Raw genomic sequence first — 144,179 nt, 5'->3', positions numbered from 1 at the left:
TTTGAAAGTTATCTACGAGAAATTCTTTGTAACTTAGCTACAAAAGCCTATTCTTTACGGTTATAAATTTTTTTGCTTTCTATACCAGGTGTTATTTTTTATTCATATTCATCTGTATTTAAATATAGGATGTTGGCTTGAAAAATTGTTGACGCAATGATTATATAAGTGATCGCCAGGTGAGGCACGGGACTAATTAAGAAGGCAATCAGCAACTGCAGATTACACAGAATTCTGAAACACACTGGCATTGAAAAAAATATAAAATAGATATCAGTTGCAGCTGCTGCACGTGTACATACATTAAGTCAGGCAAGTAAATACAAGTGAGTCATACAGCAGGTGCATTTGATTAGAAAATATTTAGCAATCGCGATACGGCAGCTGGTGCTGAAGTGCTTGGGCAACCACTGCTCTACTGTAAGTACCAAGGAGGCGGGACATTAGACGAGCACCTCTTGGTCATGGGTCGCATCACTCGGGCTTTTTGCGAGCTTTCGACTCACGTTCGCCGGCACAAATTGGCCTGCACAAACCTTGTCCTGCCGGACTTCTGCAGAAGTACCTCCCTCTTTCTTCCTTCACCTTACCTCACCAACGCGGCCGAGCATTGATTTTAATTAGATAATCACCGTAGAACAACCATGAAACTTTGGCTTCAACTTTGGTTTATATAACCTGTACTTATAACCTGTACTTAAACTGCAAGGGATAAGAGCTTTCTAATAGTCATGCTGTAGAGATACTTTAAAATTGATTTCTTTTTACCGGAAAGCTCCGGAACTAATGTTCGCTGTAACGATGCTCCGACAGAACAGGTTTGTTTTCTGAATTCTGAAACTGCAAAAGTTTAATTTTTGCGCCGAGAAATGATCTTAAATCCAACTAAATCTAAGAATTCTAATAATATTTTATTGTTTCTTGTAAGCCTTGTATGAAGCCGTACCATTGTCTTTTTGGATCATTGCTTGCACTACAAACTTTTATATATGGCACAAGTATGTCCCCTTGAAAGTTTTTTCTTTTGAAAATTTCATATAATAATTTTATTTGTCTCATTCTTAACCGATTAGTAAACCATATGCTTTCTATGTGCATACCTCCATCGCTAGAAGAAGTTACAATGATTATTTTGTAATCGAGTTGAAGTCGCTATTTCTGTTGAACGATTTAATAGTGTCCAAAATGCATTAATTCGCCTGCATCAGTCATAAATTTCATACCCTGGCTTTCTACCATCGCTTCATGCACTGAAACAATCAAAGGCCTGTTATTCGTTAAAACTTGCTCAATGTTTTTCAGTAATTTATAGGGAATGATTGGTCGAGTAGGAGTTACTGCATTGCTCTGCTCGTGAGGTGTTGAAAGCTCGACCCATCAATTGACTCCGACGCTGCGCTGCAAATCACACCTCGGAACTTACGTTTCTTAGAGCCATCGCGGTGGCCCCTTCAGCTAATTACGCCAAACTCCACTTTTTTCATTACGATTATTCCGGAACACGGAATATATCTTTACTGCCAAAACAATTACCGAGTAGGGGATATACAATTATTTCCAGGATTGTAATGGTTTACTCGTATACATCAGTTAATCGGGAATCATAGATGTGCTCTTCGACGCCAGCATCTGCTACTTGGTTCACTGCTGGTCCGCCATGTATCTTCCGACGCCGCGCATTACGCAGCCTCTTAATTCACGTCCAGAACTAATAATTTGCACGCAACAAGTTCGGCGCAATCACCTTGGTAAACGCTCGGAGGCGTCTCGAAACTGACCCGGTATTACCATGAAGAGGTTTTAAAAGAGCTTTCCTGCTTTATCTTTTCAAATGACGTCGCTGGATAAGTTGCATCGAAGATTGCAAAATTCCTATCATGAATTTCTATGGAATAATGGATCTAGACTTGAATATTGTAAATATTCTGGATGGACTTTTTAAGGAAGCGTTGAAGACATTATTAGAGTTGCTGTGAGTCTTTATGTCGTCTCACGTATTATTTGGAGGCCTGGAAATCGGTACTTAGGCTCAGAGTATTTAATTTCATGTCATGAGATGAGCGGAGCAGCGACCGAGTGATGTAAGATTTTGCAAAGAATGCTCAGTTATACATAGTTTCCCATGTAATACGTAAAGTTTTACTTCAATTAAAAATTTGCACCCGGAAAATCCAAAGTATTTGTATTGACTCAAATAATAATTGCTTGTTAGATAAACTTTCAGCGCAATGTTAATCAAATTATTACAGGAAACTCCCCGGCAGGACTTTAAATTCACGCAGGCCACGAATGTCGTAAAATAAATGTGAAGGAAAAATAATATGACTAAACGCATCTCTTTTTTTCAAAGCTATATTAATAGCTTTGCTCTTAAGCTTTAATCGCATTCCAACCAACAATATCATACACCGAGTCATTAATTTGTTTGGTAAGAATAGCATTATAATGCCAGAACAATTTTAAATGCCCTGTCAATAAAAGGTTGCAGCTACACGAACATCTCTGATGTACAACGCATTGCTCCTGATAAGCTTCGTGTAAAGGCACTTTTCTTAATGCCACCTCAACTCTCCCTATGATGACATATGTTCACCTGCTTACTATCTGATAATTATAGTTGAGCAACATTTGTTCAATTAGACTGGGTATATCGTATGATGATACGGCATTGTCTTCTGGGTTCGAGTTTCTGTGACGACAATGGCTCTCTTCAATCGGGATACGATTATAAATACCCCAAATTAATATTCATTAACTGTCTGGCTAGTTTTTATGAAATTCCATTTTCATGGATGAATATAAAATAGTGTCATAAATTTCCCTAGTCTGCAACTATCGTCGCGGGAACAATGTGAAGAATCTTCTCAATTATCATAAATATTGTGTTCAGATTGATGACGCTTAATTACCGCGAACTCAGAGGCTCAGTCTTTCGATGCCCCACCAGAACGAGAGCAATAATAGAAATGACCTAATACGGCGGCCAGCCAATTATTAGGTTTAGGTCTCAGAATCCTCGCTATTATAATAAAACACTTCTTTTGTCATGTGGAAGACATTTCTTTCTATTTGTAAATTCGACGAATTCGAGGAACACGTTTTCTCGAGCCAAAAGCGAGCAAAACTTTTATATTGATGTATTGCATTCAACTCCATATAATACGTCATAGTCCATTATGAAGTACTATATTATGTCATCGTCATTTTGTTCAGATGATCGAGAAATTTACACTATAAATTGCGACCAAAGATTTAAATTTCTTAGCCTTTGAAAGTGTCACTGCATGCGAGTGGGCATAGGAACATGTTGGACGGTCAATATTTTCGTGCATACATTTGTTTAAGAACGTAAAACTCCTAGGAATTTCAACAAAAACAGCAAGTTTGCTGGATTTCTCTAGTCATAAACCGGCATCAGAATTTTGTTAACAACCAATTCAAGCTTTGATGGCTCATCGCCACATTCCTGAACTCTTTCCAGACGACGATATCTTGATCGTCTCTACGCGGCGCCGCAGCCGTGAGACTGAAAAAGACTGAAATATTGCCTGATAATACATGCGATTTGATAATTGTAAGCGATTCAAGGGAATCACGAAGATTCAGGGGAATCAAACGCAATTTAGGGAAATTACATGCGATTCGTTGGGAATCACACCCAATTCAGGGTAAACCACACGTGAATCAGGGTATTTGCATCAGATTCAGTGAAGACATGCATGCGCTTCAGGGGAATTATATGTGGTTCAGGGAAGATACACGCGATTCTGATCGGCGATTGATACACCGCAACCGTATTTCAAAGTCTCTTTTGCCAGGTCTCTTTGAGACAATGCAAAACCTTTTCCTCCCTGCCTCGAAAATCTTTTGTCCATCGCAAGTGCCGGAGTATGCAATTTTGTAACGTGTATATCACCTCAAGTCATTTGAATCTCATTCACATTTTATTCTCATGATTGAAAAAATAAAAAGCGCACCCATTTCCTTACTTCTATACTAACATTTCAGAACCAAAGCTCGTATTCTGGAAATCCAATCACACTCTCTCATCATGCGTAGGTTTTTTCGTGCACCGTATTTTATTCTCCAGGTGTAGAAGTTGCCAAGAGGGGCCATTGCGTGAAGCAAGAGCATCAACAACCGCAACGCCGATTATCCAAGAAGAAAAGACTATAAGATCCCAACTGACCGCTGCACTGCTATGATCAGTTGGTCGTAAGGCCGCTCACGTCGTGGTCTTTAGAGAGCCCTTGACTGGTGATCTCTTCACAATCAAATGGTCCAGTCGGACGCTACAGTTGCGTTCACTTTTATAATATATCCTTCAGCTTGAAAATTTTTGAACATAAAATTTTAGTTAGACATTAGTGTTGAAATACCTTTACGTTAATATGCTTCTACAAAAAATTCAACAGTTATTAACGTGAATCGATTATATATGTACTTCTTCATTTTAACATGTATCTCACTATCTTTCTGAACCTAAAAAGCCATTTCTGAATATCAGAATTGTTTTAAAATATAATTTTGTAGTGACGATCAAATGCTGCATCCCATTGACCTTTCATGTACCTTCATCGTGAAGTTTACTAATTTCATGTACCTTTACCGCGAAGTTTGCTAATTCCATCGATATTCTTTCAGTTGCGTCAAAGTACACTTACCTGATCATCAAACCTTGTCACAATTACCTCACTAAGTCTGTAACCTTTTCGATCAGAAAACTTTTGCTGGCACAACCCTGTCGTCGGGCTAACATTGCACTGGCCTTTCGCCCCTTTCCAGCGACACCTTTCTGAACGCAGCGAAACGCTGAATTGTTGAAGATCAATCGTGATGGAGATGTTTAGATAGCGGATCTTCCTCGTATAAAAAGGACCATCAAGCTTCTTTGACTCACACGACCTCAAAGTATAGTTGGACCAAAGTTTGCTAAAGGTATTATTAATGAGAATTTATCTGCAGTTATCCAGCTTGGCACCGTACATTTGACTCAATGGCCAATATACGGCAAATCTTTTGACGTTATTTTTCGCTTTTGAACTCTCGTGATTCATAAAAATCTGAAGTGGCCCAACAACGCAACGCTGATGACTCATCAGTGACTCGTTATCTTAATCTTAACATGCCGCGCATCCGCAAAATATCGAAGCAAAAGTTAAAATATATAGAAAAACGAAAGTCAATAGGTAAATCATTCTATTCTTATTTTTCAGTCTTCACTTATTTTAAAACAATTTAATTGGGTAATGATGTATATATACAGTATACCCTTCTTTGCTCCACTCGCCGAGGCAACCGAACAAAAATCAGTGTCATGCATGGGCATGATTTGAGAAGAAGCGATCTCCGAGCGTCTAATTATTAAGTAATTGCAGCGAAGATCATTGATTTTGATCTTGCTAATTGATGAGTGGGAACGAGGAGATAAATGAACCGATAGAAATAAAGCCATTCGTTAGTTTTGCAATTGGTTTTCTTAATTCTTACTCTTAATTTCATCCCATTTCTTTTATTCCTGACATATTTAATGTGTTGAACGTCTATATACTGTGGAGAAACATGTACGTGCTATATATTGAATCGTACTCGTACGTGTTATTTATTTAAAGGACAGTAGCTGTTCTAAGATGATGCAGTAGCAGATTGAAAAAATTTTCCCAATAATAACATTAAAATGATGTATATATATAGCTTCATTTACTTATTGAACACGTAGGTTAAAGTTACCCTACGTGCATGGTCTGCTATAAGAGTAAGATATTTAGTAGTTATTTCAAGCCATGGTAGCAGCCGCCTGTAATTAGGCTGTCCGTGGTAAATACCTTGCAGTAGCTCTGTACCTGCCACTAGCCTGGTCATTATTTAACACTCTGCCTTCAGCACTACCTACTTCTTTGAAAGTGGCTAATGATATCCTTGTCTAATTCGTTCATCTAAAACTGAATATTTTAAGCCACTTACGTCAGATAAATTCGATGCTAAGTAACTATCTCTGGGCCAGCGCTGACGGCTGTGAATGATGGAACGTCGCAATAGAGCGACTTGTTTTACAACAATCCGAATCCCGGACTTATTCACTGAAAATCTCTTTAACAGTTAAATATATTTGGCAGAGTTAGAATGAAATGGGCTTCGTTGCTACCTGTTGTTAAAAAGAATGCGTGCAATGTAGCTCTTTGTCTGTTGTCTTTACAACGCATTTATTTAGCATGTTATTTCGATATTAAATCTTCGATCTGTTTGAAAAAGACTTCAGAGTATTGATATAAATTCATTTTACGACTCATTATAAATGAACGATATTTTCTATAACCAATAATGGGAAAGAACATTGTGTTTATATTAACATATTTTCTCCATTCTTTTGTCAAAATTTTGTAAAAAAATTGATAAACAAAGTATTGTCAGGCTAAGTTATTTTCAAGCCTATACAATTTTCAGTAAAAATAATGTTCGAATCTGCATTGACATTTTTCCGGAAAAATAATTTATTTAATTTTAATAATATTTTTTTATTTATACAATTTCTAAATCCTGTCCTATTTTTATGAAGGAATAAAGTTTGGATGCTAATACAAGTAATTCTTCCTTGATTTTTTGCATTATTAAACGTCCAGACACTAATCCGATTATGAACATTCTTGCAATGTTAAAAAATTTATTAACCAATTAAGGTTGGGATAGAGCACAATGTGTCTGAACCTAAAGCAGTAAACACAAAGACTATAAGGCCTAGTAAATGAACCTTTACGATTCCCTCGATTATGCTAATTGAAAAAAACAATGAAAACAAAAATCTAATTCATAAAAATTCATTTGCAATAGAAACGTCATTGCTAGAATTGAACGTCTAAGGACGCCATGACTCAGCAGATAATTAGTTCAGTAATCCCTTTCTTTCAGTGCAAACTGTCGCAGGACTGGATTGCCCTCGGAAATCTATTGATTACTAAAATAATTTTCCCATTGGTAAAAAATGTAAATTAAATTTAAAAAGCTCGAATTTACAAAATCTAATTATGTAACCTTTTCGTACTTCATCTTTGCACTCGAATCTTTTCAGTTTCTTCACTCTCAACCATGTTTGAAATGATAGCAAAGTTTTTGCCACTCCGCTTGTGTGCTGACTTTGTTGTTGATGAACAGGAAATTCATTCACTTAATTTGATAAATGTATTTTTCTACGTCGAATCCAACACTGGAGCGAGAATGTAAGCGAAAATTCTATTTTACATTGGCGTGAAGAGGTATTGATCAGTCCTGCAATAGTTGTAAAAATCAATGGTATGCCTGATATTTTCATACATGAAAACAACAGGTTTTCCTGTATGAAAATTATGAATATATCATGAAACAGGTTTTCATACAGAAAACAACATACATCCTCCATAAATTTACACGATGGATAAATGAGCTCTGTTGCTTATGAGTGATTAACATGTCCCTTCAAAGGTTTGGCATGATTTAAAGCATCAGGTATATCGAATCTCTGATGGTGAATAAATGCTGAGCAAACTTTCACCAGCCCTGTCGCGTTTCATTTTGTCTGTAGATTGCACTTAATTTCGACTATTTACATCGAGGATAAAAATATTGCATGGTCATGGAGCAAGAAAAAAAATTGGCATTATAATGTAAATTTTTTAGGAAAGTACAGGCCACTTTAATTTATTCACTACGAATACTAGCTGTCAAAGTGAACACTGATATGAACAATTCTTTTTGCTTCATCTCATGAGACTCCAAAGCATTTTGTTCACAGCCCAAGTTGTCTGACAGTTTTGACATCAATTTGGAACATAAGCTCCTTCACCGCTTAGAATGCCTCATAATGAGTGCATGCGAGTTATTTTATATGCACCATATCGGTAATATTGGAACTAAACGGGTCAGATACAGAGGCTTCGAGCATCGCTAGTTTGTTGGTTTTACGCGGGGATCGTAAGTCAAGATTTGCTGTGAGATGCGCGGCCAAATTACAGGCCTGCGAATGTTGGTAGCCAAGCAAGAGAGTGGTAAGCGTCGGGTGAGGAGTTACGAAAGTCGTACAAGTAAGTGCAGGGCTCTCGCTCTGGATCAGCCCCTGCGTCTGTCTTATATTGAAATATACCAAGTACCTCAGTAGAGCTGCTCACAAATTACTGCTCCAAACTGCATTACATATATTTTGTATCTGGTGGCTCGTTTAAAAGAAGCGAATTCTCTCAAATTATTGTTGCCACAAATCAGATCAAGAGGTTGTGGGCACTGAGAGAATCGATGCGTTGGAGCGAAACGCGCTTTAAATCGGGAAAAAATGTACAAATCTTTGGCCGAGACCATTTTTCCAGCCGGCAAAATTGCAATTGATGCGCGAAGTACTATTTTATCCACGAAAAAAACTCAATCCGAAATGAAGCTGGAATTTGGTGAATGGTTGTAATTATGCAAAATATATTTTACGATAAAACTTTGGAACAGCATGACACGCGCAGAAATTTAAATCCAAGGAGAAATCTGCTCTTAGTAAAAGGATAAAAGACATTTAAAATTGTAACAGGAACTGTATCAAGGCCTAGGAAATATAGGTCAATTCACTGAGGATGTGTACTATACCCTTGATCAAAGTATTGCTCTGCATTTTAGTTAGTATACGTGGGAACAGCAGAGCTCTGGCAGTCTATAATTTATTCAACTATCCACAGAGAACTGACCTCACGGTAAACAATGAGAATTCGTGCAATTGTTAGAGGACACAGCGTTTACAAACGGCCTGCGCGGATGCAGCTTCTAGAGTCAATACGCTTCCTGGGATGACATAGAGAATGTATAGAAAACCTTGGACTCGATCACATGAATGTGGTCTAACATCGGGAAACTTATCCAGAGGAAGATTTCAACTTGAATAGAACCTCAACTGAACCTTCGACAGAATGACGTGACCTCACAGGAGCAGAGCATAATTGTCGTGTTAATTGTTGTTGATGATTTTGACCTCCCACAAGGGAATTTACTTTTCTGTCATTTTCCTTGTTTTCAAAATGTGCAACTAGTCGGAGCATTCAAGGTGTTAATAATTCAAATATCTTCTCTGTCTCACAATACTGTAATATGACAATTAAAAACGATATTTCCTTTTATGTTATTGGGTATAAAAATTTGGAAGTATTTATTGCTTTGAAAGTATTTGTACAATAAAAGTTTAAATGACAGTGACACGACGCTTCAGAGTACGAGACAAAACGAGTTTATGTTGTTAAGATGATCGTCATCTTAGCTGCTGTTTGGAACGCGATTCTCAGCAGTCAAACTTTCAAAAATCGATGCATGGGGTCTTATCGATGGCGGGTCAATACTTTAGTCCGTCTGAATACTAATTAGCAACCCTCACGACAATACTCGGACTCACGTGTCTCTAATTTTGGAAGGAGCACAAAGTTCCCCATGTTCTATAAGGCTCAGTGCTTGGGCCAGAAGCTTTTACAGGTACATGGAATGTTCCATGTTCTTCAAGTCCCATGCAGTTCTCGGACCAGAAACTTCTCCATGAACATGCAGTATCATGTGTTCCAGCAATGCCAGCTCTCGGGCCAGAAACTTCTCCATGAACATGCAGTATCATGTGTTCCAGCAATGCCAGTGCTCGGGCCAGCCTGTCTCGAGCAGAGCGCGGCAAAGTCGCCGCTGCGCCGTGTAATCATCTTCGCTGAAACGATGTACTTTTCGTTGGGCCTGCAAGAGCGTCAAGCTTTCTCAGTGAGCTATGGATTCCCGGAGTTGTCCATTTGTCATGTGCTGCAATTTTCTTGGAATTACGCTGCATAACGTTTGAGGAAGTTTAAACTTTCGCCTTAAAAATGACGAACACCAATTTTTTTCTTCGCCAGCAAACCGAGGTCGTTTGCTTTGACATTTTCAAGTTACGGCGCCCATGAGTCCTTTTACACATTTTGATCATTCAGATAAAACTATTAAGCAGGGAATTTTGTACAGCAAGAAGTTTTTGTCTTGCATCCGTAAATACTGTGATGTTATTAAATATGAAAATCCAACCCATATGGAGCTAGCGTAAATTCATCGTTGAGATTACGGCTGCTGCAAAAATATTTCTAAATTTCTTACCTTGATACTAGGAAATTTCATCCTGACTCATAAACATTCTCATGGATCGAATAAAGATCAATAATAATTACAGGTCCGCAACGTCCGTAGGTTGGTTTTTGCAGCGCAGTATTCATTTATGCCGCGGTAGCGAGACGTTCATACCTTCTATGGCTAAGAAAGACTTTCATTAGCTGCGTAAGTAGCTTCTGTGTTGCCTGTGGATAATGTACCCTGCTTTTTCTGTCTGACACTCTGCAAATTTTTTAACGATCGCAAGTTTAAAGACGAATTTCCACACCTGTAAGATTTTTTAATATATATTTTACTGTCGACATTGAGTTATGAATATATCATGTCTTTTCAGTATTTTGTTTAGTAGATTAGGACTTTTCTCGCATTCCGATGTTTTTTAAGTCTATCAGTGATGCACAATAGCCCGCATGCTAATAATCCGCAAACGCTTCACAAGATAGCGTCTACATCCTGCAACGATGGACGTTAACAAAACTGAGCTCAAGAGAACCTAATGATCCCCTCGTCTGAATAAAACTGTTAATATTGGCAAGATTCGGTCGATAGGTATTGATAAATGTAGCTATTCTTCACAGGTAATCGCGTGGCTAACGCCGTGCTGATGGTTTCGGCTGTTCCGAACACGTTCATCAAGATGCCCATTCGACATTTTGTGGGGTTTACGAATAATCTATTGTAGTAAATCGTAAGCTTGTTCATCGGTTGTATGGTCTGTGCAATATTGTGTTCGGCCTCTGTAGTTGAGTGCCAACAACGACCATAATTAGATGTTTTATGGAAGATTTGGAACGGATTTGAATTTGAAGAACATTTTTAGGTAATTTCTGAAGAGCATGCGATGGTCATAGGTACATTTGCACCTATCTGTGTTCAGTGTAGTTTTTGATGTGTTTTAAACATGCAAATCAAATTTGAATTTTCTCATATTGTCTGAGGTGGATTTTAGTGCTAGAAGTGAAGTCTCCCCATGGCCTTCAATGCTGAAGTGAGCATCAGAAAGGATTGTTTTCTCCGTCTCAAAACAATATATTTCAGTAACAAACTCCAACAAAAATAACATTATTTTTTCGATTCCTCTTCATGGAAGAATTGGCGAGTGCTAACACAAGGTGTCCGAAAGGACCAACAGGACTGTAAGACAAGCCTAATGGTAAAATAATGACATCCTCAGGGCGACATCATGTCGCTCTCTTTCCACTGCTGAGTAACATTGAGTTGTTGCATTTTATCCCCTGGCACCTCCCGGAGAAAGCCCAGGAAATTCATATAATTATCCCATTAACGGAGCATTGCGGCATCACGTTTATCGCACGATACGTCTTTTTAAATAATGTAAATCTGTCTATTATTGGTGACTTCTTTAACGATTGTTTCTCAATAATTTATTTTTAAATTGGTTCCAGATTCCGAATTCGAAAGACGTGATTCTTTCAGTTAGTACTGCCCTAGAATTGTTCTTTCATCAGTGGTGAGCATGGGCTACGATTTTTAATGTCTTATTTTCATTTGATTTCATTTGAACGAAAAATGCTTTAGGTTGAATAAACGGAAAATTTGTTTTGTTTTTCTCGAGTTTGGATAGATGTATAGCAAGAATAGCCGTACAAAAAAATTTTCGTCTGTGGGACTAATCTGAACGGATGCTGGTGATGTTGCAGTATACTGGCTACCAGCGCCGGCCGTCTCTTGGCATGCGGCCTCTGCTACTTTTTCTCATCTTCAGAGAAAGGAAATCTTGCAAAACTTGGTCATTAAAATCAGGCTTTGGAAATTTATTGAGGCCCTGACATTTTATTGCTGATGGTGAAAAAGAAAGCTGATAAAACGTGGGCTGAAGAAGCGTAAGTCCCGATAAATTCTAACACGGCGAATCCGTGCGCTCAATATTCTGTAGATAAAGAAACTGATAGTGAATAATAAAATGTTGCCAGTAGATAAGAATTAATTTACTGTAATCCAGTAGATAAAAATTAATTGACTGTAATTTGACGGTGCGTATTGCAAATTTGGATTCGTATTGGACATTTTGATCGTGATATAATTTTTGCATCCTATTTCGTTTTTCGCCGCAATATAGAATGTAAAATTAAATTTGAACTATATGTAAAAGGTTGGCATAAGTCGGCATAAGAACGAACTTTTGCGACTGAAAGACTTCGTTTGCTACTTAAAAGAAACTTCTTCGCTATAATTTCAACTGAAATGTCCCAAGAAGATTGATTATGAAAGTATTGAAAATCAATTTTGAAGTCAGCTACACACTTTATAAGTATTCTTTTCAGTGACGAGGTTACAAATGAAACAATCGTGGAACTTATCCATACTTTTAACATACGGATTATTGCGATGATTATTTATCAAATCATAATCACACCGATTTTAGTTAGTAAAGCCTAAAACTAACTAATAAAAGACGTGTAGTTTGAACCACCGCACCTCGCATCTCACAGCTCTCATCATCTCATCTTTACATCAGTCAGAGTAGATCGTAAATCAGTACAAACAAAGAGCCGATCACTGGAGATTTATGAAAGCTAATTGCACGGAATATCGTTCGAAGTGAGTATGATAGTATCTAGGTCTAGCAGTTGAGGGAGCACGGGACACAGTTTATCCACTTGCATAAGGGACCAACGTCGCACAGAACCTGACACCTTATAGGCCTCTTGGACAAGTCTATCGTCGGTGCCACGAAACCTAACTCATCGAGGACAAATGGCCCGTTGCATGATCACGGCAATGATAAGCAAAGCTCATGGCCGGCTTACGTGGTGCTAAAGTTTGATGAAGTGCAGCGCTGCCGCTTGGCATCAAGATTGGCAGACACTAGAGATTCGGCAGGTCTTGACTGATGGATAAAACAAATGATTAAGAACCAAATTTGCTTCGCGATCCTCAGAAGCAAAAATTACCCGTCTGCTGTGAAGCTTTACTGAAAAATTGTCCGGCGATTAAGTTGACGATTACAAAAGAGTCTTCTTTACACGCCGCTAATTATTCAAACACAGCAAGTCTCCTCATCCGCAGTCATTTGTCCGTTTAAAGAGCCACAAGACTTCGGTACCCAACCTCTCTTTTGCCGAGTTTAATCTCAGTCTTATGCCAGGTGATTTATGCCATGGAGAAGCATAAGTTCCAACTTTACCTTTTATGAAACAAGTTGTATGTGCCCTCGTGTGTTCAGCGTCAATTATTGTATGGATAAATCAACAGGAGTGAACCACTGTAAACTTAATAATTTCAGGAGATGCAAGTGGAAGAATAACACTGTTATGTGAGTACAAGACTGGTCGAATTGCCCCAGAGCTTATAGTGTATTCATTTTGAAAGAAATAATTACACCATTCGCGAACTTTGAAACTAAAAATCGAGCAATAATCCTGAATCATGGGATCTCAAACAATATTTTGAATAGTAACCACATACTATAAGTCGATTTTATTTCTTCAGCAGAGATTTCTTCACAAAAGTCATCGAGAGCAGCGATCGTTCCAGACGTAGTTGCCGAGGCTGTGCAGCGTGCCAGCATTCTAGGCTCAATAACTTCTGGCTCACACAGAGCTCCCGTTAAAGATGTCGTGCGCTTATAAAAATTGCTCCCTCAAGACAAAAAGACATTAGAAAATAATTTGCCAGTACCCGTTAATATGCATAAATACAATCCAAACGTTAATTAGATCTAAAAAAATCCATTGATATAACCAATTGCTATAAATAACACAAATTATATCAATTTACGTTGAGGTCGATGAACGCGATTCATTTAAATTAATCTACAATGAATCACGTATCATAGAAAATAATATATATAAGTAATTGTGCATACAAGTTAAGTAAGAGGAGAAGGCATAAAACTCAGCTAACATTTAAATATGAATGTTGACTTATAGAGGGATACATTATTTGGAGACATTTCATGAAAACATTGGAATAAATGACGCGGCACTTCCAACTTATCAATATTAACAATAATAAATATGGCTCCATATCAAAGAAAGTGATTTTTAGTTCTAATAATCATCCCTGAACTGGAAAAATCTCACGACCGTTCCAGCGCGAGATTTTTTGTAGACTGAATGAAATTTTCTAGTGGAAGATCTCGCAAGTGCTAAGCACTAACAAGAAATTTTGCCTGCTTAGCTGCATCAGCAACATGAACCTTCTATTTACAGAAATTTATAGATATCTCTAGCCGAAATTCATTGGGCAAACTCCTATAAACAACCGAGCAGACTTGGCTGGCTAAGAAATATTCATTAGTGCCTATATATTTTTATTTAAACAAGCTGGTCATCAACAATATTTAATCCAAACCATGCTGCATATATCTCTCAAAATATTACTCAATAATATTCCATCTAAAACATTGAGCTCTAACTAGAGTTGCACCGCGTGAAGAAAATTAATCCGAGCTCTCAATAAATGACCGCGGCACGCGTACATCTCAGCAAGTGATGCCGTAGGCGTTGTCGCGTAACTGCAATTTTGATGAGGCTTCAGATCTCTTTTGAGGCATTGAATGAGTGTAAGCCTGGCTAATTACATCTGCATTAACACGCTCTTCGCTGCTCAGCACAGCATTTTATTGCTTCAGTGATGGACGACCTGAGAGCTTTGCAAGACAACGCCTGGTTTCGGCTCGCAATTCTGCTTGCTTGGCGACTGAATGCCGCCGCTAAGAATCGGGTGATTACAACCAATCTCTGCCGCAACCGGTTGAGTTATTCAAAGCATTAATATCTCGGATACTTAAATTAATTTGTTTCATAAATACGTATAGCCAATTCAACTGAGTCTTTATAGCATTGATATTTATGATGAACTCGATCTGTTAAATTTTTAATTCTAAAATTCCGGAAATTTTTCCTTACCAGGCTGCGGAAAAATCTTGTTAAAATGCAATCGTTTATTACTTTAAAAATCATCCTACAGTGACGTCAAACACATTAAATTTATTTAATGTTATTCAAGATTATAATTAAATTAAATATTTATTTATTTATGTTTTTTATATTATATAATTATTTATTAGTTAAAATTTCGAAAAATGTATTATTTTTATTTTCGGAAGATTTCTGTTCTTTCAAGTGCTAATTTCTTTGAAATCTTTCCCATAATGCCATTATTTTGGTTGTATAGTTTAAAGCTTTTATAAAATCATTAAATTGGCTATAATTTAGCAAGGAACCATGTAATATGAATTACTAAATTAATATGTAACCCATGACTTCCTTTCATTTCTTGCGTAACTTTAAACCATCATCGACGACAACGCGGTGGAATTTCTGAACGGCGTCTCCGCTGTTGTGCGCCGCTATGCAAATGGCGCTTCCTAAAGGAGAGCATGGGACTGAGCCTCAGTTTTTTGCCACCCATGCCCTGTCAAAGGCGCGCGGTAAATACGCAACATTTTCGAATGCTTCATTTAATTGGAACAAATTCTTGGGCAAATTGCAGCTGACGTAGTAAATCTCAACAGAAAATTCGTGGTTATGCGATTGAGAAGAGAAGCAAGCCGATGGAGCCGTTCGCTTCTGTAATGTTCGGCATGCAACACGTTTTGCAGCCGTGCCGGACGATTAGGTGGTCATTGAGAGACCAACGATAGTCCACCTAAAGTTTTAAAACTTATATTATTAATTTAATTAGTTCTCAATTTGGAACGGAGTTTTCCATAAACTTGTTCATTATTATGAAAAGTTTGTCGGTTTTTTAAGGTAATTTTCAAATACATTCACTTGCAATTCATGTAAAAAAACATCAAAATTCATATTCCTTCTATGGAGATATCGTTCTTTTTCAGTACTTTAAATTTATTTTTAAATGCACATTTTGACATTTCCTTGCAATTTTTAAGTAATTGTGTCCAATCATTCGACATTTGTCGGTTTCTGATGGCTGTCATGTTTTCGATAATTGAACGCCGATGGCCCGCTTAAAATTTCAACGTCGGCGCGCACTCTCATATTTTATGAGGTTTATGCAAATAACTTCTTGATATCTCAAGCTCTCTCGCTTAAATTTATTATGAGACGCGCATTGTTACCACGAGAGGAAGGTTGATTATAAAGACTCTAAACGATTTAATTTGTTATGCATAAACAGGGAATTTTATAACCATTTGTCTTGCATAATGATCGTCAAGGACTACATAAATATTCAAACAAATTACTTATTGTGATTTGCATGAAATTTTTGAACAGTTTCTCGAAATTTCAATAGATAATGTGCACATTATTTTTAGTAATTTTGTTATAAAGGTTAGTTTTTAGTTACAAAAATGAACGTCAAAATATTGAAAATTGGATGGTGAAATTAAATAAAAGATTTTCCCGAATGTGTCATCCAGTATTATAACTGAAATACGACACCGACCGATGTAATGAATATTTCCGGAATAAATTATTTTTTTGGATACCGTAAATATTATTCAATAATTTGCGGCAGATTCATCTTATTGTACACTTAAAAAATACTTCATGTAATTGGAAAATGAAATTTGATCATTTGTTGTTAGGCCTTTTTCTGATTCCAAAAGACCTCGTGGCCTTAAAAAGCATCAATCTATCATAACACAAAGCTTCTTTATTACAAAATATAATTCCTTTGGTTTTTCAAGCAAATTCTATACAAATATAATTCTTTAATGCAGGTTTTATCGAAGACGAGTATTTATTATTGACTTAAATTTATTTACTTCTCCTGCATTAAAGAACAATTTCTGCATAACTATACCAATATATATGCTTCTATACACATATACTTCTACTAAATACCAATCCTGAACAGGCGCACTTTAAGCTGAAAATTGTTTTCAAATTCCGGTGTTTTTCTTTATGCGCTTATGGCCAATAAATATAGCATTCTAGCATCTCTCAGGGGCAACTAATTTTGTCAGTTTCTCTAGAGACCTCAACGCTGCCCAAGTACCGATTTCGGTCTTCCTTCAAGTCCGTTTATTAATTTTATTATCCACGCCGGGTTATTCAGGCAAAGAAAATATTTTTCGGAAATTTTTCGCGCAAATGAGATATAATTTGAAGTAAACTTTCCAATCTTGATATAAGGTTCCAGCTGATTCGATGAAGATCACATAACATTTCCAAACTTCTTTTGGAAACTCGAGCGTATCCAAGTAACGATCGCCTTAATTAAAAGGTGCAGGCATCGTATCATCGTTATTATTTCTCATACTTATTTTATAATTACCATTTGATCAACAAAATTACCATTTGATCAACGATTTTCAAATTCGAGTAAATAAATAATTAGCATCAAAAGTTAATTTGATCAATTATGCAGAGGAATTTACATCGAGTGCTAATCGTTGTCAGTAAATAATGATTATGGTTTTTAATGTAGCTTCAGTTCTTCGACGTCAAAAAGTTTTCTTCAATTTTTTGGGCATAAATATCAAGCATTCGAATAGCCCGTTGTGGCGTCAGAGAAATTACTTAATTCATATGATATTATTGAAAAAGTAAGAAAAATAAATACTAATTTATCGTCAGTCTGAAAATTTTTATTATATACGGATTCATTTATGCAGTTTGTCGTGCATTTTCTTTTCTCAAAAGGTTCCATCGTTTATTTAAAGAAAAAAACACTTAGAGCCGGAGTTGCTTATTGAATGCGCAGATTATTCATCACGACGGTACGTTCCTAATCACACTGACATCTTTCGACGTGCCTAATTCGTCATATTCAATCCATGAATACGCGCGGAACGGATCTTTCCGAGTCTGAAACTCTATCGATCGCAGTTGATCGAACGATCGAACAGCGACTCGTCACACAACGTCAGATCATCGATCATGTTAGATCACTTTGGTGGTTTTTGACCTGTGGTTATCGTTGAAATTTTAGCGACCACTCAGCTAGGAGCTGTAGGAATGCAGGATGCCTAGAATATTGACGCCAGTTACCTGGCAGACGTTGTGGAGGATGTACGTGCCCAGCTCATCAGATTTTGGCACTGGATGTTGGTGCTAAACCTGTGCTGCCTTCGGCCGTGTAGTTCGCAATTTCTTAATCACTTTCCAATCGGAATAAGAACAAAGTGCCAATACTACAAAAAAAGTATAACGTCTTTTTAAATAAATAATTTGATACATGTTGAAGAAGATTTACTTGAGAACTTGAGCTGATCATTAAAAAATGTAGACAAAAATGGAGAATTGAGCTTCAGAAATGATTGTAACGTGCATAAAGTTAACATCATTTGCCAGTTATGATTGACTCGCATGGACGACCAACGGCAGAACTGCCATCGTGCAGCGAAGTGGCAGCCAGAGGCGATCAGTACACTTTTGTTGATGAATCCTTCACGATCGCTCAGAAAAATTTTCCGCTTAAATCTCTCAGCAGGCGAGGTCTTAAACGCACCTATGAGGACATTATAAAAAGTGATCCATGTGAAGTGATTCAAAGTGATTTAAAAACTCAATCACCAGTGGGAAGTTCCTTAGTCTGTGAGGTGCCGGTGTCACCTTCTGTAAGGTCATCCAGTCTGAACGAATCGATCACAAATTCAGTGAACAGAACTTGCACTGCCGATGCCGAATCTGAGTATTTAAACAATTCTTTTAGTGTACCAAATAACTCGTCAACCTGGGCAACGAGCAACAGTACTGATTCCAATAATAATAGTAGTAGTGACAATAACAGTTTCAGAACTCAAAATGTTTCAGCCGACAATGAAGTGAGTAACGTAACCGTGAGTAACGAAAGTGCAGAAAACAATGTAACTAACGGAGGCGGTGGACGAGGGCGCATAAGCGGCAGAAGAGGGAAGTCGTACGGCCTGCGACCTCGAGCCAGTCTTCGAAGATCCGGAGACGAGAAGGACTCCCCGGAAAGACCAAATCGCAAAAGCGGTCGTAGAGGACGAGCAAGAGGCCACACGCTCTCCAAGTACCGTCGTAACACCGCAAACGCGCGAGAAAGAGATCGGATGCGTGAAATTAACACTGCTTTTGCCACACTACGCGGAGTTTTGCCTTCTTTCGCCTGTCGGAGGATTGCTTCTATGACCAAAATAACAACTTTAAAACTAGCGACCTCCTACATCCGGGCTCTCGCTGACCTCTTGAAGGACCCTCCACCACAACCACAACCTAACGTGCAATTCTTCCCCCCAGCTCTACCAAATCCTTCCACTTCCGTTGTACTTCCCACGTCGATCTCCGGAATGTCGTGCTACGGACAAGGCCTTTTGAACGGGCCTTGCGATGCTGATGGAAGACCGACGATGGAGGCGTCCAGTCCTTGTTTTGATGGGCGTGTAGACCCCGTGGTTGAGGGGCGGGTGGAAGGCCGTTGGTGGAGTGCTGTAGAAAGTGATGTGTTGCAAGGCATCGGCTCTGAAATTGCCTGGGATGATTTAACCCTACCAGATATATGCTGGGGCATGAGCTGACGCAAAATTATTGTCTAGCTGGTAGAGTTATGCTTCTTTGACGGCCTTGGTTCGTATCAAATGTCAAATTTAATGAGAAGTTTGAGGTTTTTGTTCATTTCAATAATTCTCAACACTCTCAAGTATTTAAAAAGCCTTTTCCATTTCTTGAAAACAGTTTTTAGATAACTAATTCAAGATGAAACAACCGCAAAAAGTCATGCAATCACATAATATAACCAATAATGAAGCTGCTGCTCCTTCTGCATGAAGGAATCATGTAAACTTCTGTTGGTTTAGATTAAAACACTCAAAAATTTTTTGAGCATTAAGTTGCCAAAATACCTTATATATTGTTTATGCATCAACAATTACTAAGCTAACTGTGATTGCTTAACCATTGGCTATTATAATATTCATGTCATTCTCGGATGTTCAATCCTTCTATAAAATTGTTCATGTTTGGTATTTTTTCAATTTGTGCAGTTTATTATGGTGTTACTTACATATGCTAAAATTAAGAGTTTTTACATAGGCTAAAATTAAGCGTCCTGGCTTAAACGTGTGGGTTCTAGTCGTGACGGTTCAGAGACATACATTCGTTCATGATAAATGATGCTAGATAATTTCTTTCTGTGTACACCTGCCTGTGAAGGAGAAGTTTTCGGCATTTCAAATTCCATTCCAAATTCTATAGGATTCGTCTGAGAAAATTCTACGGTGTTATACAACCTTCTTTCGTAATTTAAAGGGATAGGAATTTGTATACATATCAATCTGTACGTCATTATTCCCGGTTATTAATTATAGTTTATTCGTGTAAATGCTGTGTTAATTCAAATGAAATGAACATTACTACACAAATTGTACAAATTAAAGCTTTTCCATCCTGTGGATGAGGCTTCTTTATTAATTTATTTGTTTATATTTTATACATCAAGAACATTTGTTAGGAAATATTTGGGAATGTTATTATTAAATCTTATTTGAACTGAATGGTGTTTTTTATTTCCACAAGTTTCCAAAACCGCTACAAAATTTATATTGCTAAACCTCCTCTAAATAAGGCAAAAATTTATTTCAAACTGCAACATTCAATGAAAATTTCAGTTGAGGTGCGACTTTATCCAGCAGTACAATATTTACACGAGAGCTATGGTCTGCTTCTGGTCTCTCTGAGAGAGAATTACTAGCTGTTAATTAATAACCATTACCTTTATTAATTAAATTAATACCTATAATGCATTGATTATATATGTTTCATCCATATTGCGAATACGAGGCATGATAATACCACACCGCTATATGCAGAGGCACTGCCATGTCACAGATTAAGATATCTCAAGTATCTGGAAATGAAACTGTTCTCGGCAGTTAGAAGTGTTGTCGCTAAAATTGCTTCTAGAGCTTTTATGGCAGAAAAAGGATCATAGTTAATTATTTGATCCACATTAATTCTTTGATTACTTTAATTCTCTGATTCGCATTAATTCTTCGATTCCCATTAATTCCTTGATTCACATTAATTCTTCGATTCCCATTAATTCTTTGATTCCTATTAATTCTTTGATTCCCATTAAATCTTTGACTCCTTTAATTGTTTGATTCACATTAATTCTTTGATTCCCAATAATTCCTTTATTCACATTAATTCTTTGATTCACATTAGCATACATATCATAATGAATTACGTCTCAGAAGAAGTCCGTCATTTATGAATTATCTTATGGATACATATCACGTTATACACGCGCGATTGATGACCAGAGAATTCGTTAATTTATATTATCATGTCAGAGGTCTTGATTATTGTTGAAAATATTGATTTATATTACCATTATATGAAGAATTGTTCCACTCCTTGATAATATAAATCAACAAATTCTCTGGTCATCAATCGCGGTGTATAAACAAGTAAATTGTGCCATCTAATACCAAAATCACGTTATGTAGACAAATACCATAACAAGGTTGTGGAAAATTGTCTTGAGGCTTAATTAATAATTGCAAAAAAACTTTTAATGAGTCTTGTATCCACAATACAAAAGTATTATGCAACCATTTCTTTAGGGAGAGATAAGGCATGGCAATTATAAAAATGCTTCATATAAATGATGAATAATGAGTATGATGAATATGATCATATGAACGCTGATGGATGAAGAACGCAAGAACGCTTTATCTATGGAATATTCCACAAAGATGAAAGTGAGTGATATCTAAATAATACTTAAACTTTAGCGCCAACTTTTGGAACAATAAACATTAAGCAAGGTGATGCTCTGGAACTCTTGAAATCTTTCCCGTGTCTCAAGTCTTGAGGAGGGCGTTTGATGACCTGTGTAATCTGAACCTGGAAGCCGCGAGACGACCAATCGCCAGCCAGGATCTGTCGTGGTCACGATCCTTGTCTTCATGACGAAGACGAGGGCCGACCATCACGCATCGTCAGGGTCCACATTCTACACATTTTAAACGCACTTTCAACCCGCTATTTTCCAAACATGTAACTATAATTTTGCACTGTAAGCAATGTTTTCTTCTTCATTTTCAATGGTCAAAAATACGTTAATTTTTTTCAATCCAACAGACAATACTGTTGCATTATAAACACTTCTAGTAAATTTACCTGAACAGTTGGTTTCTTACATTACCAATGCATTACTGAAAAGGAGAAGAATGTTTAGTTTATTCACGTCACTAAGCCTCAAATTTCAAGAGTTCCCTTGACTGCGGTTTGTTTTGAGAGCGTCAAGCGTTTCTTCCTTGCCTTAAAGTCTGCAATAAAGCTGAGCCCGAATGTCGTTGCAGGGACAAAAGGTCCTTCAAATTACTCCTGACACGAATGGAAAGACGAGAATTGCTGTACTTGCAGGGGCTGCGAGCGTTGTTTCATGGGAGGCGGCATCTTCTTTCGAAATGTACACTTTCTCGGTCCCCACATTCCCTGCTGTACGGGAAAACTCATGAATAATTGCTGGTGCTATCTACATGTTTATTTTCAATTTTCAAGATTATTTAACAAGTAAATTGTTGTTTGCGTTTCAAGCGACCTATAATAAGCAGGCATACATAAAAATTTTATTTCAAGATTTGAATAACAAATTCAAGGTTCCATATGAAATAATTTTTTTAACACAAGCACACATACAATTAAATTTCAAAAGCCCTGCTCACACCTAACTGAATGAATCTACGAATTTTAGTTTTTTTTTCGAAAAGGGAATTAAGTTCTTCAGTTTCGATTATCTATTTCTAAAATGGAGCCAAAGTGTGCAGCTCACAGATGCAATTAGGCGAGCGTTTGCGCCAACAAAACAAGTGTAGTTAACCTGAAGTGTCACGACACGAGATTAGGTGTCGCATAGGTCGCTTGTAACTCAATGCGAGTGATGCGATCTTTACGATATCAACAATAGACAGACTGGAAAGTTTTTACCTCCACTGTTGTGTGAATCATCGCCGAATTGTGGAAGGCCGCCTTTTTAAAGTGGTTAGCCGTAAGTGAAGCATCGGTGAATTTTAGCTTGCAGATGAGAGAGCCGACGACCGCCCGCTAATAACGTAGCTAAATTATACCTGAGGAGCATGGGTACAAATGTGTCTGGAAAAACACACCTCGCGATTGTTTGACAAGCAGGCGAGTGGTCGTTTGGAGATCACCTTCGCTCTCCAGGCTCCAAAACCAATACTCGTGAAAGGAAGTCCGCTCTGCCGGGGCTCCTCCACTTAAGATCGGCCGATATCTCCTGACGTAAATGCTGACTTATGCTTACCCAAATATTTTTGACCCTCAACTGAGAGTCCAGATGTTTGACTGATGCTTACCCAAATATTTATCAGGCCTTAACTGAAACCCTACAGCACGACAGGCTTATCCAAATATCTCCATATGCTCATATGCAAGACCTCTGACATGTTGATTTGAGCATCTCAAAATACTTGGAGTTTCATATGAAAGTCAAGAAAGTCACACATTTAAACTCAACAATAACAAAAATGTTAACTAAATATTTCAGAAACGAAAATTGCTTTCATCGGCCAAACATACCTCGGCTCTTTAATCTATGTTGTTCATTTTTCACCTTGACCAAGCGTGGTCTCCAATCGAAATATTAATATCTTCAGATGTTACGATGCCTCTTCAAATTGACGACGCATCAAGATTGAAAAATTAAGAATTTGTTTCTATAGCTGAAACAGACGCTCTAACATGAACAGGGATCGAGAATTAATTGTCTTGAGTCCCGGTACAGACCAGTAACGGTAGAGGTATATTCTAATGGAAAAGCTTCCCTGGCATGTAAGTATAATAATTTCATATGAGCATTTTATCAAGACCTCATTTACAAGTAGCCGGATCACTTCAAACTTCTTATTCACATATATAAACAGAGGAAATCTTCGAAAAGTTACTATTGTTAATATAATATAATATAATATAATATAATATAATATAATATAATATAATATAATGTAATATAATATAATATAATATAATATAATATAATTTAATATAATATAATATAACATAATATAATATGAGGACAGTAATTCATTTTTTTGCGATTCGGATATTATTGTTTGTTTATTATTATAAGATCTACATGAATGCACTTATTTTACTATCGGCACGTAAGATCATCACGTACACCATGAATGAAATTTCGTGCATATTGAGATGATTATTTCAAGAACTAGAAAAGCAGACCAATATATTTCCACGCAATGAATCGAATGCAAGAAAATTTAAGTTTCAATGGTCGTACTGTTTTTTTATGTCAAACAAAAATTATTTTGATTGGTGGTTGTGAGAGTATTTTTCATTTATAATTTACAATCATTTTTTTCTAACTAAAAACTGAGCAGTTCTCAAGCACCATCTTAACCATTTCTTCGACTTCACATTGTTAAGATTATTTATAGAAAGAACACTCAGGTACAAACAGACATTGTAAAATTAGCAGTTTGAACAAATTACGTCCATCTCTCCATTGTAAAAAATTTTTCCTGTCGGAATTTGAATGAACCTCATGTTTATCAATTGTATAGTGACTTTTAGTTCGAATTACTGCAATAGCTAAATTGAGCGAACAGTAATCTTAAAGTAAATTTTTTTCCGTGTGATTAGAATGCGTGAAAAAACACCGATTGATGATAAAAATGCACTATGAAATTTTAATAATAGATATTAATATTGTCCAATTCTTTGCACTGAGGGTTATTCAGAGGGTTGTTACGTACCTTCACTTCTCCCGGTTAAAGTCATTTTTCCTTCTTATGGTAGAAAAAAATTTAGTTTCGCGATATATTCGAGTCAAATCGCTTTCTGGTTATATTTTTATTTTCATTCAGACAAGTAAAACGCTGAATGTTCCAGTCAAGCTTCCAAGCATGAATTTTTTTTCTCGCTACATCAGTAGAATGCAAAGAACTCCAGACGAGTACGTCTCGAGCTGACGGACAGAGTAGGATTAGCAGCCTCTACAGAGGCTCGAGAGCCAGGATTAGCGGCTAAATTAGCTCGAATATTTGCCTCTTGAGATGTGATCGAGGGGCTTATCTCGCAAAAAGCTTCCTCTATAATCACGCTTGATTGTTATGATGTCTTGCTTTTAACAGGTATCGTGATAATAATCTTCTATGACTCTCCACGTATGGCGTTGTGTGAATCAATCTCTTATCGACGGTCGAAAAAAGACTTCGACAGAATTAATCTCTTTGAAGTAATCTTTACTGATTAATCTCAGCTTCTAATTAAGGAAGGATGCTTCTCGATCGTGCCCTAGAAGAGCTCTCTGATCAGAACAAGGATCTTTACCGAGCTCCCGTACATGGCTAGGAGTGAATCGATCTGTGATCGCTAGACTAATATACATAGGAGACAATTAGTCGCATTGTATCGCTGCAACGCAACCTATACTGCATAAATTCACGCATCATGGTTATGATTGTCTAAGAGTCAAGAGGGCCGATCTATTTCAGACCGATCGTTTGTCAGTTGTATTAACAAAAATTTCTAATCCTATATTCTTTCTTGTGACATTATCTGTTAAGAAACGCATCTAGAGCATTTACGAACATAAATGTTTTAATTTTACTATATCACAATTTTTAAAATATACGTATATTGAGTACAGGTACAGTTTATTGCTAGCACCAACAGAAATTCTTAAGAACTTTTCTCTCTGCCATAATGTAAAATTTTTTTTCAGAATTTCGTAACGATCGCAACTATTATAATACCTTTACCAAAATAAAGCCATAGAAACTCAACCTAGTTTAATTTCCTACATGATTTTCAGCCCTCACACATAAACAAATGAGTGTTTAAGACCATCCACTACAGCTGAACGCTGCGTCCTGTTTTTTTTTTTTTTTGATGGGGCAGCTATGATTATTAAAAAGATCGATTAAATTTAATTGTAAAGTGTCAAGAATTTTCGAGGATCCAGCCCTGGGCGCTCACCATAGCTGGACACTCGTCCTGTACACACGCGGCGGCCGGACAGAACGTACGTAGTAGATCAAAGCTCGGAATGCCGTCATTTGCATAGCCGTCCAATCCATTCAATAGTTTGCTAATCGCTAATTCGGTTTGGTATGCCGTGCATCGAAAAGAAAATTCCTTCAATGGTTTGTTCAAGAGGGTCAGAGTCATTCGATACGTCGCAATTTCTGCTTAAGGCACCGACGACGAATGGTTAAGAAGATGGCCATGTGAACTTTACAATTGTATTGGTTGGAACTTTTCTTACTAGGGGGAATAAACTTCTTTTTACTTGATCTCAACCCGCACTACTACCCATTTATGTATTTCCTTTGAACTCCTGACGACTTTTAATTAAAAATGTTTCAACATGAAACAAGATTCAACAGTTTTCTTGGTTTATTTACGGCGGATGGGTAATACTTTCGATTTCCTTTCAATTTCATATTCATTCAATTCATAAATATTCCTTTTAAATTTCGCTGAATGGCCTTATCGCGACCTCCAGTCATCGTTGTTTGAAAATTACACAGAATTCTAGAGGTATTTTTAAACTCATGTATAGAGATGTACAGCAAATCCCCCTCAGGCATTCAGGAGGCATTATTAAGAAAATACATAAAAAGTGTTCTTTAAATAATAGCAACATTTGCAGCATGTTGATCCATAATCCTATGACACTATATGCCAATGCCTCCTGTTAACTTTTGAAAGTTGTTTCTTTGCTCTATAATATTACATTTAAACATTGCTTCATAGCATGCGCTGTTTGCTTAAATAATGAAAAATGAATGAAAATAACAGGAAAAAATCTCTTCAATAACTTATTGTTTGCCTGTTACATTTCAGGAATGCAACATTTTTGAATTAATTACTTATTTTAGACGATAAAAATTGTTGAGATTTGTCAACAATATTTCCTACAAGGGAAATCAAGGATGTGATTTAATCTCGTGATAGCCAAGAAGCGTCTGTTTCTATCGTGAGTAATTTACGCTGTAAAACAGCTACTTAAATCTAATATTCTATAATTAGGTCGATGATCGGGTTTAATGGGAAAATTTAAGATTTTTAACATCATTATGCAATTAACTCAGTTTGTGGTTGAGTCTGAACTGTGAAAGTGCGGCAACTCATCGGAAAAAAATAACACCGTTGTTAGCAACGTGAAAGTATGGTCCTTTTGGTATAGTTATGGCAATGAATTTGCTTATAGTAAATATATTCTGGCCAACTCTGATTACACAGTTAATTTTCAAGTATTGCATAAGTTCGAGCATGGCATAATGCATTACATTTAGCGAATAATACAATTTCTATGACTCGTATTTTTGTAAATATCTGACAGAATTTTTTTTTCACGAATTGAATTTCGTTTCAACAGCTGCGATACCAGTAAAATTTACTATAACTAACTGTTATACTGTAAACTGTCTAAAATTTACTACTGCTTACTATAACTAACTTTAACTGGATTTTTCACTAAATCAGCTGAAAATTCAGGACCAGCAACATGAATTGTTCGGCAAACATGCATTAGCGGTGATTTAAAAAAATATTGATACAAAAAATATTGATAAGAGTCCGGTACGATTGAGGAAAAGTTTTTTACCTGTCTTAAATAGACAGCCATTTTAATCAATTGTAGGTATGTTGACAATATTGTCATAGAGACGTAACATACTCATGCCTCACTCAGTATGTTTAAAATACAATAAAATGATTGCATCGTATATGTGAGTTCATAAAAATATTTTATTATTACAAAATTAACAATTACAAGCGGAGGAAGGAAAGTTGATACCGTTAGCAATAATAAACTACACTTTCATGTTAGGCATAGCTAATTTCCATTGAAAGTCATTTTCCGTAAATGCAATTATAACTCAAAATATATAAATCAAAGAAGCAAATTCAAATTCTATTGTCAGACGGAACGGCTGAGAAAAAAATTAGTATAGAATGGCTAGAGAGCAAAAACAGCACGTCCTGCTGCCATACTAAACGACACATCAACGCCGCTTGCATCGACAAAATTGCAGGTCAATGAGAAGCTCGTCCAGCGCAAGGCGAAGCTCTTAACGAGCGAACCGATCAAAATATCGAAGCTCAAACCACAGGGCATCACTAGCCATCGATCAGACATGCAGGAGCTTCTATTTCTAGCCATTAATGGACAAACAAATGAGAACTTTGGAGAGCCGACATTCGTCTTTGACAGATTAAGCCAAGCGCCGGCCAGGGCTACGAAGGAGCGCCTACATGTGAAAGCATTATAGGCTTACGACACGAGCGATGCATGGTTTCGTATTATAGGCTTACGACACGAGCGATGCATGGTTTCGTATTATAGGCTTACGACACGAACGATGCATGGTTTCGTCGGGTCCAGCGAGCCAGGACAGCATCCGGCTAAATCATAGCAACCGCCTTAATTTAGGATTTTTCTGCAAACTGGATTATCGCGTCCAGCTTGAATCCAGTACGATTGATTCTATTTAAAGCACCAAGTTTATTCGGGCAAGAAATACAAAAAATATATCCATTCATGCATACTTTTGCATAAAACTCACTTTCACCGCTGTATTCTTCACTCTCGTTTTAGAAGTTCTGGAACTTTCTTAATTGAAAATTAATTGTCAACTTAATTAATTGTCAACTATTTGAGAATTAGTGCAATGTCTTCTATTTTTTCTTATTTTTATTGAAAAATAAAAATTAGTAATCAAGTTTTGGCCCTATGTATGATTATTTTCTGAAACAAAAACATCGATGAAAACAAAATCTGGACATACTTAGCATGATACTTTTGAATCTGTGGCGATCACTGCTTAATTAAGCTTATAGTCGTACTGATTTAAGTTCTGAAACGAAAACTTTCATTAAAGACTTATATGCCACACTAATTATGTCGCAAATACTGAGGGATAAAGGTCAAGAATCCTGTTCTCCAGTAACCTCACAAATAAATACCGCAGTATACATGTCATATATTAACCCCTATTTTCCTGAATTTATTTCTTCAGTTAAAATTACTAAACAGTTCGGTTAAAATTATTCTAACATTCTTCATATCCTTCATGAACAATTTGTCCGTAATTCAGCGACAGCTCAAAGCCTCATGGCCGTGTCCAATTTTCATAGACTATTCCCAGCTCCTTTAGGACGACATTCCAGCCTGGAATTGGGCTCGGTAAGCCCTTCACTAACGTTAATAAGAACGTCAAGACGGATTCCTGGAGGCTGAAGAGTGTAGCTGGGTGGCTCAGCCTAGACTGTCTATTAGTATTCAAATGAGAACTAAGCTTGCACTCACGCTCGTGTTTTGAACCATCTTATTGCCGAATACCATTCCAGTTTAAAATCATCCTTTCTCTTCCACGCTTGAAATAATTCAAGCTTGTGAGACAATTTTTGTTTAGATTAAATGGGAATATTCAGACTCAAAAGTAAACAGTTGAGATGACAGGTTATATACAAATTTAAAATGATTGTTTGGCATAAATTCTGCTACGCACCAATAGGTAATTATTTAGTTGGCAATAAGTCAAAGTAACTGTTTAAACTCTTTCCTTAACAACATTCTTTTTGGTACTGCCGCAGAATTTACCAACAAAGCCAAATGTAACATTAAATCAACCAGGCCTGGTATAAATGATAATGATTTTGATTATTAAAAACATTTTTCCTCGAATCATCGAAGTATTTAACGTTTTGAAATGTAGCTTGGATTTAGTAAAGATGTATGTAGTTAAATACGTTGCAACCAATAAAGAGACTGCGCTTTAAAAAGTGACTTCTATCAACTCAACCTGGATATTCACCGGATTCAAATGTACTGCATTTGTGCAAAATTGGTTCACCTCAGATGTTTTAATACAAACTCAAGATAATGTTGAACCCTGAAGCTTGGGAATAGCAGTTTTAAAGACAGGCAATCGGCCTATAAAGAGCTTGAACTATCGAATGTCTCTGCAGAGCCTCCGTCTCCTCGGACTCTGCTATCGACAACAATAACTTTTGTCGGCCGTCTATACTCGAGGGGAAAAAAATTGTGTCAGTCGTTGGCCATCCAATGACCAACGATAAGCTAATCCAGGCTAAAAACGGAGTAGCTGCATCGTGTGATAGCGCGGTTGCCGCCGGCCAAAAACGGGCTTAGTTGTTTACTCACATGACATCCGCGAACTTTTTAAAAATCATTCCAACTTTCGTTTACAAAATTATGTTCCTCTAACCTTTGAATCAGACCATCAGTTCAAGAATGTTCACTTGATTTTGTTTAATTTTATTTTATTGCTAATAGTTTGTTTCATTCCTTACATCTCATTCGGGCCAGACATTAGATTTGAGAAAATAGCTTGACTTTATTTCGATGATTTTGATAATGTGTTTGTGCCATTATGTCGCCATTTTATGAGTGCAAATCTTTTGGAGAAGAAGTAAAACGATGCGCTTAGTTGTTTGCAGTTACACTTTTATCATTTTTGAATAGTTTCAGAATTGTTATGCAGAGCTCGTGGAAGAAAATGAAGTAGAATTTCGTTTGATTACGTAAATCCAACCAAAATGTATATTTGGCAATGACTACCTGACAAGAATACAACGAAGCATCTTCCATTTTGGATTAACCCATTTTAATGAGTAAACGGATTAATTATTTCAGTTAATTAAAGTTTCAGGTTTATGGCTTCTGAATAAAATAACCGGACCCAAAATCGGACGTCCAATAAAATATATTGAAAATTTCGTTAAAAAAACGATCATAGAGATTTATTCATGACGCTTATTTTATGAGTCGTAGTCTTTAACCTCGTCTCACAATCAAGCTCGTTCAACGATGCATGGAGCCATTCAAGCTTAACGAACAAGCGATTAATTGGCGAGCAAACATCAAAATCATTTATTTACACCCGCAAGTGCGCTCTTGTGCCTTGAAAATATATAAGCAATTGTATGAGTGTAAGTGGTTGTTAAAATTCCTCTTCCATTACTGAGCAATTTATGGCCGTTGCTTCTGATTCATTCGTTCATTAGAGCCATTACGACGAGCATTACATGCTTTAGAAGGCGCCTATACAGCTAGGCCCCTTCTTCAGCACTGGAATAAAGAGCCGATATGCTCGCTATCGAAACATCCATTACTGCCGCCCAGTCAAAGGTCTTCAACAATTTACTTAGAATTTAGACGCTGTGAGAGGCAGAACGTTGCGCACATCAGCATGCAGGCCGCTAGTGTCAATCTTAATTATAAAAGAAGAATAATATCAGTCAGACTTGATATTGCGGCATGAGTGCCGGCATATTGAAGACCATCAATATATTATGATTGACCTCTTCGTTAATTTTGTGGGGCTTGCCTGGCATGCAGATAAAAGCATTTTAGTCGATGCATCTGACGCCGCGTAGTGAAATAAATATTGATAATTAATTTACTGATGGAAACTTAATTCGAGACAATTCATTCAGCGTAATATTTAACTGGAAGAGTGACTTGATTTTCAGCAATGCTTCGTCGGGAAACCAAATAAAAATCGTTTTTCTTAAGAATTATTAAAGTGCTAGATTGCAAATCAATGGAAATATTTGCATATCTGTGTACTTTATGAACAATTATTAATTGCAGTTGTGCTCTTTGCATTGTTTACGAGCATCAAAATGTACTCTTTTCCCTTACAACTGATAAGTAAAATAGAGTACACTATAAATAGTTCTCCTTTGTTAAAAGCACAATCAGTTTACTCGCATAATTGAGGATAGCCGATTGATATTACTCATGTTCGAACAGCTTTGTCTAAAAACACTAGTACATACATTAAGATACGCGCCTTTTATTCCACTTTTCAGTCTTAAATTATCACTTTCTTTTCATTCTTACTTTCTCGCACATGTTTATCAGTAATGTATTTGTTTATCATTCGGGCTCATTTATCATCCTACATCGATTGTTGCACACTTGACCCAATGTTTTTAAACCAAAACTAATCATTGCAATCAAGAAAAAAGCAGGTCGAGGATTGACCGCAGTGTGACGCTGGGGCGGCACAGTCAGTTAAGGTTGCGCAGGGCAACTCGTCTGACGAGTTTTAATTTCCACGAAAACTGGAAATTTAAAGAGCAAGTATGCGAGATATGCATCGAGTGAGGCCGTTTTTAGTGAAGGACATAAAGCGGCAGAAGAGGCCGCTAAGTTCACTAATGAACCCTGGAGCAGGCCTTCGCGACGACGCACGCTCAGTTTTGCAGAGACTTTGATTAACTGATAAGCGACTCTCTAAAAACTGATATAGGGGCTTGATTAGCTACTTAATTGGCGCTGGGCCTGAGACGCGCTACTGATGTATGCGGTGATATCGTGGCTTGGTACACATGACGATGTTAGAGTATTAAACACGGAAACGGTGGAGAATGAAATTAGTTTACTGTAACCTAAAAAAAACGTTTAACGCAGTACAAGTCCTCACTTTTCAAAGCTTTCGAGTTATGCAGTTGAAAGAAAACAGTGTAGTGTTTTTACTGCTGATCGGTCTAGATAAATTGAACATAAGGTAATTTCTATTATTTTATATTTTATTAAAATAAATGCTTCATAAATAAATCAAGCTTACAAATCCTTTAGACACAGGGCACCAGAACGTGTTAAGGTATTACGGGGACATGCGCCGGTTAGAGCTTTTTCTGTGAGGACATACACGTGGCGTCGAAATCCATAGTAATGTTCGTGGGAAGATCTGCTGGCTAACGGTCCCAGTTGCGTGGTAACCGTTGAATGAATATTTCGGAAATCCCATCTGATTCTTCAATTCACAATGAATCATCAATTCGCGGATTGCACTCAAATGACCTTTGGGATTTCACTTCCCGATTTCAATTACCGAATTCAGCCGTCCGTTGAATCTTAATTAATAAACGGTTAATGTATTTGTCAGGTAATCATCGAGTTGACCGGTGCTACTGCATGGAGAGTGCTGTGGGTTATGGTATTCTGTATACTATATACGCAACAGCCTGCTGCAAAATTCCAAGTTAGCTTGAATAAATCAGTATCAGTAAACGATAAGGTTAGTTGTTATTTATGTACTTCCACAAGGTGAGTTTATTAAAGTAGGTGCAATCAATTAGTTCTGATAGATCTAGGTAATATTTATCCAAAAATTATTAGTGATATCGAGCGAAATTAAATATTTCGTGTCGTAATATCATTCGATAACGTTTTCGATTTAGGAACATCATTATAAATAATTAATAAAAGTTCCGTCACTTTTCTCCTTGGATGCTCGTATATTTTACAATCTATATATAATTTATCTCAAAATATTATAAATAATAAGCGCCGTTTTTTAAAGTGTCCTTCCGACCCCTAATTAATAACATCCATTACTCCACAGGAGCAAGAGTTGACACGTTTATGGCAGTTTCTTATTATAGTCGTAATTCTTTATTATAGCATAAGGGTAACACAAATCTTAACTGATCGGAAAAAACGGTCATTATCGTCAATAATGTATTTAATGTTGAGTACTCATGTTGGGTCTCACCTAAGTTTGTTTCAGCTCAGCACGTGAACAAAAAATTATTGATCTCGCTTCTCTGTTGCGAATAATTATTTTACGTCATCATGTCAAATTATTACGTCATCATGTCAAATTATTACGCCATCATGTCAAATTATTACGCCATCATGTCAAATTATTACGTCATCATGTTTAATTATTACGTCTTCATGTCAAATTATTTCGTCATCCTGTCTAATTATTGCGTCTTAATGTCAAATTATTGCGTTATCATGCCAAATAAAACCCGTTTAGTTAATTGCGACCAAAACTAAAATGAATAGCGACCACATCTGATCAAGTCCGGTGAATGTGAATACATCGCGTGAGAATTAAGAGGTTTTTGGCGTCTACACTTGCGCTATGTTGGTCTTTTGGTTGCCCGTTATAAATTTAACGCATATTATGTATTATTTCGAGAGAGAGGTGTAGAAATTCCTATTGATATCAAAACAGAAAACGATTATTCGAACAGCTCCAGGTTTTTAATCCTTCAGTTTGACGAACAAATAAAATTTTTTAACCATCAGTATAATAGAGAATGAGGAGAAAACTAATAAATATTATTATATAAAACGGACATCTTAGGTCATTATATAATATATATAGTGTGATCTAGGTTATGCACCTCAAATAAGGCTTCTATTTATTAATGATAATTATGAAATCGCGCAGCCATTTGTGTCCTTGCTTTGCTTTGTGAACAACATTTCTTCCGCATTGCTGGTCAAAATTTCTTTGAGCCCCAAATGTTTTTTTTTTATTTTTTTTAAGTAAACTGTATTGATACATCTGTCGAATTTTGATCCCTCCCAAATAATTTCGATTCGAAAAACTTCCTGATAGAAACGGTGAAGTTACTGAAAAGAAAAAATCTAGGGATCGTCATCGTACAACATCACGTATGTGTTTCCAATAACTCTTGGAATTACTCATAAAAAAATGAACTTAGAATCCTGTGACGGCCTTAAAATCACGACGATTCTTTTATATTATGCCAATAACTGATGTTAGTTGCGAACTTGCTTCTCTATCAAGGTCCGGCATACAAAAAAATACTTACAATTCAAATGTCAAAAATGACTTTGTATCTTTTTGAGAATGTGTTAAGTTAAGTTTCAAGGAATGACTTGCGTTTTATTTGCGATGAGAAAACCTAGAAATAACCCCCCTGAAAATTAAAACAAACTTTATCACTCGGAACTCGGTACAACACATCGTATCATTTACGACGGCAGTCGAAACTTTAATTCCATATCCTCAGCTAACCCATAGGCCAAATTCGCAGGGTTACCGTTCAACTTATGCACCGAGAATAATGGCATGCATGCCGAGAAAAATGCCACGTATGCCGAGAAAAATGACATGCATGCCACGAATGATCCATTTTATCGTGTGGCTTGCAAGAAATTCATGTAATCTCGATTGCAAATGCTAATGCCTGAAGTAAAGCATCTCCGTCATTACCTTAGAGACGTAAATCTATATTTAGGAGGCAGAGGGTAGCGGTGTTAGAAGCTGATAATTTTATCGTTGCAGGTGATAATTTCATCGTTGCAGGTGATCGTTTTATCATTTCAGGCGATTATTTTGTCATTGCAGACGATCATTTTATCATTACTGCTGAAAATTTTATAGTTTGAGCTGATCATTTTATTTTTGTAGCTGATAATTTTAAAGTTTAAGCTGATCCTTTTATCGTTGCAGCTGACAATTTTATCGTTTCAGCCGATAATTTTATAATGCATCTGATCATTCAATCATTGTAGCTTAACATTTTATCATTATAGTCTTACAAGCCTTGTGACGATGTACGTGCAGTACACTGCAGTCCGTCTTTGCTTGTCAAAGTCGCAGGCCTTGCATGTTTTTCGCATGTAAAACTTGTGGTTTTGCAGGCAACAAGTTTTTGCGCTAATTTTCTCTCAGTTTATTTGAGAAGAGTTTGTTCACTCGAATAATGTTTAGGTGTTTCACTAAATTAAGTTAGTATTTTGGTAAAATGATTTTTAAATAGCGTAAAACTTTGGCAAATAATTTTGTAATCATTTGGTGAATGCTGTTTTATTTTCAATGGAACTTGTGCATTCAAAGCCAAATCAATTTTATGTATTAGATTTCATGATTCAAATTTTGAAAATCTCGGTTTTTGGACAATTTTCTGAATGTATTAAGTGGTGCCTTCACACTGCAATTACGTTGTGCGTGTTAAATTGTAAAACTCTGCAGACTACAACGCGTCTCAAATAGTTATCGTCGCGAGTAGTTTACGTTAATTAAATTTAGTGTGTCAATTTAGCTATTTCACTATTCTAGTAGCAATTACAGAACTACTAGAACGTGATAATCGATGACACACATTCATATATTGTTATTCGCCTGTGTGTGAATATTTTCTGCGGAATTATTTTAACAAATTTCGGGAAAATATCCTATTATTTTTGTGATGAATTTGATATCCAGCACTGCAGCAACGATAATTCGATAATTTGCCATTATTTACAATTAATTTATTCGGTATCCTCGCAAGTGTTTTCAATGTGGGTTAGCAATAAATTTTTTTAGGTTTGAAACAAGCATAAAAAATTTGAAATCTAAATTTAGTTTCTTATCCGCTTTAAGCCATTTGAAACGGTAAATTTCCTTTAAGCAAGAATTAGCAGATTGCTGATTGTTGAAACCGATCGATCAGACGTCAGTTGGTCCATAAATATCAAATCCGTGCCTACGATTTTAGATATATAAACTTATAACATTAATATAAAAAATGTTTCGTCAATATTAAGAAATAATTTCTTATTGTTTACTAAATCACAATAGACAACGAACCCATAGTTATAATTTTATTCGAAGCAAATTGGAAGAGAGGACGGCTGTCGAAGTGAACAGGAGCAAAAAGTTCTCTGTTTGAGCATCGTTAGCATTTGCTCTCAATAAACGCCTATCTTCTTAGAGCGTAAATAGCACCTCCATGGAGGAGGCTCATTACTGGAGTCGAGGTAAAGACTCTGGTGGTGTTCTGCGCTGGTACGAATACCATGGTAAGTGTCCGCCCGTAGAAAAGGAATTATGCAGGTGAGAGACACGTCGTAATGTGATGTAGTTTTTGGTAGGAATTACACGGTCGAGTCTAGCTGGTCTTGCGAAAGGGCATCATTTTGGTGAAGTTAACGACCAGTTCATCAGACTGGGCCTGCAGGGAGCCGGGGAGCGTTACAATGGAGCGGTGCCACAAGCCTCGTCCAAATAGGCCTGGCAACACATAGTTTCGCTGCGCTACACAATCACAAATTTTACCCCTCAAATTTTCACTCCAAAATATTGACAGGGTTATTGGTGGAGTTTCGGTGGACGGTAGGAGGTCTCCCACAACTCTTCCATGACATCCAGTAAGGTTGTGGCGAACCAATCACACTCAAGCGCACAAAAAATGGATTCAAAATCCAAATTAAAATCATTGACTGAACATTGGCGATTGTTCAGAGGATTGTGGTCAGCAAACGATTATATAGAAGAATCATCAATAAGAATAGGGTCAGCAGCGCGGTGTAGAAAATGGCCTTGAAGATCGATAGTGAAAAGCCCTGCAAGATTTCTAGCTAATGACGAGCCGACTTTCAATGATAACCATTTTGACGGATTTAATTTAAGACTTGAGTGCCGAAACGTTGCAGTGTCGCTCAAGTAGAAGACAATTTTTCTGTACATTTATGTAACTAAGTTTGTTCCTAAAAAGTTTGTTTGTGCCTTCGAAACTAATTCAAGTATACCATTTAAAATGTTCGATAAGGCGCGCTTAAACTAAGTGAGAGCTTACATAAGAGCTTACAAGTGATAAAACGAAAAAAAGAGTGAAAGAACATTCTCAGGCAAGTATTAATCTTGTTCGTTATCATCTGGTCTTTAATTTAAAACAAGAGCATCCAATTCCGAAAAATATCTGGATTAGATTCATTATCTAAAATATTGCATTTACCCAACTAAGCAACGTGTCGTATGCCATATTTCCACGTCTAGAAAATTGGATTCTGAAATTTAAAAACCTCATTCCTAATTTTACCAATGCTCCAAACATTTGAGTATATTTCAATGTAATAAACGATTTCCGAAACCTATGATTGTTTATCTCACTCTAGTAATTAATCAATTAACAATAAATCGTTTATAAATTATGTCTTCATGAGCTCCGCCTGATTTCCATTACTTTATTAAGTCTTGGCGACCAGCTCCAATTTTGTGCGAACTTCGAATTAAATTCGGATATTATAAACATAAATTAGATTATGTTATTTTTTATTGAATTGATACTTTGCTGGAAATTTTTCATATGAGTTTATATTTAATAAGAACTTTTAGTGATATGAAAGATATGCAGTTAATGATAATGAGAAGTTATCCCTTACACTCATTAACAATACTTTGAGTTATTTGTTCGCAAACAAGAATTCTTTGCAATTGAATCTATCGATATCACACGGTTAAATTTTTTTCAGTTGGTACCTATAGATCAGATACAATAAAAGAGAGTTTAAAACTTATCTCGTTAAGAATACAGCTCTAATTGAAGCAGGAGGCCTATTAATTTCTTAAAAGAATTAATAGCTTCTTGGGTTTAGTTTCGCAGTAATTTCATTCTTTCGTGGCACGCAGAAAATTATTGCTCTCATTTTTATTGTCTAAAAGAAAATAATCTTGACTTGTCCGAAGAGAATAGAACATACGCTTGATATATTACAAGCACATGCAGACAAAAATATTTGCATAAAAAAATTAAATAGATACTCTGATGCGAGGTAAGCCTGCGTTTACCTCAAATTGTACAATGGCATTTATTTTGGCTTCGTTGAATTTAAAATAAGATAAAATCGATAATTAGGCATTATTATAATTATACTCTATATTTGCAAGGGTATAGTCGTCTTTTAAAATTAAGTTATCAGCGAACGCTGTATACTCATTTATAATTACCATGTTCCGTCAACTAGATGCTCATTTTGAACGTTTCCTCCAGTGGGAGCGGCAGGCATAGAAAGAAGACATTTTTCGCTGCATTGTTGATATATTCATCATCACTTGAATATATATTCATCATACCTTGAATTTAATTGCAGTATCGAGTACTGAAGGCAGCGCATGTATGCCTTCATTTGCGCATCTCTGGATGCCAGGCAGCGCGACTCCCACTTATAGCTCCCAATAATCATCTCATTGAGAGGCAGACCTCGTTTGTACCTTGACAATAAACTTGACTTGTGTGAAGCGCCATATAAATTATGTCGCTCGCAAACACTAAATTTTGTCCTGTCAATAAATATCAATTATCGGCTTCAGGAAGTGGCTGCAAATCACAGAGCTAGGAGCCCATTGTACTAATAAACTATGGAGAAATTCACTGGCCAAACCAGAAAAACATAAATTGTGCCTATAATAAGGCCAGTTGACTGAATAAAAATCATAGGATCAGTTTCAGAACTTGAGCTCAATGCTATAAATTATTTAGGAATTATACTCCTGCATTAGATGAGTGATAATCGATATTTTTATCTAAGTTCTTGAATGCATATACGTTGATCTCGACTGCTTTAAAACATGGAACCATGTACCTAAGTTTTCCAATAGTGTATTTTAGTTGATAAGTTTTAAAAGCGTAAATATTTTTTTGCAACCTTAACCGTATATTGCAATTATTTTCGCGCCAACTTTGAAAATTGAATTACGAAATCAAACTTGTTCCTGGAAGAACTATTATTGAAATTAGTAAATTGATTCATTACTACGTCCTAATATTCATTATTACTACGACCCTAATATTCATCATTACTACGGCCCTAATATTCTTCATTACTACGGCCCTAATATTCTTCATTACTACGGTCCTAATATTCTTCATTACTACGGCCCTAATATTCTTCATTACTACGGCCCTAATATTCTTCATTATTACGGCCCTAATATTCTTCATTACTACGGCCCTAATATTCTTCATTATTACGGCCCTAATATTCTTCATTACTCTCTGTAACGTAACATTACAGAATAAGTTACTTGGAAAAGAAGAAGATTGTTATGGTGTGTTCTAGGCTCCAGAAAGTTAATTAAGCATAAATTTCTATAATTTAGTGTATATCTGCAAATTTATTTGTGATAAAATCATCATTATCGTCCATCATTATTGTGAAGGAAGGAAATGTAGTAGAATTTTTGAATTGGGCTAAAACTGTACCGGGTAAATGGAGGCCAATCGCCCCATATTGTATTTCGGACGAAAAAGTGTGAAAATGTTATTAGTGAAGCAGCAAAGTGTAATAATTTCTGTTTTTATAACTTGCTTCGAAAGCGTTGTTGTCTTATTTTGTACGGTGAAGCAATAAATGATGAATAAATTAGCGTCGTCCCAAAAAATACACCGTTATCGAAATTGTGAATTTTCGTAAGAATCCATCGAAATTGTGCGTACTTGTGTTTGAATATTTAAGCATTTGAATCCCTCCTAATCATTAATTTAATTTCAGAGTTCAAGTAAATTTTTATTTTACTGTTCACTAAGAGTACATCAGTGAATATTTAGACCGATTTTAATTCCATTGGCCCAGATTTTGCTGTGTAGCGGCGCCATGAAGCACAGCCTTTTATGGAAGACGATGTCGGTCTTCATGTCTCTGGACGCTGTAAGAAGTCACTTTTTGTCACCTTTATGTGCTGCATAAGTTCATAGGATTCCGTTCCTTTTCAAGTTATTGAACCAAGTACTGTACAAGTGAATCAATTTCCTTTTAATTTGTTTGGTTACCAGCTTTTGAAGAATCCTGGGTTGCGTCAGGATAACAAAGTTCCTTTCTATCCGGAAATAACGCTGAAATATTCATGAAACTTTGGAGCGGAAAAAAATTCCGAAAACTTGAACAATTTTTGTTTTTAACTTATTATTTTCGAAAAAAGTAACTTGGCAATTGTGAGATTACCCCAGATTCTCGAAAAACCTGTTTTTATTGGTTATCTTTCACTTTAAGAGACAGGCAGCAGAAAAATTTTATTTTCGGTCCCTGTTAAAATATTGAAATGCCATATATTTCAATTGGTATATGGGTTGAATCGCATGAATCGAATCGAATGGGAAGAATCCAGCTATTGCACTATTATGTTTAGTTGCTATTCAGGTTGAAGACTGCTTCAATTGAATGCGCAAGCACACATCAAACACGCGATGAACGAATTGTAATTACTTATCTGAACGTTTGAACTGAGTCATGCCCACACCGTCGAAATGCCACGTTAGGTTACACCGTACTCTATAGTAGTGAAGTGCAATCAACTACTGCGTTGCTCTGGAATGAATTAGCAGTCAGGAACCCAACCTAGCTGGTCGCACTCCAACGTTTACACCACGGCTGATGCTATTCGTCCCTACGATCCAACTTTCCGTATAGGTTCTTACACTCGGAGCGAATTCCACCCGGTTATAGGATACTAAACACGTCAGGAAAATTCTGTATAATTTATCAACGATCAACATATAATTTAATTACTTGTTAATATTCATTCTGGGTGTTTTCATCCACGTACAAGAGGATCCTCCTGTTCATCTCTTTGAGACTCTTCGTCAGTTTGACTGCCACGACTAGTCTGGCTGTCTGTCTCTGCTGCCGGGGTTCTGTGTTCGCCATCATTTGCCACATTGACGTGATCACTGCGGCCATCAACATGTTCTTGAAAATCTGATGCTTCCAAATCCTCAGTAACAGAACGAGCAAGGCTTTCCTGTCGCCGTCCAGGAGCTGGAGATGGATGCAGATCCTGTTTCGGCAGGTTCAGATTGTTACCCGAAGAGACCTGGCCATCAGTTGCATCGAAATTTACTTCCAGAGCATCTTCAGAGCTGCTCGGTCTTCGTCTACAAAGCGACGAACGCGAGCGAGAGCCCAGGCACCTCGAGAAGAGCAGCGTCAGCGGTCGTATTTCGGGCTCTACTTGCCCATCTATTTCCTCCATGCATCGCTGATACTCCTACGAAAAAAAAAATCATAGTGGAAGCAGCAACGGTTGGGTAAATAAGCGTTCAAGACATATTTTCATCATTTACCGCATTCACTTAATTTCACCGACACCCTACTAAATCTCAACATGTCGAAAAGTGCTCACCGCAGCCAACGATGCGTATATGACGAATAGAAGAACCAGGTTGAGGAAGCCGCATCCATACAAAATTATCCTCGAACATACGTAGATGAATGTATTGTATTGAATAGATATGACCAGTTCGCATATGAAAATCGTCCCAACGAACCTAATGAATGATATGATCAAGTGATGAATTTGAAGTTCGTAGAAACCCTGGGGAAGCATGTAAAGGCATTAACGATATAGCAGTAAACTTCGTGTTACTATGTGCATAAATCGACGAGGTTCTGCAATCTCGTCTGCTTTCGTTGCAAGTGTTGATATCCATCCCGCCTCAGGTACAACCATAGCGTAGAAAGTTTCTCCAATTTGAATCTATTTAAAAAATTTCCCGTAGTCAGCGTTCAAAAGCTCTCCTAAAAATCAATCCAGAAACTGATTGTGCATTTGTGAAATTCAAAATTATATCGTTACTTAATCAGGCTAAAATACCATATTCAGACATATCTGGGCAAACTGAATGCAAGTTTCATCCTTACCGTGCGATGTGACCAGTTATCGATGTTTACGGATAGGCAATAGTATTTTAAAAGATATCCCTCTCACCGACATGACGCCTAGAGCAGCAATCATCGAGGAAATGCCTGTCAAGCTGTAGAGTACACTGGATGCTAGCGCCAGCGACGACACTGCAGAAACAAATTTAAATTGTCATTCATCAGCTAGCTCAAAGCGGTGGAAAGGCTGCTAACATAGCTCTTTACCTAGTACAGCTATGTTTGAAGCAATTTCTATCTCTACAGTCTAAACTTAGAGATTTACATCAAGCCAACAAAGCTTACGAAACTTACTGTGCACGTGGAAGTTTTCTGCGCCGACTTCTAGCAATTCAGTGTCGTTCATCATTCCCAGCAGGATTTTCTCCACTATGCCGGTGCCCCAAACAGCAGCGCTAGAGAAACCAAAGAGCTGCACGAGAAAAGAGGTTCAGGGAAGACTTATCCATACGTGGGTATTTCGATACAATGATTTGTTGGAGCATGCATCATAGATCTTTCACTTCCAACTAGGAGTACCTGAACAGAACACCAAGATCATTACGACCTCTTTTCCGCAAAAGAAACTTATACCGTTACGATGTAATTAGTCAAAAATTGATGGATTATCTGGCATTAAACCTACACACTTACTGCATCTCCAACATATATGACGACGACAAAAGCCCAGTTCAGAGGGCAACAAGGCGAAGGCATAGTCGAAGCTTCGCGTCTCGTCGCACGCAGCTGAAATTCACCTCAAAAGTTTGATTATCATTATTAATTTATTCCCTTAATAGCATCCAGCTTTAAGGGAATTAATTGGATCATCTATGACGCTGCGTTAGATGGTACAATGACCACGAACTATACATACTTTCCCAATCATACCAGCTTCCAATTCCAAGAAAACTCCATCCAACCATCCTGGTACCACTCCGCTACTACAACCAATTAGATCGGCCTTATTACGCTTGATAGCTGTAACAGTTCCTACATCAGCTCACCATGTCGGTGCATATCCATATTTCGATTTTGGGAGGAAGGTTATGCTTCTGTACAATACAGATCTCAATCTACAGTAGACTTCTCGAACAGACCTGGTATATTCCCCGAGAGAACTTGCACCTACCCCATTATCCCGCCACGTCGAAATTTATTCTTCAGAGAATAATAATCTTAACCGCCTGGGCATTCAAACTGAATATATCCCTAAAGATTAATAGAGACTACGTCCAAATGTCGATGCACTTACGCAGTATGCTGGTGAAATTGACCTAGTTTCCATAACCCCTTAATTATGCGTTTCCATAACCCCTTATTTAAATCGGGGGTGGACAGTACCCTAGGACCTGTAGTACGGCTGCTTCGTGCTCTAAAGCGTGGTTGGCTCACTAATAGTTGTACGCATTTCATTCAACTCATGCAGTACCCTCTCTGTAGCGATCATTTTACTGCAAGTCCTTATAAGTCGTTTCTATAAAAAAATCTATTTTAAATTAAAATAATAACAGAAACACGCTCCAACAATAAATAATGAAATGATTCTTTTATTGTAGCAATTGTTAGACAGCACGTTATACTTCGGGAATATGCGGTTCCCTCATATCCTCCTGCTATCTCACCTCCTGGCTAAATATGCCATTTGCGAAAAATGAAGTTAATGCTGTAATTCATCTATATTTTTCAATCTTGAAAACATTTGTGGAATGGGTTGCGTACCTATTGTGACATGTTAATTTTTCGGTACATAGTGATTTGGGAGAATTGGTACTTCATTTTGCGACTTATATAATAAGAAATATTTTCACTCTTTGGGACTCCCGACTTTCCCTCATTTTGAGAAATATTGAAGATTAGTGTCTCATATCCTTGAGAATCGCGCATTTCTTATGCAATTATAAATATATTTCTTATGCATTTCTTCTATCCCCATCACACAGACTTGCGAGTTGTCGGATTTTTCTCACTTCCATTTTTAGTAGAACTATAACAGTGGAAACTTGATCGGCAACAGGCCATGGGCCTATGTCTTCAACGCCGACACTTCTATTCTAATATGCTTTGAATAGAAGCATATTGTTCGATCGAAGCATAGCATATTGTTATGCTTTTACACCTATCAGTTTACACATGCAATGAAATGATTAACTAATTTTGTTATATTCAATGTTCTAATACTATATAATTGTGTTATCGGTCATCTGTGTCGGCGACGTGGATGAGAAACGTTATCGATCCCAGAGCCGTTCACTGTGGCAATCCACCATTCACCAGAATGAACTTTGCTTGATTTTGAGCTTCCAAATACGATAACTTGTACCCATTAATTATGATTTCAGGGATTTGCGACAATTACTCTCCGCAGACCCGCAGCAATTTCGGCCTCGCAGGTGGGTATGCATGTTACGGGCAGCATTGCCCAAAACTTAGTCAACGGTTTCAAAAGTATCGACGTGATTCTCCAGACCTGTGACATACGTGAACTTCGCGACATCTCATTTCTGGATTGCGGGTTGTGCCAGCGGGTGGATCACTACTTGAGAAGCAAAGTTTGGGATTGTTATATGACTCAGAAATTCAGAATGACTGTTAAGGTGCTTGTACACGGGGCAGTGCAGGCGGCAGGTGGATCCGGCAAGTGTCGGTCGCTTGGTGACTATCCAGCAAGTAAGCCTCTACACGATGACAGTGTTAGGTGCCGCTATCTTCTCATTCGCGCCCGCCAGTGCGTCGTTAGAAGCCGTCTAGTGAGGTCTGTTAAAATGGATAGTGGGGTCACCTTCAAAAACGAGCCTGTACGTTGTTTTTATACTCTTTATTCTAGCCTAGAAAATGCAAGTCGGGAACAACTAAACCCTGACTAATAATTGAATTAAATTGAATTGAATTGTCGGTGTAGTAGGCACTCAAGCCTGTTCACCCGCCTTGTTCGCCCTCAGCATAGCCGCCGCCATTAGGTTACACGCGCAGATGGTGCACCCCAGGTGACTGCAAACTGAAAGGCTAATGGTAGCACTCAGGATCGAAAAGGCCCGGTCGGTCCGCCCAGCAACTGTCAAGCCTGCTCTTGAAAGCGCTCACAGAGGGGGCAGTTACGACGCTGTCCGGAAGGCCGTTCCATACTGACACCACCCTCTGGGAGAAGAAGCTTGATCTCACATTTCTATGCGTTCTTTGGCGAGCTTCAGGCTATTACCTCGTGTATCCCTTCCGCGGTGAGGATGCAGCTTCGGCCGGTCGGCATCGTAGGCTCCATGGACATACTTGAAGACGTCAATCATATCCCCTCTCAGTCTGCGGTGCTCCAAGCTAGGCAGGCCCAAAGCTACCAAACGCTCCTGGTAAGGCATGTCTTTGAGACTTGCGATCAGTTTGGTCGCCCTTCTCTGGACATTTTCCAGGTCGGCGCAGAGGGTCTTGTATCGCGGCTGCCATACTGAGTGTCCGTATTCCAGAACTGGCCGAACAAGAGACTTGAAGAGCTGAACGAATGTTTCCGGAGTAAGAAAATCAAAAGTGCGCCTGATAACGCCCAAAATTCTGTTAGCCTCCCCAGCTATTTGAGCCACATGAAGGTTGAATTTTAGGTTTCCATCCACTAGCACTCCCAAGTCTCTCTTCGTCTTCGATTCGCTCTCCTTCAGCGGCGTTACATACTCATTGCCCAGAGCATCTCTACCCATCATATTATATTGGGTGCTGTTGCTTCGATTTCCCAGACGGAGGACACAGCATTTTTCGGGGTGGAAGCGCAGCTGCCAGTCTGTCGACCACTTGTACAGCCGGTCCAGGTCACCCTGAAGGGTCTCTCTGGCAACTGCGTCGTCACTGCGAGCAAAGATCTTGGTATCGTCAGCAAAGAGCTCCACATGGCTCAGGACATGACGGGGCAGGTCGTTGATATACAGAACGAAGCATATGGGACCAAGGACACTCCCCTGAGGTATACCGCTCACCACATCAACTGTACTCGACTCTACTCCGTTGACAACGACACATTGCTTCGAATCTTTGTTTTTATTCGAAGTTGCGCAGCCCCTGAATGTCAACGTCCTGTTGGCAAAGGCTGAACAACGGTTGTCAGTTACTCAGTGTCGTGTCGAAGAGTGAAGACGAGGGGCTGGCTATCTTGGCTACCGTAGTCGTAGTGCTCTTTCAGGTTCAGGTTAGAATTTAAGCATTCAGAAGATCGCCAATGCAAATACATTTAGAATGAAATTATTGTATTTTATATATTTATATGTGAATATTTTGTGACGCTAACCTCGGAACAGGAGGTACACTAGTGGCAGCACCGTTTTCAAAATTTCCGTTTTCCGGTTGGTCGGATAAGGCTGCAAAGTATGATCCACAGACCACAATTCGGCAATTAAGGTTGCAATGTAATTTTCGGTGAGGACTGAGGAGAGAGTCAGCGGCGTTCATCCGGTAAACACCTTACGATTGTGCACTGTGATTACTAGAATTCCTCTGAGATTAACGTAAAATTTTCCTCCGTGATTAACGTAATACTCAAAATACCCACAGTCCCACACATTTTTCAACTTGATTTTGAATTTGCTTTTCTGTATACTACCGTTTTACTACGCGTATATAAGTTAAGTGTCTAATTTAATTTTCAAGAACCCGGCTGGCTTTCTCGCCCCTCGGCCCCCTCCCCCCTCCTCTTCTCTTCATGAGAAGAGGCAGTAGTAGGTAGGAGTAGGCCTGCGAGCCAGCTCAAACCATTATTTATATTTAACTCTTGTTGTTATCACTTAATTTGATCATTAGACATTTGTTTCTTGTACTAGTATTGTATTTTCCATCAATTTTATTATGCAATATTATTATAAAAATTTAGTTAGGGTAAATGCGGTAATTCAGGCTGGAATTCTAAGAATGGAAGTTCACTTATAAAAAAGCCATGGTCAGGAAGGTGCAGCGTGTACCATAGTGGCAAACCAGAGCTTCTTTAGAATCAGTTCGTTTTTAATTTCCTAATTCAATCAAGATTTAAACCAATTTCTTAAGTATGATAAAGCTGGTATCCATGATACTTTACTGGTCTACTTATAGGACTCAAAAATGAACTTGAGGGAGAGTCTAAAGAACTCTCTGCTTTGCCACTATGGCGTGTACGCCGGAGGTTCGTTTTGGGATGTACGCCAGTACGCCAGGGAAGAAAGTTGCCAATATGCTTGCTAAAAACGGAAGTGTAACCGTCGGCAATGCTGCATGATCGACACAGGCACATGTACTTTATGATTGATGCCTGGCAATCGTCACAAACACACGTGCCATACCCAGGATGGTGCAGCACGTACGCCGGAGGCTTCAACGTAGCGTGGCTGAGTGTACGCCAATAAAACAATGAGTGTACGCCAATAAAACAATAAAAAAATCAAGGTATTCCAGGTAAGTATGTACGCATACGCCAGGATCATGGTGGCATTCTATAGTAATAGTATAAATAAAAGAACATGAGCTTTTGGGAAATTGGAGCGCTCTGTCATAACTGGAGCGTCAAGGTCACTACACCTTCTGCCACGAATTCTTCTCCACCACTGCGGGCTGCTGCGGCACTGCGGCAGCGCTACGTGCTGCAGGCTGCGGCTGATCGCCGCTACGCAGCTGATTGGTTGGGTAAGTCAAAAGAATACCGCTCCAACCGTTCTTAAACGCCTATTGGTTGTCCAAACCAAAAAATTAGCAATGGACTTCCTATGGACTTAATTCATAAGAAATGGTCATGAACTGTATTAATCGCAGTAATAAAAAATAACCATTATAACTTATAAGCATTGTTAGTATCACTCTGCTCATATGTACATGTTTAATCAATTACAGGAGATCCGAAAAAGCAATTTATATTTAACAGAAAGAAACTCCATAAGAGTGCATTTGGCAACCATGCAATATGCGCTACAAACTATCTGCGGCTGGCAGCGAGCAAGCACACCGATCCCAATGACAGACGGTCGGACAGACGGTTACTGTACAAAGTGTAATATTAGAGAGCGTATTTTCTTGCCGACAAAAACATGAAGTCACGGACTGACAAACAGACGGACGGACGGACAGACGGACAAAGTCTAATATTAGAGAGCGTATTTTCTCGTCGACGAAAACATGAAGTCACAGACTGACAGACGGACAGACAGACGGACGGACGGATGGATAGATGGACAAAGTCTAATATTAGAGAGCGCATTTTCTCGTCGACGAAAACATGAAGTCAGACTTACAGACAGACGGACGGACAGACAGGCGGACGGACGGACAGACAGGTGGACGGACATACGGACAAAGTCTAATATTAGAGAGCTATTTTCTCGTCGACGAAAACATGAAGTCACAGACTGACAGAAAGACGGACGGACAGACGGACGGACAGACGGACGGACAGATGGACGGACAGACGGACGAACAGACGGACGGACAGACAGGCGGACAGACAAAGTCTAATATTAGAGAGCGTATTTTCTCGTCGACGAAAACATGAAGTCACGGACTGACAGACAGACGGACTGACAGATAGACGGACGGACAGACAGGCGGACGGACAGAGGACGGACAGACAGGCGGACGGACAGAGGATGGACAGACAGGCGGACGGACAGACGGACAAAGTCTAATATTAGAGAACGCATTTTCTCGTCGATGAAAACATGAAGTCACGGACTGACAGACAGACGGACGGACAGACAGGCGGACATGGCGAGCACAATAGACTAGATAGTGCATTTTTTCATAAATGAGAAAATGCGCTAAAGAGGCTTACTTATGTGGAGCTCACATTTAATGTTGGACAGTACAATTCAATGCATCCTCAGACATCGCGGCTCACAAAGTTTAATTTTGAACTTCTATCATCAAATTTATTCATATGATGCATATCTGAAAGCTGTACGACTGGCGTATGGTTAAATAGAAATACCTCTGTTAAAATTCTGCTTTATTTCAAGTCATATGATTGATTTATTATAAATTATTTAACTACTGTACTGTACGTTGATATACGAAATATTTATCGTAAAAGGTATGGTATTCACATATTCATTCATACCCACACGGAAGACAAACCTGGCTTTTCTGCACTGAATAGGAGCTATGAGTGCTTAGGTTGCTTAAAAAATACGTTTATTTGTTTTAATTACAAACTAATTAATGTCAAGTTGTCTAATAATGCCTACCACAGCGTATTGATAACTACTTATTCAAAAATAAAAAAAATATCCGTTCGCCATCAAAGGAATTATGAGGGTCTCGGTCGGTTAATTGAAATTCGTTTTAAATTAAAAGTAAGTCATGTTAAAATCTGCGGGAGCTTGTCCATAATAAATAATCACATTCCCAAATTAAAGCAAATCAGCTGTTCAGTATTGAAGGACTCATGAGTCTTTCAGTTGCTCGAGTTCGCAGGCGGGTTCGGAGAAGTGTAGAAAGATTTCAGCTGTAGAAAGATCGGGTTCCAAAGGCCGGATCCCTTGTGAATCAAGTCACGAAAAGTTCAAGAATCGGCAACAGGCCATGGGCCTATTTCTTCAACGCCGACACTTCTATTCTATTCTATTCTAAGTGTCGATTCAACCTTTTCCGCTAGGAAAAGCAAGGGTATGCTCGTATGCACCTAATTAGTTATCTCTATTCTCTTACAACTTTACGGCCGGTCTCCGAAGAAGTTTAATCCAAAATGGATAAAAGTTTTACAGGAAAAATTATTATTAAAATTTAATACGATGCCAGTCAATGTATCTCTGAACAAACGTAAATTAGTTGACCTAACGTTTATTCTTAAAATTATATATGTAACGTGTGGTTTTAAAGACATTTAATTTAATTTTACGATACTAACGAGTTAACGACAGAATAAATTATATTCTAGAAAATTCGAACTTCGATATTCTAGAAGTTTCGAAAATTCGAACATCGTTGCCAGTGAGCGCTCTGAGTCTGATGCGCGCCAGTACTCGATTGTCATTTGACGCGATACGTTCTCTGGCATTCGCTGTGCTATTACTGCTATACGACCCAACGGCTTCAACTCTGTTCGGAACTTCGGATACTAAACTTCCTCGGTGTCTGTGATTCATTGGATCATTGCAGTCTTGACACTGTGGCACAAAGGATTGCAGTAAGTGATATTTTGTTGACTGTAGTATAAGTTTTTTTGTATATTAAATGTTAGTTTCTAATTTCATATGAACGAAATCAACCATGAGTGCGTGCGTCTGTGCGTGTGCCGGATCACGCACGATAGTCGGCCGAGGGCGTTGGCTCTGTGGGCGTGGCTCATGAGTCATGGCTCGTGAGTTGAGATTTAGTAAATTTTAAATTGAGGCCTGAGAGGCTGAGAGTGAGACGATGAGTCATGTAATCTGTCATCATTTCATGACATGACTCATGAGTCATGATGTCATGAAGTCATGAGTCAATAATGTATTTGATACATATAGAATCCTAATTCCTACATAAGCTAAGGTACATTCCTAAATCCTACTCATAGCTCTTGGTCTGGACTCTGGCCGCTCTGGCGGTCAATTTAGAAGTTGAGAATGGATATGGGAAGTTGCCGTTGGGAACTTTGGATTTGGGACTTTAAATTTTAAGACGTTGGGTCCGGACCAGACGTCGGGTCGGATCCGGTCGGGACGTGTAAGGTTCCATAGTCCATACTTCCATTTTCCAAACTTCCGTTAGTGTTACCGCATTTAGTACGATAATACGATTTACGATCGTTGCGTGTCGGCGTCGCAGCTCGCAATCTGAGGCTCTTCGCATCGCATGCTGCATCCTGCTGCCCTGCAACTGCATGCATATTGCATCTTGATTCTTGCAGTTGCATCATGTAAGGCTAATCACGTAAGACGTAACACGTTCACCGTTTCACGCATCGTGATCATGATTCATGAATTCATGACGCATCATTGCTGAATGCTGTTGCTGCCTTGCTGGCTGCTGCCTTGCTGGCTGCTGCCTTGCTGGCTGCTGCCTTGCTAGCACTTGTTGCTGCTGCGGCACAGCCGGCACAGGCACTGGCTTCAGTGGCTTGGCTCTTGCAGTCCAGTCCAGTCGCAGTCTGGCTATTTGGGAAGTTCCAAATGCCAATGGGGAATGGTGATTGAATTTGAATGGCAGTGAATTTTAAAATTAAGTATCAATTAACGTAAATTTATTAAAGTAAAATGTCACATAGACATTAGACACATACCTTCTTCAGTTCAATCAAGAATCAAGATTCAAGAAAGTAACTTAAGTAAGAATTACTATAATATAGATATTAGATGACATTCATTATTATGATTCATATAATCATATGATAGGAATTTATTAAGTAAAAAAATATTTATTTCTTTTTATTTTATACATTTTCTAGAGTCTAGAGTCTAGACTGTAATTCATATTGCTGCATTATTGCAGGTTTAAATTGCACTTGAAGTTGAATTTATTAAATCCATTAATGGTTTAATGCAGATGCACACATGCAGTCACTCCCCAAATTCAAAAGTAATTTTTTATGATTAAATTGAGTTTATGTAGATGAAAATAAAATATTAAATTTTATAATTTGACCATCAGGCATCACGCATCAGCCCACATCAGGTTCAGACCATGGCATGTATGGTAACTTGCCTGTGAAAGGGTTAAATAAAAATTTAATATTATATCAATGTTGAACAATTTATAAAACATTATTTTAATTTTTAAAGTATGCAATTTTTCCTCAGGTCATAATCGTCATATTTCTTCTTCTAAAGCTGTACAGTTTACCACTTTACCTCATGGCTAACCCTGCTTGATTCTTGAATCTTGAACAATATACTGTATAACACATTATTGATTATTTTCATTTTTAATGTATGTAATTTTTCCTCAGGTCATCTTTCTTCTTCTAAAGCTGTAGTCTACATCATGGCTACCCCTACTCATCATCCTATAATTAAGTTTGCCTTTAAAAATGTTGAATCTGTAGATAATGGTTCAGTTGGTTCTCTTCAGGCTAAATGTAATTTTTGTAAATTTGGTGGGGGAATTGTAAAGTTCAGTAAAAAAAGTTACAGTAATTTGACTAAACACCTAAAGCGTCACCACTTGAGTGAATATAATGCTTATCTTGAAAAACTAAAACCTTCTTCTTTGCATGCTGGAGGGACAAGCATGCTGCAATCCTATTTCCAACCTTCTTCACACCCAATTGGCACAACACAATCCATTTTGTCTCCTATCACAACACAGGTAGTGACATCACTGCCATGCAACACTGCTTCACACCCAATTTGCACAACACAATCCTACCGAGCCGCGGCCAGAGTACAGACTCTTCGTGAGGGATCACTGTCCGTGGTAGGACCGAGGCTCTTTAATGCCTTGCCAAAAGCGCTGAGCGGAGGGGGAGTTTACCCTTGCAACATTCAAAAGACGACTGGACAAGTGGTTGAGAAAGATGGTGGTTTCCCAGTAATGGGAAACCACCATCAGCAAGTGACAAGCAACAGCACCTTGCATCAGCTGGCCCAAAGGAGGGCAAATAGACGGAACACGTCCAACGCTACATCCGACGACGACTCGGAGACGGAGGACGACGAAGGCGGCGCATCAGCGTGACCGGGGACTAGGAAGTCCCGAACTCATCATAAGGTCAAGGTCATAAGGTAAGATTGAGTGCATATAATGCTTATCTTGAAAAACTGAAACATTCTTCTTTGCATGTTAGAGGGACAAGCATGATGCAATCCTATTTCCAAACTTCTTCACGCCCAATTGGCACAACACAATCCATTTTGTCTCCCATCACAACACAGGAAGTCACATCAGTTCCATGTAACACTTCTTCACACCAGCGGCAGCAGTTGCGACTTGCAGATCCCTGAGAAGTCCCGGGCATTGTACCATTGTTGAAGGGACCAAATGTAAGTACATATAAGTGATATAACATAAGGCCAAATGTTGCTCAACAGGATACAATGCCAATGTAATGTCCGTGTACATGTAATATAGGCAGTTCATCCATGTTCTTAGCGTCCCTGTTATTGAACTTGCTGTTGCTTTTCGTTTTTATGGAATATCAGACAGAAAATTGTAGTGAAGAACTGACGATAATGTCTAAATTAAATATACTGAAGTACTGAACAACTAGTTTTTTTGGCCATGTCAATTCAATGTTTTGATCTTATCAGTTCAAAATACTTGCAGCTGAGTTGCGGACCAGGTCGTCATGGCTGCGTTAGCAGTCACGGGTGCGTCAAGTCCGCACGGGTGCCGCCCTGCAAATCTAATCTTCGGCTCGTGGCAGCACGTCCTCCCTGATCAACGTGGCCAGACCAACCAACTGCCTGTTGGTGCGGCAGCAGTTGCGACTTGCAGATCTCTGAAAATTCCTGGACATTGTACTCCTGTGGAAGGGACCAAATGTAAGTGCGTATAACATAAGGCCAAATGTTGTTCAACAGTGCACAGTGCCGAAGTAATGCCCATGTACTGAAATCCTGTAACAAAAGCTTCGAAAAATTGCAGATGATTTGCGGACCGGAGGGTGCCCTCCTCGGCGTGCGAAGCGTACTAAACTGCCCTTTCAAGTTGTGTCGGAATTAGTTTTCATGTGTCTAAATCCAACATCTCAACCTAATCATCTATTAATTTATTTACGACTTGAAATCAGCAAATACAAGTATACTTAAAGGATTCCTAATATATTCACAGACGTATTTAAAAGTCTCAAACCATAATATTCTTCCTATAAAAACAGTTATTCACTATTTGGTAGAGCCATGTCAACTGTCAAATTTGACACATTTTTCGATGATCTCACCACGTGGCATGCATCGTCTCTCTTTGGATCTCAATATTTTCCCACTAGATGGCCAAGACCTAGTGTTTTTGCAGTATTTCGACAAGCAAATGTATGACGTCACCATTTCAACCATCAATGAACGCATGGAACTAAAACAAAGCTTAATATAAAGGAAAAGCTGGAGAGGTGACGGAATTACCTACGATATTGGAATATACCGCGTTTACCCTATCCATGAATGATACTTTACTGGTCTACTTATAGGACTCAAAAATGAACTTGAGGTAGAGTCTAAAAAACTCTCTGCTTTGCCACTATGCAAACAGGGTTGGTGATTTTTAAATTTTTTTTAAATCAAAAATATAAAATCAATGATTTTTTATCTTTTCAGTTATTTTGTCTTTTTGAAATGTTATTTTTTATGTTGCAATTAGTGCCTACTAACAATAACAGTATATGGATGGCTAAAAAAAGGCAGCTATTGCCTTAAAGCAGGATGGAATTCTAATTTCAAAGGTTCATATATTATTTCAATCCACCAAGACCACTTTTTCTACCCAACACTGTTATTTGAGGCAAAAAAATGAACTTCTTAAAGGCTTAAAACACGTACGCTAACTTGCTCAGTTTCTATGAAGTACCTAATCACTTGGAAGTTGTATGCCTGCACCTTTCACTCAACAATTAAAATTAGACTTATAAAAAGTATTAGTTAGTTGAAAATTTGTCTCTTAAGTTGACCACAATGAACTAAACTTCATTAAGTAATTATAACTATGCTGCAAAGCAGAGTTTTCCATCATGCACACTAAACATGCAATTCAGAGCCAGGGTGCAGAAGGTGGAAGCAGCGTTGCCAATATATGGGTTTTTAAGCCCAAAGCGTCGCCGACCATTTTCAAAATGCATCGCTAGGTAATTTTTAATGAAAAGCCATTTACGCTGAGTAATGAAAAACTGAACATGTGATGATGCAGTCTGATTGCTCTAATGTGACCACAACTACATTTTGTTTACATTTTTTTTGCCGGGAACTCATCGCAACCAATTTCTGGACAAGCTTTACTGCATCCTGATCCATCCAACGTACCGGAAACCTTACTTTTTTTAAATAGTTGGCCGAAGACTGACAAATATATTAAATGCAAGAATTACAATCTAAATGTGTCAGCAAGATCTTCTGAAGGTGTAAATTTTGCTATTAAAGCTTTGCCAAAGATCTTGTAATATTCATCCATTCTCTGCACAGTGGATTCAGAGTTCAGACAAGCAGAACTACATATCACATGGGCTAACATGTAACTAAATTAAATACCTAGCTTCTTTCCCGCATCCCGCTGTAGCGGTTCCCGGTAAGCCCGCACAAATAGGCGATACTGTAGCTCTTGAGTCCGTGGACATGGAAACAAATACTGAATGAGGTCAGGAGTCACATTCAGGAAGGCAAGAAACATGGAAAACACTAAACAATTTACTACTAACAGAACACAAAATACAAAATGGCAGATACAACAATAACTGGATGGTACCTAGTCTAACTGAAACACTAGCAGTGGTGTCAGTTCAGCCCACTTGGTGGTCTGGATTAACCCTTTACGCCCTGAATTTCTGGGACAAAAATCGTAAAATTCACTTTTTCGGTTTCAAGTCTCACTTCGAAGCTGACATTCTGACCTATCCAATGGTACCAAAATCATCTCTACGTTGATTTATGCCTTGACGACAGTTCGTGAAAGTGTTAGGGGTGGGGGAGTTCTTTCACATTTAATATAGGCGAAAATTACTGGTTGGGCACATAAATATGCAACCTGAAGATGCTAATCTTTAGTTACCCGGCTGCTGTCATGTGGGATGGTGCTCATGCAGTCGTTCCCACTATCCTTGACTGAATTTCGGTTCCAGTAATGTCTAGTCTTGCATCCATGTCACCTTGAATGCCTATTTCGAGGCGCTCGGGACTTTGTTGCACTCTACTGAACATTCACACTTATTGTCACTGCAAACCTATTTCCTCCCAGAGTTTTTAAGCTACAGCAATGAGTAATAAACCGTTAGATTTGCAAATAAAAGATCTAGAGATTGGTCGAAGCTTTTTTTTCAATTTCGTTAAAGTTTTGAAAATATTTTGAAAAAGGGTGGGGGGAGAAATAATTTTTTTTCAAAAAATGCCCACCCCACCCACAAAAATTAGAATTTTGAAAAACAGCAAGGACCAATCGATAGATATGGTCCTTACGTACCGAATGATATGCGTCTCGATGTTGTAGCTTGAAAATCATAAGAGGAGATAGATTTCTACAGTACCCCCTTTTTGGCAGTTTTCTAAGAATTTCACATTTTCTTTCACTTTTTTTGAAAAATTCCTACAAACAAAAAAGTCTTAGATTTATTTTTTACATATGTGTACCAAGTTTCAAAGTTATCTGTTAGTAAATAACCGAAATAGAATTTCCATAAGAAATTGGACATTGCCATTGGAAATTATATTTTGGTTATTTACTGACAGATAACTTTGAAACTTGGTACACATATGTAAAAAATAAATCTAAGACTTTTTTCATTCATGTGAATTTTTCAAAAAAATGACAGAAAACGTGAAATTGTTGGAAAAGGTAGCTAGTCCCTGGTGTGACGAATTCGTCATGCCAGGGCGTAAAGGGTTAAGTGATCTAATGAGTGGACCACTGAGGCCTTTCAGCGTTGTAGTTTTGAGTAACTACGAAATAATAGTAAAGTCAAGCTGGGTAATAAAAATGTCTTACTCAACATTAGCCAAGGCCAACTATGGTTTTAACAACCATAAATCAAGCAGTAACCATCCCTAGTAGTAGGTAGTAGTAATCCAGTAGTAATCATAAATCAAGTAGTAACCATCCCAGGCTTTAGGTACAAGCCAAGGAGTGACAGTTGGCAAGGCAGAACTTAACCACTGGTGGAATGATGGAGATCGATGCTGAGTGGCTTGTGGACCAAGTTACGCACTCTCACATTCCACACCCAAGCACACCACACTCAAACCACGCTGCACTCAGCACCATAACTCTTACCTTATGGCAGGAAGTATGCCCAAAGGGTTGTAGCCATTTCCTGGCCTGTTGGGAGAGCTATTGATTATCTAGGGCCTAGTGGACACTTTGAAAGCAAATGATATTTGGCAAGCAAACAGAAACAAATAGGTGCCAAGCACAGGAATGTATAAGCAGACTAGGTCACACAATACCTAAATGTTGAACATGTACATGTAAAGTACAGCAAGAAAAAAGCAAACGGTTATGCAGTCCAAGAATTAAATCTGCAAATCCTAATTTCGCACTTCTGGTAGATTAGCTAGTCAGACTTAAGTTTCAACTACTCTTGACACAACATGAGTCCCTCACTGATGTACGGGGCATTCATGAGTGGATTATGAAAGACAACTGGTCCTACTAAGTCGCACAAGTCATTAAATATACTTCTATACTCCTAGTCACACTAGCATCCTAATCAGTAACTATACTCCTAGAAACAACTAGAAAATTGTTACATGTCTGGACTCATAGTATCTAGGAAAAGCACAAGGCTCATCAACTTCAAGTTGGTATCTAAATCAAATTTTGGTTCATAGGTGGAATGTCTTATCTTCTTTCTTGATGGCCAGGAGTTGGTCGAGCGATCTTAGGTTCTCATCAAGAAGACTGTAGCTCCACACCAACCGCTCCTAAACGTCAAATAAATGCGTTCATAAGAACTAGCCTTCCAGAAATATTGACATCAGGAGGATGTTTAAACTGTTTTGTCGCATACAAAGTCATCAATGCATGGAAGGGGTTGCAGAAAGTAAGTTATTCAAGGGTGGACACAACATGGTTCAAGTAAGCAAAATGAAAATTGAGCAATAAAAGGACAGGATTAACATGAGAACCAGTGAAAACCATCCATCATTCAATATAAACAGGCATGAATAACTGGAAAACATTTGTTAAGAGCTCAGCAAAGACAAATATAAGCATGGTGACATTTTAATAAGCTGAAATGCACTGTACTCACCAAAATGGAGCATCAGGATGGGATTAACCAAGCAGAGGTATAGATCGGATCATGCATTAAGGCGTCTTAAACAGGCTTTTGAAGGTCAGAAAAGAATCAGGTGTAACCAGTGAATTTCCACTTCAGCAATCAGGGGTGCAGATTAATCAAAAGTGCATATCATATGGACTTGCAAGAATTTCGTCTCATTAACTTTTACTCTGCTTAAATATTACACCAAGGGGAACAAGATACAAGATTAATTAAATGCACATGACACTCAAAAGGTAATGAAATAAAAAGTGAAATACATTAAGGTACAATTGTAAATGAATGATTCTACTACAGACTATAGCTAATGTTCTGTGGCCCTCTTCACCGCTCCTGGTGCATAATCTAGCAGGATAATCAATGCGGACGGTAACCGAGTCCAACTAATCATTTGTATACTTAGTGCATGAGAATGAATAATTATGTTGTTTCTGATCAAACTTTTTCTGTTTCTGATCAAACGAACAAAAACTTTGATCAAACGAATGAAAACAAACTTTTTGAACATAATTCTGATATCGTAACGTCTATTGAATTCTAATACGGATCATCAATTTTAGCATCATATTTCCAAAAATCAAGTATTGCATTTCTTTTAATTGAAAAACATTCTTTTACATCAAAAACAATGAATTTTTTCTTACAGCTCATATGATGATTGATGAATGACAATCTCACTAATATAGCTAAAAATTTTAAATTGAATGATTTTGTCATTTCAAAGACTCCATTGATTACAGAACTTTAGTTTTTGCAAGTGTATTCAAGAAAAGTTTCTGAAATAGTAGGGACATTTCCATTATCATTCTGAAATAGAAGCTTCATTTCCATTCTTATAAATAAACAGGATTAATAAAATACCTATCAAATCCATCCAATGTCATTCAATTTGTGATGTATGAATGACAGTTTTACTTTCATTCCTATAATGCTCATTTTTACCGGTTGAAGCTGTAGAATTAAATTAAATTAAAAAATTAATTAAAATTAAATTTTACTAAATAAAATTTTATTATTTAATACACTAGATGGTACATGCTGTAGATTTAAATTCTATTAGAAAAATGTTAAATTAAAAATCTGAATATATTTTTTAAATTAAAAATTAATTTTTATTAAATTAAATTGTATTATTAATGCACTATATGGTACATGCTCTATGTTTTATTTAATGAAATAGTTTCTCATTTTAAACAATGAACATTTTCTAAAAGACACCAAACATTCAAAAACTCACGGTGGCAGACAAAATCATTTGGAATTTGAAGTGAATTTATTTAGATAAATTCAACATAATAGGACAAAAAATGGAAAAAATTCAAATCTGGAACATATAAATGGGTTTTTAAAATTAAAAAAAAACTTTCAATCATTTAAATCTCAGTATGGAATGTGAATCAAATCTATTTATTGTGAAATCAAACTAGTATGTCTGTGTGACACCGTCTTGTAATACGTAAACGTAGAAGCCCGATGTGAACGCTCGCAGTGAAAGAGTGGCAGTTTATCTCAAAATTTTGTGTGATATCGAAAACTTTGTTGGTATTGTCCAATCTTGAGAATTTTTTATGAATGTGGATGTGTTTTTTTTTATTTTAGAATGTATTCATTGCAAAAATTTGTCCACTAGCCTACAGATAGACGACTAGTTAACTTGATTAGGTGTTGGCAAGACAGGATTGGATTTCAAACCACACAAGATTTTGGAAGCGCTGCAGTTTTTAATGAGCTCAGTTTATCAATTTTCACTGCAGTGGAAGGTTGTGTAACGCAGTGGTAGGGATGGTTTTTTGATATGTTTTCTTATATTAACATGAGAATATATTACCTATACAGAATTCCACACTGCCTTCAAGAATGGCCAAGTTACTGTAATACTGTTTACCATTACCAATTTACCACTTTGGGACTTTTAGGTAAACAATTATTGATAAGTCTATTAATTAGCTTTGTAAAATTTGTATGGAGCAAGGTAATGAGCTAATTACTGACCATTTAACTGGCTTCAATATACAACAACACTTCAGGGATGCAAATCTTCTAAACATTGAAGAGTCACATAACAGATAGGTAGTTGATAGCACAGTGCACAACACTATCAATAGATCTACTAGTTTTATGTCCTATAAATCTACCAGACTCTATCCTCTAAACACACCAACTACGACTAGTACCTAGTGACTGAGTGACTGACTGCACTGTTTTCATTTGATTCAGACCTATTAACCAATACTAAACATAAGCTGAACAACTACCAAACAAACCTCAAACGACTTGCAACGAGACGTATGTTATGAGAAAAGCTAACACAGTTTGAAATAAACATGTGCCAAGTAAAGACAAATGTTCTTGTTGCTGTTACTAGGCCTAGGCTAGAACTAGAGATTTGGGATAACATGTGCACAGAATTTGCACAGAGTTTGCATCTCATAGATGGTTTTTCATGGCCAGGATATGGTATTCCCGGCTCAAAGAAATGGAATCACGGATTGCAAATCCATAAAATCATGACTCAAAAAAATCCAGTAGTGGTTCTCAGTGAGTACGTAGATGTTTTTCTCCCTAGCATCCAAGATTGTACCAAATTTTCCTACTTTTAATGAAGTCTTGCAGCTGTAATATTAATTATTTTTCTATATATGAAATCTTGAGGCCAGATTGTGCATTTTTGTTAACAATTGGACCAAGTTTTATTGTGTTATGTGGTGGCAAACAGTAGTGACTATTTTATTTAGGGTCAACATAAGAATTGTAAACAAGAAATATGCACATGTCTACATTTTACAATGCATTAAGAATGTAAGAAGGATTATTATACCAGGATGCAGAATGTTGGTGAATATTTGAAGATCTTTGGCAATGCATCAGCAGCAAAATTTACATACACCTTCAGAAGATTTAGTTAACATATTTGAATTAAAGATATTTTATCTTAGATATTTGCAAATCTTTCATTCTTTGGCAATGCTAACCTGAGAACAGGAAATACACCAATGGCTGCATCGTTTTTAAAATTTCCGGTTTGCAGTTGTTGGCTGAGGCTTGTGATGCAATTGTCTACTGCAATACCTAGGGTGTTGAGGATACTGTCATCAAAGTTGTTTTTGTAAGAATTTTGATGAAAATTATGTTTACAATGCATCTTGAAGATCACTTGTCAACTTGCTTTGACAAGTGATCAACTTGTAGTCAACTCTATATTCCCAGATGTGGCTTAAAAAGTATATATTCTGCATAAGCAATACATGTTATTAATATTCTAGGTATACCGGGTATATATTTCTGAATAAAAATTTAAATATATTCAAGTTGATAGCTTGCCAGAAACCTATTACGTATTCTCTTAATTTGTGTTCATATCAGAATTTTTCATCAGCTCAATGCTTTAGCTGATGTGTCAAATGCAGAATTTTTCACATGAAATAACAATTGTTATTAACAATTATCAATTCATTTATGATTCTCCAGCTATTTTGTTAGCTACAACTGAATTGAGAATTTTTTCAATCAAATTTTATGTGGAATGTATTGGAATTAGCAATTTTATATTATGTTAAGGTTTGTTGATTGTGGAATTTTTTATTTTTTCAGTTTGAATTGAAATCAGAACAGACTCAGCTGCTCATCGACTGGGTTGGAGAAGGCAGTCGAGTTGTGGTGTCTCTCATCCGTGATAACAAATATCGACCCCAGATTCACTCAAGTGTTTTTATCTCCTTTGATTATGGAACCACATTCTTGAACCAGTCACATTTCTTCCGTGTTGATGACAACTCTTCAGTCATCATTGCAAATTTCTACAAAAATGCTAAATTTACATCAAGGGTATGCATTATATTTCTAGTTGACAAAGACATTCATTCATGCTTGCTTACCAGACTGTTTTATAAGTGTCAATTCATAACATACCTATTTAGGAAATTTGTTCAAAGTATAAACTAAAGATATTATCTTATTCTTTAAGGTTAAGATGATGAAAATTCCTCAAATTCTTCAAAACAGGCTAATTTTTTTGCAACATCTTTATTTACCTGTTGTATTGATCCTCTTTTTCTTACAGTTCATATTTACGGACATTCATCACAATTACTTGTTTGTAACTACGGATTGTGGAAGAAATATTTCATCTCGAAAGCTAGACTTCACTCCTTCAGAAGTGATCAACCACCCAACTGATGCAGAAATCATTCTAGTTCATGACACTGTTGATCCTGAGAAGAAGGTAGGTCCTATTTCTTCTCTACCCCATCTTTAACTTGGTTCATTTGTCACTCACCAGTATAACGAAAGCCAGGAAATATTCTACATAATTAGGTAGATGCCTTGAAAGCTGATTGTACCTTTTGAACCTACAACAGCTCTGGGTGAGCACCGACTTTGGAGAGACATGGCAGAAGCTCGCCTACTATGTAGAAGGCTACCATTGGTCTGCTGAAGGTGTAGTGCCTCCTAAGCTTTATGTGCATCGTGGGGAGCCTGGTGGCCCGTCTTCTGTGGTTGCCTACACTAAATTTACTATGTGAGTTGCTAAAATTAAGTTTGAGGGTGATACTTTCCTATTTAGTTATATAAAGTTTTCATTTTAGCATGTTACTTTGATATTAATTGTGTTGTTCTAAAATATGTGAAACTTCAATAAACTCGTGAATTTTCTGTATCTGATTCTACCACTCCAGCTTGCATACAATTGTTATTGGTGAAAAAATTGCTTCTCTTCATGACAGGTCTGCTGATGCAATTCCCGAACCAGTGATATCAGACGTGATCGAGTTTGAAGTAAAAGAGGAGTTCTTGTTTGCAATCAAAAAAGTTCGATTGCTGGGATCACCAACAACTGACCCGAGCCTGCAGTTGTGGATCTCGAACAACGGCGGACCTTTCTTGCGTGCTCTGTTCCCTCACAATCTTATGCACCAGCAGTACTTCATACCTTACGTGTCACAGGGACAGGTAACATGGATTATTGTCTTCTTCAATTGTTATAAGTATGGTTGGAAAATAATGTTGTAGTTTTCATTAACTGTTTACCTTGTTTAACCATTATGAACTTATTTTGGAACTGAGCACGTTTGTTGTATTACGTTAAAAGTTAGTTTCAATCCTGAACTAAAATATTTCGCCTGTATTACAAAAATAAAAGTTGGTTTGTGCTTTGTGTTGCTGCAGGTGATGGTGTGTGTGGCTCACAGCCCCACCACAACACATCTCTACGTCAGCTCCGTGCCGCGGTCGCCCCAGCACAGAGTTAAATTCTCGCTCTCCCTGCCCAGGATCTTCTTCTTCCAACCCAACGGCACCTGGCACAACACATGGATCAAGTAGGAAGTTGTATTGCATCCATAGCAATATTCTAGATCAGAAGCAGCTTGAATGCACTCAACATATTTTGAAGGTTTAAGCTTATAATTTTTAATGGGAACCAATCTGGTTTCACCAGATTGGTACAATACACTTTGAGGCAATGTTTGACAATTTTTAGTTGATGCTTTCAATGGGTGAAAGAGACAGACACTATTTAGCCGCGTGAATAACAAATTATACTATACAATTTGAGGCGATGTATAATATCTCGTTTTTTGATGACGATGCCCAGTGAGGTGAAGGAGGAAGCGTTCGCGGACCTGCACCCGATCGCTGGGATCCGCGGCGCGCTCATCGCGTCTCAGGTGTCGGCGAACTACACGCAGAAGCAGACGGGCGTGCTGAGCCTCGAGCACCTGACGACGCTCATCACGTACGACCTCGGCGGCCAGTGGCGCCCCATCGACGCGCCCAAGACGGACGCGGACGGCAAGCCCATAGCGTGCGACCCTGTGAGTGGCTCGTGTGTAGAGGCCGCGTCAGGTCCATGCAGCGCAGTGTTGCGTGATAATGAGAGAAAAGAATATCGGGCATTGTATTCTTTAGCAGAACCCGAACTTGTATAACTCTATTTGTTTCATGTAGGTACAGCAAATACATTCCCTTAATTTTTATTAATGTTTAAGGGGAGCGTCTACCCCAAAAATTATCTCGGCTATTTACAGACGGATCACTTTGAAACTTGGTACACATATGTAAAAAATAAATACTCCCCCACCCGCCCCCCTTTCATGAAATGTCGTGAAATCATTAATCAACGTACAGATATGGCAGTGGTACCGTTGGATAGGGCAGAATGTCAGCTTTAAAATGAGTATAAAAACCGAAAAAGTGAAAATTTTCAATTTTAGGGTAGACGCTCCCCTTAAATAGATGAGTTCGGACATAGAAACATTAGTAAAAGAGTTTTTGAGACAGAATTATTAAGTACGTATTAATATTAAAATGTTAATATTAATACATACCCTCATTCACTGAACATCGCCCCCTCATTCGCTGAACATCGCCCCCTCATTCACTTAACATCGCCCCCTCATTCACCAAACAATGTACACAATTAACTGTGTGTGGTCACAGCGGACTGGGTGCTCCCTGCATCTGAGCCAGCAGCTGGCGCGCCTGTACCCCGGCACGCAGACGGAGAGCATCCTGACGGTGAAGTCTGCGCCGGGCATCGTGCTCGCCACGGGCACCGTGGGCGCCAGCCTCAAGGGCAAGACCAGCGTCTACCTCTCCACTGATGCCGGAGTGTCATGGCGCCAGGTAACTACTCGTTCATGCATGTTATTTCTGCCTTCTTGATATTGTTGAATGGTTACTAGAACGGCGGTAAGACCGTTTTTAGCGCACTTCCTCATTTATGGAAAAAATGCACTATTGTGCTCGTCATGTCCGTCCGTCCGTCCGTCCGTCTGTCTGTCTGTCTGTCCGTCCGTCCGTCCGTCCGTGACTTCACGTTTTCGTCGACGAGAAAATGCACTCTCTGTCACTCACTACAGTGAATACTGAGTTATATTTTTTGACTGTTTTTTTTCGAACAGTGTGATCACTGTGATGCATATTGTTCTGATGTTACTAATATTGTTCAGAACTCTGAGTGATACACAAGTGACTTCATAAGTTGTTTCCTGTTACAATTCCGCGAAAAAAGCATCTCTGGAGTTTTCGGTTGTTTGGGGAAAATCTTAGCGTGTTGATTGAAAAATTGATATTTGAAGCAAACGCTAAGAAACATGAACGAAGTTCCCCAGACTTCTAGTCTCTCAAACTAAGCCCTTTGGCTGCAATTTCGAAGACAAAATTGCGTTTCAAAGCTCAAAGTGAAATGCAATGAATTCTTCTTTAGTTTTCACTCACAATCCGCATCTAGCCAATGGATAGATTTCCAGCCTTTTGGTTTGTCCAACGAAGAATTAGTAAATAAACCAGGCGCTTTATCTGCTCTTAAATTCTCGGTCATGGAATAAATTAAAAGAAATCCAGCAAGAGAATTCTAGAGAATCTGCCTATTTTTCTTCATCTCGTAGTTTTTTTAATATTAAACCACAAAACCTAACATCTTGACAAATTTTTATATTGCCACTCATTAAGCTTACTTACGAAGTGGATCGTAAGTAAGTTTTATGTCAAAACATAAAGAGTGTGAGAAAAATGTATAATGCATCTGAAAATTATATTTTTTCTTGCCTGTACAGGTTTTAAAAGGCAATTACTTGTACGTGATGGCTGACCACGGCGGACTGATGGTGGCGGTGGAAAACTTCCGCAACGAAGGCGCGAGCAACGTCCTCTTCTACTCCACGGACGAGGGCGAGACTTGGACGCCCCATGAGTTCTTCGACAAAGTCAGTGCCCATACACCGCGCGCCTGCTGCTATAGATCGTAATTTAACTTATATGCGTCAATGTGAACGAAATACCGCGTCTAACAATGACAACATTATTTACGGACAACAAATACCGCGTGTAAATACCGTAAATAACAATGACAAGTAGCTCCTAATTGACCCGCGACTAGAATTGGGATGCCATAGCTGCATCTCGTCTATTTTGAAGAGTACCTGAGAAGCTTGTAATTATAAAAGTAATTTTAATTATCAACTCGATTGAATGGAGTAGTAAACTCTAGTAGTGAATGAAGATGGTGTATGGAATTTCTTTTTCTACCCAAACCTGTATATACATACACCTTTGCAAGAATAAAAATCCAAGGACTGTACTTGTATTTCTTTCTCTGCACCAACCCCACCTGTAACGCTGTCTCTATACACATCACCCCTCAGGGGGGACTTCTGACGGGTGTCTGTGCTCGTCAGAAGTCCTATGGGATCTCGCGCTCCTAGAGGGATTGTTCCTGAGCGCCCCACCGCTGAGCTCGCGGTGTCTGACTGCAGATCTCAGTTGTGGGGTTAAGTTATTATGTAGGTAGGATTCCTTACATTTATTCATTATGTAGGTAATGATTAATTACATTTCCCTTCTCTGTCTCTCTCGTGCGGGCGGCCGACGTCCCGTGTAAGCGACCTCTTGTTCGAGTGTCTTCGTTTCTGTTGCTTTTCACCTGTCCCTCCTGATTTTGAATAATTGAGACCTTCCGCCTCTTTGGCGATGTTATATTTTGACCTTCGGTGCGAAATAGCTTGATAGCTGAAGCGCTAGCAAACCATTATACTACTACTACTACTATACACATCATCTGTTTCTTGTCCCTGAGCCCACAGTTTGCCATAACATTTCCTGTAGACCCATCCCTCTTACCTTTCACATATTCAGTATGATTTATTTCAGTTCTTTTAATCAATTTTCACGGACTTAATCTTATTCTTTAAATTGCACAGCATTTCCAGCGTATTGTTTCTATCGTTTAGGTAGGCAGGTAGCGAATGCTATAGTCTAGTGTGCATACGCGGTTCTAAATGTTGGTCTCTGGTAAGTAATCACGACAATATAAATATATTATAAAAAGAAAAATGTTATATTAAAGGTATCTAGAAATTGCCTTGGCTTGGTAGGCAGATTTTTAATTGGAAGCGGGGTTTTGATGTCGACGTTATTTCCGTTTTTACATAAAATTGAACAGGGTTCTCTTGTTAACCTAGAGAAAACGTCCCAATAACCTCATGTCGCTCCCACCGTTACTCGTAGCTCTCACTTGTGCATGGCTGTCCTTTCATTTCACCGCTCTCAAAGATGTTTTATGGCCAAAACTGTAGTTTTAATGTTAGACCATGATATGAGGCGCCTCAATAAACCATAACTGGCCTGAGCAAACATTCATATCTCTATCGTGTTTCTTGCTAACATTTAGAGAATTTTTGCTTGCCTCTGCATCCCTTATATCTGCATTTTTTATCAACGGTCATCAAATTGCTGTTACTGTTAAGTAAATATGGCGACAAAATTGTGAGTTAAATGTTAATTTTCTGGAGACCTCAAGGGTCATTTTCATTTTGTTGGGGCATAAATACAGCCGCATGATTGTGTGAACAGCCACATGATTGTGGTATTAATTTGTTAATGTTCTTAACCAGCCGCTTAAGTTTAACTATGCCACCATTATAGAAATGACATGTATCCGTGCGCCAAACAAAAGAGTTAACTTTGTACATTAAACAAAAATTTATAAATTTAACTACTTGAATCGCTTAGTGTGCTGATACAAATGACGCGTGCAGCCTGTGCGCATCTACGGCCTCAAGACGGAGCCTGGCGAGAACTCGACTGTGGTGCTGCTCTTCGGGTCCGCCCCTGGCGAGCATGAGTGGGTTGTCTTCAAGGTAAACACTTCTTGTGATAATAATTTGTCCCAATTAATAAATTAGCATTAGTGAGCAATTCAGTATGATGTCAAGTTTATGCAGCTGCGTGGAGAATTTTAATAAACGGGTGATGATAACATTTCAGAAAATATTTATTGCTTCAATATTGTCACTACTTAAAATGTCTTTTCTTAGTCTTTGAATATTTTACGTCGTATATTTTTTTATAGACTTACCAAGTCTTTGTAGGGAAAAATGTCACTAGCATTGCCGTAGTTTATTCATACTGCAGTTCGATAGGACAAACATTGCTACGTCTTCCACATGCTCTACAACAATGTCCTTACACTACGTAGAGTTCATTACTGTATTATCACTCTGAACTTATATCAAGGTCCGTTCTATCAAAAATAGTATAGAGTTCTTAACTAAGCCAGATAATCACTGACGGCTTCTTTGCTAAACCCAGGAAACACAAGCGAGAAATCGGCCGTTACGTTTACTTAATCATCATAGATCGTTTTACTTATAACGCAATCGGTGAATTGTTATAGTGCGGCCTCCGTTAAAGTATGTGTTTGTGTTGCAGGTTGACCTGGAGCCTGTGTTTGCCGGGAAATGCACCGAGGATGACTACAAAACCTGGTCCCCTTCCGACCCTCACACGAGTAAGTGACATCTGCATCAACTCTCAGCTGCCTCTAATGCCGAGTCTTTGATTTTGTATTGTTTATCTTTCGATTCATTGTGTACTTCTTTCTCGATACTTAGGAATCTATTGTTTATTTGTATTGTTTAGTCTTATTAGGAGTATAGTTCCGGTTTTCTGCATAACTCTTTTACTTTACTTGTCTTGAGCAAGATAATATGGTTACAGATTAAGTTTTATTCTTGTACGATTGTGTGAACTATTTTTTTCATTTCTAGAAAATACCGTAGTTGAATTTTTATGTTTTTTTTTTACTTTTTGACAGCCATGCCTCAGTGTTTGCTGGGCCGACACGAGGTATTCGAGCGACGACTGCCGAAGGTGAACTGCTTCAACGGCTTCAGCTACGACCGTCCCATCAGCGTCGTCAACTGCCCCTGCTCTCGTCAGGACTACGAATGCGATTACGGATACGTCGTCAGCGATGCCACGCACGACGAGATTAGGGTATAGTCATTGTACAGCTTACTAAACCTTACCTGGTCAGACTTTGGAAATGACAAAATACTTTGAAGTATTTACATGACTGGATTTATGCGTACCAGGCCTCTTTTGTAGAGTAAATTTTGTAAATTACCCAGCCTTAGTACTGCGGTGCCGCTACATGCATGCCGTGCCGCTACAGCTGTTCTGAAACTTCACTTGTCCTTTCATAACCGTACAATCGCGTCTGCATCGCTTTGAGCGATTCTAAGAACCGGCTACGCATCTAGCATCCGCTGCGTAGCCTTAACCGTAATGCCTTCTATCAGGGCTGAGGGCTTCTTAGTTGCTTGCACCCATTGCCAAACCAGTGAAGTGTATTGCGACAGCTTGACTGTTGAAATTGTACGAATCTTGCATATGTCATTCGAAGATGACTGCGCGAACATTTATTCTGGGGAACGAAACAGACGACCTTTAGTCTGTACAGAGTTCCTAATAAAAAAAAATGTAAAGAAAATGTAACTGGCTGATTTTGTCATCTGAAGAATTTCCTTCCTTCTGAGATGTTTTGAGATGGCATTGTGTTTGCACGTTTTAATGATTACAAATTGCGCTGTGTTCTCTAAATGCCGAACGTGAATCACAAAACCAAACGCCTGGCCAGCGTATCGAATTTTTTTAGCAATATAGTATATAAATTGAGAGATGAATCATGCGCCGTATTGCCACAGCAAACGAAACACTTACTTCATGTGTGATACTCATAGCCACTTACTTCACATAGCAACCAATGAGATGGCCGCATTAATCATTCTTAGGAAATGTAAATTCAATCAATATTTCTGCTCCGAAAATCATGTGCGCGGCGGTTTAGGGCGGAAATGGAGTATTGCTGATCGATTTCTTTGCCTCGCGGGAACACGACCAAAGCAGAATCAAAAAGACGCTACAAAAGCGGCGGCACCGCGCAATGCAAAATTAAAGGCGTGACATTTTGAGGACGGTTGTTCTACTCACAATATTGCCTGGCCCCAAACATTTCTTAATTGATTGTGCAATTCAAAACTGTACCTACACGGAAACACGCCTCGTATCCATCATTGAACACTCTAGAACTCCAGTTCGATTTTGATAGTCTCTAATCCGAATTCAGATATCTATTATGTTCGGAAACAATATTATTACCACATACTTTTTATTCATCTGACTCCAGTTCTCACTTACACACACTCTGCTCCGACCGAATAATCGCTCAAGTTATAATATATGAGGAATATGGTAATTTTATTGCCGATATTACTGAAATTAGTTTGATATTGAAGCAATATTTACTTTTTTGCTGCTCCACAAACTCACCTTGTAAAGATTATAGGTACGTTTCGTGCAGGCACTCATCGGCAAGCCCGTGGAGGTGCCAGCCAACGCCACGCAGGAGACCGCACCGAAAGACGCCGTCTGGATTGACGTGGCCTTCAAAAAGCAGGTTTGTTCCAGCAATTCTGGGATACTTGATACTGTGTGCATCAAAAGTAATTCGCCTTCAACATTCTTCAAAAAGGAAACTATTCTTGTCATTTTTTCGAGCTCAAAATGATTTCTACAGATAAATACTGATATTCCAGCTTATAACTAGCTTCTTTATCAATGTAACCACTTTCTTACTACTGAAATTTCTACATACTCAGTGTTTGTGCTACCTATGCATACAGCTCTTTAATCGCCAGCCATCTCTCACACTTAATACCACTCGTTTTCTTTCAGATTCACATGTCCTGTTAAACAATCTTTGTACTCCCCGAATACGTTACTTCACCCGCTGTTGCGTTTATACTTGTCGAGATAAATGTTTTTCATGTAATACTGAGTGGTTATTTCGTTTCGTGCAAGGCGTGTGTGCTGGACAAGAGCGACGCCCTGGTCGTGCCCGTGCCACCCAAGGGCGCGGCGGCGGCTGCGCTCCAGCAGCCTCGGTGCCGCGAGGGCGACTTCTACAACCGCACGCGCGGCTACCGCAAGATACCTGGTGACACTTGTGAGGGCGGCCTCAACCACTTCTATGATCCTGTTCTCACACCGTGTCCCCTCTTGTGAGTAGTGCTTGGCTTCTAGCTATGCCTTATGGCGGCCTTATTTTATTTGGTGTTTCTCGCCCCTGCCATTTGTCTGCCGTCGTAATCAATTACATGCATGTGCAGTCCTGCGTTGACAACTTGTGCTTACGTGTTATGGATTGAGGTTATTGCAATAGATTAACTATTGGTGTATCATAAACATACTTTGACATATGCCACTCTTGAATAACGTTTTTAGCGCATTTTCTTGTTTATGGCAAAATGCCCTATTGTGCTCGTCATGTCTGTCCGTCCGTCTGTCCGTGACTTCACTTTTTCGTCGATTTTGAGAAAATGCGCTCTCTGTCACTAACTGCAGTGAGTACTGATTTATATTTTTTTAAACATTACTGAACAGAAACACATGTATAGTTGATCAGAGTAAGGCATTGCTCTGAAGTTTTGTAACATGAAAGTCGAACATGTCTGATACGGCAGATTTAAGTATGCACATCCATGTTACTCCAACGATCCTCATCCATGCTACTCTCCCATTTTTATCTCCCACAGTAAATAACGTTCAGTTTCGTATCGCTACCGAAATAAATGAAAGTTATCATTAAAGTTGTCCTGATTCTATGGTTACATGCAGTGAGGAGCAAGAGTTCCTGCTAGTGTCGGCCCGCCAAGCGGTGCTGAGGTTTGATCTCCTCAAGCCTGACGAGGGTCTCCAGCCACTGCCTCTGTCCGGGCTGTCTATGGTCATCGCCTTCGACTTCGACTTGGCCAACAACTGCCTCTACTGGGCCGACGTTGTGCTCAAAAATATACTTGTACGTTTGTAGTGTTGCGATTGTTATGTAGTTTGGTGATCAGTAATGCTTCGTGTCAATATGTTGAACGATTTTATTTTTCACAGTTATTGTTTTGAATAATACACCGTTATTGTACTTGCCTCAGTACGTTTCATCGTAGCTGCTCTGCTTTTACAAATTTTTTTATCAATAATTTCATGTTTTTCCTGGTTTCTTTTAGCATTTAAAATGAGTTAGCCTCTATTTCAACAGCCTCTTAGCCTCTTTTTAAGTCATTGCACCGTTTATATATATTTTCAAATAATTTGTTAATATTACTGTTGATAATTACTTTATTACTGCAGCGCTCATGCTTCGACGGGAAGCACGGCCAAGAGGTGGTGGTGGACAGCGGCACAGACCGCATCGAAGGCATGGCGCTGGACTGGATCTCTAACAACCTGTACGTGGTGGACGCCTCCAACAAATCCATCTCTGTGATCAAAATTCCATCGCGTCTCTCCGACCAGCACTCGTCTCTTCCTCCTCCACCTGTGCTGAGAACAACGCTCCTGAACAGCACGCAACTTGACCGCCCCCGAGGCATCGCGCTCCACCCCGTCCGAGGGTATAATGCCTCACGCCTTTGTTATGATACCGAGGGTATTATACCGAGGGTATAATGCCTCACGCCTTTGTTATGATACCGAGGGTATTATACCTCACGCCTTTGTTATGATACCGAGGGTATTATTCCGCGTACACTTTTCATTTCACTGCCTTTGTAATCAGATTTTTTCACATAATAAACTTGTAATGAAGCTTAAATATTTTTTAATATTTTTATTTAGTTTTCTAAAGTAGATCGTCAATTCATTTGCTAGACTTGAAACTTTAATTGCTTTAATGACCTGTATAATCATTTTGCTGAAAAGCTTACTGAGTTGACTATATAATTTCGCAGACTGCTCTTCTTCACTGACTGGTCCAACAAGAACCCCATGGTGTCGCGAGCCCACCTCGACGGCAGCGAAATGCAGGTAGCCTAAGCGTCTCGCAATTTCGTTCGATACATATTAATTTGTTGACAGATACTTTCATGATTTCAAATCATTGCTAACGATTGATGTACCTATTTCTTTTCTGAATTAATTTCATAGCGAGCACACTTCACCATGGCTTACGTTCAAAATAGGCTGAATTGGAATTCACTTAAGGCTCTGTATCCGTTTAGAGATCATATTACATTTATTTAACAAATTAGAACAACTCAACAGATTTAGCTATTCACACACAGATGCTCTTCGGTCGGAACACGGTGGGCTGGCCGAATGGAATCACCATTGACTTCCAGGATGATCGAATTTTCTTCGTGGATGCCAAGTTGGACTTTGTAGCCTCTTCTGACTTCAACGGACAAGGCAAAACTATATTGGTGGTGAGCAGTGATAAGTCATAATATTATGGATCATTGTCTGCATGCCAAACTGGTTTTTGGTCTAAAAGCTGTTTTGTGTCGGGCAAGATATTAAGTTGAAATTAATATTACTTAATGTCACGCATTTTCAACCTCTTGAAAAAGTCGTCAAAGCATTTCGTTTTTTCCTGTTACCCACAAACCACCCAACTTAGTATGAAAGTAACGCAACTGTGACCTTCCCTTGCAGAGGAACGCTGAGCGGCCTTTCGCAGTAGGGATCCACAAGAGCCTCGTGTACTGGGACGACACGGTGCGCCGTCAGGTGCTGAGCGCCGACAAGCAGCATGGCTGGGGCATCACACCCATCGCCAATGAGTCCATTGAAGGCCTCGTCGATCTCAAGATCTATGCCCATTGGTCCCAGAAAGGAGACAATCCCTGCAAGTCAGTGGCTGGTCTATGACACATTGTAGCAGGTTTATCAGGCTGATGACACGGTGCGGTGTTGTCAATTAACTACATTTACTGAACCAATGGATATGTTGTAGTAAATTTCGGCAGTGAAATTTAGTAAATTCAGTAAATTTATAGTTCATGCTGTCATTCAAGTGATCTGAATCTTACAAATGTGGTAGTGGCCACTTCGGATGATTGAAGGAAAAACTCCATAGGAGCTAAAAATCTATGGAGAGTTAATTTAAAAAAAAATCGTTAATTTTTCCTACTTCTTGTGTTTTGTATTATTTTGTTGTACAGGAACTCCTTCTACAAGAAAATTTTTATTGCAGGAGTAACCCATGCTCTTATATCTGTGCTGGCAAGCCGAACAACAAGTACACGTGCCTGTGTCCTGACCACATGATCGTGAGTTGCCTCCCACGAATAATGAGATGAAGTTCTCGCATTATTTAAAGCGTATTCTGATGATTACATTTTACTTACACTATCTATAAGAAACTTAGAAGATAAACTTGCCGCATCTTGTTTGACACTCTCTAGACTTATTTGAAAATTATTCTCTTAAAGTTAGTAAATTTGTCAGGGTTTGCTTCGTTTCCCGATTAAAGCTTGAAGTAGATCCAAGCTTACAGTTTTGGTTTTATTCGTGCAGACGCTGCAGAACGCCTCTGGTGTGCTGTGTTTGTGCAGTAACGGCTCAGCGCCCCTGCAGGAAGGAGGTCTCTGCCCGCCTCCTCCGTCCTCGTGCTCTGCCTCACATCAGTTCAGCTGCGCTAACGGCCACTGCATCACCGCGCAGTGGCGCTGTGATGGCGCTGATGACTGCGGTGACAACTCCGATGAGGTACGACTGGACTATTTACGGGGATTTTGCAATTCTTTTCGACATTTATTTATTTTTGAGAATTAGAGTTGTCAAAGTTACTATCAACCATGAAATTAGTCTGAAAATCAAGAATGTAAAAGATAGTTAGTTAACTTACAGTACAGAATAGTGTCAGGTCATTGAAGGCAAGCGCGTTTGTTTCAGGCTGGCTGTACGGAGTCAGACTGCCACGCAGCGTCATGGCAGTGCCACAGCGGTCAGTGTATCCTGTCTACGTGGCGCTGCGACCACGACCTCGACTGCTTAGACCACAGCGACGAGCAGGACTGCACCTACGACCCCTGCTCCGACACTCAGTTCAGGTCTAAACCTTTACCCACTAACCGGAACTCGAATTACACGGCCTTAGGATACGTGTCTTTAACGAAACGTTATATTAATGTCTAATAGGATTGATATTATATTTCCATTACAGATGGAAAATTAATAATTTGAAGCATAATTCCAAAATTAATTCCATGTTAGCATTAGGTTTCTCTAACAGATACCACATTCCTGCAATGCTGATTTTGCAGCAACGTACTTTTTTAAGCCAGAGAGATGCCATTGTTGTAGCTATTGTACTGGTAATGGGTTCGGCAGCAACCTCATGGACATAATTTGTTGAATTATAACTCGCTATAGAATTGTTTTCCGGTACCTGTAACATATGAAAATAAATTATCAAATTAATAGAATTTCTATCTAAATATGTTTTTGTTAGTGATTTTGTTCAATTTTTTCGTTAGTTAGTGATTTTGTTCAATTTTAGCGCATTTTCTCATTTATGGGAAAAATGCACTATTGGGCTCGCCATGTCCGTCCGTCTGTCTGTCCGTCCGTGACCTCAAGTTTTCGTCGACGAAAAAATGCGCTCTCTGTCACTCACTGCAGTGAGTACGTACTGAGTTATATTTTTTCGTTAGTTTACATGAAAATATTGTTTAACGTAAAGCTCTTCCAGTGAACAAAGGTATAATGAAACGTTGTGGTATAGTGAACTGCTGCGTCATGAATCCCGATCATTGAATTAAGTGCATTGAGTTGACCTTGTATTTTATTTGACTTGAGATTGACTAAGTTCTTGGTTCCGCCTTCAATTCCGACTGATTTTCCTGTTCGATTGATTGAGTCTATCTTTGTACTAGAGATTTTGACAAGGATTCTCTGTTATCAACATCAAGTCCATCTTTACAGGTCAATATTAAGATAAAATCTACCATAATTGTTGCGTACAGTTGCAGCAACGGTCGCTGCATCAACAAGAGATGGCGCTGTGATGGCGAGGACGACTGCCATGACGGCTCAGACGAGGCCTCCTGTGATGCGCCGCAGCATCACTGCAAACGTAAGCCTCTTGCTTCCTTCTTGCTAAACTTCGTAATTTTACGCTTGCTTTATCTCGCTTTAGTCCTGTTACTTCGTCAATATTGCCAGTTCACATTCCGCTGCTTCAAAACAGTTTATTAATTTTTAGCTTTTGCACGGATATTGTTATGAGTGAATCAATTATCTTGGAATTAATATGTTCTTTTCATAGCAACAGTGAGCTATCTGGTGAGCAAGAGATATGATAGTATTTCACACGTACGTCTACTGTTGCAGATCACGCTAATCGCATGTAAAATCGTTGAGACGCTAACATTTAAACTTCAACATTGTTGTTGCCGGTTCTCTTCATATGAACGGATAGCCATGCGATTAAGTACAGTTAGGTCATGATTGGTGGCGGCTAAGGTTTTTTCCGAGACAGCTCTGTGTAGATTGATCTATAACTCGTCATAGGTAAATGGTGTGCCATAAAGCATTCTCTCGCTATTGTTGTACTACAAACATGTCCAGGCACGGAGTTCAGTTGCGCCACACAGAAGCAATGTGTGCCCAAAACGTGGCAGTGCGATGGCGACGACGACTGCCTCGACGGCAGCGACGAGCAGAACTGCGACAAGCATCAGTGCTCCTCGGACCGACGCTTCCAGTGCACCAACAGGCAGTGCATCAGCAAGTAAGATTACAGCCTACTGAATTAGAGAACTAATCGAGATTCACAGACTATAGTGAATGTTCCAATTGTAGTGGTTTTTCTTTAATTGAACTAGCTTGTTATTTAGTTTGAGTTCCCTGCTCAGAAAATCTTCTCAGTGATGGTGATGCCAGAAAATTTTTTTCTCCGTATTTATTTATATTCGTTTATCCCGTTCTTTCATTTTTCATTATAATGTTTATTAATGGTGAATTAAGAAGCCTTATTATGTGATTCATATTACTGATAGAGAGAATTAAAATACGATATTAAACAAAATTTGCTACTGTATATTTCAACTGCATTTCCACTGTGCTAGGCTTCAGTTGAAACATAATATCTGTAATAATATCGCGCTGCATTAATGCTGAAATATTGCGCAATGCACATTAAACTTGCTTCTGTGTACGTTTCTCGGCCCTCCCCATGTCGTTTAGTCCTTGCTAGAAAGGGAGGTCTTGCGTAATGCAATGACAGTTGGAGCTGTGTTGTCAGGGCCTCACTCTAGTAGATCCAGTCTGGCAAATTTGCACAACCTGAGTGTTGAGACTAGTGAGGGGGGCACGGTGGGGGGCGGCGGCTCAGGCTGCTGTCGGTCATCGTGTCCCCAGAACATGGGGAAGACCTCATCCGTTTAAAACATGACCACATGAAGTTAAAACAACCCATACCCGGGTAGTTACTGGTTAAAAGGTCCTTTGTATACTTGGGGTTAGATTTAAGGATCGCCTCGAACCCGGGCTGTCGGTGGAAGGGGTATTGACTCCCATTGATTGGTGTTGGCCCGCCTAACAGCAAAGATGCTGCAATAGGATACCTATACCCTGAGAGTCTTCCGGTTTATCCAGAATGAATAGAACTAGAAGGTGGGAAAGCCTGGATCCCTCCCTGAAAAGGGTACCTAAAACAAGGCGCTCGCCTCTTCAAAAGAAACCTCTTCTCTTCATGCCCCGTTGACAACTGAGCCATCCCGCACGGCCATCAGTGCATGCCAACATCCATAGGTGGCTAATCTGACTCTCTGCACGCCAAAAAACCGTTACCTTCTGCTGGGTTCCTGGCCATGTTCAGAGACACGGCAAGGAAGCCGCAGATGAGCTCTCATGCAGTACAGCGGCTGAAGAGACACCACTTTGAAATGATAGTGATTATAACCCTATCTTTCGAAAGAGCTTTTTAACGCGTGGTAAGATCAGTGGACACGGCTAAAAACAATAAACTCCGCGAAATGACAAAAAATATAACTTAGTACTCACTGCAGTGAGTGACAGAGAGCGCATTTTCTCGTCGACGAAAACGTGAAGTCACGGACAGACAGACGAACATGACGAGCACAATAGGGCATTTTTTTCCATAAATGAGAAAATGCGCAAAAAGTAAACGGCTATCCTAATCCATTTTTGTACGCCGAGTGGAGGTATGCCTCATGCGCCTCCGCGTTGTACACACCAGAATCATCCATTTCCAGCTCATGGTACGCGCGCTTGCTCCTTATTGCCTGGACAGCCTGGTGCCCCAGACAGTGATTCACCTCCTCTGTGAGTGCCCGTCTTCCGGAGATGCCCGACGGTAATTTCTCCCTCACCTACCCCGAGCTGCCCGACGAACACCTCAAAAGCATCCCACCAGAGCGTGGAGCTCAATAACGTCGAACGCCTTGTAGAGTACCTGAGAGCGATAAATTTATTCGACAGCATTTAATCTGTTCAACATATAATACATGTGATTCTCTCTGATCTTTACTCCGCGATGCACAGTGTCACTTTCAACGCGACCTAGTTCGTTATGAAGCGCCAGCAATTACTATGGCCACCGAACTAACTAACTCACCATCTTCACTGATCATAGGTGGATAATTAGTACAGGTGGATAAATAATTATCCACCTGTACTTGCCATAGGTGGATAATTAAGCGATGCAGGTGTTGGTGCAGCAGCAGCAGCAGGTGTGGCATTAAAGCAATCCATCGTATCCTGAGCCACGTTAATGTTGAGGTTGATAAGATTTTACTGCACCACCAGCTGTAAATTTATTCTTTTAGCTTGACTGGATATGTGAGTAAAGACAACATAAGAATTGATCCTGAAAATCTGAACAAGATTACTGTATCTAACCACTTTTGGATAATGACCTGCGGTTTTTGTTCCTTGTGATCACATTTGAGGACAATTATGGCGTCAAGTTGTAGTCGTCGAGAAATCCAGCAGTGGTGCAGCTTCGCTGATTGTTATCAGCTTATTTTCTTGTGCTGACAACTGTGAAGTTAAGGTGGAGAGTATGGGCTGAATAATTTTTTTTAATGCGGCATTAACTAAATTTTTTTATTAGTCACTGCGTCGTATCTTGACTCATTTTTTTGCGGTGCATCATTACTTACTGACTTTTAATTGATTGTTTCCTTTTTATTCTTCTATGTTTTGCCAGCTCAACCAAAATAAGCAATTTTCTCTTTGTTTCAAGATTTTGGCATTGCGACGGCGAAGTAGACTGTGACGATGGTTCAGACGAAGTGAACTGCACCGAAATCTCGACGACTGCGTCACCGTTCCGCAACACTACCGTGACGCCTCCGGTCGCTGGCAGCCACTGCAGCTCCTCTCTGATGTTCAAGTGTGCCTCCGGCAGCTGCGTGCCATTTTGGTGGCGCTGTGACAGCCTCGACGACTGCGGCGACAACTCCGACGAGGAAGGCTGCTTCTTGCCCTGGAACTCCAACACAACAACGATATCCCCCACCCCGCAGCCTGCCCACAGATCTTGCAATGTAGTGAGTGTCGGTGAATGGTCTTGTTACTACCCGTTTGATAGTGTCGAAATTAATCTTGAAATTTGCTAAGAAATATAAAAATGTGGGCTGTAGTCTTTTTTTGTCGTCTTTCCTCTAGTAATTTCTTTGGCAGTTCAACTTTTTCATTAATTTCTAAATACTATTATTAATTACGTGTGCAGGACCAGTTTGAGTGCAGCAGCAGCAACAACAGTACAGGACAAGCCGTGTGCCTGTGGTTATCGTGGCTGTGCGATGGTGTAAAAGACTGTCCAGATGGCGAGGACGAACAGAACTGCAGCGAGCGCGACCTGTGTAAGCCGTACGCCCCTCACGACGCCTCGGATGGGACGGCGCTCTTCCGCTGCCTGCACTCGCAGGGCTGCTTCCCTGCACGCAAGCGCTGCGACGGCACCAACGACTGTGCTGATGGGTTGGTTGACTCAGCTTCTGTAATAAACGCCAGGGTCTAATGTTGTGCCATTCATGTGATGCAAAGACGACTGTAAGCATCTAGTGTACATTGCACTCGTGTCCATTACAATAAAATTGCTGTTACTCAATGATTTTGTTGACCTCCTTTTCCAGGTCAGATGAGCTTGGGTGTTCGACAAAAGGCAGCAACACAACAGTGCGGTCATGTCCCGTCGGTCAGTTTGTGTGCGATGGTAGCGATTGTCTGCCCTTGTCTGCTCGGTGTGACTCCAACACAGACTGCCTCGACCTCTCGGACGAGATCTCGTGCCAGCACCAGACTGCAGTGAGGGACTGTCTTTCTTTATCTTTAGTTGTTTTTATTGGTATGTTCCTGATAAATGACGACTAAGTGTAGTTTTTTATTAATAGATTGTAAATCTATATTTTGCAGCATTACATTTTTTCCTTAAAACACTTTCTGCTTGTGCTTTGTCTCAATTTCTGAGTTCGTTTCTCCATGCTTTTTCAAACTTCTTATTATTTTTCTAGATATTATATTAAATATCTTCATTCTGCATACATTTCACGGTCTGTCAGAGCCACAAGTTGTCGCTGTCGTCGCTGCTCGTAACCAACACAAGCGTGAGCGTCAAGTGGAGGCTGATCGGTGCAGCGAACGCCTCCTTGAGCTTCTTGCCCTCCATCATCGAGCAGGCCGCCATCGGCAACCCCGCTGCCTGGCACAACGCGTCCCAGTGGATATCCGAGAAGGTAATTTCTCCCGCGCTGCTCTTTTTTTTTCAAGGAAAGTTAATAAGTTGAAATGTAGGTTATTTGTTTGCTCTCCACAGATTGCAAATCACATTTTTATTGAGACTGCCATATAAAAAAAGTTGCCATGTGGATATTTTATATATTTGTGCTTCTCCGTGTTGGTTCATGTTTCTTGGATTACGTGTGTAGGAAAGCACGTCAGAAACAAGACGCGTTCCATTGATGTCTGTTGATGTGAACAACAAAACGAACCCTGAAAATGAAAGCTTGCACGCAGCCCTTACAAACTACCTTCTCCCTTGCATATTATCACTAAGTTCTCAAGACCAGCACACTTTATTTCTAACGCATTCACATGAACCTAACGCATCAGACGTACACGTTCACTCGCCTGACGCCGGCGACGCCGTACCTCGTGCGCGTGTTCGTACGACGCGACGGCGTCCACGAGGAGCTCGCTCTCAACACGCTGCCTCTCACCACCGAGCAGGGCGGTCAGTACCTCGTCAGAAGTGTCGTGTCTACGCGCTGATTAACCTGTAATGCTGAATCATTTCCAATTAAAGTTTCTATGTTTTCAATTCAATTTAACTTTGATCATTGATCTTTTTTTGCTGATTTTTCTACTATGACATACGGTTATCAGTTTTTAAGGCTTTTGTCAATGGTTTTGCTAATTTTATAAATTTGTTACTTATTTGTTCTTATCGTCTTGTTATCATTGGGGAATTGAGTCTTGTACCTATTGTTTTGCCTGCGAAGCTTTTTTAGCTTATATGGGCATTCACCTGGAAGCCTTGCTATTTTATTTCACGTCTTTTTATTTTTCATTGTAACGTGTGCTCCTGTGTGAATAAATAAATCAAATAAATCAAATCAAATATTTTTAAACTAGGTTTGAAAATGAAGTTTTAAAGATTTTATTTCAACTCGTCCATCAAGAAATCACTTAACATCATTGAACTATTTGTTAGCTTATATATAATTATCGTCGACAGTGCCCAGTGCAGTGCAGGCGGTGGCAGCTCATCAAGCCGGCGAGGACATCCACGTGAGCTGGCAGCCGCCCATGCATCCTAACGGCCACATCCAGTCTTACACTGTGTGAGTGACAGTGTAGGATACTTTCAACTACTGTCTTAACATTTGATTCTTCAATTATTTATATCTGATCCATCTAAACACATTTCTTATCTCACACTCTTGAGACCATCCCTCGAAGGTTTCATCTCATCAATTTCTCTAGAATAAGTATTTTTTTAACGTTTATTTTTCCCTCGACCTGCAATGTATAGAAGGAATCACTAACATTTCTCATTTAGGACATTGCCTCATATCTTTCACTAGCTGCTAGTAAAATCTCGTTTCCTTCTTTTGTTGGTGTTGGTAAACTATCGTTTTCATTTATACATTCTGATTTGAGAAATTCAAAGGAGTCTCCCTCTGAAAAATTCATAGTTCCAGATGGTTCAAACTTTCTGGTTCATTCTATGGAGAAATCGTGAAAATACGATTTTACTCTGAAAATACGATTTTAAAATAAAGTGAAGTTAAGTAATGCGTTGTTATGGCAGATGGATGGAGCCTCCTTCTCCAGCCCAGCAGATGGTGGTGCGCGGTGACGTCACTGAAGCGACCGTTAGCCTCGCCGCCCCTCTCGCCCACGGCGCCCGTGTTTACGTCTGGGTGAGTCCTAAGCTGTATTTATACCAACGGATAAACAATGTCTTGTTAGACTGATCATTCTTTTTATAGTGGATACTTTGAAAAAATAGCAGATTTCGAGCGCCGCTATTGGTATCGTTGACAGCAGACAAATCTAGTTAAATCGTGTTGAGGCGTCGGAAAAAGGTGGAGTTGATAAATGTTATGAGACAACCTATCATCAATACCAAAACCAAAATATGATATAAAGGAATGACAACAAGTTTTTGTAGATAAATAATTATACTTTGCTAGATGTACAGTTCGGAGCTGTTGCATCATACTGCAGCGTCAATAGAGGGTTGCATGTGAAGGAAAAATAAAGTCTACCACTCGATTTCAGAATACTTGCTTTATCATTTTGTGTTGAAAATCTCGATAATTGTTCGATTAGTATTTTATTATAATTTTGGTTTGATCATTTTGTATAGGTAGTGCAAACTCTGACATGAACGTCTTATTATCTACATGCAGGTAACAGCTGACACTCCGGAGTACAGGAGCGAACCCAGCAACAACGTGACGGTACTCTACGTCGTCCTCGACCATCCCTCCAACCTACGCACCATCGCGGTCAGGCCTCCTCCTGTCCTATTGTCGCGCTCACCAATCATTCAGTTTAATATCTTATAAAATCTTATTGCTCAGGCACGTATTTGTAGGTTACTCTAACATTGCGCTTAGGGTGCAACTGCGTGTTAAGATTGTGACCAGCTATTATTCAATGATGAGTTTGATTAAATTCAATTGCCGTAACGTAACGCTATTGTTTACCATCGTACGACGCGTTGAATTTACGCTTTATTCTCTCATTAAAATAAATAAACTACATGCATGCCAGCATGCCGTGTAATGTGCCGTGTGTTGTGCAGGTGGACGAGACGAGCGTGGAGGTGGCGTGGGACGTGGTGACAGGAGCGCAGTCCTACTCCGTCACACACACGAGGCCGGAGAACGACTTCCTCAGGGGCAGAGTCACCCTGCACACCAACGAACCTAATATCAAAAGTCTGCCTCAAACTGTTCATGACATTTCTTGTATTATTTATTTCTCGTATGATGAGGCACACTTGCAATTAAATCATTTGAAGTGCTATTTCTATTTACAAAGAATAGTTTCTATGTACCTGATAAATATTCAGGTTCTCTAGTACCTAGTGGTTCATAAACTATACTCACTATCCATCGTAGTCCTGCATTTAATTATGTGGCATTGTTCTATGATTTTAACTTCTTCGTCTTAGTTTGTAACTTGCACTCAGCAAATGTTATGTTACAGTGACGGGGTTGTCGCCCGGCATAGTGTACGTGGTGGAGGTGCGAGCGTTAGGCTGCTCCACGGGCGACAAGTGCAGTGGTGACGCCCTAGGCAACGTCATGGGTCCTCTGTCAGTTCTGCCCGTCACCACCACCGGCCTTCCTCTCACCTCCGTCAGGCAACTGTCTGCGCGCGTCAACAAGATGCCTCCTACTTCTGTCAAACTCTCATGGCTTCCGCCCTCGTATAAACGCAAGGTACTATATAAAATATTTATTTTATGACTTTGTTAAAATGTAAACTTGAAAAAGAATTTTAAAATGACGAAAATGCTATGCCTTTACTCGAAAAATTTTGAATTTAGTGGACACTTTTTTTTGCTTCTAAATTTTCGATTATGCAAAATATCCTATGGTGATTTATATGTTTAGACACGCGAACGATCGTAAAAAAGATTGTTTACTCACTCACCGGCACTTCCACTAGAATAAGTACCCAATTATTTTTAGTAAGTTGACTTATGCGGACCTTCCCTCACCTCTTGTTGCCAGTGACGCCAGAGCTTACACCACCAACGGATTCTACTATCGTACTCAGTAGTGGTCTTATTTTGCCACAAATCTATCAATCTATTCCGCGTTATCCTATTATTTTTCACTTAACTTTCTTATAGATTAAACCTTCATGTCTTTTCGCCCTGATTTTACTTAGATTTTTTGGCCTCTAAATTCCGACCTCTGCTGTATTGCCTGGCCCAAGTGCTGCAACGAACATTGAGGTTCCAATGCTCGCCGCATCAATTAAAGCAAATTAATGTAACAAAAACGGCAACTGTTTTTTACATAGCATTTGTCTTGAGGTCCGGAATTTTCTTGCAGGTTGTGTGGCAATACAAGATTCTGTGGGGCAACAGCGGTTCGGAGTTCCGACGTGGGTTCAACTCTAACGATTCTTCAGCACTAACATCGGACACGTCGTACGTCGTGCGGGGCCTCCACGCCTGCCAGACGTACCTACTGGCCGTGATGGTTGCAGATCCACTGGGGTACGGCCCTGCTGCCCAGGTGACGATTATTCCCATAGATAATTTAAAAGCGAAGAAAATATCCAAAAGCAAATCAATTCAAGAGCAAGGAAATAGCTTTACTTTAACTTTTTTTAACTTCTTGGCTTCTTTTAGCTAACTTGGCCTTTAACTTCACCCTTAAATAATACCTGCAAAATAAATAGGTTGAGGATCCTAGACTTGGAATCGCAAGCGTTTTCTCTCCACAAGAGGTCGAACCTGGGCTAGAGTTCTTATGCAGAGCCACTTATAATGCTTGGTTGGGATGTGTTGCATTATTAATGATGACTGTGCGATGAATCTCGTGTTGCTGGTACAAGTTACAGTATCATGTCACAGGTACAAGTTACAGTATCATGCCACAGGTACAAGTCATGACCGGCGAGGACGCGTTCGCTCCCCCGACTCACGTGACAGCGCGCGTGTCGCACCTCACGATGCGCGTCACTTGGCAGCCGCCCTGCTCGCTCTCGCCCCCGCCCGCTGCGTCAGGTCAGACTCTCACTTAGCTGGGGCTTGTCGCGCTCAATGTGCAGGGAACTTCTCTTTAGGAGCCTCTTCTGCGTTGTTTAGTGTCAATTAACTAGAGGCATGGATCTTCGAGAACTTGTCTCCAAAATGTTTAATGCCTTAAACCGTCAATTTCACATTAAACCGTTAAATGTTTAAACATCCATAACCGTTAATTTTGCGGTGATGATACTCCCTCGTTGCACTAATTCTAGGCTTTCCCAAAGATATCAACGCAATAATTAATTCTTCCAACCATGAATAATATCATACCATGGTTCCTGCAACTGTTGTTATAACCATGCAATGCCTTCCTGAGTGCGTGGGTCGCCTTCCCGCACAATTTTCAATATGTGTTGTTGAGATAGTGTTCGTGATACCCACCGTTTCATGTAATACTATCAGTCATTATTGCCGATTCCCAATTAAACTAGTCTTCGTTTCCTGAATACCATTATTCTATCAATTTATCTGTAACTTTAATATACCATTGTCGTGTCACCGACGCTTCCGCTTCTATGTATTTATGTTTTGATCAAATTTGAAGCTAATTGGTCTACCACATTCGCCCCTGCTGTCACGTCCCGAAACGAACGTTCGATGCTCATTGACTTGGAACGCTCATTAAAGTCTTCAATGGCTTCCTGTTTATTTTGTGTTCTGTTTATTATTCATAATTTCTACGCACTCATTTAACTGCCGGGGTTACATGGCGCCAGAAATGATTCATCAGTTTTCCGCAATATACTGTTTTGTAGACATCACGATTTGAACTTAAGACAACATGAATGTGGCCGCTGACTGCAGCTGTCTACAGGTTGTTAGGCCTCTCATATTCTATATTTACTATAGTACGACAGATGTTATCAGACACGCTAATGCAAATTTAGAACGTACAAAATCATTGATGTAACGATGCCAGCAAAATTAAAAAAAATTCTATCATTGAAAATGCACACAAAAAAATGAGAACGATTGGTTTTTGTTCCAACTTGTCCAATTTTATTCGGCAATAATTATTGAGAGGCTCAAGTGCATCGTTTTCCTAATTAAATTCTAGAGCCTGACTCGCTGCCGTATTTCCTACTGACGATCGTGGAGACGACGCGCAACCGAACGTCGTACATCTCCGTGCCCGGCAAGCCTACGCTTGGGGAGCCGCACCTGCTCTTCCATGAGGTCCAGGTCAGGGAGTGTAGAGTGGTGTGTGTACGAGGTGCAGGTCAGGGAGTGTAGAGTGGTGTGTGTACGAGGTCCAGGTCAGGGAGTGTAGAGTGGTGTGTGTACGAGGTGCAGGTCAGGTAGTGTAGAGTGGTGTGTGTACGAGGTCCAGGTGAGGGAGTGTAGAGTGGTGTGTGTACGAGGCCCAGGTCAGGGAGTGTAGAGTGGTGTGTGTACGAGGCCCAGATCAGGGAGTGTAGAGTGGTGTGTGTAGGAGGTCCAGGTCAGGGAGTGTAGAGTGGTGTGTGTAGGAGGTCCAGGTCAGGGAGTGTAGAGTGGTGTGTGTACGAGGCCCAGGTCAGGGAGTGTAGAGTGGTGTGTGTGTACGAGGTCGATATCTCTCTGATTATATATCGCTTGTATTATGTTAACTGTGTATTTGTGAATTTTTAAGATCATTATGACAATTATTGGTTTTGATTCTTAGTGTTAGAAGTTTTAGCGTTCCCAATCTTAATCTCCAAATCCAGATTTATATTTTAAAAGTCTCTAATCTCCCTCATTCCTGTTTAATACTGCTTCTCATCAAGAGTGTTTATGAGGAATCAATATTCAAAATAAATTAATATTCCTCCTCATCAATGTTGATGAGGAATCAATATTCCATTAATCTTGAGATATTTGCACACCACCTCAGGTGGAGTACGGAGGCCAGTACAGCGTAGTGGTGCAGAGCAGCAGCCCTGGGGCGCGCCCCAGCCACCCTCCCGCCACCTGTACCGCCCCGGTCATCCCTGCTCCCCGCCAGCTCACCTTCAGCCCTGCCGACCACTCCTTCCACTGGAGGAAGAGCTCCTACATCCCTCATTCCCTGCTCCTGCTCAAGTGAGTCCGTCATTCTTAAATGGAGCTAGCAAATCTGTTTAATTCTGTAGTTCAGTATTCTACTACTCGTACAGTGTAACACTGATACTATTTATCCCAAATATATGTAGAACAGACGACTGTGAAGTACGAGGTGTTTTCGTGCCCAAATTAATTTGCTTATAAATTATTCACTTTAGATGGATTTAAATGAATGCATTTATCATTGATTCTTAGTTATAATGACTTATGGAAGGACAGGCCGGCATGCGTGAGGCAGCCGCGTCGTGGACACGACGTTTAGATCTTTTGGCTGCTGCCGGCTAGCCGAGATGGTGGAAGGCAGCAGCCACAAGGCATTATGATGATGTTGAATTATGATGATGGTGAAACCGAGATGGTGAGTTGTTGTAGCGGTAGCAATCAGTTGATGATTGAACGGGACCTTGAATAGTCATCTGAGTGCTACTAAGGCAAACTAGCTTATGGCTGACTGTCCTGTCGAGTAGTATTGCTGGTAGCTGTAGGCAGGCTGTTGGGAGGATGAGATGGTGAGCTGGTGTATATACCGGTACCTCTTTGTCATGAAATATATCGATCTATGTGCAGTACCGGTATTCTCATGCGATAATAAGTACTGTGCATGACATTTCGATATTCATGGTCAAATATTAGTTATAAAAGATGCATGCAAAACTATTTTTTTCTCGCTAAGATACGATTTCATCAACGAGCTTCCAATAAAATATTCTTTTGGTATTCCACAGTGAGTTTAATACTTAGACAGTTTAACTTAATGTGTCCCATACTCGTTAATTTGCACAAGTGTTCAATGCATCATCAAGCACGTATCCAGCCAGTAGTTTGAGTTAAACGCTGTACCTGCCCAATTTATTGTAGACATACGATGTAATTTGCCTTTTAACCCTCTACTGGCTGACTTGAGGAACCGGAGCAATATTGTCACACAAGCCTTCTTCCCAAAAAACACGTTGTAGTGAGCGCAAAATGACTTGCACTGATGGTTGCCGCCACGTACGACAACTTTAAAAAGTTCTCTGTTACGTACAAACGTCCTCAGGTTGCTACACTCAATAGTTTACGTATAATTTAAGGTGAAACTTATGTACTCGGACAGTGATATACGGCGGTAGTAGCCTAGTAGGTTAAGCTGTTCTGTTTCATCACACCACCCGACGCCCTCATGCCTCACAGCGTGAGCTACTCGCTGTACCTGCGTGAGGGCCAGGACTGTGGGGGAGCTGGCCAGGGTTGGGAGGAACATGAGGTGCCCCAGCCTCCCTACCCGTGCCCCCACGTGCTCCCTGGTCACGTGTACTGCGTCGCCGTCGCCCTACGCACCCCCACGGGCTTCGTCTCCGCCAGGAGCTCTCCTATCAGGATTGAGGTTCCGCTCGGTGAGCTTAGCAATGCCCCGTGACTCCTGTGCAGTGCCGAGGTCTCGTTACTGGTGCTCTCCGTGGAGAGTATTATTGAGTGAACGAAGGAGGTGTGGGGACATGAATGCTTTCATGCATTCTTCAAAATTTATCTACGTAATCCAGCTCAACAAACGCATACACTTGAGCGTTTTATTCATTTAAACTACCCTGCGTGTACCAGGCAACTAGTCATCGAGCTATGATCAGTAAGCCCCTTTTACATACTATTTAATTGTTGAATTAACTTTTCTTCACACCCGCTCAACCCAGTATGAATTTTCCTATAAGACTCGTGTAATGAAAACGTGTGCATTTAAGGTGGCACCGCAGAAGCGCAACACTCCTCGGTTGGGCTGGGTGTGGCGCTGACACTGGTGCTGGTGGCGTTGGTGGTCGTGGTTGCCGTGTTTGTTCTGCGCAACCGACGCTTCAGTCGCTCCTTCCTGAGCTTCACCAGCAGCCACTACAGCAGCTCTTCGGGCACCACCTCCATTTCTGCTGGCGATCACGTCCTTGGTCAGATATTTGCGCTCATGCTCGATTGATTTGTATACATAGGCATTAGTTTTTTAATATAATACCTAGAGTGAACTGTCACATGAAGAAAATCGCGAAAATTTTCTTAAAATCATGTAATTTTAACCTTTGAATTTAATTTAAACAAAAGGTGCTATGACGTTAGGCAAAAGAGGCAAGATATAAAGAGGCAAACTGAACTTCTAATTGCTCTAATTACTGTAAATAAAAAGGTTTTTGTTGCAGGAGGAAGCATTTCAGTGATCCATGTTCATTAATAATTGCAAATAATTATTAAAACGAAAATTAGTATTAATGTACTTGGAAACATGATTCTTGGAGCTAGTTTACAGATCATCAAGTATTGATCTGAAGCAACTGTGATGTTTTTATTGCAGAAGACGACGACTCGCCCGTGATACAAGGTTTCTCAGACGACGAGCCTCTTGTGATAGCCTAGCGCCTGTGATAACCTCAGCCTGCGCTGGCACGCCTTCTTCGGCTTGGCCTTCTTGCATTTTTTCTCGTATCTCTCACCAAATGATTAGGACTTTACTGCAGTCGTGTCATGTGCGTGTCTCGTAATTTTAAACTTATTCCGTGTGTTTTTCTACGCACTTTTAACTTTATTGTGCGTGTTTATCTACGCACAACTTTTATTGTACGTGTTTATTAGGCGGCAGTCAGCAAAAATGCTATAAATTTTACATGGATTTTAATTCATCGAAATGAAATACGGGGACAAAATGTAAACATTGTTTGAAAGACTGGTAATGATACTCAAAGCTCATGTTTGCGTCACCATGCGCCTGTGGCTTGGTTCAGCCACGCCACTGCCGCTCCACGAGATATATTTTTTTTAATTTATCGGTAATGATTATTATTATTGCATCTAAATAACACTGATAATTATTGCGTGGCATTTATAATGTTTTTGCTTTATAGTGTTTGGAGTGAGTGACACTACACGGTATTCACTGTGGTTATTTTACTCACAAGGAGTTTTGTTGAAGTGGTCCAAGGCCCCCGTGCATATCTTTGTAGGAGCCAAGCGACGGCAGAAATCAATGGCCCGAGAGCTTACATTATAACGAAATTTAAAATTAACATCTGGTGTTATGATACTACCACCTGGTATACTGATTCTACCTCCTGCTATACATTGAATCTACCGCCTGCAATATTGATCAAAATACTATGGAGCAAATTTTCAGTATTTTGTCATAGATATATTTTATGGAAAGTTTACCTTATATATGTTGGCTATGAAAAATTGTCTACAACCAAAAAATATTTCTATATTGATCAGCGCTCATTTTTTATAAGATATTTTACGGTTTTAAATAATGATAGATTTGCTGCAATGTAATACAAGGAAGTTGGGAAAGTAAAGCTCTACTGTGGAAGTTGTTTCATATTATTTGTTATGGTTTTAGTTCGGCCGTGGCACAAATATTCGTAAGTGCTTCTGGCACATTGTGTTTATCTTTAGTTGTTCTCAACTTCTCGTACGCATTCTTCTTTTTCTGATAAATGCTTAGTAAAGAATTTTTTCAAGATTTTATTATCGATAGAGGCAAAATGTTTTCACAAAATAAGATAGGAAGAGGATGGTTAATCTCATAATGTTATTACAACATAATCTATTACGGGCATATTCTTCGCTTGGTCATCTCTTTAAAGGAGCACCATAATATCTCTGTATTGAAGGCAATAATCAGGTCACTCTGCAGGTGTTGTCAAATCCTGTAATGCCCTGCATAATTATGCACAATTGAAAAAATAAGGTCGAAAATGTTCGTGGAGTGTAACAGACTAATGTCTGTTACTTTTTTCGATAATTTTGAGTTTTCATTGCAACGTTTCATGAGATTGTCTGACGATATTGAGCCTATCGAGCTAATTAAGCTTCTGTAGCGCTCTTACTTTCTTCGTTTTATTTAATCAATTCCATTTTTAACAGTATTATTGTTAGGTTATCTCAATACGTTTCTGTTAATTGTTTTCCTAAACATATCGTATTTAATTTCTCACATTTCGCTTTATATCTTTATGCTCTAATTGATTCAGTCGCACATTTTGTTACGCTCTCAAATTTCAATGAAGATTTATATGTAAGGAAAATGGGCTCACGATTGTGAGTATGCTGCGTATTATTCGCTTGTATTCAGCAGCCTTAGGAAGCTCTAGTCACGTTCAGTTGCTGATGTCAAATCTGCCGTGGATATTACGGGAAGAATGAAGCCATACGGATTCTTTTAAGCTCGGTTTTGCACCTTACCTCAGACCTGATAAGAACGTATAAGTTTATTAAAACATTTATAATTTTGACCCTGGAAGGTCAACTCATGGAAACTCCGTATTTCTGCGCAACTCGATCTCAACAGATGAGGATTCAGTATTGTTCCCGACACGCTGGACATATTTTTTTCTCACTATTTGATTTTGTATTAACGAATGAAAATTGATCTAGCATTATGTAGTCTTTTCCATCTATGGATCTAAAAATCTATTTTTTCGACTGCTGTCATTGAATTTATTTATCGCACTTTTATCGAAAATCATGATATGAAAATCATTGTATAGCTCATATAGATCATACATTCTGTATTAATTAGAAATCAATTCGCTAACAGGCTCCAATTTGGTCGAAAAAAGGTCTTCATCTGTGTCCTCCCTCCTCTCGATCTAGTCGTCGGAGTTTAAATCAAACGGAGTTAAGAGAATTTTATCCGACTACAGTCAGAGCGTTGAACGTTCTCGTCATCTGTGATGGTGCAATGCCTCGTTACACGTCAGTTCTGGACTAACGGTGTCGGAACCTCGCAGTTTTAGAACTCGTTTGCCGCTCATAAAATTTCAATGTTACTGTGGTAATTTATTTCATAGAATGAAAAGTAATGCAAGAAGAAATATAGGTACGGGGCGGATGACCTTCAGAGCAAAGAGCCTCCAGGAGAAGCATCTGCTGCTCTGAGCGTTTTATATATAATAGTCAATGAGGTTCGTAAAAGGGATAAAACTGCATGACGGGAAGACGGATGTAACTAAAGTAAGAGAAGAAAATTATCCCGTCAACCTACCGCGTTTACATCCGTAATTAGACTTTACTTTGCCCGATTAAACTTATAAGAATTGAGTTTTCATCATCTTCGTTTTTATTTACAAATACATTCCTTACTATAGTCAACTGTTCTCTTGTTCTATATTTTATGTTATGCATGCTTTGTAAAGCTACATTTTATTTTTATTTTCTATATATACCTTTGCTTATCATGTCCAAATTTTGTTTATCCCTTGATGTTCAATATTCCTCCACATGTTGCAACGTTATTTCGATTATTAAAATCGCTTTGTTTGTTCTCGAAGCTGCTACGTTAGAGCGGTTGCATCCACCACCGTGGAGGCTCGTCTTTTGGGTCGGAGCAAATTCTGGTAATTGACACGCGAGTTGCTTGATTTTGTGCCTGTTATTCAATAGCAGCTATTTTTCCTGTCTATTAGACCAGTCACGATGTTAAAGTAATTCATCTTTGGATCGCAAATTAGATGTAAATTCTTAAGAGCTCCACTCGGTAGCTTCCGTTTTATACCTTTGCCTGATTAATTGTGAACAAATCGGGCTATAAAGTACCAGACACCACATAACAACAGACTGGCATTTATTAGATAACGACCTTGTTCCGTAATCCCTGGATGTTTGCTATAAATACAGTTTTCTGACAAGACAATATCAACCCGCCCGCGTATCATGGACATCCGTATTCTGCTCACTTGGTATGTATAGTTGTCTGCTACCCTCTAGATTAAGACTTTGTCCATTAGTTCTTTCAGAGTGGACACTTTATAATTACCTGTACACTTTTCGCAAGTATATTATATATTCGGAAACCATGCTTTTAATTTCCTTTCGTCCTCCACCGGTCCGTTTGACGTTTCCTCCACCGGGCCTTTTGACGTTCTGTAGCTCGCTGCCGCTTAGGTTTTCGTCGGCAAAACATGAACGGCAATTGTTTAAACCGGCCTTTCTTATAGTATGGTGCTCACCCCCATAAGTTGAATGCGACGAGCGATAAATTTTCAAATTAATTTCATGGCAACTGACGTATCTTAACATTCTAATGTTTGTTAACAGTAGAGATTATTGTAGCTTGGCAGCACTGACAACGAGAATCCGACGTACAGAACAACCGATGTGCGGACAGCTCGCAATCTGCTCATTTCCGCGGCTACTGAGCTTCCTATTTGCTGAATTCGAGGCCGCTTTACGGGAAATGACGATATATGCTGCATTTAATAGTACTTTCTTCCCGGTTACTGCCTCGCTGGTGTCCATACGAGAAATGTATAGTTGAAAGCTAAAAGTTGAATGCAGCAGCACGAGTATTTATATATAGCGGTTTCAGCGTTTATTAGGCCGTAGGCCTGCCGCCGATTCTTAACATCGCAGAACATTCACAGCATTTTGCAGTCTCGAACTCGCAACTCACTGCTACAATTCTGCTGTGCTTAACTGCCCGGCCTCCTCGCTGATTCTGACCAGAAACTGGCGCACAGAGCTGGGATCGAACCCGCGCCTCTCTGCGCCAATCTTGGTACTCTGAACTTTAACCACTATGGGCCACCCTGCAATCTTGAAATCACGTTTAGACATGACAAGCGTACAGTGATACAATAATGTCCTTGATCTGCGCTTTTGGAAATTTTTCTACTTCCGTCCTAACCGCATTACTTCCTGAACACTGCCTTGCTAATGAGAATCTTATAGATGAAAACTAACTTACAGAAGAAGGTGCGGTTTACAACTGTAGACAGGACTGGATTCCGGATGGCGAGGGCAGGGATCCAAATCATCGACCAGAGAGCTCTGCCACACCTTGCCACGGTGTGTCTCTGCGTAATTTCCGCGACATGTTGAGGATCTTAGCCTAACATTCATTTAATTAAGAGTATCTCGTCCGAAACCAAATTTAATGTTTTAAAGAAGACAACAGGTTCATAGCAGCCACTAATGATTTGATAACTTGTGGTTACTACGGTTATTTTTTGTACGGATTACAAATACAAATCTTCCATTATCCCACTGCCAAAGTTTCCTTTTTTATCAAGGAGTGATGTCACTCCTTATCTAAGCTACTACAGTCTTATTTCATCAGCTGTTCGAAGGAGAAGATATCATGACAACTAATAAGTAGATCACGCACTGGAATGTTACTCATAGCGTGCACCACCTGCAACCAAACATCGATATTATCCGTGTATCTTTCATGCATTTTTCATGATATCTTCTTGTATACCGCAAACATTAGTCACCCATTCCTAATGCTTTCTTCACGCACTATTTGTTTTCGTTGGGCAGCAATTGTTTATTTATTATTGCCATCGCCTAGAAGCAGAATATTTTGTTTATGTCGAGTAAGGTTAACCTATTAGTATTAGTAAAAGTAAGGTGTCAAGTTTCGTTGGCAGGTAGGATGTAAGAATTTTGAACTGTTCAAGTAGGAAAGTAACCAAATTTTCTATATAAAGTGTTTTCTTGAAATTTATTTTTAAACTTGTACCACATTGGAACTTGGTTAAATATTGATGTAGTTAGTTTCTAAATTGGGATACGGACAGGTTCGAGTGTGGTAAGCATTATTTCGAACTTAAGTAACTTGATTCCTTAACAATTGGAAATGGGATGCATAGCGAATTTCTTGAGCGCGTTTGGTCCTTTTTTTAGCGGCCGATGATGACAGGCTCTTCTTGGAGGGCAAATTCTTCGTCGGGCGCTTTATTCTTTTTCCTTTTGCGGGAACACACAGCAAACGTTATCGTCGCGATTACCTGCATGAAAAAAAACTCGTTCAGTATGCAGAGATATTGAGACGAACTAGTCTTCAAATAATTACACCGTTAAATATAAAACTCATAGAACATGTACGAGTATATATGAATGTCGGATGTAGTATAATTTCAGTTCCAGATTCACTGGGAACGTCAGTTATACTGAGGATCTTATTACTTTAAATAAATTAATTCGCTTTTCTGAATACTATGAATTGGTGCCAACACCCGCAAAATGGGGATGAACGATGAAAAAAACACAACTCTCTGGTTTTACGTTCCTGAAACAAGCTTGAAGCTTATTAATTTGATCATGATCATTGATCATCTTTGATCTTTTGGTCAAAAAACTAAAGTCGCCTTTCTTTATAAGGGACTAAATTAATTGTGGAAATAATTGAAAATGAATTATATAACTACATCATGAGAAATTTAATTTTTTTCACCTTTGAAACCCGAAAAAACGTATTTATGACCAAAATAAATTCGCCTCGATTAAGAACCAGCAGCTAGGGCCGGGAGCAGCTGGACACTAGCGTCTCATGGGCACCTAAGTTATTCGAAATACAGCAAGGAAGAACTATTAAATATAAGAATACATGGAAATATTACAATTGTTTTATTGGTTAGATATTTTCTACCCACCAAAAGAATGAAGCTGAACCAGGCGATGATGTAAGAGAAACCGTAATGCCACTCAGTGCCGCGGGGATGGCGCGTGGGGAAGTGCTTTGCTTCGATGCTCACCACGCTGCTCGTTACCTCGATCACGGTGAGTGTACAACCACCTGCAACCAAACATCGATATTACTCATAGCGTGCACCACCTGCAACCAAACATCTGTATTACTCGTAGCGTGCACCACCTGCAACCAAACATCTGTATTACTCGTAGCGTGCACCACCTGCAACCAAACATCGATATTACTCATAGCGTGCACCACCTGCAACCAAACATCGATATTTCACATGTCACGCCATTGTTCTTTCCTCTTCTATAATAATGACGTAACCTTAACCTAACAACCATTGAAAATTTCAGGGGAACTGTATTGTGCTCCTGGGAGCTGCTCAGGATTGTTAATTATGCATCGAGTCTGCATCATTGATAAAATTTTTAATGCTGCAGTGTACGAAAAAAGTCGTTTAGTTGTTCAAAACTGAGTTTATTTGCATAATCAGAAAGTACAATAGCTCTTTATTGGCTTTATTATTACATAACGTATTAGCTTTTTATTCACATAATAATGGTCATTCCTAGATTATTTAAGCATTTTTGATTATATCAAAGGCTTCTTTTTTGACCAAAAAATCTTTCTTAAAATTTTGAAATTTTGAGTTTAGTTATTTCTGAAGATTTGAGCATGCGGGCCTTAATGAACTTACTTGCTACGAGGTGACAACACGCAGCCAGCCTCTTGAACATTTAGCGTGTAGCGTGTGAACTTACTTGCTACGAGGTGACAACACGCAGCCAGCCTCTTGAACATGTAGCGTGTGAACTTACTTGCGACGAGGTGACAACACGCAGCCAGCCTCTTGAACATGTAGCGTGTGAACTTACTTGCGACGAGGTGACAACACGCAGCCAGCCTCTTGAACATGTAGCGTGTGAACTTGAACGTGTAGAGAGAGAAGACTAAACCCAGCACGATCATGGCGGTGCTGATGATGGCGAATGCGACCACGGTTCGCTGCTGATCTGCTTATTTGCAAACAGATTTGGGATAAAAAAAAATACAAAATAATTTTTGTGCAATGCGTTGCTTTAATTAAATAAATTCATTTAAGTTAGTTTCATTAATTTTCTAGCAAATGAATGTTAAAGAAAGAAATTTTACCCAGTTTCAGAACTGCCTCCTTTGATAATTATCAGTGATAAGCAGCAAGATTTGAAGAACCAAGTTAAAATAAAAGTTCTACAAAGTTATTAGCTTCAGCACACTTCTTATTATTTCATTTACTTGATCCAACTGGGTAGTAAGTTGCTATTTTGCTGGTAATCTTTTAAAAAATATTGTTTATTAAATAGAATTTTATAAGAAAGCATACGAATAAAGTTTATTGCAAATATTATTTGTCCTTTATCGCGAAATCATTCATTTTTATTTGTCCTTTATCTCGAAATCAGTACGCGCTAGGCAGCAGTTATGATGAGCGTCACTAAAGCATTTACCTTCGATTACTGTTTCCCTCAAGGTATTCTAAATAGTAAGAAAGAAAAATAAATCCACACAAATCGCGTTCATTTTTCGGCTTACGGAACCGCTGTAATACATAATCGTGGGAAAAGTTCAGATTTGGTGTTATATTTTTTTGCAAATAAATATCGAATTACGGCCTCACCTAACAGCTCTGTCGCCTCAGGTCGGCTTACACTCTCTGGGAACAACTGGATGTTGGCGCACTGGTCTGGAGGAAGGAATAAGTATTCGATTAATTCTAATAACTTCTTAAACGCTTAGTAAATGTGGGGTAATGTCTTAAAAATATAATTTGCTTACGAAATGAAAGGTTTCGATTTAACGTCAATATTGTGAAGCCTTTCCAAACCCCCAAATATTGAAAGTGAGTGTAATAAATAATCTCCCATCGTGATGTTCGCGTGTAACGTAAATGAGATCAAAAATAACTAAAACTGGGATCACTTAAACTATCAAGACTCACAAAAAATGAGACGATTTGTTAATTGTGCGGGTTTTTGTTACTCCTGCGTAGGAAATGTTTATCAGCGCATTTGCCTGCAGTTTATAAGCGAACGCGTCAGAATATTATAGCATTCACTGCGTGGTCGCCGCTCGGAGCTGCCTTCCCGTCAGGAGAATTTTTGTGCTACGATTGCAAGCGCAACGATAAATCCGATTAAGAATTTAAAAGGCATATGTTAAATTATATTATATTATATTATATTCTTCTAATCGTCGTACGTGTTAGGCGGCGAAAGGGGAGCCAAAAAAATTGAAATTAAATTTGTTATCATCGAAGGTAAAAGTTTTACATGCGCTTCGACGGCTGTCGTGAACGAACAAATGAACGCACAAGCATGGCTTTGGACCTTTAAATTGAGCCTAGAAAATGTAAAAAACAAAATTTCCGATTTATGAACGAAATGAATAGTTATTGAACTTCAATGTGATACGATATCATAAAAAAGTTGTAAAAAACTGGTTTGGAAACTATTGAAAAGATATTTGATTTAGATCAACATTCATTAGACGGCATTTATTATCGATACATATTATAGAACATGATTGAGAACTTTCTTAAAAAAATAATTGTCTTCGTACGTTTAACGATTAATACTTGGCCACCCTCGATTAGAAGTAATTAACGAAGCAGCCCATTAAGCCTTCCCCAGAACTGAAATTTTTATTTTAAAGTACCAACTTTAAAGGTCCCAAAGTTCTTCATTCAAAACTCCAAGAAAATATTTTGTTTATTCATCGAACTGTCGACATCGTTTTAGACAAATTAGCAACGCAGGAAAAACATAGCCGTTTCGACTGCGTTTGAGCTCTCGTAATTTTCGTTTGAGAAAATGCCCAATTTTTTTTTGTCCAAACGATTACACTGAAAACATTTCATGTTGTAAAGGGAAAAATCCTGAATAGTTTCACTTATTTGCCTACGTAATCGACATATTATCAAAACATAAAGCATTTACCTGGATATTCATGCATATTCATATTATCAAAAGATAAAGCTTTTACCTGCATATTTATTCATATTATCAAAAGATAAAGCTTTTACCTGGATATTTTTCGGTGATAAAGCAGGCACCACATGACCCAACATAAAGGTAATTACCCCGGGATGACGCGCACTATACAGCTGATGGAGTTTATTGATCAGAGATTCGTAGGCCTGGCGCGCCGTGATAGATGCATGACGTATACGTGGCCCTCCCAGTCTGGTATAGCAGATTCAACCGTTCATTTTTAGAATACTTTTATTAATACTTTCATATTACTTATGATACTTTCATTTTACTTATAATACTTTCATCTCACTTAAAATACTTCTATTTTACTTGTAATACTTCATTTTAGTTATAAAACTTTCATTTTACTTGTAATACTTTTATTTTACGCATAAAACCATCATTTTATTGATTATACTTTCATTTTACTTACAAACTTTCATCTTACTTATTATACTTTCATATACTGATGAAACTTCCATTTTATTCAGAAAACTTTTTGGTCGAAAAATTCTCTTCAGTTCATGACGATCGATTTTACATCCGAGACTTGGTCGCATGTGCGACTTGAAAAGAAATATCCCTGTAAGTCGTCGCTCGGGTAATTTAAGGAACCTGTAGAGCTGGACAATGCTGAACAAATTTACCAACCATACAGACTGGCCAGTGTTCCAGTAACTTATGTTTTTAGATTTTAGGTAGGTTTTCGTCTACAACGCCATTTTGCCGAGTTTATAGTACCTACCAAATTTGGCAATATTTATACATAATTTCTAATAAGATTTTTACAATTTCAGGCTTCTATATTCAACTCGATCACTGAAGATGTCATAGGCCTAATATTTTTTTACTGTCATATTTTCTATTGGGGTAATGAGCCAATACGACATATCGTTTACCTTCTTTGTTCCACCAAGTATCTTTTTTATTGTATGTTATCAAATAATTCACACATATGATAGAAATAACACGTATGGTTAATTTCTTACTTACATTAAATATCATTAATATTATATAATTTATATAAAATCAACCAAAGAGAAGCAGCTCTCATTTCAATTTGTATTTTAAGATTTTGAGATCAACTCTCTTAATCACTAAAAATGAGGAACATGAGCTCACTACAACAGATACAGAAAATCTCAAAGTATTTAACGTTAAATCTAACGAACATTTCCCGTATGAATGCATTTCCTTCATAAAAGATGTATGAATCTGCCAGATATGGCATTCATGCGCGTTCACCTCGAGGTGTTTGCTGTCTATGGCAAAAGCTCCTGTTTTAAAGTCACGAGTCTTGTTGTGAGTGCCAAGTCTACTTGATAGCGCCTTCTCATATTAAATAATATGCGTTTAAAAATTAATTTGTAAGGACAACACTTCTAAAGAATCCACTGTCTCCGATGTTACACAAGTACAATAAATTTTTAATTTTAAATAAAACATTAAAAAATTATTTGAAATTTTTTAATGTATAAATTTTTTTAATACAATATTTTACTTTTTGTTATTTTCAAAATTTTTAGTTGTGTCAATTGATTCATGCATTGTCTTCAAGTTTACGTAAGTGTGCAAAATTTCAGATCGATTGGACTGGTAGAAGTACATTGAATATCGATTATAAGATTTGTAGCAGACAAACAAACAAACAAACAACAAGAAGTGAAATAAAAAAAAGTGTTGCAAAATAAAAATCACTCTCCAATCTACTGCAGTGAAATGTTTTGTAACTTCTGGAAGAATATGCACATCGGACTGGATAATTCCGAATGTCCTGCACGCACTACTTCTCTCCAAATTCATATTCAATTTTTGTGAATGTGTTTCGTAGTACTCGTATGCAGTCCACTGTATAAAGAAGAACTTAATCTCACTTATTGAGGTCCCCCGCCGATCAAAGAATGAACGGCTCGTTATTCACAATTTTCCTGAAAGACAGTTTTCATCTTATAGTAAAAACGTCCTTGGAAACTACCATGTTCTATTAGTTTTTCATAATATTTAATATTATGCCACGAAGAAATCTGCAGCGACATTTGGCCAATAAATTTGATCTTAGGATGGATTTCTTATCTTGACATGAAAATTTGAAATATGATTCGATCCTTCAACAAGAAATTAAAAATTTGACGTTGATTATTACATGACGCCGTACCAGTAGTGATATTCTTATTCCGTTCCACTGAAATAATAAACATAATCACATAATAATATGATCGTTTTATTAGTTTCTTTTGAAAACTAAGGTTATACGTTAAGCTAGTGTATGTATATATGAATAATTGTTTTAATAATACACAATGAATATAATTATTGAAAAAAATAAATGGATAAACGTTATTTCAAGTCAGTGCCACTTCGACAATTGATAAATTTCGAACAAATGAGAGCCGTTTCTTCTTTATTGCCATCAGCGCACGTGAAGTCGCACGATTACACTTCAGTTCTGCCAAGTGCATTGAATTTTTGCAAGTCTATGTCGCGTAAAGCGTTTGAGTCCCGAATGTGTCGTTAGCAGCATTTAATGGGGACAAACGATGCCTTCAAGAAAGAGGATTTCAGTACCAAAACAGCCGGAAGCCTGACCACATCTGTCTTAATAGCGACATTTTTTTTTTTTTTTGAAATGGACCTATTTGAAAATTTCTTGTGCCAGAATTTTTTTTCCCAATATACTGGATGTGCAACTGAATTTTGTCGAAGATTTTATTTTATTCTGACAACATGGACATTCATTTATGTACAGAGAAATCTCAAAGTATTATCGTAATGACATTCATATTAAAATGTGTTCTAGCGGTTTATTGTGCCATTTTTTCAAAGTAATTGAAAATAAAGAATAAAAGGGACATATGCGCATTGCACAGGTTTAATATAACCGTAAATTCGATAGCATCTTCGATACTTATTGACCAATACAGACGGGACCATGCAGCCGTAGCCTGCAGTCCACTGTCATTAACATTATCTTTATAAGTCGGGGTCAGGTGACATGAAATAGAATAAGTCATTTCATATTCAAAGGATGAATAATTCAATGGTTTCAATCTTATTTATGATAACGAAATTTGGGATTAAAATCAGTCTTTTTCTTGGAGAGGAATGGCAAGATAATTTATTACGAAGGATAGTGGCAAGGAAAATAAAACTCAAATTGATGAATAATATGAAATATTTATCCCGTTAATTTTTAGAAAAATTCTTGTCCATGTTTCGAGAAATTTAAAAGGGCTAAACTGCTACAAATTTACTGACTTCATGACTTTATTGAAATCGATAAATGTAATTTTTTCCCACGTAAAATAGTTATGAATGTCGTTGTTGATACTTCGGTGCAATGATTGCAATTTGTTTAATTTTTGATAAAGACTTAATAAACAATTTTAAATGTACCAATTTACCAAATTTCATTTCTTTAACATATGCATGTGATCTGCGCCAATAACTTTTCATTGGCCGCTCGTGTAAAAAATCTACTAAACTACTTGCGAAATTGGCAAAATTATTTAAAATGAATTGATTGGCATATTACAAAGTCAGGACCGTAAATAAATGAAGGGAAGAAAGTGATAAGAATCTGATACACTGAGCCCTGCGTGTGGCAGGTGCCACGCATGGCAGCTGATACACTGAGCCCTGCGTGTGGCAGGTGCCACGCATGGCAGCTGATACACTGAGCCCTGCGTGTGGCAGGTGCCACGCATGGCAGCTGATAAACTATGCACAAATGAGAGGCACTACGTAGAAAGCTCATATTAGTTCGAAGCGTAATTATTATTTTGAAATAAGAATAAGAAGAAATAAATTATATCGAAATTATTATTTTGTATTAATATATTATCATTTGTTATTTCGATGTGTTATTTATAAAAATTATACGATATGTAATTTTCATTTATAACTACGAAGCATTACTCGATAGCATGTCCACGATCGAGTAGTGCCTGTATAGTCAGACATGAAGGTATTCATGGAATGAATTGATTGATTCTCATCTGTTAAGCCTGATAAAAGCAAGCTATGGTTCATTAATGATCTCATCTCACTCAAGATAGATCAATAGATTGTAATGATGATTGCGAGCCGGTGTTCGCAATTTCAAATAGAGTCCCGTAAGACAAAAGAACAAATTGCCAACTCCAATTATCATCAATTGTTGTTGAAATCTTGTTAGGTAGATCTATCATACTAAGAAATTCATGCAAATTGGATTTTTTTGCGGCAACCATTGTGGTTCGGTATATGTTGCAGTTTTGCACCACCGATTTAGCGCATGTGTAATATTCTGGGGCCATACTTTCAAAACTCGCTAAGTGAACGTAAGTACTTACGCTCTATTTTCTTCTTAATGATTGGTGGATTTGGCTTAAAAGGCCGTCAATGATTGGCGGATGAACTTACGATCTCTTCACTTTTTTTGAAAGTATAGGCCCTGGATTATTCCACAAGTACAAAGCTGTACGGACCACTCGAGGTACAATGCAGAGATGCGGGGCAGAGAACACTAGTTTAATTAAAGGAAGGTTAATTACAGTTTGACGAGCCGGTCAAGACGAGGCCTATCTCAAAGTATAAAAGAAAATGTCTCATCCTATATTTACAGAGCTAAGATTGGTGGAATGCAATGAATAGACTCTACTATAATATGCATCATCATGAAAATGGAGTGCATAAAATTCCGATAGGATTGTGGGAATTCACCCCATCCCAGTTCTCCAAAAACAAATTTTCCAAGAGCAAATTCATTCAGAATCTAGGACATCACTATAATGTTTGTTAGATATCTCAATTTCAGATGAATTTTTTTAGTTTCATTGTTGATAGCGTAGCATTTAATATGGTCATTACCAAATTTTTGCCTGGGCTGTTGTTTATAAGTTTTTCACCAGCGATTGGAATACATAAAATCATCATCTCACAATGATAAATTTTATATGATTCAATATTTTTCATAGGACTTCACATATACATAGACAGAAGGGTGAAATTTATTATATTATCGGCCGAGGGCTTAAATAAGTAAGCCGAGCGTTTGGAAATTGTCAACCATTAACTGCGATTAAGTTAAGTTAAGGCCAATGATCAAGTTGGACATAAAACTTATTTTTTAATTTTTTTGAATTGCCACATTATTAATTTAACATTATGCATTAAATTTTATTTTTATATTTATTTCTAGATTCTGCTGTATCGAAAATTTTCTCGTTTTCGTGAAAATAAAGTGTCTAGAATTTATAAGCGAAGAAAAATATTCACAGTTTCGGAAACGAGTTCCATGATCAGTTCAAAATTTGAAAAGGCAAAGTTTCTGAACTGATGGTAGAGCTGATTTATAAAAGTTTTCAATGAATAATTTATGAATTTACTTGACATTGTTTTTAAATTCCAGGTGAATTGGCGAATTAAGCAGACTAATTGCGAATTAAGCAGACTAATTAAGCAGACTAATTGCGAATTAAGCGGACTCAAAAATTATATATACTAAACCACGAGCCCACTATTCAACTTCGTACATCATTTACGAACATAACCATTTTCTGAACTATATTCCAGTTCTGCAAATCATGTTTATGGAAGACAGTTCCCTAACAAATTTCCAGTCTGGCTTCACGCCAGAAGCCAGTCGCAATGCACACACGTCAGCTGGCACCGAGCGCCTGGTGTCATACTTTCAAAACTCGCTAAGTGAACGTAAGTACTTACGCTCTATTTTCTTGTCTATGATTGGTGGATTTTGCTTGAAAGGCCGTCAATGATTGGTGGATGAACTTACGATCTCTGAACTTTTTTGAACGTATGGCCCCTGGGCATCAATGCATGGAGAGGGCGCTCTGCCCGGTACGCGTGTGGCAGTGTACCAGGGCCTGTAATTTAAAAAAAGTTACCAGATCGTAAGTTCATCAGCCAATCATTGACGGCCTTTCAAGCAAAATCCACCAATTATAGACAAGAAAATAGAGCATAAGTACTTACGTTCACTTAGCGAATTTGAAAGTATGGCCCCAGGTCCTATAATTTAAAACGAAGTTAAGAGATCGTAAGTTCATCGGCCAATCAGTGACGGCCTTTCAAGCAAAATCCACCAATCATAGACAAGAAAATAGAGCGTAAGTACTTACGTTCACTTAGCGAGTTTTGAAAGTATGGCCCCTGGCAGTACCTAAGATAGCGACATTAGTGTCCGAGGTCGTGTCTTGCTTATTATATGTTATATATATAATATTTTATTGAGTTTTCTATGCTAGTTTGAATACCAATGTGTTATTGGATGAATTTACGAGACAGGCATGACCGGTTTGCCCGGTAGTGGTAGGATGGTTGATGTTAAAATACTGGGTTATTCTAAGCGTTGGACCCATTTGACAAATTTGTACTTTTAACAGCTTCCTTGCAAAACTCTACAAGAAATAGTCACATGGGGTGAGATCAGGTGATCTCGGTGGCCAGAAATGTAGAGCCTGATCTTCATTTCCTATGCGTCCTATCCAAAGCTCAAAACACGTACTATTCTCCCGCCGCTGCCCAATTCCGCGTTCGAATAGTTTAGAAAAAAAATTTGAATATTTCTTCTCCAATTGGTGTATAAATTATTTATTTTGAATTTATACTTAAATAAAAATAAATTTATTAAATTGGGTTATCATTTAGAATAACCCTGTCATATAATTTATTGCATTCTTATTCATCAACATGTTATTTGTTGAGAAAATGTTACACCGTATCTAAATAAGTCTTACTCAAATCCTGTCTTTTATATATTTAGAATTTCGTGCTAAGGTGAATGAAGTTCAATTTTTTGAATATAATTACATGGTAATTTCATAAGATATTCTCATACTAGTGAATCATGAATAAGTTTGCGTAAATTTTTGGAACTAAACTAAAGAAGCTAATTCACAAAACTCAGCATGGTCCTATATAGTACTATATATTTATATAATATGGGACATATACCAGATTCATCACATTTCCAATGCATTATAAAACAAGTATCAGTATTAGAATATGAACATATAAGGCATATAAGGCATAAGTTGATCACGATACACCGAATCCTCGAATGGACCGAATCATGCGTGTATAATTGAAATTATTAATTATTAATAATTATTGATAATAATTAAGTCTCGTTGTTCTGAATACATATCTGACTCAAGACTGACTTCTCATTGGCTATCATTGTTGAGAACTCACCGTATTCAATATTAAAGGACAGAACTGTACATAACTGCTACCGAGAGGCTTCAGCAGCCTTCAATCAATAATATATGAAATATATCCCCACTCGATATCAACCTAATCTTCTGCTCCTTAAAAAATCTTTCATAAATGAATTGCTTGTTAGTAGACCTATTGTAAAAAATATCATTTTAATGCAATTGACGATGAATTTCAATTCGCAGAAATCATGAAAACTTCGGTAGGTACATAGATAAAAAAATTCCATTTTAATGCAATTGAAGATGAATTTCAATTCGCAGAAATCATGAAAACTTCGAAAGGTTACCGTAGTTCATTTTAATGCAATTGACGATGAATTTCAATTTGCAGAAATCATGAAAACTTCGGTAGGTACATAGATAAAAAATTTCATTTTAATGCAATTGAAGATGAATTTCAATTCGCAGAAATCATGAAAACTTCGAAAGGTTACCGTAGTTCATTTTAATGCAATTGACGATGAATCTCAATTTGCAGAAATCATCAAAACTTCGGTAGGTACATAGATAAAAAAATTCTATTTTAATGCAATTGAAGATGAATTTCAATTCCCAGAAATCATGAAAACTTCGGTAGGTACATAGATAAAAAATTTCATTTTAATGCAATTGAATTGAATTTCAATTCGGAGAAATCATTAAAACTTCGGTAGGTACAAATATGGATCAAAATTCCATGTGAAGCTTGAACAAAGTCCACACTTCTGGTGAGCGCAAGTGTGCCGTGGTCCACAGCTGCGTATTTGCATCCAACTGCACCGCATGGATGAAGGCAGACGTACTCCAGCTAGTCACGTTCATACTACACGCATACATGGTTGTGCTTATGTACTTGCTCATGTTTCTGATGAATGCAACGCTCATACATTCATTGTGTTTCTATACTACATTCGTCTAGTGAGAGCCTCGGAGGACATTTGTATTGGGTTAGTTAGTATTATCACCAAGCACCTACATAGAATTATTATCGTTATTTTGTTCCATATTAGCATCGGTGTGGTTATTTATCTCGAAGTTGTATAACATCAGTAACGCATTTATGTTTTACTTAACAACAAGACTGACTAATTTTAATGACAATACTAATTATAATAACAATATTGTCATTATAATTAGCTCCAATTTAGCGTCAATATCGCCATTAAGCTACTACTTAACATTAATCTCTTCATTCAACTCCTACTTAGCATCAGTATCTTCATTCTACTCCTACTTAGCATCATTATCATCATTCAACTCCTACTTAGCATCAAAATCATCGTTTAGTAAGATTTCCTTTGGTTCTTATACAATGAGCGTATTATGCGCCAACGTAGAGAAGCTCCTCAGGTTCCTCACATGCATATTCAAGGCGGTGTTCCGAGAGTACGGTATATCGGTTCCTCTCGGTGTATTGGCAATTTTTTGTTAATCTTTTTCTTTCTGGTAAGTCGCATTTTTTTTATATACGTAAAGTGCTAGGAAGCAAGTTAACATCGGGCAGTTACATATTGTACTCAATAAAAATAATTTATTTTAACAGCGTATTAATATTATATTAGAATATTTTAATCGACAAAAAATCATTTTACTTTTTATTAATATTTTGCAAACTAGATAGCCCAAAAGAATTTTTCACTTCGATTATTATTCAGGTAGGAAAATCAGTTTTATACAAAAACTCCGAAAAAAAAACACATTCGCATTTTTATTTCGTTGATTCACTCATGGGTCGTTGTAGGGTAGAAATTCGCTATTTATATACAAAATTTTTACCCTAGTTTCTTGGGCCAGCTCGCTATTCGCGGCATCATCTGTTTTTGAGTATTAAAGACGCTTTTCTCCGGCATAATTAAGGCAAAATTACAAAAAAATGGAGCCGGTCGTAATCCCTTAATGAAAGAATTCCTAAGTATCCTCTTGGCTCGGCCTGCCTTTTAACGCATTTCCGGACTCACGTTTTCATCGTCGTTGTTGCATAGAAGCTCATGAAGCTTTAACACGCTGGTGTTGTGCTACCGAGTACATGAACTAAAAATATGTGAAATGCAAAGAAAGGATTTATGGAATTGCATTAATTTAAAGTTAATTCTCTTTATAAATTTTTCTCTTACAGATTGAGGAGTATAGCTTTTTAATATACCTGCAAAATATTGGTTACTGGAATAGTGCAAAGAAGCAAGCGGTAGTCACGATACTCCAATTATTAAAATCACGCAATTATTAATTGTTTTAAATGAGTATTTTTTCTGTGCGATTAATACGATGGATAAAATAATTCCCGACTGACATGACGCAACGAACCGACAAACAAGATCATATAGAATTATCTTTAATCTTGCTTATCTGTAAATTATTAAATTCATTTAGTTAAGAAACAGAAGAACTTTTTTTCCATAAAACGGTATATTAAGGAAAGGTATATTTTGAAGGTATATTTTTCAATTATACCTGGAAAGGTATGTTTTTTTTCAATTATACCTGTCCTCGTAAGGTATATTTTGAATTTAATTTCATGATTCCATCAATGTATTATGATTACCGAGCGTTTCTACGTCTAGTCGATTTTACAGTAATATAAGTTAATTAGGGTAATATTAATTAATTTTGTAACATTTGCCGGAATTTTAGGAATGCTTTAAAAAAAATTCCATTGCATTAAAAAAATGTAATTATAGAAATGTCCACAGTAATTTTACATAATTCAATTTTTTATTTCATATGCCAAATGCCCGGTCTCATCTCTCTTTTTTTTAAATAAAAAAAAAATCTATCGAAACTTGCGCAAGCATCAAGTCTTGGTACATCTCTGGCATCATTTACGATGCCAACGCTTAGTGGCCGTGTTGATAACATCGCGTCTATAGCATCATTGCTTTGTCAACGCTATATGCCGTGTTAATATCATCGCGTCTATGGCATCATTGCTTTGCCAACGCTATATGCCGTGTTAATATCATCGCGTCTATTCATGTGGATAGAGCATGTGGATAGAGCATGTGGATAGAGCATGTGGATAGAGCATGTGGATAGAGCATATGAATAGAGCATATGGATAGAGTATGTGGATAGAGCATGTGGATAGAGCATATGAATAGAGCATGTGGATATAAAGTTCATGCGGATAGAGTAGCGGCTGATGACGTTACCGAGCGTGCGCTGACGCCAGAAATAGAGTTGGCATGTGGTGCGCGTGAGCACATCATAGTTTTTGTTATGCGCGATGCGCACGCTGGTCACCGCGGCTGCTATAAAAAGTATACGATTTCTCTATTCACAATAAACAGGGATTATTTTCAACAAATCTTTTCAGTCTCTAAAGACTAATATGATACTAAATTTCCTTTTTAGTGTTTTAAACAAATTTTTCTACAATGGTTTCTCTACATAATAGATGATAATAAAAAATTGTTCGTTTAACACACTTTTGGTGATAGAATCGCGTAATGTATTGACTTTAACTCAACCAAATCGTTCCGCTTAAATAATCAAAAACATTTCGAAAAATTCCCATGACAATTTTCCCTTCTCGCCGCATGAAAAAGAAGAGTGGGCGGAGCTTGTGTGGGAGAAGTGTGGGCGGGATATATAATGCTCTTTAATTGATCAACGTATTTCTTATGAAGTTTATAACGGTACTCGTAATGATTGAGAATACCAAGTTTTTTTTCTCATCATGCCATCAATAGTCTTAGAATAGAATAGAAGTGTTGGCACTGAAGAAATAGGCCCACTGAAGAAATAGGCCATCAGTTATGTGTTTGGGTCGCTAGGAAAGTAAATATCATCTTGGTTCATTAATCGCATTAATATCAGCAGGTATTATTTCCTTATCAAGCCCAAAATTTCTTTAAGATTTTGATCTAAAAATCTGCTCTACGTCAACTATGGAATGCAAATTATTTTTCTGCACACGTTTGTTATTTTACAGATAAATTTTCATTGGATTTAAATTAAAAATCGATAAAAATTTTTCAGAATTTAATAATTTTTTCTCTCTCTAATGCATTTTATTTTACATATTTTCCTGAGCTTTATAAAAATGGATAAATAATGGCTGATATTTTCGGTGTAAAAAAGACCACAGACTGCCCAAATACTGCAGATTGTGAGTTTTACCAGATCGCTAACTAAATTATTCTATCAGTTAATTTTTTAAGATGTTGCGAGATTGTGAGCAATGATTTATTTTTTGGTAATGAAATCCATTCCTTTTGAGCCATTCGAAACCTCATTTAAATGGGCAAAATAAGTTGTTAACATGTTATAATGTTTTTACATAAAAAAATAAACATATTTTATATCTTTATAAGTCCTTTTCTTTGTGCTGTTAATGAGTGTCGGCCATAATTTCACAAAGTAACCCGAGTCTCTTCAGACCGCACGCAGCCCTCACGCCCTTTGCAACACTCGGCGCCGCTCCCCGGTGAGGATTTACAGACGTGGCAGCTTCTGATTTAGAGTACCAGAAGCTGGGGCGACTCTAAATTTTGTTAGGGTCTTTATGTATGTGACTTGGCAAGCGTCGCACTGAAGGGCTGTATGGTGCCACTGCACCAAGAGGGTGGCTCTGTGTCATATACAGTGTGACATTTGTATGTATGGCGCAGGTTACCTGATATATAAATTAAACAAAAATCTGCGAAAATTAATGTTTATTTGTATTTTATAATGCGTGTCTTTTAAACAGTTCATACATGTCATGTTGTTTCTGTGTCATATACAGTGACATTTGGGAGTATGGCGCAGGTTACCTGATATTTAAATTAAACAAAAATCTGCGAAAATTAATGTTTATTTATATTTTATAATGCGTGTCTTTTAAACGGTTCATACTTGTCATGTTTCTGTGTCATATACAGTGACATTACTCACATTTGTATGTATGGCGCAGGTTACCTACGATTTAAATCAAACAAAAATCAGTGCAAAAATCAATGTTTATGTGTAATATCTTCATACTTGTCTTTTAATAAGCTCATACTTGTCATGTTGTTTCAGCATTCGAATGTTATTTTATGTTGTTCTATGTTAATGAATGAAAAATAAATATCGATGAAATGTACGGTGTGATTGTATTGAATCTTTGTTTCTATTATCTTCTTAAATAAAATCATTATTTTCTTCACACCGTTTACATATATTTTGGGTATAATTAATGGATCAGCATTCATATGCTCCTAATAGAAAGAACCTGTGAGTGCTAGCCTGACACGCGACATCCAAAGATTTATTAATGGACGACCTATCCAAATTATTCGTGGTATTTATGGTATCTTTTCCATCTTCGTTCGTTATTAAAGGCTAAAAATCTTTCGGTTTCCTTGAAATATCATAATCATTATTTATAATTTATTAATATTAGCCTTTAACAACTTGAAAGATCACCACAGGCACGCAAATAGATAAGTGTGGGAAAAGGCTACTCTGAAAAAGTAATTCGGATAAATTTCAGGCTTTATAACACATCTGTGAAGTAAATTAATCTTAACTCTGACTGGCCAAATAATTTTTATTAGAATATTTTGAAAGAAATGTCCGATGTTCCAGCAACTCAGTAGCCATACAGTGTAAAAACAATGACTACATCACCTCCATAACCACACCACAGCTCCGTGGACTCGCCGTCAACCTGATACAGGGAAACATTATCCGTACCGTTGAGCCCCCGACGATTTAGTTGTGCCTGTGAACTTGAGACTTATTAATGTCACTCGTGCATGTCATTCGTGCTTGCAGTCGTCTGGCTTCACAGTCACTTGATCTCACACTTTCTCCAGGTTTGGTTTGTGCAACTTATTTGTTATTCCGGGCAGTGCTTGCTGACATCTAGAAACTTATCGCTTATTCTAGGATCGTAGGACGGCCTCTACTTAATTATTAGGGCGATCAGGACTGCTGGCGCCTGATGTAGGATTTGTAGTGGCAGTGTTGCTCATAGTACAGTAGATGAATGGTACAGTAGATAAATGGTACAAATGATCAATGGTACAGTTGATCGATAGTACAGTTGATAAATGGTACAGTTTATGAATGGTACAGTTGATCTAAGGTACAGTTGATGAATGATACAGTCGATTAATTGTACAATTGATCAATGGTACAATTGATTGATAGTACAGTTAATGAATGGTGCAGTTGATGAATGGTACAGTTGATCAATGGTACAAATGTTCAATGGTACAGTTGATCAATGGTACAGTAGATAAATGGTACAAATGTTCAATGGTACAGTTGATCAATGGTACTTCAATGGTACAGTTGATCAATGGTGCAGTTGATCAATGGTATAGTAGATCAATGGTACAGTTGATCAATGGTACACTTGATCAATGGTACAGTTGATCAAACAAAAAATCTATACCTTAACGTATTTTGTGCGTTCTGGTCCAAAGCAATTGCACATTTTACCCATAAAATGTCGCCCAGAATGTATAAATGCAGTGCCGGTTCTGAACATTGCCATCAAAACAAGATGTTACTTTTATTTTTCTTAATATTTTACAATTTCATCGGAAATCATAATATAGTAAAACCCTCTTTAAAATATTCCTGTGTTCTTTTTTCACTATGTGAGAAATACGATGTCTACTATGGAGCATAAGTCTACGGAAGATCACCGGTCCTTGCATGGGGCAATTTCTTGCGTCGGGTGTGGTGGTAAATGATGCATTATAGAGTAAAGATTTTGAGCAAGTTGTTAGCTTCTGTTATGTCGTCCTCTGGATGATGAAGCTGGCATTGCTCGCTGCCTCAGGACTTGCCGTCGCAAGTATAGGAGTTGCATCATTATGCTAACAGAATATTTTAGGAAATATTTTCTCCGTAAATTGTGTGGTGAGGTCGTTCTACGCTCATGAATAGCTTTGAAAGTAACTTCTGATATTGTCGGAACATATTCAAGGTTAAATAGTTCAAATTCCTTACAAAATTCTCTCTACTGAATTTTATTTCTCGATACATTAATTTCGAATGCCTGAATTTTAGATGCGATAAGTTATAGATCGGTTGAACTATTTTCTTGTCAACGTTATTAGTTTTTAGGTTCGATGTTCTATATTTATGTATTCAAGGTTTAATTTTAAGGTGTATGTATTCATTCAAGGTTACATAATTTTCAATTTCCTCAGCGTACAAATTTCGTTTCTCATCTTTCAATAAAGGCAGACAAATCTCATATTATTATCATTAACTGCTATTACATGCAGTACCTACCCACAGTTGATCAGAATTGACTTCATAAGGTAAATCATTGCAGTGAAATTTTCATGACACTATTAACTAGTGAAAGCAAACAATCCATCGAATTCTCTGATATATGCGGAAATTTCCCCGACATTTTCATTCGCTCGACGTTTAAGTAACAACACTCAGGCGTGCTGTCTGAAGACCACCAACTAAACTCTAGCCCGCAGCCCGACAGAAGAGCTCGGTCTTCATGTTTTTATTATGTCGCTGCGGTCTTCGTATAGATACACGTGTAGGCAGAGGAGTCTTTGGGTCCCAGGCCAGGTAAATACGTCTGGCATGTAAAGAAGACTTGAGGAATGTAAGGAAGCAGAGCTGGGCAGCGCTACTTTGAAATGTAGCGGCCGCTACCGCTACCGCTACATGCTCTAAATGTAGCGGGCGCTACTGCTACCGCTACATTGCTTAAATGTTGGTGCCGCTACCGCTACCGCTACATTCAGCGCGCTACTGCCCACCTCTGGTAAAGAGGATGATGAGTATCGAGGACTTTGAATGTTAAATTATATTTAATGATCATTGCGGAGACAATTTTATCCGAAATAATAAAACTTTATCATACATTCTTGTTGTCTCAACCAACATCCGCATGAACGACGCCAACAGCCATGAAATTTACAATTAAAGAATCCTGATGTCCGGCCTGTCATCCATTAGTGTGAATTGCATCCACAGTCGCCCATTAGGTTGTGGTCAACAAGCCGGCTTTTGATTAACGGCTATTGCAATAATAGATACCCTGCAGTTAGCTAAGCTAATTTGGTCATTCAGAAAGACTGAATAGCAAAATTGTTAGCTGCTCTATTATCATGCGACTGAAGACAATTAGCACAGGTTCACTGCCACTTATTTTGAGGAAATTTTTAGGGTAACTCATGTTTATAATGGATATGATGATGAAACCATACATAGGAATTACGTAATGTATATTGGAAATAATGATTAGTAGCAAGTCCGATTATTGTTGTTGGTTACTATCTGATGCAAAGTGTTTACAATTAGAGAAAATGCAATTAACACTATTTCCTCGCCAATCGAAGAATAAAATTCATTATTTTAGTCCAATATTGTAAGCAAATTATGCGCGAATTCCGTTTAAAGTTTAACTCAAATTTCTTGAGACAACGAATATTAAATTACAGCGTATTACATTAATCGCGGGAAATCATTTATCGGTGTTTAATATAGATATTCATTAATTCGAATATTCAGCTCAGTAAAAAAAACGATGTGGAACATCCATATTTTCAGCGTCTCAATACAGCATCAAAATTTGTATTTAGAACTCGTCGTGTCGGCATTGATGGAGCGATGACGAGCTATTGTGTTGACAACCATTATCGTTCTCGTATTTTAAATTAATTTACAGTTCAACATTTCAGTTGAATGGTAATTAAGCATTGCCTAATTTCTCAGTACAGAAGCCTAATCTTCTGTTGTATGTTAACTTTGGCTTGCCTGTCGTTGAAAATAGAATTTGTTATCAATTTAAAATGTTAGCAACAAGATAATTGTGATAAATTTTTACATATGAGCGTGAATTATAATTGAAAATGAGTTCAAATGCTTGCGTGTCTATAATTAAAAGTTTCAGCAAATATTCATGCACATTCTCATTATTAAATTTTAATATGAAACGTTTCTTTCTTTCAGGTAAGACCACTCACGTGTGGGTTCTCCCTCAGGCAATGTAATTCAGGTTTGTATAAGCAATACTTTCAATACTTTTAAGCACTTCGGATTCTAAGAAAAAGTTTCTCACAGATTATCATATAGAAATGAAAATTGTCATCATTATTAAATACTTTTACATCAATATAAATGCTTCGTTCAATTGAAAGGGCGAAATATCCTTCGCGTTCACGGTTTGGTTTTTGATTTTTGAAAGTAAATTATTCATTATATCATTTATATGTTACGTAGCATCGAAAATGTATGACCCTACACATCGAAAATGTGTAAGTAGCATCGAAAATGTATGAGTATCCATTGCAAAGAAGTATATGAATTTTTTTAAACAAGTATCCAAGCTAGACCACGACATACAGAGCTCCGAGTCACTAAGTTAAATATTAACCAAAAATTTTCGGTACAAAGTCACTACTAAAGCTTCGATTGCTTATCCTCGCTGTAGCGATTATGAAGATTTGTTCATACCGCAAGGCTTATAACACAGGATTTTATATATGAAACAAGTTTCATATTACTAAAAATAAAGCAAAGGTTCACGAGGTTTACAAAGCAAAGATTCAAGGCCCAATCACTTCATGGTTTCTTCCAGTTCTGAACTCGTTACTTTATCTCTAGGACACCTGAGCAGACTGAGTGCATTCAGATAACTTCACCACTTTTTTCGCTTGTTTGGTTTTTATTTTACCAGAAGCTTAATGTTTAGGGCCCACGTGAGAATGTACGAACTATAATAAACAACCGGCACATCTGGGTTCAATTTGTTTTCATTTAAAGTCAATGCAGTAATATTCCACGCACACAAAGTTGTGTTATTCTAAGTTTATTATTGAACTTTCAAAGATATGTTACATAAATTTAAGCTGTTGGTGAATGCGTAGCAGAACCGGCCGTTTATTTATAAACTGACGGAACTCACGTCGATTTGACGACTGGCACATCTCTAATCGAATGCGTTGAACTCATCTGAACTTTTCCAAAAAAAATCGAGTTTATGAACGATAAACGCAGTGCAAGATATATGACGTTATAGATTCTTGCCGGTATTCTAAGCAACATTGCTGGAACAACACGCCCCCAAATTAAATCCAGTTATCATCCAGTTATCCTTTCCGTTTATGATATCTTTATATTTAGGTTCGTCTAAGTAAAAATAATCAACAATATAATGGGAAAATACGATTTAAAACTACTGCGCAGTTATTATAAGCTCAACAGCTTAATGATCTTTTCACTTTGCCTTGTATATGCTAGAGCTATAACGATGTGACAGAAGTGCATATGAGGTCTACTGGACTCACTGAATACTAAGTAAAATTATCGAATTCCAAGGGTGTAATGCGTCGTGTAATTTGTCGTGTAATGTTTGTGTTTAAAGCAGTTAGAGATGATAAGTTGATCGAACGCTGTAGAGTATCATGAAATTTAATCAAGTAAATAAGCGAGAGTAAACCCACAAAAATTGATCAATACTCAACATGAAGGTAAACTGCTTGGTGTCTGAAGTAGGGCGTACGCATGGGTTTCGTACAATCCTGATTTCCTATCGAAATCAAGTGAAAAAAAACTAATTACGTAATAATGGAATCATTTACACAAATTTTCCTTCGACGTAGGGTTATAAATATTTTTCAGCCTATAAAGTAATGTCGTAATTTCGTGGCTCATTGTAAACTTTTGCCATTCTTCGAATGGCAAACCTGTCGTGATACATTGAAAAGTTTCACTATTTTATCGTCTGTTTTTCATCATCTTAAAATCTGCAACAGAATTCGAGTAAACCGTGCGCTATATAAATTAATAGTAGGAGTTGGAGATCTCTCATGCTCTGTATGTCTCTCACGCCACATTGCAACAGGTGACAATATTCAAAGAAAGAGCACTTTCATTCATATCTCCTTTTTATTAGAACTATGAACAAAAATGTGTGTTTCTTTCTGTCAACAATTGAGTACCGCCAACAACCAACGACAATCGTTTCTAATACTGAGGTTTCTTTAGAGACATATATATTTCAGTACCCTATTATCAACGTTCCGTCGTTCAGTGAACAACTTACTCTGCTAACCAAAAATTTGTAATTTATTTCGTTTGCTATCTTTTTTCGAACTTGCTGGTGCTTACTAGTAAAATAGATTAGCTTGAAATTATGGAAAAAAGAATTCATGATAATTCAAGGATCGTAATTGTTGGCTGCAGCTTAATTAATGCGTCCTCCTATTTGCGTATGTTAAAATTATTCGACAATTACCGATCCTTGTGATCCGAGCAGACGCTCCTTCACGAGATTCATTGTTGCTGCGATTGAACGTAATCTCTTGATGGAGTAGATCAGAACCAATCCCTGATACCGCCTATCTTTGATCAGGGAATTTCACCCTTGCCATCTGGCAAACCTTAATAGAATCGACAAGCTTCCCTAACAAAATTTAGAGTCGCCCCAGCTTCTGGTAATCCAAATCAGAAGCTGACGCGTCTGTAAATTTTAACTGGGATTGGCACTCGTGAAGCCAGCCGCTGATGGCAGCGTTGTCATAACCGCACAATCTCTCGGTACATACAAGTCGATTTACGTCTTTCCGAGTAAGAGAAATTAAGGGTGTTCCTGAAACTCCAAGCATTTCGAGGAAAAATGCAGCCTATTTCATCGTGTACTTTCTGGAAACCGATGGTGATATGTGAAAATTTTACCCTAGAATAAATAGAATAAAATCTCATCCAATAACAATTCTTTGGTATCATCACATGTGTATGTCAGTGGTATTATAAATTTAGTTTTATTGAATAACCAAATCGAGATTTCATTTCCAGTCAACGAACCGTTCGTGCTTGTAAAATCTCTTCTGTTGAAGTCCTGGTAGTTTTTTTCAATTGATATAATCAATTCGGAAAAACCTAAATTTTTTAGTATTTATAATGGTAAGTTACCGTAAGTATAATGTCAGTATGTTCAAGATATGTTGGCTTTACCTTCCTGGCCGTGCAAACTCTTCTTCTCTGGTCTCAGTGACAGGCTTCCGTTATCTCGAAGCATCGAGTGCCGCTGAAGCCTTTGTTTTCTTTGGAATTATTGGAAACCGCTATGAGCCGATACGCTTTTACTCCAAACCGTGGACGCAACAGATTTACCAGCAGAACTTTTATGCAAAGGATTTCGCTTCAAATGCGGCTTCTGCATATATAATGGATTTTTTATTCAGCAGCTTTGGATGCCGTGTTTGAATACGTTTAATCCTTGAAGCGTTTAACTCTGAATCCGAGAACATTTATGAAAATTTCGAAAATAATTCCTATGTTACATTTTTCGGAAATTGTTTTCGGCCATCGGGTGCGATGTAATTGAATCCTGGAATTTCCTATGCTGAAAGGTAAAGTTCCATTCTTCAGTTCCGGTTATCCTTGAGATATATTCTCATTTGCTATTCATCAGCTGACTGATATTGTCCAATAGCGATATTGTCCGATGATTGTTCGATTCGAGACAGCATGAAACTATATTTTAGTTCATCAAACAGTGTTCTAGAAGCTTCAAGACTCGCTGGCATCACAGAACAACACTGCTTTATATGGAAGGAAATAGCTCATTGAAAGCACGCCCGAACATAATCTTCGGCTCTCTTGGCTACACCATCTCCAGTTTCTACCTAAACAAAAGACTGCGTTATATCTTCGTTCGAACGCAAAAGACTGCGTTGTAATTTTTTAACACAAATTATAATTTTTCTCCTTCTAGAATTAACTCCGGTTAAAGAACCATCGACTAAAACGGTATAAATTTATGTAAAATTATCATCGTATAATTGGTACAACGGTGAGATAACAAGCAATACGACATAATAACATGTGCACATTCTAAAAAGACTGTGAAATTGAAACACGAAAATCATGCATTTCTTGCACCAATTTGGATAAGCCGGATAATGTAGCGCAGCCATAAATGAAGAATAAATCTATTCCTGCAAAGCGACGGTAAGTCGCTCACCAAACATGCAACCATAATTCCAAAATCTAGGGTCCTATTAAAATGGGATCCAACAAATGCGTTGAAAAAAAAAATTATGGGAAATTCGTTGTACTCAACAAATTGAAAGAGCTCAAATTCACTCAACGTTGTCGAATAATTCAATAGATTGTGGCTTCCTTTTTTACCGGTCCTTGTTATCTGGATGAAGAAGCAAATGTGCATTGACCTTAGTAAATTTAAATTCATTCTGCTCAAATATTTCCACACTGGTTAGTAATATTGCCATGATCGTATGTCAAATATATGCTACACGCAAAAACCTCACAAAGCAGATACGAATCAGCAGACGGGTCGATACATCAAAGTATTACAACATTCAATCCACTTAGGGTAATCATCATACGATTCTCACTTGTGATACCCGTCCCGCACAATGACTCGTCCTCTTGCTTATATGTCATGAGGAAACAAATTACTGTTTTCTTGGAGCAGTTGATGCATTTCAATTTGCTGGAGGCAGCTTCGCCTCTATCTGCTGTTGTATGTTCTCAATAATCTTTTCTTATAAATCGGGGTTTAGCCACGTACTGGTGTTTGCATCTCCTCCCGGTATGTTGATCTTCACGTGACTCAGCAGTTTTGCTATTATGTCTTCCTCGGGCAAAGGAATGTGAATCATCAAGTTCAATTCATCGGGAAATTCCAGAACTCCTGCCAACAACAAGTGTGGAGTATTCTATAACATGTGATACAAATACAATGCATAAATGTCTATCCTGATACGGTATGAGCGAAGAACCTGTGTTGCATTCTTCGAAGAGTCGCCTTGTTCTTTTTGACTTCAAAGTGAACATAGAAACTGAATTATGAAATTCAGTTTTCATTTGGCATAGTATATAAGGAAATCCTTTTATCTTCTCACTCTCATTCGTATGATTTAAAAAGGCTAAAAATATTTTCTCATGTTATAAATATAAATATAATTTTTCAGATACTTTAGAGAAATCTTTTAGCCTTCTTTCATGGGAGTAAGTTAAACAATCGTGACCGGATGCACCAAACTTGAAGATGAAAGTTTTCCGTGAAGCGAATGTCCTCTCAGTCACGAAAGTCTCATTTCGTCAGCGGATGTGCTCCAAACGTTGCTGTTCGTGAGCCCGCTGTAGGTGCCGGACACACGAACAGGGAGTGTCTGTAGCACGACTTAGTCATGTTTTTTGTCTCATGTTCACTTCTTCTTTTTATGCTGAGAAGAAGCGCCTTATTTGGGCCTTGTATTTTTAAGAGATGCCACAACACACCATTCGTTCAATTGAGATGGTTGGTTACTGGCATTAATTATCTCCAGGAAATAGGATGAATGATATATTTAATTGCATTCACTGCATGAAATGGAGTGTCATTTATACGTAACAAGTATCATTTTTCATTTGTAGATGAATGAGAGAGTGAGTGGCTGTAGCTTGATAGCAGTACGGTCGCCCGAGGGTGCCGAGCGAAAATGATTTATAAAACCGTGCCTGTTTAATCACCGACAATTTACAATTGATGTCATGCGAACATAATTTTTCGCAACGTTTATGACAGAAAATTTTAATATTTTTTAATGCGATGTTGCGCCTCATTAGCAGCGGCAGGCAGGACGCGTCATAGCTAATCAGGCGCTTGTCAGCGCCGGTGTCAGCTCATTAACGACAGCGAGCTCGCCATTGCTCATTGAAATCGAAAGGATTTACTGATTTTTCTCTACTACTAACGAACTCAAAATCAAAACAGCTTTGTTTCATACGCTGGCAAATTATGTATGCGATTTCAAAGTATACATCAGTAGTATTTACTTTAATTTCAACAGTGGCATTTTATAAGGGTAACTTGAACAATAACTCCTTCGACCAAGCGATCGATTTATAATAAATAATGCAGCCTTATGTAACACTAAGCCCTTATAATCCATTAACCAATTACTCTTTGTGCTGCCGCATGTGTTTTCCGACTACAAATGATATTCGCTATACCGACCATGAGTTCGAACTTTTCAAAATCCGTCATCCAATGTAGTGGTTCAACTGTACGAACTTTCATGAATGAGTCTAATTTACAAAAAAGCACGCCTGTAATAAAAGCATCGAGACAGGACTAAACCGACAGCTCCATATTGAAGTGAAAGAACTCATCTAACTTCCACTTGCGCACGCAGGCATTGTCGGTCGTATTCATGTACTTTCCATGACAACATTTTTGAGCAGTTCAGGCAGGAATAACTTTGCATGAATGTCGGCATGTGTCCGGCCGTTATTGGATGACAGTGCAGTGCAGAAATGGACAGTGCTGAAGTGTAAAAGTGGGCAGTAGTGCAGTGCAAAAATCGACAGTGTTGCAGTGCAGTGCAAACATGTGCAGAGGTGCAGTGCAGTGCCAAACTGGGCACTGGTGCAGTGCAGTCCAAAACTGGACAGTGGTGCAGTGCAGTGCAAAAGTGGACAGTGGTGCAGTGCAGTGCAAAAGTGGACATTGATGCAGTGAAAAATTGCATAACCACCAATTATTATAGTCGGTAGTCATGCGTCTAACCCTTCATTAATTACTGGAAGGGTAATGTGGATCCTCGTTGCCATACCCTGCCTCCGCAGGTCCGAGTCGCCCCTTTATAACCACAGCTGTAATGCGAGCCTCCGTGTATCCTGAATGATGCGGGTAGCCATGAATTGCGGTGATTGCCGGCGACAGTGTCCTGCAATTTTCGCCTAACCCCAGGCTCTTTAATGACGCAAGCCTTCACAATTAGAGCTCACAGGACGAAAAATGTAAACACAAATTTTTTGACGGAAAATTTTATGTAAAAGTGATATGAAAGGGAGAAATTTGGTTATTATTTCTGTCGATTACTTGTTTGATAACGTGAAATGTTCACTCGATTGTGGAAATACATTTCAATTTTTTTCGAGGAAGTGAGCTACAGCGTAAAAATATGATTCAGCAAAGAAATTTTCATTTCCATTTCATCGAGTGTCATTGTATTTTGTGAATTTTTTGTTTTCCACCATTTCATTCGTTTTGAATTGTACTTCTAACTTTTCCGCTTGCCGCTAATATGTACGTTCTTTCTTACTTAACGCTCTAATAATTAGTACATTACGTAGATGTACCGTTTAAATAAAACGGCCGGCCGTTAGTAACAGATGCATGCCTGTTGAGTGGCTGCAGTGTTCTTGTGTTGGGCTGCAGTGTCTTGTGTTGGGCTGCAGTGTCTTGTGTTGGGCTGAATTAAATTGTTGGCAATGAAATTGTTGGCTTATCGCCTGAGAGATCCTAACGGACGACGAATTGGGAATCATCGTTCTAAATTAAAAAACATTTGAAAGCTGATTCTTTGAGAGAAATTTTAGGCCTGTACACAACTTTGTGATCCGTTTTAGATCATTCTTCTTTTTCTCGCCTTATTTTATGTTATGACAACATTGATCTATAATAACAGTGACTGCAAAGTAACTTTGCCTCCAATCTAGTTTATTCGTCCTGTGCCACAAGGACTGTGTCGATTTCCGTAAAGAGTTCAAACAGTTCAGATCAATATTTGCAAACAGTTCAAAAACTTCGAAAAAAGATATTCGATTTTAGAAGACGTTCTTCCAATTTTAGGTACAAAGAAGAGGATTTAGTTTGAGATTTAGTGACGAGTAAGCAGGTCAGCGTCGTGTAGAAGTTTTTCATAAATGATGTTGTCAATGCAGTTTTCTTACTAGACCGGTAGTAAATATCTCAAGAGACGGAGAATTTAATCCTCAAATTTATTCACATAAATCCATAAGCGTGAACTGCATCAAATAAATTATTTCACATCATGCATCAAAACGTTATAATTACATTGTTATATTTATCCAGGTGATTTTTCTTCTATTGAATATTACAAATTAGCTTTCAGTGCAGTTCATTGGCCTCGATTAAAGACGATCTATTATTAGTTTATTATCACATATATAATCAATGAATTCTAACGCTGATTTTATGGTAATAACGGCAGCTAAATGAGTAAAAGATAAACAGCTTCGGCAGCTGATGTTAGCTACCGCATGCCATGGAAATGCTGCTGTGAAATTGTGACATGCATGCAGCTGCTGCAGCCAATACAGCTGTTCACCATAGCCTCAGACCAGACCAGGTTGTAGCGACCGTTAAGCAAGCACAGGACAGCCTCTTGAATATTCATACGCTGTGTTTCCGTCACGATGTAAGTCGCAGTTGTTATAACCACTGATCGAAATGATCCCAATATTCATGGTCCCGATTTATTTTCAGAAGTTTTTTGTCAGAATTACATTAAAATAGTGAATTTTTACTAAAAAATACTTAACTAGTTATACATTTAGTTTTGAGCAAAGATTTCACTAAACTTATATAGTCAGTGTCTCAGGATTTTGCCTGTGACGCTTTTTGCCGTTTACTGGTGTAATGTTTTTCATGGTCTTGGTAAGGATGGTATCTACAATGATGGTAAACTCACCGTTAGAAATACCACGAAATTTAATTGACGACTGAGCTCTGGTCACTGAATCGTCACCTATAATCCGACTGTGACTGTCAATGAAGCAACAAAGTTTCCTTGTGCTAATCATTAATTTCTACATATATTCTTTGTTTTGATTTTGATGAATTTAATTCATATGATAAGCAATTCCTGTGCTCTGAAATTTCTCGCCTTTGGCGTGTATCCAATTAAAGAAAATTTAAAATATTCTTTCAGGGTTATTTGTTCTTCCTTGTCTCGACGTTAATTTGCATGAACCAAAAAATATTAAACAAGTTCTATTTTCCACTGACAATACGTCATACTTCTTACAAATCCGTACATTCAGTTTCAGTTTCAGTCACCTTACGAGATTTTTGTTTTTTAGGGCCACCTTCATGAAAGTTTTATCGTATTAAATGAACCATAGCCTGCGCCTGTATATATTTCTCGTATCTTAAAAGCGAGTAATAGTGACTTGTATTTCATTGTTTTCGCTTTCGGCTGTCAACCTCATGGTCACGTTGCTCCTACTCTGCCACGTCAAGAGCGAGTTATGTTGACGGTAGTGATGTTGGTGGGTGATGGATGTTTGCGATGGTGAGTTATAGTGGCTTTCTTGGCGGTTGTTATGGTGATATTCCCAGAAGCGGCGAATATAGTGATGTTCTTGACGGTTGTTGTGGTGATATTCTGCATGAGAAGGGGTGAGTATAGTGACGCTCTTGGCCGTTGTTATGGTGATATTCCCAGAAGTGCCTAGTATAATGCCCATTATGATGATGATATTCCAAAAGGCTAGGGTGGGTTCAATTAGGTCTGGTGGGTGGCGACTGAGCCGTTAGGGCTACACACCAAAGAAAGGCCACTCCGTAATTGTTAAGTCAAATGACAACCACTCGTTAGCGGCCAGTCGACCCCGCCTCAGGCAACCCCAATGATATTTTAACGTACTTTCCAACGTTTGCTTGGAATTTTTTGTAATATGCCTAAATTGATTAACCTTATTGGGGCAAAAGGTCCTGAAGAAAATTCGTGTTATGGTGATAAACTTGTTCCCAAATACCTACATAACTTCTTGCCTAACGCTTGTTTTTGTTGTTGAAAACTAATCCCTATAGAACTATGAGGTCTAAGTTTATGCAACGCAATTCCTGTTCAGTCTAAAACTTCTATGGCAATTGTTTTCTCTTTTCCCTAAACCTAAACGTACCTTTTATTGGTGTGCGTGCTAACTTTCCTTACGCCTGAAATTTCTTGTCAATTTATTATTTAGCCGACAGAAAATTTCGTGTCGATTTATTATTTAGCCGACAGAAAATTTCGTGTCAATTTATTATTTAGCCGACAGAAAATTTCGTGTCAATTTATTGTTTAGCCGACAGAAATTTTCGTGTCGATTTATTATTTAGCCGACAGAAAATTGGCCCTGGCAGCATCGGCCTGTCCGAGATCAGCACATGTGGCTCAAGAATTACGAGGGATTTTTCTGAGAGAAAAGGATGCGTGCAAAGAATATGGGATAAATCCTTGCTCATGATTAAATGCAATTCAGGAATTCTTGATTACATTTGCGATTACATTTACTTTTCTACTGCGAACAAACAGTGTAGTGATGATTATATGAGGAGCAGAAACAACTATTCACTTTTTCTGAGATAATTAATTGGTTTTTATAGTACAAATTAATATTTGGTCCGATGATGTTTGTCCAGTTAAATCGATTATAGGTGACTTAAAATCAAATGTTAGGCAGCGACACTCAGATTTTGCTCAAATCATTTTCATGCATGACATTCATCGAGGTAAAGATTTTTTAAAGTACAGCGTTCTCTCGTAATCATATACAGCGCTTTTGTAATGCTATGTCGACACGTCTACACCCAAAGCAATCGCTTCTGACGAACAAATAAAATATTATTGCCAATCTAATTATTAAATTTTTTCCGACTCAATAGTGTTCGTAAATGTTGTAGCGTATACGCATATAATGCTGTCAAAATCTAACAGGTGCAATTTAAAACGTTCTCCTCCAAACTCAGATACATCTTCTGTTTTCGCTTTGAAATAAGAGGCTTTGAATTAAGAACTCTCCTTTGAAATATTGAATTATTCCAGACGTGAGATGCTGTTTTCCCTGAGATGATATTGCTTGTCCCTTCATATTTTTTTTTTAAATTTGGATGCAGTTCCAAAACAGCCGCATTTAGGAAATCAAAAAATCTTCTGTTTTAAATGTTCTAAAAAGTTTACTAGTTTTTGACTTGAATTTCCATACCTCCTTTTTTTAAATAAATTAGAACATTAGGCCAAGATAAATCAGCAGCGATTTTTGACATTGGCTTGTTCGCTCCACGCTCGGCGATAATGATTTATTTTAAAGCGGTAATGATTTATTTTTCCATAGGGCGAGCGACTTATGGGTTGACGTCGCCATGTTGCATGAAAATTATACCAATGACTAATGGGTTCAAGTGATTTATTTCAATAGTTAATAGTCATGAACTAATTGTTGCATATTCTAGGCGTCGTTCTACAAGGCTCGTTGACATTTTCGGCCAAGCTTGAATTTCTGCTTATTCTTTACATTTGAATTTTTAGTAACTCCAAAGTCTGGCAAATTCACGTTGAACTCGCATGTTAGGAGTTTTTTTTAGGGATATAGAACATTCAGCAAAATTCATTTGTCTGTTCACAAGTTAGAAAGTATTCATTGACTAAATTGATACCACCTATATCAGCCCATTTTTGTAGTGAAATATTAAATGCTCTGCCCTTAGTCTTATTATGTCTTTTCATAATTTAGCTCGCGAATTTCAAATGCGTAAAAACATTCCTATTGATGCCTCTCGTCTAATATTCGTAGTTGTTTGAAGTTCTATTAGGGCACAATATATTAAAATATATAAACAAATAAAATACGAGCCACAGACTTTCCATGCAAAATAATATGGATATGATGGCATATGGCTAGAATACATCCCGTTCTTTTTAAAACTGCAATAATAGAATATTGTTTGTGCAATTTTGTATTTGCTAATATAGCAGCCTTCCTTTCCCATTGGGCATTCCCTGTTTGCCACGAATTCTGACGCATGAAAAACGTCAAGGTCTCTTTATTTTTTACCGCCTGGTATACCGCGTATTGGCAATGAATTTTTTCAAGGGGAAACTGAGACATTGACGTATGGCTGGCGGTAAGTCGTACTGCGTGTGCATGTTTTTGTCTGAAGTGGTGGGCGTTTGTGCATCGTGAACCTACATATTTAGACTTAGTGAACGTGGAAGATGGTGGAAATCAATTTCATCTCGTAAAATTCATCTTTGGTTAAAAAGAAAGCATTTGTATGGCTCTCATCAAGAATAAGACGTTTTATAGGTCAGTTACTGTGATGGGTTTTTTCATGTGCACTTAATATGAAATTTTAGATTCGTCCTATTCTCTAGCACGCGTAGGCGGCGCAGCTGACTGCGGCGTTGTTATTAGCATAGGCAATCATTAGACGATGAAAGCGTTTACTAGTTAGACTAACCGAGCTTACCTCAATAATTTGGTAAGTAGCCACTATACCCGAGGCTGTTGTACCTGACTTGTTTGTACAATTATTGTGTATATATGTATGTTTTATACTTCGTTTATTTAATACATGTTTCGACTTTGCCAGAAGCCGTTGGCAAACTCCACGCGTGTCAAATTATTCTATCCTAAGAAGATTCTCGATACGAAGTTCTTCACAGTAACTGTAACGTCAGTTGCCAGGCCCGTTTAATTTTAATTGAATCTTGAAAAGAATACGGAAATAAAAAACTATAAATCTCGATTTGTTTCAGAATAATATTAAATTTTTCTAATTTGTTTTGCTCTAGTTTGTTTTAGAAGCTCTTGAATTTTTTACAGAAGGAAAGAATCTCGTGTTGTTTCGTTCTAATAAAATGTGTGGAATGCCTTTGCTTTCCTTGATATCTGCCGGTCAGAAACTCTGACAGTAGAATTATTTCAGGAGAGTTTGAAAACTGAACAGAGAAGATAGATTAATTAGAAAGAATGCAAGAAGAAAGAACTGAAAGAATTCCTTTCTCTCAGTTGCGGGCAGCGGCAGCGGCCCAGGGCCCGAAGTTGGGCTGGGCCTATTATTCAAAAAAAGTTAAGAGATCGTAAGTTCATCAGCCAATCATTGACGGCCTTTCGAACAAAATCCACCAATCATCGACAAGAAAATAGAGCGTAAGTACTTACGTTCACTTAGCAAGTTTTGAAAGTATGGCCCCTGGAGTCCAATTAAGCCGATCGCTCGACGCTGCTGTGCTAATGAATTCAGCGTCGATTCATAGTACGAGTACGAGTATGAGTCCACATGCCATGAAATATAAGCAGGTAAACGAGTAGAATCTTCAGTGAAACGCATGGCCTTATTTTGAGGCTTTCGGTGTTAAAATTTAGTAAACTGCATTTGATTTCCATTTATAATTTTCTTAAAGTAACTTCTATTATTAGGTCCAGTAAAATACGTTTGATATTTAAGTGTTTTTGAAACATGAAGTGCCCATCTTTTGAAGGATCAAAATTCAAATTTAAGGTAACATCTAAATTTTGTAGATTTTTGAGTTTCTAGTCCTCATGAAAAAATTGATTGCCTAGAAAATTAAAGTAAAAGACAATAGATGATAATTCGAGTTATTAAAACTAATTTTGTTCCATTTCCACGGAAATCTTAGACCATCCAGAAGAAAAACCGTTGCGGTTCCAGAGTCCAAGAAAAGGTATCCTCGTTTCTCCCGCTCCCGGAGTTTTCTCTCATAGCTCAACATTTCGCCGACAAGTTGTGCGTTCTTTTGTTATGCAAAGCTTCCGTGGAGTATTTTTTCCCGCTCCCTATAAATTCAATGAGAAACGGTGACAGACTAACTCGGCTGTACGAGGAAAAAACTGGAGAGTCCAGCTTCCCTTTGCCGAAAACTTTTACGCCAGTCTGGAAACACGTCCCGGGTTGTGTGATTTCTTTAGCACCACTCTGACAGCTTGCAACAGAGTTAAGGGTTTGAAGTTTATATTAGTTTCTGTAGTGGCCGATAATTTGCCGTTGTTGTCGTGAAAAGCATTCACAAGTCTCACTCGGATTCATATGCTTGAGAGCTTTGTTCGCTGCTTCTGTTTAAAAGGTTATAAAATATGCAACGTAATATTTATGGAGTATGGTGCTACGTTATTGTATTAATTCTCTTGAGATTACTGCAGTAAACCGAGTCGATGCATTTCATTTGTCTAGAGAATTAATTAATAAATGAATTGGTATCATCTATTTGAATAGAATCTCACATTTTTAAACCTTGCCCTTTGGCCATTAACCGCACTGAAAATAGATAAATGCATCCTGGTTCTCTCAAATCATTTGAAAATAAAGTTCTTCATGCTTTTTCCCTAATTTGAACGAAAATTTCAAACAAAGAATACGAGTTTTTATAATCTTAAAATCTATTTGGCACCGTCAGATGCACCTGCTAAATATTTAAACGTTAGGTCTACTTCGATTTCAGTTCATGGATATTTTTAGCTATTGTAAAAACGTCTTCCAATTCATTTCTTCTTACCATTTTAACTTTGTGTTCTCTCTGATAATTATACCGAATCACAAATAAAGTTTGTTGTCATGCAGTCTTCATGCAATACATACTCTCTTGGAACTCACAGAAACACACTTGAATACCTGAGAACCTCCTTTGTCACGTCTCTTGTCGTGAATAATTCACAAGAAGTAATTGGAAGCGTTACAATTATCCATCCTGTAGCCCAATTCAATCGATTGATAATTTCCCTCGGCTTGAGTGCGTGGCAGGACAGTTACCAGCTTCACTGATGAGATCCTAGATAGACTGAGGAGATCCTATAGGGTAGAGATCCTCCCACGCTTCACGTAAATGTTTGGTCGGGCCCAAGAAAGTGTCGAAAAGAGAAGACTGAAGTGAGAGCAGGAGCGCCATGGTTCTCGGTGAGATCGATACTCTACCAAGTGCTTGTGAGAGCCTGGCAATTGGTGCCCTTGTTGATCTTGATATGATCAGTGAACAAGTAAGCCGCATGCCTCTTCATGTCTTTGATGTCCTAAGAGGTTTCGGATTAGGGCACTTCGAACACCATATCAGCCTTCTATTATTCTTCTTCCTGGTAATTGTTGCCCTCGTCGATCTTGATATGATCAGTGAATAAGTTAGCCGCATGCCTCTTCATGCCTTTTGATGTCCTAAGAGGTTTCGGATTAGGGCACTTCGAACACCATATCAGCCTTCTATTATTCCTCTTCCTGGCAATTGTTGCCCTTGTTGATCTTGATATGATCAGTGAACAATTAAGGAAGCCGCATGCCTCTTCATGCCTTTTGATGTCCTAAGAGGTTTCGAGTTAGGGCACTTCGAACACCATATCCGCCTTCTATTATTCTTCTTACCGTCAGATTGGCTAATAGATGTACAGTATGTTTCATGTGTACATTCTTTACAGTTTAATTATTTATGAACCTACTGATTTGCATGGTCTTTGAAACCTATGATCATGAGAGAATATGCCTTGCACTGATGTCGTGGCAACTAGATTCGAGTTAAATCGACAGGCTTTGTTTGAATAAGAGTTCCTCATATCTTCTCAATGAATGTATGAATAAGACTTACCTGCCACACCTTGAAGGTTTTTAATGCAGGGTAACAACAAAATTAAGAACTGGAAATGGATGAGCGCTCAGCAGCCTCCTACCTGTGATGTTTATGAGCGTCATCTCGAGCTCCTGTGTCCTTTGACACGTGTCGTAAAGCTGGCTCCAGTGACCGAGGGTAAGCCTAGTGTGCAACTCAAAATACCTGGAATATGAATATATATGATTCTGTTTTGTGTTTAATGGTTGCCGTAAAAAGTTTAATTTTCTAATAATCTTCCACAGCGATATTTTTCTCTTTATATTTTTTTACGCTATCATATGAAGAAAAATAATCATCAAAAATGGGATTTTCTTCGTAAATACTAAAACTAAGAAAAATTCATTCAAAACTTAAATACAAGTTTACCATTGTATGAGTCATTAAACCCAAAATAATATCCCATATATACTGCCATGTAAGCCCCGAGAAAACATGCATTCTATTCACTGCGATTCTTCTAATCCCTTCTGAATTTATCTCTCAGACAGCACTTGTTAAATTGTTCGTCCATCAACAATTCAAAAATCCCAAACTGATATTGAAGAAAGCGCATATTTCACGCACGGCTTTCGTTTGAAGCAGAGCCCATAAGCCCGCAATTCTGGACCGACCATATCAGTTAAAAAGTTTCCTGCATTCGTTTTAAAGCTGGCTTATAGAGAGCTGCCAGTTATCTCGTTGGACTGCATACGACGACTCTTGAAACAGCGAGGCCCTTAGAAATCCTGGTAACAGCAAAATGAAATAAAATCTTGCCGTCACTTCCAATGGTCGGAAAATCTATTCAGAAATTTATCGACTTTGATAGTGCAGCCAACAGAGTTAAGTGTTTGACTATGCAGGCACTTCATTTTATATCAATGTATACGTTCTTTATCAAACAACTAATCAATCTTGAACTCCCGTACTCGAAGACCTCAGTAGACCATCTCAGTCGTTTATGGAAGAGTGAACGATTCATAAAACTATTTTTAGAGCATTTTCTCATTTAAGGAAAAAAGGCGCTATTGTGCTCGTCATGTCCGTCCGTCCGTCTGTCTGTTTGTCCATCCGTGACTTCACGTTTTCGTCGACGAGAAAATGCGGGCTCTGTTACTGACTGCAGTGAGTACTGAGTTATATTTTTTAATTATTAAATTTTTTCTAAATCCAGACACAAAATAATATTCAGTATACTCTTAAGTCCCATTCAGTCAGAGTCGGTTTCCGTTTTCGATGACCTTGTGGCATATCAAGATCTAAAATTGGCGCTTAAGATATTAATTATTTGTGAAATAATGCGAAACAATCCATATTCAAACTGACATTTATTTAATGATAAAAGACTCGTAATTGGCGAGGAATTATTTTAAGCAGTGTTTGCGTGTTCATTAGGTATTTGCGATATATACGTGGCATCATTTAAACGGGTGCACCATGCTTAAGTAGCCGCGCTCGATTAAAGCAATCTATCCCAGTTAATTAGCCTGTATAACTTATCAAATTCAGATGTCTCTAAACAATCTATCTTGTAGTGTTGTCTTCGTAAACTATCTTTCGTGATATTAGCAAGCCTATCAAAGCCCAAGAACTGCCTGTGCAGCTAATGAAGTATGTCGTCTCTCCGTCACTAACGGCTGGCGACATTACTGACGCTTGCATTACAAGTTTACAGAGTCAGCAGATTCGGGGGAGTGATATCGCCAGCAGAGCTTACAGGTCTCAGCCTAAATGCCAGTTTTTACCTCTGAAGAATATATGCACTTTAATTTCCATGACCTTGGTGCGTGCGCCTGGCTTCATGCCAGCCTGTGTCTTTTCTGAAACAAATTCATTTTCCTTTTACTCACAGCTGCCGTTGGCTTCTAGGGCTTAATATTTGCAGTCAAATATTTCATGAAAATATTGCATGTTTATATGTTTGTGCGTATCATATTTGAGCGAATTTAAAACGAATTAAGACAAGAATCTATATTCTTCTAATTTACTGGCCTTTTTCTAGACTTGATTCAATTGAATCAAGCAATCACTAACTCCTTTAACGCAGTTAAAACAAAGTAAAATAAATTTTTCTCAGAAGTGCGCCCTCATGCATGCAATACTCATTTGAGTAAAAAATTTAACCTTCATTTGTTTTCCCCTTACAATCGAGAGTGATTTGGATGTTGATCATTTTCCGGTATTTTTTCCTGCAGATTTTTCTTCCACATGCCAAAGCGATTTAACAATCTTTATTATCTTCACTTCCCGTTTTTTTCGCCAAGCTCTCATTCAAGTTTGCTGTAGACCAGGAAACATCTCATTGCTTGCATGTTCCAAATTCTCTAAAAATGGTTTATATAGATTCAAAATCTATATAAACCATTTATAAAATAAACCATAACCATAAACTATATATAGATTATAACCATAAACCATATATAAAATCTATATAAACCAAGGTTAAAAATCTATTTTGAATGATGTATGTTTTTAAGTGATACCAGTTTGTCTATTTATGGCCTCATCTATATTTCCGGCCTTCTCGATAACGCTTTAATTAAAAAAAATCATCACTGCGATAGCGCTGCCTTTCATGCTTGAAAGACCGCATACTTTATCATGCGCGTCAGATCTTCCGAAGATTTCGATTCTTCGCTTGAATCAAAAGCAAAACATTGACCCACATCACACGCCGCGTACAAAGCGAAAGTTCGAGCAGCCATTAGTGGTATTGAGAAAGTTTAGTTTCGTGAACTTCATTATTGATTCATTGTGGATGCAGTTATTCAATGATTCCATTATATATATTTCCGCACGAGGTGACCATGCTTCGAAACCGGAATATTGACTGCCATGCAGTGGACTCGATACCCATAGTAGTAATGTACAATGGCTCATGTGTGTCCCATCTACAGCCGTAACCACTCACGTCCCATATCGCCCCACTCGAATTTTACAGCCAGATAAGATGGCTGGTATCACCAGCTCGGCCATCATAATCTGCATGAGCACCAACGGTAACTCTTTGACAGCAGAACTTCCTGCCAGTTTACCTGTGTCGTTTGAACGAGACGTGTCTATGACTTGTGTCGTGATTGTAAATTGTAGCGTTAAGTCGTTTTAAAGCAGATCGCGAGAACCGGCATTTTAGGTTTTCTTGGCTCCCGAATATCTGCGTTCAATGACGGCAGATGGACATGGAGGCTTATCTAAACAGATGAATGGCATTTTGTTTTGTAATTCGCGATGACTGAGGCGTAATAGTCACTGTTGTACTATCGACTTGACTGCCGCGTGGCTTGATCTCTCGCCTCTTACATTCTAAGTGCAATAGTTTCTTTGTCCGTTTAAATTTACACTCTTCAAGTTTCACGATGTTGTCTCGTTTAAAAAAGATCAAGGGCAGTAGTCCCTCGAAAATGAGTGTCAAGTTTGACGACTCAATCTCAAAATCGAAATCGGATTCGAATCTCCTCGCTGCGTCGTCCCATGAGGAAAACAAATCATATAAAAAAGATAAATACCGGCACTCTCTGGACTCGGCGTCCGGAGGTCGAGGGTCCCAATCCTCCTCACAGTCAGGGTCCTCTGACGGTCACTCGGCCGCCTCTTCGCGCAGCGGCTCGACCAGCTCTCTAGGTCCGGCCAGGGCTCGCCCCACGGCACACGAGGCGCTCTTCGGCGCGCCGAACCCCGACGCTGACCGCGTGCGTTTTTTCGCTGAAGATCATTTAAAGCCACTAAATACGTGTTGGTTTTCATCTGAAAATAAACATCTTGATACGTGTTGTATTTCAAACTTTAAATCTTGTAACCTAAATATTTTTACTCAATATTTTTTTTTTGAGGTTTTATATTTGAGTGCGTCGATCTAATAATTGTTTTCAATTAATCTCTTAGACGCCTATAATTATACTGAAGATCATTTAAAGCCACGTGGTTTGTTGTCCTTTTGGAACTCGTATGATGCTGGAGCATGTGTCTGTGTAGACTTTTTATCACTTTTCTCACATAGTTGCATTCATTTAGTTCACTTCCGAATTTATTTCACTGTTACACGTTTTCCATTCATTCTTCTCACATTTGCACCACACTTTCCCAATTTAATTTGTATTTTCCTCCAATCTCGGTGATTTTACAACTTTATTGCATTTTGTCATGTCGTTGTTGCTCGGGATAGACTAACAATAAATTTTAGGAGTCGGACGCGATAAGATAAGCTGGGTACCTGTCAGAGGCAATGGAAAACACTGGGCAAGAGTCAGCAAGTTTCCCTAAAGCTTGAATTAGGCTTTACTTGCAGGGGATGTTTTGAAGGGCGTGATGAAGTTTGCAAGTCTGAACAGCATATATACATATGCTCATGGGAAGGGTTGTGTAACATATTTCGGAAAAATGGCAAGTTAGAACATCAATTTTATGCCTATATTAACTTACCGTTTCTTACACCGGTTATACATATGTTTATGGGAAGGGTTGTGCAACATATTTCAGAAAAATAGCAAGTCAGAACATCAATTAGGCCTATATTAACTTAAAGTTTGTTGCAGAGCGTGATGGAGGTGGGCGTGGCGTACACAGCGGGGGAGCAGAGAACCACGAGAGGCGTCGTGCCGGCATCGCCAGACCGGGGTCGAAGGTCGCCTAAAGTGAGCAATCAAATAAACTTAATAATTTAATCGATTAATTTAAATTTAAATATAATTATTTCGTGCATCGAAAAAAATTATGCGATATAATTTTGTACTCGTTATATTTGAACCGCTTCCAGTAGGGTAACATGGGGCAGCGAACCCACTGCGGGTCATGGGCCCATAGCGGGTTTCTCGCTAAGTATGGCAGATATTGGTCCGTGTTCTCTACCGCCGGTCGACAGTTTCACTGGGATTAAGTGTACGTATTTACGTTTTGCTAAGTGTTTGCGTTATTAAGTTATTTGTGAATAACTGTTTTAGTCCAGATAAAAATTTTTTTGCTGCTACATAAAATTTTTTTTCGATTACTGTAGATGAAGCTTTTGAAATTACTGTGAATTATATTTTCAAAGTAATATTTATAGGGATAATTTTGAGATCAAGTTTAGACTATTAGCTTTTAAAATAAAATGTTGACACGATATAAATAGAAATGATACCTAGTGGGGCAACGGGCCCCCGCGTATCACGGGGCAAAACGCCCATGGTGAAGTCTTGTGTTATACATCATTATATTTGTCTCAATGACCTTTTCAAACTATGACTAGCTTTTTGAATTACAAATTATACTTCATATTGCATGATTTTTTTATTTGCCGCCTCAAGGCAGCAGGTTTAGTTTCTAGTTATGCGTATTTATGACCCCCCTCTTGTCTTGCCAAAAGTTGATTTCAGCACAAACCACTGAGCCAAATGTTGATGAGTTTTTATGGTGTTGGCTGAAATCACGATTAGGTACGAATTCTCTGCACATAATATCTGGATTATGGACGAAACTGGAACGAAGTTTTTTTCTGATCAACTAAATATATTTTTTCTAGTCAAGGATACATTTTTTCATGTCAAGGACGAATTTTTTACCTCAAGGATATATTTTTTAAGTCAAGGCTATATATTTTTATGTCAATGAAATATTTTTCTTCACGTCAGTGATAGATTTTTCAAGCCAAGACTATATTTTTTCAAGTTAAGTATATGATTTTTTTGAGATGTTATTAAATGAGTGAATGTCATATTTTTTATTTCGTTTTCTTATTTTTAACTGTAATGTGTTACTTTTTCATTTTTAAACGAAAAATATACATTTCTGGTCAAGGGACCAAGGGTGGGCGCCTTGCCCCAAGCCTATGGGCCCATTGCCCCAGGGGTGGGGCAATGGGCCCATTTTGACACTTTTTACAAAATAGTGTTTCATTAAAAATTGCATAAACATATAGGCGTCTAATTCACATCATACATTCCTCATTAGTTGTATCTTTAAACAAAACAAAGAACCACCTCGTATCAATTAAAACTTCATCAAAAATTTAGTTTAAAAAAAGTGGGGGGCGCGCTGCCCCACGTTGCCCTATCCGAAAATTCATTTTTTATGTGATTATTATTTGATTATTTCTCTCGAATATTGTTCAATTATATCGTAACCCAGTCATAGTCAACAAACCCTTGTACATAGGACGTATAGGATTGACGTAGGTTGCCTTAAACAAAGTTTTAGTGACTTATTTTACTGATTATGTTTTAGAATAGAATAGAAGTGTCGGCACTGAAGAAATGCGCCCATGACCTGTTGCCATCATTTTGCTCATGATGCTTCCATTGTTTCACTGATGATATTCTGAGAACTTTACAGATAATGTTTTGATAAATTTCCTTATAATGATGCAGTGATTTTACTAGTGATATTTAAATGATTCAATTAGTAATGTTTAAATTATTTTTCTGATAATGCAGAATTGATTTTACAATTGATCTTGAATGATATTACTGTTGTGTGAATTTTTTACTGCTGTTGTTTGAATGATTTCCCTGATAATGTTCAAATTATTTTCCTTATAATGTTGCAATGATTTTACTGGTGATGTTTAAATAATTTTCCTGGTGATGTTTAAATAATTTTACAGGTGATTTTAAATTTAAACTTCAAGGATTTTGCTAATAATCCCTCAATTATTTTCTTGATGCCGTTTTATTACTGCTGACGTTATGTTGTCAGAGTTTACTGGTGATGTTTAAATGATTTTGCTGCTGATATTTTAATGCGTTTACTGCTGACGTTGTGTTGTCAGAGTTTACTGGTAATGTTTAAATGATGTTGCTGCTGATATTTTAATGCTTTTACTGCTTATGTTGTGTTGTCAGAGTTCGCTTCACGTGGACTTCGCAGCGCCGGGCGAGATGAAGGAGCGCAAGGAGAAATATCTCACAGCCAAGTACGGCGCTCACCAGATGGCCCTCATCAGGAAGCGTCTGGGAGTCGAGATGTGGATGTACGATAAACTCCAGATGCTTTATCCGTCCAAACCAGTCAGTTGCTTTATTTACGTCCGTTTGTTGTTGTAGCTTTGAAAAATAACTTTGACTTTTATCAGCATAAGTCAGTCAATCGTTCGTTGTTGTAGTTGGAAAAATAACATCGACCTATCAGTATAAGTCAGTCAGTTGCTTTATTTACGTCCGTTTGTTGATGTAGCTTCGAAAAATAACATTGGCCTCTATCAATCTAAGTCAGTCAGTTGCTTTATTTACATCCGTGTGTTATTGTAGTTTTGAAAAATAACATTGGCCTTTATCAATCTGAGTCAGTTAGTTGCTTTATTTACGTCCGTTCGTTGTAGCTTTGAATAATAACATTGGCCTTTATCAATCTAAGTCAGTCTGTTGCTTTATTTACCTCCGTTCGTTGTTGTGGCTCTGAAAAAACATGGATCTTATCAATCTAAGTCTGTTAGGTAAATAGCAATAGCTTTATTTACGCCCGTTCGTTTTTGTAGCTTTGAAAAATGGCATTGGCCTTTATCAATCTAAGTCCGTCAGTTGCTTTATTTACGTCCGTTCATTGTTGTAGCTTTGAAAAATAACATTGGACATTTATCAATCTAAATCAGTAAGTTATTTTATTGCTGTTGTCCGTTTGCTGATGTAGCTCTGAAAAAGACTTTTCGAACTTCGTCAATTCAAGCCAGTCAATCCATATATTCATCTCCGTTTTGTGTAAAAGCTTTAAAACAACACTATTCTACCATAATCCATCCAAGCCACTCAATTGCTTTATTTACGTTCGCTTGGAGTTGAAATTGAAAAATAATGTTATCCGGCTCATCTTTAAATTACTAATAAATTTTTTACTCATCTACATTTGAATTTCTTGAGCATCTAGCGCGCAGGGTCAGGTTAGGTCGATTAGAGACTCCAGAATCTGCGTAAGGTGTAAAACATTGATCTGAAAATGAGCAGAATAATCATTTAATCATTTTTTGGTGAATATGGCAATGCACAAATTTGGATGGCAAATTTTTTATGTTAGCCTTCCAAAATAACGCACCTTCCATTTGATTGTCGCTTCTCTATGATTTTGTTGAATTACTTCTACATAATACGTGTTGGTTTTCATCTTGAAATACAACATCTTGATACGTGTGGTATTTCAAACTTAAAACCTTGTAAATTACTATTTTTACTCAATATTTTTTTGAGTCTGTGCGTCGATCAAATAATTGTTTTCAATTACCTCTTAGACGCCTATAATTATACTGAATTTAGTATTTTCCTTCGATGCTGTCATTTTTATTTCGCAACAGGCCTATAGGCCTATCCTGGCCTATCCAGAATAGGCCTATCCAGGCCTATTTTTCATTGCCGAAGATACAATACTATACTAATACTATACCACTGACTGTGCTTCGTGTCTCGTCGTCAGGAGAGCACAAACGAAGAAAAGGAAGTCGATTTGGACGAACTTTTGGATTTGGACGAGGACGTGAAGAGGCGGAAGTTCTTGAGAGAACATCTCTCGGACTGTAAACTTCCTCGGGAAGACGTCGAGGTAAAGAGATTATATAGAGTTTCTTTTGTTCATCATAATAGCTATTCAATCATGTCTTGAACTGCCTTTCGTTTCGTTGTACTTTGCATTGTTATTTTCGTTTTCAACGGCACCCAAGTCAGGAAGTTATTGGACTTCATTGCAGTTATATCCACTATATAGAGACCAATTATTGCTTCAAGCAACAGCTGCTATGCTGTAAAAGCCTAATTATTAGAGGTGTTTTGTAAAATAGAGCTGGTTCGCTATTATGCTTGTTATTTTCTGTAAGAAATTTCCGAGTTTCTTGGTATATACATGTACGTATTTTTTTACTTACGTCTCATTTTTAGCGAATTTTCTCATATATGGAAAAAATGCACTATTGTGCTCGCCATGTCCGTCTGTCTGTCTGTCTGTCCGTCTGTCCGTGACCTCAAGTTTTCGTCGACGAGAAAATGCACTCTCTATCACTCACTGCAGTGAGTACTGAGTTATATTTTTTTATCTGTAGTGGCATGCCAATATTTCTAGCCTTCTTTGTTTGTTCATCACTTTGAGCAAATATTGATCGTCGTGCTCCACTAGGAATAAATTCAATTGCGTTATTTCTTTCGGTCTTCATTTTGTCGGTTTTTATTAATGTACAGCAGTGATAACAACATTATTCGACTCTCTTGACTTTCCTTTCCCATTATCAACGGAAGGATAACAACGCACGAAGTACCAAAGCAGATGATGGGAGGAAAGGGGGTAAATGATAACCTCTTTGACTCCTAATTTATTTTTGTTTTCAGAAATTCGTGGACGAGCTACTGGAAAGAGCTAAGATACTCTAACGGGTGAGGACGTATACCAAAACCAGTGTCGCGCTCAGCTGAGTCGCTCTTTGCCAACCACGAGGGAACCACTCCAGCTGCAGCTAACTTTATAGGCTTATGCTGTGTCAAAAGTGTGGTTGTTCAATTTCTCTTGCTATGCTGTTAGAAAAAAATGGTGAAAAAACGGTCCCACTGGCGTTCTAGTGGCCGGTCGCCCCGTAAAAAAACTGTTTCGACGTTTTATCAGATGTTTTACGGATTTCTAGTGTTAAATTAGAATAAAAACGGCGACACGGTGTTTCTTTTCACGTGCCGACCGGCCACTGAAACGCCGGTAATACCGTTTAACGGTAATTTTTCTAACAGTGTATGCTGTGCATAATAGTGACGAGACTTGAAGACTCGTTTGAAATGCTCGAGTGCTAAGTGAAAAGACTAATGTCTTAAAGATTCGCTCCTGAGCGAAGTCGAGAAACTGTACATTGATTAGGCATAACCCAAGATACGGGATTTGTATGCCCTGTCCGAGAGTTAAATAGAGCGGAGGAATTCATGCTACGCTCGACGTCATTGCAAGGCGACGGAAACTACGTTGTTTTGATCTCAAGCAAACGGAGCTCGATGCAAACCGGTGCTCGGCAGGAAAGAGTTATCGTCCTAGGCCTATACTTTCAAAAAAAGTTAAGAGATCGTAAGTTCATCAGTCAATCATTGACGCATTTTGAGTAAAATCCACCAATCATAGACAAGAAAATAGAGCGTAAGTACTTACGTTAACTTAGTGAGTTTTGAAAGTATGGCCCCAGTATATTTTATAACGTTCGTCTGACCACATAAAAATGTTATTCTATATGATGGAAACAATTACAAGGACGTGTTTTGTTCAGAGCTAAACGATCGCCCTCGTGAGTAAACAATTTGATCTCACCTGCAGCTGGATCAGACTTGATCGTAATTTTGACTGTATAAGATTTTGAGGCATCATCGTAATCATCATTTATTTAATTTTCAGCATCACGGATTCAGTTTTTTATAGCATCGGTTAGATGGTGGAGGTCAAGCACTCTGGGATTTTGGTTACATGTATACCGTGAATATACGTATCATCGACTTCTAGCAGAAGAACACCTCACTAGCGTTTTAGATTACTGCGTCAGCTGCAAATGTTCTTAATGATCAACCAAATTTAACGACAATTGAAATCTTGGGCATCACGAAGTCCTCAATTTTATTATTCTTAGATAACTGAGACTTAGAATGCAAGCAGAAACATTTAAATATTTTTCTTCTAATCTAACTGCCAAAAAATCGCTGGATACAATCTAATCGAATTTCTTACGTGATATATACATCTACTTTTACCTGCAAATTAATTTAGCTGAACGCCATTCATATATGTACAGTTTCAGAGATAAATGTTCATATGAATGGTGAGTGTAAGTCTTGGTCAAACGGTCTCCATGCCTGTGAAGTCTGTCATGAGATTAATTGCCGATGTATGCCTCATTTAAGAGGAAAATGTTATTGTTGCTATGTTACTGAATAATGTTATCATATGGCCCCTACTGAGGCTGTAGGCAAGATACTTTAATCTATTGGAATTGTTCGATTCTATGGTGCATGATTCAAATTGTGCAATAATTTGAATCATGCACAATTAAACATAATTTATCATGTATTATTTACAATCATGTATTCATGAATCATGTATTATTTACATTCATGTATTGATTGAATCATTTGAATGTCATTCAGGTGACGGATGATAAAAAACGTTGAATTATGCATGACATTTTGGGAAGCGCTCAAAATGAAATGAAGCGATCGTTTGTATGCATCAAAACATTTCACTCTGAAAGTTTGTGTTTGTGATTATAAACTAATAAAACCGGTTGAAGATTATTTATGAAAATCAAATCACAACTTTTGGCTGATACTGTATTGTCAGTATGTTCTAATGTGAGCTTGTATGCTGTAGATAATCTTTTTCATCTTTAAAGTTGCGATGGAATGGATCCCACACACATTGTCTGAATCAATTCTATGGAATGGTTTTATGACACTTGTTATATTTACGCTTGCAAATGTGTGGAAATAAGGAAATAAGACATACTTATACGTACCTCAGCTGCCGTCTATGACTAAGAACAGGATGATTTATACTCAGTTTCTCAGAATTTCACTATCTAATGTTGAAATTCCGAAAATAACGACTGACATGAAACATTCTAATCTAAAAGTTTTGGCAGTCAATCCAATGGAACACTTTGTAGCCTATCCACCTCCTTTCATCATATTTTTATATACGGGATGTACTTATATCATCAGTTTGCATGAACCGTAAGTTAACTATTGATTTAAAACAAACACCAAGTTTTTGATGAAGCTAAGTTGAATTTAATAGTGTTTTCTTCGCTTTAAAATTCCTGTTTACGTAAAGAAATATTTGAACCGGCACCTCGTGATTTAAAATCAGAATTTCATCGCTGACTTTAACGTATTCCTTGAACCTAAATTAACGATAGACACAACGAATATAACCCCCGGTCCTCGAATCAACGGCAATATGCAGACTGTAATAGCGAAACACATTTATTTCGTCAGAAATCGGTGTTGCTGTATGGGTTTAAGAAATGAAGACATTATGACTGCCTCCAAATCTATAAAAACGTTGAAGTATTCTTATGCTCTCAAGTGTACAGTGATTCTTTGACCAATAATGTGTATTTCATTACGGATTTGTTTCATGGACATTAAAGATATATTTTTATTTCAAACGCATGAGGCTGATGAATTTCGTTGAGAAGTAATTTCTAGGCTGTTGGCCGTGATGAGAAACTGGACAAACAGGTTGGAAAAAATTTGTTACAACAACGAAAAGCGGAGGATTACACGAATACTTTTTTGAAATGGCAACTCGGTAAGGCGATGCAGTTAAATCTGCAGGTCAACTAAAAACATGAGCTTGCGAAGAAATCTGTCTGCAGTACCTGATTTTTTTTGACGGCTGAACGAAAAGCGTGAAACTGTGTAAATAACTAAGCAAAGTAACAATTTAAATCAAGTGGCCCTTTTGACAGGTAAACAGTAACGTTGGGTACACCATCCGCAGTAATGGAAGTTTCAGAATTTTATCCGGAACGTATTATTGATTTGTGTTGCTAAATAGCCAAATGGCAAATAAGGTTTTTCACTCCTATGTAATTTGACGTAATAACTTGTACGCAAAGACATATCTTCTTTCTGTTTGAACCGAAGTTTACTGCTGCGCAGAAGAATTTCACAACTCGTAACCGTAACTATGAAGCAATTTACAGCTAAATCCTATTATACCAGCCGAATTATGCTGTTTTTCGGAAAAGTAGATAGTCGGCTATCAAATTTACCTAACAATATTATACACGGATAAAAAATTTTCTTGATGTAATATGTTTCGTGATATTGTTTTTTAAAAAATGAATTACTTCCTTACCAGCTGATAAGCGTGTGCGAATATAACTGAAAAATTTTTTTAAACTTTCAGTAACATGACAGTTTCATTCAGATTATTGATACAATCCGTTTTTATCTTTTAATGTGTAATTTTTAGCTTAGTTAGCGAGATAATTTTGTAAATTCTTGGAATTCGAACGGTTGTATCTGTTTGAAGATTAGCGGCGTATTATGAATGCCTTTAGATAAGGCGCTACGATAAAAAAAAACAAGCCTTTTGGTGTTTACGTTTGTTTATAGTCTATTCCTCTCTTGATATATAGCGGCAGTCTTTCCGTTAATTTTTTTATATTAGTGTGTCATTATTTAAAACTGGGTAGGAATCCAAATCATCTGTACAATTCCAATTTCAAAATGTAGTTTTTTAATTCTCATTTGAATTTTGAATAGTCTGTTATTTAAGAGAATATTTATAGCGATGTGGAAAATTAAGTTATGATTTTTATGCTTGCTGATCAGGGATGTACATTCAAAATTCAATTAATGTCCCTCATCGCTGTTCAGCTTTAAGCATTAAATTTCCCTAGAATTTTTGCGAGTGCATGTAGATTGCGATGTCAACATTTTGTTGACATATTTCCAACAGGATAAAAGTAAAATCCAAACAGAATCTTATGAGTTGTTGTTCTAATATACAGAAAATTTATTATACACTGTGTGTGCAACTGCATTAAGTTGTTCATAGTGACAATAATAGGAACTTAATATAATAAGATGATGAACATTGTTTTTTATTTATCCCGTATTTACGAACCCATGACCAGGTTCGGTTGTATAAATTCAATTTATATATCATTTTTTAGGAGTTCATCGCAGTGACAACTATATATATTCTAAGTTAGTAGTATTCATATAGAAAAGAAGTTCTTCGTTCTAGTGCTCAAAAAATTCCAGTTTTCATTGTACAATCACATTTTCAAAACATTCTTGCAAGTCCGTTGCGTACCCGTCAAATATTTCTGCATAGCAAATTTATTAACTGCAGGCGTTAATTTTATCAGCATTTTTTGAATGCCTCATTATGATTAAGATGAAATGTCGAAGTAATCTGCTGCAATTAAGTAACCTACTATCAATATTGGGGGTGCACAAACGTTTGTGTTTTCCCCATACTGTACTAAGTAAGTTGAGCACAAAACGTTTACTGTCACCCAATACTGATAGTAATTTGAGCACAAAACGTTCGTGCTCATGCACACAATACTGACAGTAGGTAGAGCACAAAACTAATGTGCTCATGCACACAATACTGACAGTAGGCAGAGCACAAAACGTTCGTGCTCATGCACACAATACTGACAGTAGGTAGAGCACAAAACTAATGTGCTCATGCACACAATACTGACAGTATAGGTAGAGCACAAAACTTTTGCCATTGTTTCCTATGTTTGAATATATTGCCGAGGCATGACACGTTAAGACTTGATTTATACGTTCTAAATATGTTTTCAATATCGTAATTTAGACCGTTTACCTGACAGCCTCAACCGCTGGCATTCATTACTGGGTATTTTTTCAACTTTGTTCGAAAAGAAATTACAAAAGCCCGAAAATGATTATTTGAACCAAATCCGTATAAAAATGAAAATTACCTCGGTTAGTAACTTTCGGCGGTTGAATGCGTATGTAGGTAAACAATCTTGAATGTAGTCTGTATTTCATTTCATATATGAAAATCGTGAGTATTTCAACTTCAGA

At 38.1% G+C, this 144,179-nt stretch overlaps 5 protein-coding genes and 1 long non-coding RNA gene across 6 annotated transcripts; 4 read left to right on the top strand and 2 right to left on the bottom strand.

The window, feature by feature from the left end:
- The first annotated feature begins 18,052 nt into the window (after nucleotides 1–18,052).
- Nucleotides 18,053–20,478, top strand: LOC108681129. Its single transcript, XM_018170122.2, has one exon. The coding sequence runs from the start codon at nucleotides 18,350–18,352 to the stop codon at nucleotides 19,535–19,537; it is 1,188 nt and encodes a 395-aa protein (XP_018025611.1). The 5' UTR covers nucleotides 18,053–18,349; the 3' UTR covers nucleotides 19,538–20,478.
- Nucleotides 20,479–41,038: 20,560 nt separating this feature from the next.
- LOC108681147 lies at nucleotides 41,039–42,996 on the bottom strand. The gene is made up of 5 exons (XM_018170142.2): nucleotides 42,868–42,996; nucleotides 42,529–42,646; nucleotides 42,284–42,366; nucleotides 41,699–41,890; nucleotides 41,039–41,563 (listed from the first exon to the last, which is right to left on the bottom strand). Exons 1-5 carry the CDS (start codon nucleotides 42,928–42,930, stop codon nucleotides 41,111–41,113), a joined length of 909 nt encoding a protein of 302 aa, XP_018025631.1. The 5' UTR covers nucleotides 42,931–42,996; the 3' UTR covers nucleotides 41,039–41,110.
- Nucleotides 42,997–50,089: 7,093 nt separating this feature from the next.
- LOC125177866 lies at nucleotides 50,090–52,320 on the top strand. The gene is made up of 2 exons (XR_007156692.1): nucleotides 50,090–50,332; nucleotides 52,076–52,320. It is a non-coding gene; the product is annotated as an uncharacterized LOC125177866 (long non-coding RNA).
- A 1,093-nt stretch (nucleotides 52,321–53,413) lies between these two features.
- On the top strand, nucleotides 53,414–92,780 carry LOC108681167 (sortilin-related receptor). The gene is made up of 41 exons (XM_018170169.2): nucleotides 53,414–53,533; nucleotides 61,637–61,870; nucleotides 62,106–62,267; nucleotides 62,404–62,564; nucleotides 62,770–62,995; nucleotides 63,212–63,363; nucleotides 63,639–63,858; nucleotides 64,484–64,669; nucleotides 65,602–65,751; nucleotides 67,582–67,683; nucleotides 68,255–68,333; nucleotides 68,640–68,821; nucleotides 70,188–70,283; nucleotides 70,688–70,887; nucleotides 71,504–71,684; nucleotides 72,011–72,273; nucleotides 72,610–72,685; nucleotides 72,943–73,083; nucleotides 73,313–73,509; nucleotides 73,854–73,929; nucleotides 74,177–74,368; nucleotides 74,555–74,712; nucleotides 75,628–75,737; nucleotides 76,232–76,394; nucleotides 78,873–79,179; nucleotides 79,362–79,612; nucleotides 79,768–79,939; nucleotides 80,194–80,367; nucleotides 80,744–80,864; nucleotides 81,369–81,474; nucleotides 81,945–82,056; nucleotides 82,549–82,647; nucleotides 82,947–83,082; nucleotides 83,354–83,589; nucleotides 84,211–84,396; nucleotides 84,764–84,890; nucleotides 85,969–86,093; nucleotides 86,767–86,954; nucleotides 88,149–88,351; nucleotides 88,694–88,891; nucleotides 89,290–92,780. Exons 1-41 carry the CDS (start codon nucleotides 53,414–53,416, stop codon nucleotides 89,349–89,351), a joined length of 6,630 nt encoding a protein of 2,209 aa, XP_018025658.2. The 3' UTR covers nucleotides 89,352–92,780.
- Nucleotides 92,781–94,417: 1,637 nt separating this feature from the next.
- Nucleotides 94,418–98,400, bottom strand: LOC108681154 (epithelial membrane protein 1-like). The gene is made up of 5 exons (XM_018170149.2): nucleotides 98,385–98,400; nucleotides 97,067–97,180; nucleotides 96,285–96,422; nucleotides 95,366–95,508; nucleotides 94,418–94,720 (listed from the first exon to the last, which is right to left on the bottom strand). Exons 1-5 carry the CDS (start codon nucleotides 98,398–98,400, stop codon nucleotides 94,613–94,615), a joined length of 519 nt encoding a protein of 172 aa, XP_018025638.2. The 3' UTR covers nucleotides 94,418–94,612.
- Nucleotides 98,401–132,767: 34,367 nt separating this feature from the next.
- LOC108681135 lies at nucleotides 132,768–139,204 on the top strand. The gene is made up of 5 exons (XM_018170129.2): nucleotides 132,768–133,379; nucleotides 134,223–134,321; nucleotides 136,506–136,670; nucleotides 138,064–138,189; nucleotides 138,966–139,204. Exons 1-5 carry the CDS (start codon nucleotides 133,047–133,049, stop codon nucleotides 139,005–139,007), a joined length of 765 nt encoding a protein of 254 aa, XP_018025618.2. The 5' UTR covers nucleotides 132,768–133,046; the 3' UTR covers nucleotides 139,008–139,204.
- The last annotated feature ends 4,975 nt before the right edge of the window (nucleotides 139,205–144,179 follow it).

Source organism: Hyalella azteca, unplaced genomic scaffold (assembly GCF_000764305.2).
Source record: "Hyalella azteca isolate HAZT.00-mixed unplaced genomic scaffold, Hazt_2.0.2 contig5366, whole genome shotgun sequence".
In the NCBI taxonomy this organism is placed as follows: Eukaryota; Metazoa; Arthropoda; class Malacostraca; order Amphipoda; family Hyalellidae; genus Hyalella; species Hyalella azteca.
The sequence above is the reverse complement of the archived record's forward strand: the minus strand, read 5'-3'. Positions and strand labels throughout refer to the sequence as shown.

Coding starts and splice junctions, on each gene's coding strand:
- LOC108681147 (XM_018170142.2), bottom strand. CDS start 42,930: ATGCCTTCGCCTTGTTGCCCTCTGAACTGGGCTTTTGTCGTCGTCATA. Junction 42,367..42,528: donor AGAAAACTTCCACGTGCACA/GTAAGTTTCGTA, acceptor TTGTTTCTGCAG/TGTCGTCGCTGGCGCTAGCA. Junction 41,891..42,283: donor CTGCTCTAGGCGTCATGTCG/GTGAGAGGGATA, acceptor ATGCTTCCCCAG/GGTTTCTACGAACTTCAAAT.
- LOC108681154 (XM_018170149.2), bottom strand. Junction 95,509..96,284: donor GTGTTGTCACCTCGTCGCAA/GTAAGTTCACAC, acceptor GTTTGGTTGCAG/GTGGTTGTACACTCACCGTG. Junction 94,721..95,365: donor GGTTCAGCTTCATTCTTTTG/GTGGGTAGAAAA, acceptor TTTTTCATGCAG/GTAATCGCGACGATAACGTT.
- LOC108681129 (XM_018170122.2), top strand. CDS start 18,350: ATGATTGACTCGCATGGACGACCAACGGCAGAACTGCCATCGTGCAGC.
- LOC108681167 (XM_018170169.2), top strand. CDS start 53,414: ATGGCTGCGTTAGCAGTCACGGGTGCGTCAAGTCCGCACGGGTGCCGC. Junction 82,057..82,548: donor GCGCCCGTGTTTACGTCTGG/GTGAGTCCTAAG, acceptor ATCTACATGCAG/GTAACAGCTGACACTCCGGA. Junction 86,094..86,766: donor TGCTCTTCCATGAGGTCCAG/GTCAGGGAGTGT, acceptor ACACCACCTCAG/GTGGAGTACGGAGGCCAGTA.
- LOC108681135 (XM_018170129.2), top strand. CDS start 133,047: ATGTTGTCTCGTTTAAAAAAGATCAAGGGCAGTAGTCCCTCGAAAATG. Junction 133,380..134,222: donor CGAACCCCGACGCTGACCGC/GTGCGTTTTTTC, acceptor AGTTTGTTGCAG/AGCGTGATGGAGGTGGGCGT. Junction 138,190..138,965: donor TTCCTCGGGAAGACGTCGAG/GTAAAGAGATTA, acceptor TTTTGTTTTCAG/AAATTCGTGGACGAGCTACT.